Raw genomic sequence first — 144,179 nt, forward strand, 5'->3', positions numbered from 1 at the left:
ATCATGCCCTTCAAACTTTCGACAGAGCTGAATTATTTGAAAACACTTCTATTCAGATGTCCCCTGCTTTATGGCACATTTTTCAAACTATGAAGCACTTCTTAGTATTGTTTTTCCCTTCCCATTTAAAATTAATATGTCTGTGATTCTCTATTAGTATGCATTACAAAATTCACGGTTCGGTTCGGTTCAATACTTTGGTATCACGGTTCGATATTTTTTCGATACAAAAAAATGTTCAGGCTTTTTTAATTTGTCATTTATTAAAATTATAAATATATATTTTAACTCAAACGTACAGTTTTTAAATTTAATGTTGCTGAAACAACAAGGGGATAAAAAAAATTAATCTGATTGAGAAAACACTCATCTTTGGAAAAGAGAGTTTATGACAGAAATGGCTCTTTCCAAAATAAAAGCTATACTATACGCTTCTTCTGGGCTATATTCTCTGCAGCATATTAAACATATCAGGTCCCCATGAGGAGAATCATGTGCTAACGGCTGTCTAAATGACTCGGGTAAAGTTTGTAGCATGCCTGCTTGTTGTTTTTGTCTGCTTCCACTTGTCTTTGCACTAGGATGATGTCGGCGTAAATGTGCAGTCATATTCATTTTGTTCCCACTAGTGCTGTCAGTGTTAATCTGAAATGACGTTAAAGCCACAACACGGCAAATCTCCGTTAACGAGCTACCGCGGATCGCCCCATGCGTGGGGCTGGATGGCCAACATGTTAACAAGCTAACTGCGCTAACTCAGTAGTTCCCACCCATGTAATTGAGCTTTGCGTGGCACATTCGACATACTGTTTTACTTTTGTCCATGACGCACTTACCTTCGGGGTCATACGTCACATGAAAACCAAAATAGTTCCAAATGCCAGATCTGAATGAGGGTGGGGGAGGTTCAATTTGCCATGTTGCAACGAGCTTAGCTTCTGTCTTGCTAGCTTGTGCTGCGCTCAGTGGATCTGCGCCGGACAGTGCAGCCTAGGCGGCAATGTCGAGCGCAGATCCACTGAGCTCTCAACACAGACAGCATCGTCAGAAGAAAAGTTGATAAAATAAATTAAAAATTTTGTATTGTTCGATACATATGCATACCGAACCAAAAGCACTGTATCGAACGGTTCAATATTAACACGAGTATTGTTGCACCCCTAGTATATGTATGTATATATATATATATATATATATATATATATATATATATATATATATATATTAGGGGTGCAACGATACACAAAATTCACGGTTCGGTTCGGTTCGATACTTTGGTGTCACGGTTCGATATTTTTTCGATACAAAAAAATGTTCATGCATTTTTAATTTGTCATTTATTAAAATTATAAATATATATTTTAACTCAAAAGTACAGTTTTTAAATTTAACCCTAACCCTTGTGCGTGTTTTTTATTTTGACAGCGAATGCGCACCTGCGGACCACTTATGTGCAGCCCTGGTTATTTAGCTCATCATATTGCAGCCACAGAAATTCTTTTGTCCATGAAACCATAAAGCTGCACTTTCTTTTTGCCTCATAGTCTGATTTGTCATAACTTCTCCGTTTTGTGGTAAGCTTTTCTTTGGCTGTCACTTCTTCACCCTGACCTGTCTTATTTGGCTCAGCAGAACTGAAATGCTTTTACACACGCACTCACATAAGCTCAGCGATTCTCTGCGCGATCAACCTCTCACATGTTTAAGCTGCGGGAGATTTCACTTGTCATGTTTGCATAGTAAGCTAACGATTAATAAGACGATGTCAGAGGAATTGGTGCACAAATTATCATCACTCACAGATCAGTGCTGTCGCTCTCTATACACAGTTCGCACGATTGCAAAGTGAAAGCAAAAAAACAAGCGCAAATTCAAACGCGACTTCAATATGTCACATATTGACAGTGGCTCACCGATGCCAATGACATAATTACCCAGCTACATTTCTGAAAGAATGCAAAAGCATTGACATATATTTTTCCTACAATAGCCCGACGGGCAGGGAAGAGATAGATTTTGGTAGCCCGACTGAAAAAATCGCTAGCTCCGGGACGTCGGGCTAGCGATATTGCAAGCCCTGTATCTGATTGAGGAATCACTCATCTTTGGAAAAGAGAGTTTATTACAGAGAAATGTCTCTTTCCAAAATAAAAGCTATACTATCCGCTTCTTCTGGGCTATATTCTCAGCAGCATAGGGAGAATCATGTGCTAACAGCTGTCTAAATGACTCGGCTAAAGTTAGTAGCATGCTTGCTTTTTTTTGTCTTCCACTTCCACTTCCACTTGTCTTTGCACTACGATGATGTCGGCGTAAATGTGCAGTCATATTCGTTGTGTTCCCACTAGTGCTTTCAGGTTAATCTTGTTGAAATGACCTTAACGCCACAACACGGCAAATCTCCGTTAACGAGCTACCGCCGATCACTCCGTGCATGGGGCTAGATGGCCAACACGTTAACGAGCTAACTGCGCTAACACACTAGTTCACACCAATGTAATTGAGCATTGCATGGCACATTCAACATACTGTTTTACTTTAGTCCATGACTCGCTTACCTTCAGGGTCATACGTCACATGAAAACCAAAATAATTCCAAACGCCAGATCTGAATGACGTTCAATTTGCCTGTTGCAAGGAGAGCTTAACTTCTGTCTCGCTAGCTTGCCCTGCGCTCTTCCTTCTGACTATGCTGTCTGTGTTGAGCGCTCAGTGGATCTGCGCTCGACAGTGCAGCCTAGGCGGAGTAGTCGAACACAGATTCACTGAGCGCTCAACACAGACAGCATCGTCAGAAGGAAAATTGATAAAATAAATTACAAATGTTGTATTGTTCGATACATATGCGTACCGAACCGAAAGCACTGTATCGAACGGTTCAATATCGATACGAATATCGTTGCACCCCTAATATATATATATATATATATATATATATATATATATATATATATATATATATATATATATATATATATATATAGCACTTCGATACACCAGAGAGATCGAAGGCAGGAGAATAAACCAGCTGTTCTCCACAGAACCAGCAAAGGTGTACTCTCAGTGGCAAGGGAACAATAATAATAAGAGAACAGCACCACCAAGGCTGGAGACGGAGCAATACTGGAAGAGCATATGGGAGAAGGACGCAACCCATAACGGCAATGCTCAGTGGCTAGTGGATCTGTTAGGGAGTTTTTATTGTTTTATTTGCTTATGCTTCAAAAGTTATGTTATACATATTTCACCAGACAGTTTTCTGTTGAAACAGGAAGCTGACCCTGTGACACTGACAAGAGACCAGCACAGAAATACATATCCGCAGAAGTTGACTTGCATTATATTATTCTTAGAAATTGACCTGCAACACACATACTCTGTGACACACACACACACACAGCTTGCATGCAGACAGACATCAGGACCTGCGTGACAGGAAATGTGATTATATTTGCATATTGACGATGTAACCTATAAAAATAAACGAATACTGCAGTTCGGTGTGATTTGCTCTGAGCTTTTCACCCGTGCAGCACGTTAACCTACACAAGTGTCTCATTGTTGTTTATTCACCTGACTGTTTGTTAACTGTAAATCTCTGACAGGATCTGAGGGCAGACCACAGCGACCTCCCTGAACAGGGTCCAGTAACCATCACAGTGGCAGATATCCAAGAAAGGGTCTCCAGTATGAAGAGTTGGACAGCACCAGGGCCCGACATGGTTCACGCCTACTGGCTAAAGAAGCTGACTGCACTCCACGAGCGTCTGGCAGCACAAATGAACCAGCTGCTAGTTAACGAGAGACACCCGGAATGGCTAACCGAAGGTCGGACGGTCCTGATCCCCAAGGACCCCAAGAAGGGACCGGTCCCCTCCAACTACCGACCAATAACCTGCCTCAGTACTACATGGAAGCTCCTGTCAGGCATCATATCGGCTAAGATGAACAGGCACATGGGTCAATACATGAGCGGGACACAGAAAGGAATTGGCAAGAATACCAGAGGCGCAAAACACCAGCTACTGGTAGACAGAACAGTCAGCCGAGACTGCAAGACCAGACTGACCAACCTGTGCACTGCCTGGATTGATTACAAGAAGGCCTATGACTCAATGCCCCACAGCTGGATACTGGAATGCCTAGAATTGTACAAGATCAATGGGACCCTAAGAGCCTTCATCAGGAACTCAATGGGGATGTGGCGCACAAATCTAGAGGCCAACTCCAAGCCCATAGCACAAGTCACCATCAAGTGCGGGATCTACCAAGGAGATGCTCTGTCCCCACTGCTGTTCTGCATAGGCCTGAACCCCCTCAGTGAGATCATTAACAAGACTGGCTACGGATACCGACTACAGAACGGAGCAGTTGTCAGCCACCTCCTGTACATGGATGACATCAAGCTGTATGCCAAGAATGAACGAGACATCGATTCACTGATCCACACTACCAGGCTATACAGCAATGACATTGGAATGTAGTTTGGACTGGAGAAGTGTAGTCGGATGGTAACAAAGAGAGGGAAGGTAGTCAGAACTGAGGGGATTGAACTACCAGAAGGCAACATTGCAGACATAGAGGACAGTTACAAGTACCTGGGGATCCCGCAGGCGAATGGGAACCATGAAGAGGCCGCTAGAAAAGCTGCAACCACCAAGTACCTGCAGAGGGTCAGGCAAGTCCTGAGGAGTCAGCTGAATGGTAAGAACAAGATCCGGGCCATCAACACGTACGCCCTGCCCGTGATCAGGTACCCTGCTGGGGTAATAGGCTGACCAAAGGAGGAGATAGAAGCCACTGACATAAAGACAAGAAAGCTCCTTACCATGCATGGAGGGTTTCACCCCAAGTCCAGCACCCTGAGGCTGTACGCTAAATGCAAGGAAGGGGGCCGGGGACTGGTGAGTGTCAGAACCACAGTCCAGGATGAGACAACGAACATCCAAGAATACATTGGGAAGATGGCCCCAACTGACAGAGTGCTCAGTGAATACCTCAGGCAGCAGAAACCCAAGAAAGAGGAGGGAGACGAGGAACCATCATGGAAGGACAGGCCCCTGCACGGTATGTACCACCGGCAGATAGAGGAGGTGGCTGATATCCAGAAATCCTACCAGTGGCTGGACAAAGCTGGACTGAAAGACAGCACAGAGGCACTAATCATGGCAGCACAAGAACAAGCTCTGAGTACAAGATCCATAGAGGCTGGGGTCTATCACACCAGGCAAGACACCAGGTGTAGGCTGTGTAAAGATGCCCCAGAGACAATCCAGCACATAACAGCAGGGTGCAAGATGCTAACAGGCAAGGCATACATGGAACGCCATAACCAAGTGGCCGGCATAGTGTACAGGAACATCTGTGCCGAGTATAACCTGGAAGTCCCGAGGTCAAAATGGGAGATGCCCCCAAGGGTGGTGGAGAATGACCGAGCTAAGATCCTGTGGGACTTCCAGATACAGACGGACAAAATGGTGGTGGCTAACCAACCGGACATAGTGGTGGTAGACAAACAGAAGAAGACGGCCATAGTGATCGATGTAGCGGTTCCAAATGACAGCAACATCAGGAAGAAGGAACACGAGAAGCTGGAGAAATACCAAGGGCTCAGAGAAGAGCTCGAGAGGATGTGGAGGGTGAAGGTAACAGTGGTCCCCGTGGTAATCGGAGCACTAGGTGCGGTGACTCCCAAGCTAGGCGAGTGGCTCCAGCAGATCCCGGGAACCCATTAACATACCTCTTATCATCAGCAAAACTTGACGCTACCGGTTACAGATGGCTTTCAGCTTTGTCCACTTTCACCTTCAAATTAATCTACAGAGCAGGAAAGCAGAACTCGGATGCTGATGGTTTGTCTCGCCGACCTCATGGTGAACTGTCTGATGATCCTCTGTCACAGAAAGAACGTGAGCGAATCTGGAGATTTGCATGGCAACATCTCAATGAACCAGATTATGTCTCTATTGACCAGCATACCATCAAAGCAGTTTGTGACCGTCATCTGATGTACAGTTCAAGCACGGATCCTGATCTTGCTCTGGTGTTATCCATGTCTGTCAATGTCGACAGTCTGCCTGACAGTTTCACGGACGACATCCAGTTCACCTCCATGGTACTCCCCCAAATCTCAACAGCTGACCTTGCAGCCAAACAACGCCTTGACCCTGTCATCCGGCATGTCATAGCTCAGGTTGAACGAGGCGAGTCACCACCGCCATTCCTGAGGGAAGAACTTCCCGATCTACCTCTATTACTGCGAGAAGTAAATAAACTGGAGCTCCATAACACCCTTCTCGTCAGGAAGAGACAAGTGGGAAGTGACTTCGCATACCAGCTAGTGCTACCTGAGGAATATCGGCCAGTTGTACTTAACCACCTACATGATCAAATGGGTCACATGGGAATCGACAGAACGCTGGACTTGGTCCGTTCCCGGTTTTATTGGCCTAAGATGACACGTGATGTGGTCAATAAAATAAGACAGTGCGAAAGATGCGTGAGACGCAAATCCCCATCTGAACGAGCCGCACCTCTGGTCAATATCAAAACCTCTCATCCCATGGAACTGGTGTGCATGGATTTTCTCTCTGTGGAACCAGATCGTGGAGTCAAAGACATACTTGTCATAACTGACCATTTCACAAAATATGCCATTGCTGTGCCAACACCAAACCAAAAAGCCAGGACTGTTGCCAAATGTTTATGGGACAACTTTCTTGTGCATTATGGTATCCCAGAACGTTTGCACAGTGACCAAGGCCCTGACTTTGAATCCAGAATCATCCGAGAGCTTTGTGAAATGGCTGGGATCCACAAAATAAGAACCACTCCATACCATCCAAGAGGCAATCCTGTTGAACGGTTTAACCGAACATTACTGGATATGCTAGGAACACTCACAGCTCAACAGAAATCCCATTGGAAAGATTTTGTAAAACCCCTGGTGCATGCATACAATTGCACAAGAAACGATGTTACAGGTTTTTCACCATATGAGCTTATGTTTGGCCGCCAACCTCGCTTACCGGTGGACTTGGCCTTTGGACTACCCCTTGCCAAAGAAGGATCAACATCCCACACACAATATGTGGACAAACTAAAGTCCCACCTAGAAGAAAGTTACAAGCTGGCCATCGAAAACTCAGAAAAGGTGATGAAACGTAACAAAAACAGATTTGATAAAAATGTCACTGCATCACAGCTGAATGTTGGAGACAGAATTCTTGTGAGGAACGTGCGGCTAAGAGGCAAACACAAGCTTGCAGATAAATGGGAGTCATCTGTGTACATTGTAGTGAAGAAAGCCGGCACTCTTCCTGTGTATACAGTTCGACCCGAAGGCCAAGACAAGCCCCTGAGAACTTTACATCGAGACCTCCTACTGCCCTGTGGGTATTTACCACCTGAAAAGGAAATGCTTACTAAGCAGAAGAGGAAAATGCCTGTCTTACCCGTGTCTCCTGTACGTGCTGATGATGCTGATAACAATGACGAAGAGGAACTAATCTCATACCTACCTGTTCCCTTCTCTGCTGAACCTGTCACCTTCACAACAACCATCGACTTACCCAATACTCCGCAACCTGTGCCACTTATCAACCAGCCCGATGTCCCTGTAGTATTGGCTACAGAGGAAGAGAATGCTATCCTCTCAGAGGAACCTGTACCTGCTGAAGAGGAACAAGTTATTGCTAGCGGAACCGTGGAAGCTGGCTTTGAGCCAGTTGATCTTGTCGAAACTTCTCACGATGAAGAAAGTCTGTCTTCTGATTCGGAAGGATCCAGAAGTAACTTGTCACAACACTCTCCTACTGAATCAGAGCCTCTCAGTCCTGAGGCAGAACCGCCCTTGAGGCATTCAACCCGCACCAGGAATCCTCCTGATCGGCTGCAATACATCAAGCCTGGTAAGCCTCTGTTAAAGAGCGTTCAGACCTTCCTGCATGGGTTAAGTTCTGTCTTCTCCTTCGCTCTTCAGGACGATGAAGAAGAGGAGACGATGCCTTCACACCTCAGCCCACCAGTCATTCGCTGTCAGCCTAGTCCATGTACGAGGACGTCCATGAGATTAGGGGGGGAGAGTGTAACCACGGTAACTTCTGACCCCACTTCCGCCAGTCCCTTTATTGTGGCGGGAATGAATCCTGGATAAGTTCCGGGTCAATCAGCTGCATGTCCCTGCTCCTCTGGCTGCTGTTGTCCCTGTGGTTGGCGTACTTGTCAGATATCGACAAATTTTGCACTACAGGCCAGTTGACAGCGTGCAATAACCCGGCCGATTCATTCATCTTTACACTACCTCACACTCGACTCAACGGTGAGTTGTTTGTTTTGTTTTGTCACAATTAATGTACATGCGGAGCCGCGATCGCACATCCTACAATGCCGGTAAGCTAATGCTAGGCTAGCGACAGTAAGTGCAATTACTAGTGTCATCTATTGAATATTGTTGTTTTTGTTTATTCCATTATGGCCGAATGTTGATTTAACGTATCTAGAGTTGAATGAGTGATTTGATTTTTGTAGTTTTGTCCGTTTTGGATGTTTTTTGTTACTTTTCTGATGAAATGCCGAAACGGCCTATGAGATTTTGCATTGAGTTAAATTCCATTTACATTATTGAATCTGTTGCGCAACACCTGTGATTAAATGAGTTTTGTAAATATATTTGATTAACTTTGGATAATATTTATTAGCTTTAACGCTGATATACTTTGATGGGACCCATGAGAATGTCTTTCTATAATAGTATTTAGAATGACATTCATTATAAGAGATGATGGTTTATTGATTGTTGTATGAAACGTGGCATTGATTACTTGACTTTGTTATTTATGGATTTATGTATTTATTTTGTCACAGCAGTAGAATGCTGTTTCATTTTCTTCTGTGAATGATAATTTCTGTTTTTTGACCTTGTTTAGGTCAGGTTTTTTTTGTTCTCCCGCAATCAGCCCTGATCAGCGCGAGATGGCGAGCCACCCGACCACCGCTACGTTGCGGTAGGAATTGTGAACCTATGGACTGAATCACAAATTGTTGACACATGACCTATCACAGGTCCATGGAACTAAACTAAATCACATACTGGACTACACCTCATCCCACCTCCTTTTGGAACCTACTAAGCTGTTTTGTATTGTCAACATTATTTTTGTTTGTGATATATATGCATATGTTTTATTTCTTTTGTACATCCGTCTATACACTTCTCATAACAAACATAATATATATATATATTTGAGCTCTACTTTTGTTTCCTGTGTTTTATTCACACCCTTAGGCTCCATAGTCGAATCTTATTCTGATAGCTCATTGTCTATGAGGCTGCAGTCAGGCGCCCTGGTCCTTTAACCGCGTTACAACAACATCAGAGATCTCTGTCCAGAAGAGCGCAGTCCTGGGAACAGCTAAGATACTGCGCAGGACCCTCAAGCTCCCAGGCCTCTGGTAGAGGACCCGAGCTTGAAGGATAAAAAACCGCCCGCAGGGGCGTGCTGGGTGTTTTTTTTTTATACACACACACATATATGAATAGATAGATATTTGACTGACGTCTTTATTGTCAACATCACTGTCCACATACCCTGTTTATATCTATGCTGTATTTTCAACAAAGTAGCACATTTTTCAAATGACTTTCAAAGGTCAAAAAATGTGTAAACCAACACGAGTCCAAATACGCCACCCTCACTTTCTGGCGTCTTCTTAACCACAAAATCAAAAATGGTGAACCCAGAACTGATTTTGCTTTTTGCAACCAATAAACATGGATGCTCTTCGTATTACATGTATCCATCTAAACATGCATGTTAAGCACAGATTCCATCACATGCAGCTTTATATTTTCATCTCTTATTCATGCATAATCTAAACTGGCATTTGCTTTAGCTGTTTACCCTTGCTTCCCACACACAGCAACATTCACACATAAGGCTTTCTCTCGCATATACCACGGGTGCATGCATGGCCAAATTTCAAATAAGATTACATATGTCACATCCACTGTGATTCTTCATGCTTAATGTACACGAACATTTGCCACCTTGTTGCCAGTGAATTTTACCCTATCTGGTTCATCCAAATAAGACATATTCATACATTCAGAAGCCTGTCCATCTTAATGTGCAGTAATATATGTTCAAAATTTCTTTGATATCCGCAATTATATAAAACCCTTTGTCATAATTTTTTTTGTTCGTTTTTTACCCTAAAACGAATTAATTCTTTATATAGCAATAGACATTCCTCGAGTCTAAAGCACTAACTGGGTTCACCAGATTTTCCAGCTTAATTTGTGCAAGCAGACATCAAAAATGTTGGGCAGATGGTGAAAGCATGATGAGTCATATGAATGCCAGACACATAAATAAAGCAAAATAGGCTTTAATGTAAATATAACAGATATGCTAAATTGTCAGCCAAAGACACAAAATACACATTATGACACTGTGGTGATTCAAACACCACAGTGTCATAATGCTGTGATATTTTATAAATGCTATTTATACTGTAGATAGTGGTGAAATAAGTTTCCAAAATGCTTATCAATGGTTATTCAGCTTCAGTTAAAAACATCTTAAAACATTCAGATTTTTCCCAATACAATAATTTTTCAAGCACAATAAACTGAATGAATACTTGTACTCACCAGTCAAAAAATAATGACTGCAAAAATTTAGTAATGAAGGTGCAGAAGAGTTAAAAGAGAGCAAGATTACAACACACCATGTAATTTTCTACTTAGGTTAATTGTGAGACAATTATAGGCTAAAGCTGGACAGTATTTCTCAAGAAGGCTAATGCAATAATCACCCAAAATGTCTACTTTGTATATTACACTGTATTACAATAACAATCTTGTTCTTTATATGGACAAGATTACAACTGACTTTAGTACATTTTGTGAGTACACAGGAACCCTACTGAACTGAACATTTCAGTTCAGTAGGGTTCCTGTCTGATTTTCTATTCCTTTTCACAAACTCTCTCGCTCTATTTATCCTTTGTCTGCCTCCTTCCTCTACTCCTAGCTGTCTCCAGCATTATGCTAACACATTTAAAGGCAGGCTCCTGCTGTGCAGAGTAATCCTTCAGTGAAGCTACACTCCCTTAATGTGTTGAGGCTTAGATTACTCCCAAACCAATATATCTCTGGGATGACATCAGACACAAGCATTAAACCAGGGTCACACTCAAGCTGTATACAGTGGGGCAAAAAAGTATTTAGTCAGCCACCGATTGTGCAAGTTCCCCCACTTAAAATGATGACAGAGGTCAGTAATTTGCACCAGAGGTACACTTCAACTGTGAGAGACAGAATGTGAAAAAAAAATCCATGAATTCACATGGTAGGATTTGTAAAGAATTTATTCGTAAATTAGGGTGGAAAATAAGTATTTGGTCACCTCAAACAAGGAAGATCTCTGGCTCTCACAGACCTGTAACGTCTTCTGTAAGAAGCTTTTCTGTCCCCCACTCGTTACCTGTATGAATGGCACCTGTGTGAACTCATCATCTGTATAAAAGACACCTGTCCACAGCCTCAAACAGTCAGACTCCAAACTCCGCCATGGCCAAGACCAAAGAGCTTTCGAAGGACACCAGGAAAAGTATTGTAGACCTGCACCAGACTGGGAAGAGTGAATCTACAATAGGCAAGCAGCTTGGTGTGAAAAAATCAACTGTGGGAGCAATCATCAGAAAATGGAAGACATACAAGACCACTGATAATCTCCCTCGATCTGGGGCTCCACGCAAGATTTCATCCCGTGGGGTCAAAATGATCATGAGAACGGTGAGCAAAGATCCCAGAACCACACGGGGGGACCTGGTGAATGACCTGCAGAGAGCTGGGACCAAAGTAACAAAGGTCAAAGTCAAAGTCAAAGTCAGCTTTATTGTCAATTCTGCCACATGTACAGGACATACAGAGAATAGAAACTACGTTACTCTCAATCCCTAGATAAAATAGCAAATGAACTTTTAAATATAAGAGTGATTAAAAATGCAAGTAAAATAATTAAAAAGTAAAATTTAAATAAATAAATACAATACAACTTTTACATATAACAAGAAAGCTATACAATATACAATATAATGAGTAAATGACATTGAGTGCAAACCATCAGTAACACACTACAACGGCAGGGAATCAAATCCCGCAGTGCCAGACGTGTTCCGCTGCTGAAGCCAGTGCATGTCCAGGCCCGTCTGAAGTTTGCCAGAGAGCACATGGATGATACAGCAGAGGATTGGGAGAATGTCATGTGGTCAGATGAAACCAAAGTAGAACTTTTTGGTATAAACTCAACTCGTCGTGTTTGGAGGAAGAAGAATACTGAGTTGCATCCCAAGAACACCATACCTACTGTGAAGCATGGGGGTGGAAACATCATGCTATGGGGCTGTTTTTCTGCCAAGGGGACAGGACGACTGATCCGTGTTAAGGACAGAATGAATGGGGCCATGTATCGTGAGATTCTGAGCCAAAACCTCCTTCCATCAGTGAGAACTTTGAAGATGAAACGAGGCTGGGTCTTCCAACATGACAATGATCCAAAACACACCGCCCGGGCAACAAAGGAGTGGCTCCGTAAGAAGCATTTGAAAGTCCTGGAGTGGCCTAGCCAGTCTCCAGACCTCAACCCCATAGAAAATCTGTGGCGGGAGTTGAAAGTCCATGTTGCTCGGCGACAGCCCCAAAACATCACTGCTCTCGAGAAGATCTGCATGGAGGAATGGGCCAAAATACCGGCTACTGTGTGCGCAAACCTGGTAAAGACCTATAGTAAACGTTTGACCTCTGTTATTGCCAACAAAGGTTATGTTACAAAGTATTGAGTTGTATTTTTGTTATTGACCAAATACTTATTTTCCACCCTGATTTACGAATAAATTCCTTACAAATCCTACCATGTGGATTCATGGATTTTTTTTTCACATTCTGTCTCTCACAGTTGAAGTGTACCTCTGGTGCAAATTACTGACCTCTGTCATCATTTTAGGTGGGGGAACTTGCACAATCGGTGGCTGACTAAATACTTTTTTGCCCCACTGTACATGTATACAGCTTGAGAGTGCTCACACTGCACACACCTGTGCACATGTATTCCCAGTTCTTTGATAGCACTGATTTCACTTAATGGTACACATATTTCCTTGAGATTTTAGGATCAAACTAAAACAAATATTTGACATTCAGTGGTTTATGAAGTTTTATACTCTAAGAAAAAACTCTAAATCAGAATGAACGGTCATATAGAGAAACACAGCATTTTCCATACTCATCAAGTTATTGATATGCATGTGGTCATCCATTAACTTATGGAGATATCCTTTGTCTTAAAGCCAACCGAGTAAAAGCAAAGTTCTACTAGCGATACCTTAAGTACAGTAAGGATTATTCTAACAAATATGAGCTGTCAAAACATCATGTGGATTTGTTCCTTGCAGTTGTGCCCCATTTTTTCTTTGTTTGTGTGTGTTTGAATCTTTGTCATTGTTTTTACTATATCATAGAATTGTGTAAAAATTAATCAAAATGAAAACTGAAGCATCAAAATGCATGAAAAAACAAACTCTGTCAAAACATTTGGCCACAATTCTTCATAAACTGACTTTATACTCACTATAGGGTGACTGTGACTCCAGTAGCAGAGTGGGCTTTCTCCTAGTTGGAAACGCAGTGGATTGAACTCTGACAAACCCAGTCTATGTTCCTACATATCAGGCAAGTTCTACCTAGTTTATCCATGTGTTCGGATAGGTTAGAAAGTGCTTAAGCACTGTATTAATGTGTGATTGAAACTTGTACAACACATAGTGAGTGAGAAAGGTGACTGAGGAAGAAATGCTCAACGAATCATCCCCCACCAGCCTACACCTATCGCAGCATAACTAAGGGAAGATTCAGGGTCACCTGATCCAGCCCTAACTATATGCTTTAGCAAAAAAAAGTAGAGATAGTGTCTGTTTCCCGAATTCAAACTGGAAGCTGGTTCCACAGAAGAGGGGCTTGAAAACTGAAGGCTCTGCCTCCCATTCTACTTTTAAATACTGTAGGAACAACAAGTAGGCCTGCAGTCTGAGAGCGAAGCAAATTTAGGATAAATATGCTCCCTCTTTCTAGTCCCTGTCAGTACTCTTGGTGCTGCATTTTGGATTAACTGAAGGTTTTTCAGGGAGTTTTTAGGACATCCTGATAATAACAAATTACAGTATTCCAGCCTAGAAGTAATAAATGCATGAACTAGTTTTCTAGTACCATTCCATTTAACATTTACTCACTAATGCACGAAACACATGACTGGAAACATTCAAATCTATTATTTTTAACGGATACGGGACTTAACTTTAGTAATAACTTAGCCTTTACTGAAAGTTAAAGCATGTTTTTCAGTGAGAATTCATAGGCTTGGGGGTAAGAGCCACAGAGAGAGAGGTTAACACATTGTTGGTTTTGGTCTTTTTTTTAAAGGAGAGCTGTCTCATTTCCAAAGACACTTGGTCAGGACCTATTACCGTCACATTATAACACACCAGGTAACCCTTTAGCATAATTTTTTAACATGCAGGGTAGCTTGCCAGACTTCACTAGGAGTCCCTCGGTTGCTTAAAAAGGCACCGTAGGTCCCTAGCCAAATGTTTTCTGCTGGCCCTGTCACTGACACAAAACTTGCCTGTGTGTAAAAAAAAAGGAAAAGAGAAAAAAGAAAATCACCATTTGCTGTTTTATGGACTCAGATGCAAACCCAGAGACAGATGATACGTTTAGAATATTTATTACAAACAACCAGAGGTATATATAATGAGGTAGGATATTGTAGCAATATCCAATAAACTTGCCAAGGAATGTGAATGGGAGCGTAGGTAGGTAAGTGTTTTCAGAAATCAGTCTCTCGCCTTACAGGCGTAGCTCTCTTAAGGTCTTGCCAGAGAAATTGAATTGGGTTGCGGTCTGGACCTGGGTCATTGCAACAACTTCTTTTCTTTATCAGCCATCATGTTCTTTATCAGCCATTGTGTTATAGATCTTTTGGTGTGCTTAGTATCAAAAAAATTACTGTTCCATGAGCCAATTTCAGTCAGCTTTTAGCTGTTGGACTCTTAATTCTTGTGGAAGCAGTAAGGGTGTTCTTAAAGGTGCAGAGTCCATTTAAAACTGTCTTTTTGACATGATTGCCAGAATCATAACAAAATGAAGCTGCATGGTGCAGATTATTCGAATCCATGTTTTATTGCATAAATCTTACTGAAGAGCAATTGAAACTAAGAGATGATCAGACCAAGCAAATGTGTGTAACAAGTAAGTAGAACAGTCCTCTGTTTGACAAGTACTTCTTTATGATGTCTAAACTAAGGGATGCATGTCTTTTGTGTATAAGCAGGCATGATGATCTCTTTTCCTGATGGTTTTTTTTTCCCACCCAAGATAATCATCCCCTTAATACCAAAGGAAAGCTGATTCCAAACAAGCTGTAAATGAAGAGAATTGCAAAGAGGTTTTCCATCAGTCCTCATTTATTCAACAAATGTGATATATTTCTCTGCCTTGAGGGTGATTGTGTAAGAAAGACTCCTGTGATTGTAAACATGTTTTGTCCTTCTTCCGAACCCTTTCCACAGGCTGGGTGGAATCATTACATCGTTTTAAGTAAGGAAGGAAATAATTCATAGACTACTAGTTACCCAATAGTTTCTAAAGTTTCTGCTTTCCATAGGATTAGATCCTCACCAAGAAAACGTGTTGTTCTCTTATAGTTTCCATATATTTTATGCTTTCTCAGAATTTTGTATCTTTGAGGGCCTTGTGAACTCTGATTTTCAGTTTTTTTGTTGGCATATGTGAGAACAAACATATGTGCACGCTGCTCTTTTTGTTCATGATGTGTGCCTCCTGTTAAAGCTCAGTGTGCAGTTTTGAATCAAAGCTGAGCAGGTGTCACTCTGGCTACAGACAGATGGGAAACCTCATGCTGAAACCAGAATCCTATCTATTCATCTTTTTCTCTGATCTCTCTCTGTTTGCCTGTTTCTTTATTTTTATCTTTGTCTCCATACAGGCTGATTATTCTGCCTGGCTGTAAGACTTGGTGGTTCTCCCACTTGGTGCTGGCTCTGATGTGCTATTGTATCACTTCCTGTTCCTGTTCTGTCTGTTGTAACAAAGAGTCGTGTTCTGCTAGCTGATCTCTCTAGCTTGATAACTTGCAGTCTCTTACATAGCAATCAATTTTATATTATAAACTATGCATGCCTTATCAAAGCACTGATTCTGTTTAATCACTTGCAAATTGTAGGTATAGCTTTCATTCATCAAACTTTTCAGGTCTGCTAGCTTGATTTAAGTTCTATCTAAACCAAGCCTATTCAAATGGCGGGCCGCGGGCCAAATGCGGCCCAGAAGCAACCTGCGAGTGGCCCTGCCTGTGGTCCTGGCAGAAACACAGAAAAACGCAAAAAATGAATTCATTAATTAATTTAAAAAAAATTTAAAATTCCTACAGCATAGTGTAGACTGTGAATGCAACACTCCTAGTAGCCTAGCAATATTTAACCCACAATGCACCGTGATGTAAACATATTAAACAATCATCGTAATATATGATGCGACAACAGCATGTCTTTCTCACTCCAAAAGCGCAAAATTGACAATGAAAACTGTCGGTTTAACCCTGCCTGGACTGACAAATACTTATTCATTTTACCGAGTTTAATAATCTTACAACCGGAGTTGTACTACCATGGTGAGGGTCCTGTACAGCCCAAGAGAGAGCTGCAGCATCTTCCCTTCGTGTTTGCTTCTTGGCGAAGAAGAAAAGGCCTTTCACAGATTCTGAAACAATGAAATACTGCATGCTGGCCGTGGTGGATGCAGTGAAAAGTGAGTGTGACATCTGCTATTAAAAACGTACCCCTGTAGGACAGTTCAAATATTTGTAGAATTGAAGTTCTGGCGTCAGACGAGTTTGAAATGCTGTTAGATGACCTGAAGAAAACTGATGTAATGTCTATAGCAGGAGATCACAGACAGAACTGATAATGCACAGTTATGCGTATATGTCCATTTTTTGGATGGGAAATTGCTCGGTTTACTACCGTTAGAGGGACACACAGCTGGCGAAATGATGTTTGAGAAGATTTAAGCTCTTTTTGAGGAAAATGGTCTGGATATGAAGCGTGTCTGTATACTTGTGAACGATGGGGCTCCATCCATGGCAGGAAAAGTGAGTGGTCAGCGAAATATTTATTTTAATTTGAAAGGGAATTATCAAAATGTTTTTTGTTATTATTATTATTATTATTATTATTATTATTTCAAATGTGCAAAAAATAGTTTAGTTATAGCTCCCTTTTTTTTTAAATGGACCTTTTGGTGTGCATTTGTGAGAGGTCACCAGATTTACAGGGGAATAGGAATAAAAAAAATACTTGTTTTTCAGTACAGTTGTGTGGGTTTGAAATTGATCATGATCAGAATCAGAATCAGAATCAGAATCAGAATACTTTATTGATCCCTGGGGGAAATTATTTTTTGTTACAGTGCTCCATTTTAAACCAACATTAAGACAAGACAGACAATACGCTAACTAAGAATAGTACAATATATACATATATATACATACATACATACATAAGTCACTTATAAATAAATATTTGGAAAAGAAACATGTGTAGTTGTAGCAGCAAACAGTGTGTTAAGTGGATGCGTTGTACAGGGAGATGGCCACAGGCAGGAATGATTTCCTGTGTCGTTCAGTGGTGCTTTTCGGTAATCTCAGTCTCTCACTGAACGAGCTCCTGTGACTGACCAACATGTCATGGAGTGGGTGGGAGGTGTTATCCAACATTGTCTTTATCTTGGACAGCATCCGCCTCTCCGACACCACCTTGAGGGAGTCCAGCTCCATCCCCACAACATTGCTGGCCTTACGGATCAGTTTATTAAGTCTGTTGGCATCTGCGACCCTCAGCCTGCTCCCCCAGCATGCAACAGCATAGAGGATCGCACTGGCCACCACAGACTCATAGAAAATCCTCAGCATTTTCTGGCAGATGTTGAAGGACCTCAGTCGCCTCAAAAAATAGAGACGACTCTGGCCCTTCCTGTAAAGTGCTGTGGTGTTTTTAGCCCAGTCCAGTTTATTGTCAATGTGTACTCCAAGGTATTTATAGTCCTCCACAATGTCAACACTGACCCCCTGGATTGAAACAGGGGTCAAGTGTTTCCTGGTCTTCCTGAAGTCCACGATCAGTTCCTTGGTCTTTGCCACGTTGAGCTGCAGATGATTCTGCTCACACCACGTGACAAAGGAGTCGACCACAGCCCGGTACTCTGTCTCATCATCCCTGCTGATGCATCCAACCACCGCAGAGTCATCAGAAAACTTCTGAAGATGGCAGGTCTCTGTGCAGTGGCTGAAGTCTGTGGTGTAGAGGGTGAAGAGGAAGGGGGAGAGGACAGTCCCCTGTGGTGCCCCTGTGTTGCTAATCACCTTGTCAGACACACACTGTGGGAGACGTACATATTGTGGTCTTCCTGTCAGGTAATCAACAATCCAGGACACCAGAGAAGCATCCACCTGCATCGCTGCTAACTTATCACCCAGGAGGGTCGGCCTGATGGTGTTGAAAGCACTGGAAAAGTCAAAAAACATGACCCTCACAGTGCTCGCCGGCTGGTCCAGATGGGTGTAGACACGATTGAGCAGGTAGATGATGGCGTCCTCTGTTCCGAGACGAGGCTGATAAGCGAACTGAAGGGGATCCAGATGTGGTCTTACTATGGGTCGCAGCTGGTCCAGGATGAGCCTTTCCAGGGTCTTCATGATGTGGGAGGTCAGTGCCACGGGCCTGTAATCCTGGGGGCCACTGGGACGAGGCGTCTTTGGTACAGGGACGAGGCATGATGTCTTCCACATCACCGGGACCCTCTGCAGACTCAGACTCAGCATAAACAGTTTATGAAAGACTCCACACAGCTGGGGGGCACAGGCCTTGAGGACAAGGGGACTCACTCCGTCTGGTCCAGCAGACTTGCCTGAGTGAAGTCTCCTCATTTGCATCTCAACCTGGTATTGAGTGAAGGTGATGGGTGGGGGAGGGGTGTCAGGAATCTCACAGGAGGCAACATGTGAAGAGAGAGGCTGGCACAGTGGTGTGGCTCTGGATTCCAGGCTGACTGCAGGTGAGGTTGTGGGGGTGGGAGCAGACACTGTGGTGTCGAATCTATTGAAAAACAGATTCAACTCGTCGGCTCTATTCTCACCTCCCTCAGCTCCCCTGCTGTTGGTTGGCCTGAATCCAGTGATGGTCTTCATGCCCCTCCACACCTCTCTCATGCTGTTCTGCTGGAGTTTCCACTCCAGCTTCCTCCTGTAATTGTCCTTAGCCTCTCTGATCTTGTCCTTTAGTAACACCTGGACCTTCCTCACCTCCTCTTTGTTGCCCCCTCTGAAAGCCCTCTTCTTGTTGTTGAGGAGGGCTTTGATGTCCTTAGTCACCCACAGCTTGTTATTTGGGTAACAATGAACAGTCTGAGCTGGAACAATGGAGTCGGTGCAGAAAGTTATGTAGTCTGTGATACACTCAGTAAGCCCATTGATGTCCTCGGCGTGAGGCTCACAGAGTGTTTCCCAGTCGGTCACCTCGAAACAGCCCTGTAGTTCCGCTATTGCCTCCTCTGACCACCTCCTAACAGTCCTGGTGGTCACAGGTTCCCTCCTCACAATTGGCACATAGCGGGGGGTGAGGTGAATCAGGTTATGATCTGACCTACCAAGTGGGGGGAGGGAGGAGGAGCTGTATGCATCCTTGACGTTAGCATACAGTAAGTCTAAAGTTTTCTCTCCCCTGGTGGGACAGTCCACATATTGTTTGAATGTTGGTAGTGTATTGTCCAGTGATACATGGTTGAAGTCACCCGAGATCACAATAAAGGCACTCGGGTGCTGAGTCTGTAGCCGAGCTATGGCAGAGTGGATAGTGTCACATGCAGCTGTGGGGTTAGCAGAGGGGGGAACATAAACAGCCACCAAGATGACGTGAGAGAATTCCCTGGGTAAATAATACGGCCTGAGTCCAACAGCACACAGTTCAGTGTCCGGGCAACAAATCCTTTCTTTGATTGTTATGTTGGCAGGGTTACACCACCGGTTGTTAACTAAAACAGCAAGCCCACCTCCTTTACGCTTACCGCTAGCGATGCTGTCCCTGTCCGCCCGAACAGTGTGGAAGCCTTCCACGGAAGCATTCTCATCGGGAATGACCTGGTGCAGCCATGATTCGGTGAAACACATCAGGCTACACTCTCGGTATTCCCTCTGACTCCGTACCAGTGCTGAGAGCTCGTCGATTTTACTTGCCAACGATCGCACATTTCCCATCACGATAGACGGCAGACACGGTTTAAACCTCCTCCTCGCTTCGAGCCTCCGCTGTCTCACCGTCACCTTTTTTCTTCTCTTCTGTCCTTGACCTCTGCATCCCCGATGTGTTTTCCTCCAAATTTCAGCTGGTACTTCTGCGGGCACTTCTGCGGGCCTGGCCAGCGAGCCGGCCGGCATCAGGGCGATCAGCTGATCTCTGGAGTAAACAGTCCGTGCGTGTAGGAGATGTGCCGCGGTCCCGTTCCATGATAAAAGTAACAGTTCCACGGCCACCAGAAGAACAAAAACTCTCTCAATCCACATGATTGAGTAAGAGATAGAAAACGGAGGAAAATACAAGTCAGAAAAAAAAAGAATACGTAAGAAAAAAGAGCTAAACTAAGAGAAAAGCAGGAGCGACTGTAACAGGCTGCACGCTGGTTGGCGCATGCGCACAGTGGTGTGATCTGCTGCTTACTGGCTTCAAAAAAAATATCTGGCCCAGATAAATTCCTCGGTTTGAAAATCTGGCCCAACTAACTTCGTAGTTGAATAGGCATGATCTAAACTATTAAAACATAGACATAGCTCGTGGGTCTCAAAACTCAGCAAAAATCCCCAAGCAGCCTGGAAGCCAAGCTAGCTGGGTGACTGTGGGGATAATAATCCAAAGCAGCCCTCAACACACCACCAACCCATTCATGTTTCTAATCAATCCTCAAAACTTGGCCGAGACAGGGGAAAAGAGAAAAAAAACCCAAAACGGTTAAGGCACCCTCAACCTTGTCTTGACATATGGCATAGAAACTGAACATTTACCAATATTTCCTGAAAATTCTCTTTAGCTTGACCATTTTAGCATAATGGTCTACACAGCACTAGGGAAAAGTTCTTACTGTAGATATCTATCTGAAAGTGCTAAATTAAATTTAGGGACGTGATTGATTCATTCCATTGTTTTCTTCAATGCCATGTGCCAACACTGCAGACCAGCTATCTAAATTAAAGCAATAAAGAGAGGTTTGACTCTGGTATAATTCAGGCAATATGCTTTAGATCAGTGTCCATGTGCACTGAGATGTGCTTTTCAATCTGATTTACAGATTTTTGGCTAAATCTGAGCAGAGAGTACAGCCCTGTACACTTCAAAATTCATCCCACTGCTTCTATCAGCAAACACATCATCAGTAAACACCAATGATACCAGTACATGCCAATGTCATAAAATATACTCCATCAAAAATAATTTCCCCCAGGGATCAATAAAGTATTCTGATTCTGATTCTGATTCTGATTCTGATCATGCCTCAGATCATGTGGTATGAAAATGAAAAGAAGAGCTCATGTTCCTGTCATTCTCCAGTGTTTATTTTCCCATCCTTCTAGAGCAAGTTTTATCTGTCCAAAGAGTGTTTTTTTCCTTCTTTTTTCTGGATCTGTGCAGGGCCTTTTATGTACCAGACTGCTCCTGTTTGGTTTTTCAGCTTAATAATGGCCTCGTTCACTTGCATCGACATCTCTTTGAACCTCATGTTGAGAGATTTAGTGAATAGCTACTAAATGTAAGTTCAACTTTTGGAAACGACTTTCGCATTGTAACTCATGCAGTATATGTTTTCTTTCTCTCACTTCCCTTCTCTCTCTGGAAATCAGCCCCTAGTCTCTTATTCTCCATATCTCACTCATGTTTTGTATGTTTTTCTCCGTTTGTATTTTCTCTTTCTCTTGATATGTCTTGTTCTCTCTGTCTGTCTCTCTTTCTGTCTCTAAGCAGTGTCTTTCTTCTTTCCCTGATGAGGCCATCCCCTCAATGGTGATGAGACAGGCAGAGGGTGATTAAAGTGGTATCTCATCTGGTAGGAAAACTGACCTCAATCAGAACTATTCTACCAAGAGGACACCCCCCCTCTCTGTTTCCTACCATCTATCCCTTCTACTCTGTATTTCCATGACTATCATCCACCATCCTTTATTCTTCCTGACCTGATCCCTCACCATGCCAGTGCTCTCCATCGCTCATCATCCCTCTCTTGTGTTCTACTCTCCTTTTTCATCTTCCCCTATCCACTTTTAGTGATCACTCTCAATTTGTCATCATCCGCTGTATTGTTCTGTGATGGTAATCTCTTTTTCTCAGGAACTCTCAAGTTTGCTGTCATCAGTTGTATGCAAAAAGCATCACATTTACAAAAAAAGTATGCTTTTTAAGAAATGGAAATGCTCTGGATTTCTTGAAATTTGAAAGAATCAGATGCTTTGAAATGCAAACACACACACACACACACACACAAAGATGAGCGTAATCCCAGTATGTCCTTTCTAAATGTCAATCAGGCAATGCATGTTGTCATGGCAACATTTACTCGTAAACTATCTAAAAAAAACACATCCCTGTTTTTAGCTTTGCAATTACTACCATGCATGACTGCCATCTTTTGCTATATTCATCTTCTTGTGCTGAGAATGTAACATGTCTCTCCCACAAACATTCATTAATTGAGCCAACACAAGTGTGTGAAGTATGCAGGTAACTCACGTATGTGTCCTTAAGCTGGTGATTGCAATCCACAATGAAGCTAGAGTTAGATTCTTCAGTCCTTGCGTCTCTATGGCAGCGCCCAGAATAAACTGAATAAGCTTAGAGGAGACTTCACTGCCTTGACAGTGTATATTTTGAACATGGATTATTTATTCATTCATTGGTCGTCTTTTGTGGTGTCCTTATTTTATTAGCCGATGGCTACGTAAGCGCTGCTAAATAGATAAATAGAATGATACCCATGTGTTGAGGGCAATTGAGGTTTTTTTTTCTTTTGTTTCTTTGAATACCCTACCATGTGATCTTAACTTGCACTTTGAGTTTGTTGGTGATCATGCAAGTTGGATAATTTGCAGGCTTTTGTGCACACTTTACTGCACTGAATTACTTGGCCACCAGAGGCATTTGACTAGCTCTGTTGAACCGGAAGTGATGCAATCACGAGGATATTTAAATCCTTTTCTGCATGGATGGTTTGGCTAGTTCAAAAATGGTTCCCCCTCTGTGTTTGCCTTGTTTTGATTTGATTTGTAAGGGATGTTTATATGAGTGTGTAAGTGTGTGGGTGTGCGGTTGTGCCATTTGATGTGATTTATAAATTTGCATGCATGTGGCCATCCTTTGGTGCTTAATCCACTATCTGCAGAAATAAATATTTTTTTTCTTCTCAGTGCTCTATCCAGTAAAAGAGAGAAATATTTTTGTTCCAGTTTGCACTGACTCATAATTAACCTTCTAGTTTCTCTCAGCTTAACACAGTGAACTCTTGTGTCCACCTTAGGTTTAAAGTGATCTTTGTGCACCACTGATCAGTAGGTTCTTTCTAAGCAAACAGACACACAAGGAGAGTAAAAAAAAAAAACCATTGTCTAGAAATTATTCAATATTTCCCAACATGTTTTTATAGCAATGGTGTGGCACAGTACTATATAATGCACATATTTTATTCAACATAATATTAATACTTAGTTTCATGCCTAATTAAATTCCACAATTAAAGAAAAGTGTCCTTTGTCTTTTGGTAGTGGAATGGGCTTTTTCTCTTGAATGAGACATGTTAAGAATAATGACAATAGTGATCAAGATGATGATGGTAATGGTGCAATTATGATTGCCATGATACCTGAAGGGGAAGCGAACAAGTGTCGACAGATGTGCTTTAATGACATTTATTATTTATATTAAACAAAATGGCTGTCTAGTGCTCTCCACAGTTTGTATCCTTCATCTTTAAATGTCCCTTTTGAAGGAAAAGGTCCCTTCAGTCATGTTTTTAAATTAATCCTCGTTTTTATGTTGGAAAAAACAAACAATGTTATGGATCAAATTTTTATCTTTACTGATTAAAGTTAGTCACACATATGTTTAAATCAACATAATTTTTCCTCGTGTACAATGTACAATATTCAGCTACAGAATTAATATTATTTTGAGATGCTGGCTGATGCTATAGTGTTTCCTCCATGTTTACTGAAATGATAGGCATGTCATTAGTTGCTAAATTCTATGGCTAAGAATGTAAAAAATCTAAGACAGAATCTAAGAAAGGCTTAAAGTCATAAGGATTCATTGTCTGGAATTCTATGGCTATCCATGTCGGAGATGGTTTCACAATAAATACAAAGTTTGACATGCTGATTCAACAGAGGAAAAACATGTCAGAAGAGCATTATGGATACCATGAATGTCACAACCAATTCAACAGTTGTAGCTTTGTAGCAGATTTTTCAGTCTGCAGCACAGTGCGACTGACAGGCCATGTTGTTCGTAGGTCTAAAACGAAACAATTTACATTCCAGTACAAAAGAAACGCTAACGCCTCTGAATTACATTTTCTACCAGGTTTTTCAGCAAATATAAACAGGTTTCCACATTCGGTCTTGTTTTTTTGTCTGTCTTCAACATAATCTCTTTCAGTGCCATAAAATGGGACAGCTCATTTTTGCCCTGACAAGCCAATCAGAATCAGTGAATGGAATCAAATCAGTTCTAGCAAGAAAACAAACATGTTTACTTTGTGTCTGCACAACATCATAGGAAGCATTAGCTATATTTAATACGCAGCTCTTCTGCTTGTTTCGTATTTGGTTGCACTTGGTTTATACAGACAATCGTGTTAGAAGTGCTAGAACAACTTGCTAGCAGGCTGTCCATGTGAAATATCAATATTCTCAATGTGACTTGTACCTACATTCAAATGATCAGCGAAGTGGAAAAAGTGGGAAAAAAGTGATGCAGGTTCTTCATTCAGTTTTAAAACTGCCAGCTTAAAAGTTTTTATCACAGACAAAAATGGCATTTTAGCCAGATATTTCTCAATAATAGATTATTAGAAGAACATGCATAGAAATCAAGCTATGTTACACTAACAAATACCATAAATTACTTAATTTTTTCATTATGTTTATTAGTTTTTAATGTTTTCACAACCCCCTGCATCCCAACCTTAAAACCCACCTCCCCATTCCCTTTCAGTTTTTGTTATCCAGAGTTGCTTTTTTGATTTTCCCCCTCTTATTTATTTATTTATTTACAACAGAAGGTTTTGTGAAAGCGTTTTCTTGTGTGTTTCAGACAGGGTCAGGAACCATTCATGCGTCTATAAAAGTTGCACTGTTAGCTCTCACTGGGCAGATGACTTCCCTAAATGAGCAACAGATCAGCAAATGTGAGGGGTGAAACTACTCATGTCAAACAGGTGACATTTTTATGTGTTTGTGTGTAAGTGAGAGTGCTTGTGTGTGTCAAATGGTGAGCCTGGCTGTAAGGACCTGGTTCAGCAGGGTTCTGCTTCATTGTCTCTAAACTATTTGTCTTCATCAGATGAAAATATGACAGAAAAAACCGTGTGGGAGAAAAAAAAAGAAAGAAAGAAAGAAAGAAAGGGAGACGAGGTCAAGTCTATATTCTATATTTGCATTTTAAGGCCTGTGTATATGATTGTGGGGGGAAGGCGTTGCGAATCCATGAGAGATGAACTATTTCTAATTTTAAAATGATGCATATTTTCAAGATTCAGCTTGTCCTGAAAAATTAGCATATGAATTTATTGTGACAGGTGACATTTTACGCACCTTGCTGTTTTTCTGATGTGACTGTCACAGAAATGTGCTCATGGATTTGACTTTCATTATTACTGGTTTTGTAACACCTCACAGGTGATTTTGCCGAGCTCTTAATAGTTCAAATATGGCATATGCATAAAGATATGAAATATATAATTCACACCATTTGCTAACATGTTAATAGCACATGTGTACGCACCCACGCGCCTGTCACATTTGACAGACTTTGATTTTGCCACAGTGTTTTCTCTCTGTCTTTTATGTTGTTTCATTTCCCCACCCCCATCACCCATCTGTGCCTCTGTTGTATCTGTCATTCACCCCGGGAACAAAGACACATTACTGTTACTGCAACTTACTTGAAGGCATGCTTTCTGCTAAGATGGCTTCTCTTTTAGAAAGTCAGAGAAAAAGACAACTATCCATAAGAAGCGTTGGACCTCATTAATTTAGAAAAATCATGCGAAAATCATGTTTTGACAATCTGGAACTAGAACTGAATTATTTGAACACTGATGGAGAATGCTATTTATGTTTTTTTTGTTAAAAATATCCTAAATATATATTATGTATATATTTTTTGTATACATTTTAAAGATTAATTTTTATTGCAGTGCGTTTTAATTATTTTATTTATTTGTATGTAGATTTTTTTTAAATTTCTAAATCCTTAAATTTAAATCCTCGTGGTTCATTAAATACTATAAGCTCTAGTTTTTTGTTTACCTAATATCTGCTTGACATTTAGCCCTCTGTACCCTATACACCAGGGGTCTCCAACTCCAGGCCTCGAGGGCTGGTGTCCTGCAGGTTTTAGATCTTGCCCTGGGTCACAAAAGATTAGTTCATTACCAGGCCTCTGCAGAACTTCAAGACATGCTGAGGAGGTAATTTAGCCCTTTGAATCAGCTGTGTTGGATCAAGAACACATCTAAAAACTGCAGGACACGGGCCCTTGAGGCCTGGAGTTGGAGAGCCCTGCTATACACCCATAGACAGCCAGCAAGTTTCTTTTACTGTTTGTGTATAAAATAAGAAAACACTTTTTACACACCATATTTATATAGAAATAACTCAGGGATTTAAAAAAAAAAACAACAACAACAAAAATCCCAGATATGTGTCAAATAAATATTTAGTGTTTTTATCTGAGTCACTTCCAACTTTTCATCTGTAGTAAGTGTAGCTTGTCAGTCCACTGTTTACCTCAGCTCTCAAAATGGTGGGTGTCTGAAGTATTCGTTGTCTATTTACTCCAGAGGAAGATGTAGAAATTTGTGAAAGGGCTCCAATACGGGTCGATAAGTCAGTGAAGCTCACTTATGACTGATGGCAGTGATATTCAGGTGAGTTGTCAAAGATATCCTGAAGTTTTCTGTTGGCAGTGTAAGCACCGCTGTTTTGGCAGTGTTACCTAAACTTTCTCTGAAGGGCATCTAATATTGTCAGACTTACTGACTTGAGTCTGAATGTGAATGTAATCCAACTATTTATCACAGGCAAACTATAATTTTTAGGACCCTTAAGCCTAATCTTGGCTGGCAGTTACCTTGATAACTAACTGCTCTTATAGCAGGCTCGTGGTTAGCTGTATCGACTATCTCCAACAATGAGGAATAAATGAACATGATTATGCACATTTTCTTATGTTACAGCTCTCTTTCAATAGCTTTTTTTAAAGATAAATTTAGGTATTTTGAATTTATATCAGATTTCCCCCTTTTTTTTCAAATTTCAGGAATCTGGAACATTCTAATAGGATTTTATTGGAGTATATTGTATCTTGCATAAATACAGCACTAAGCACTGAGATTTAAAGAGCACAGAACAGAGGCTGATTGGCAGACAGAAGATGGGTAAAAATGATTGGGCCAGAGGGATGATGATATATTTGAGAACAGGAAACCTGCCGTGTTTATCTAGTGGGTCAGGCCCAGAGAGAGACGTTCAAGCCTAAGGAACACTTCTTTAAAGTACTGAGTAGACCTGTATTTGACATGGGTTGACTACGGGGATTATATTAAAACAAAAGAAAAGCGAGAGCAGTGATTTTTTCTGAGCATTAGAAATTTTAACATTGAGCAAAAAACCCCAAATCTTTCTAACCTACACTGATTCGACAAGCCTCTGTGTGGTACAGAGCAGAAAACTTTGGTGGCCAACTAATTGCAAACCAGTCACCCTTCCAAAACATGTAGTTTGGGCTACATCCATGTGGAACTGGAGTGAGGTTAATTGATTCACAGAAGACAGGCAAGAGATTTGACCAGAATGATGAGAACAAAATTGAGCTGGAAATTACAGGAAAGCAGAAATGATGAAAAGAAAAATCTGAGCCAATGCTGTTGTCAATTTTTACAAATGTTTGACAGAAAGAAAGCATTTAAGTCTCATTCACAACAAATTCAAAACATGGTAGTGTCAGGGGTAATTCATTATTAACTTTCTTTCTTTGACAAAATGAGAGAGAAAATATATATGTGTAAAAAAAGGAACCAGTAACCACCAGGAATGTGAAGAATACAAAACTTCGAATTCATTCACAGTCTACAGTCTTTATCTCTTTCTTACACCAGTAATGACTTCAGTATGAATCCAGGAAGAATGCCTCTTCAGATCATCAGCTCAATTAGTCCCAGAGGCACTGAAGGTAAGGATGTTTTCACAGTCAAAGTGTAAAAATTCTCTTTTCAAAACAATAGCTAACCTGAACACAGGGCTTAGAATGATTCATCACAGTTCTAAACTTTTTGGACATGAGCGCATAAACACAACGTTCTACAGCAACCCCCAAACACATTGCTTCCCGTGGAGTGGCGATTAGAGTGGAAATCAATTTGAGGTGCCCATGGCTAAATTGACATCATTAGGTTTACTGCAGGCTGAATAATGGATGGCTGTATCATTATATGGGAAAATAATGGGATGAGACAAAGCACAGGTAGACAGCTTGCTGCAGGTGAGAGCTATAAATAGATGCTGGCACACCCACACAAACACCCATACATGCACAAGTCTGCGCATATCTACTGTGAAAAATACAAGTGGCAAAAGCACAGCACTAAATGACAATAACACAAGCGCAAAGTACAAACTGGAGTTAATGAAACTTAATTTACTATTACTAAATTCTTAGTACCTACAAAACCTCAATGCCACCTGAGCTACAGCCACCCCAACTGGAGAAGAAGACCAAACACAGTTTTTAGTTCACTGATTTATTCATATCTTATTTGCAGGAACGACATGCATATGATGCACAGAGTTCATTGCAGTTGGATCCTAACATTACCTTATTCTCATTTTCTTAAAAGTAATCAGCATGTATACATGATTGCAAGAAAAAATATTCCTACCATAGACATGATTGGCAGTCATTATTTTGTCTACGGTATCACACATTTTGGGATATTGAATGACAATAAAGTTCTGAAGTTATTTAGAGTAAATCAAACATTTGTTTTAAAGGCACAGTCTAACGGTAAAAAGGAAAACATTATTCGGTTTTATAGGTTGATGGGAGGCACTGAGGTTTCACATTTCATGTTCAAAAACAAAATGTATTCTTCACATCTTTGTTTAAATTAATGAACCCTTATTTTAAGATATCTTTTTTTTTTTTTTTACAAGTGAACACAAATACTGCACTCAAGCCTTGGTCTTCCATGTTAACTGAAAAGGCTGTTGCACATTCACATTCAGATCAGTAATATCTATGGTCAGCTCCTGTAAAAGCAAGAGGAAACATCAGTTTTACTTCTTCATTGGTGGCTCACGTTTACTATTTTTTAAATAAACATCATCCAGGACTTAAGAGTTGAATGTACAGCACTTGCCTTCTGTTCTGTTCTATAAATTGGATCTGATCTAAAGGCTAATAATTCAGTTTTTCTAATATATACACAGTACATCTTTCCAGTAAAGTTAAACAAGCTGACGCTGAGACGTGTTTTGTGCATGACAGTAAGAGCAGGCCTATACGTCTTCAGGATGAAACATCTCGTCCTGTGCCAGACAGAAATAGCTCTCCCACCTCACTGTATTTAACTGACACAGCACCAGCTGCTTACTATTTCTTTCAAGTTGTTACCCCATCAGACAATACTTAAGAAGATAAATGGATTGTCTCATGCTGAAAAACTACTTATTACCATGCACATACTGTGTCATCCTTATTCCGTTTCTCTTGTTCCTCACTGCCCTTTTTCTCCCCCACCCCCACACATCCTTCATTCTTCACGTTTATCTCTTTCACCTCTATTTTTTCCCTCCATCTAGTTACAGTGATGCATTCTCCCTCTCTCCACCAGTACTGCCTGTCCTTCCCTTCTTTCTACAGATGAACCATCTTTCTGTCTTTTCAGTATTCGTAACCCATCCTTGCATCCCCAACACACACAAACACTGAGTCCTCTGTCATTCTGACTTTCTTCATCTGCAATTCTTGCCCTCTCGTCTGGCTTCTCCCTGTCCATCTTCTCAAGAACAGTATAAATGTACAGCTTTTTCATCTACCATTATTTATGGAGCTGCTATCATTTTCATGCTTCTGATAAGTGCACTGAGTACAGTACACAACCTTGACAGGAATATTTTATCATAAGCCAAATGAGGAGAGGGAATACATGCTATCCTCTTGGACTGTTAATTCCTTTTTTTCATTTCCCACCTCAAACCAATGTAGCACTGCAAAACAGCTTTAGATCTTTACACATGACCCAAACTCTTCTTTCTTATTTACAATTTGGGTATTTGGATTCTGAGAATTTTATTGCTATTATTTATACTTTTATTTTGAGTATCTTAAGGCTTTAGAAAATCTGTGTTTCATGTCATGTTTTGGTACACACCCTCCTTCTGCGGCTGAACTTTATTGACCATGAACCTCTGGCTTGCCTACAGAGCACCAACGCTCATTTTTGAACATCACAACATTCATTTCAACATTTAATTTATGTTAGGAGCTTTTGTGGTGATAGACCATTTCCTATATGCAGTTTAGGTTTTATACGGTCATCTGTAGTTTAATGAATAATACTTGATTAATTTTATTTTAATGTGGATATACACAATATTTAGACATTGGCATTAACCATAATTGAATTAAGTGTTCCAGAAATGTACTGACCTGTGATTCAAGGTTGTGCTGTGGGGTTAGTGGCTGAGGGCCTTCATTTAAAGTTATGGTAACCTCTGTGATCTCAGTTCCCACGCCCCAAATCCTCACCACACCCAGCTTCAAATAATCTACAGCATCCAGGCCAGATGTTCCCACATCATTGGTCAAAGTGTTCTAAAATTGAAAGTGATGAAGACAAAGAGGAGGCGTTAAGGGGAATCATATATATGTATATGTACAAAACACAATGTCATTTTGTTGTGTTATGGGAATATATGTATTGTTATAGGAATTGCACGACAGGACAGATAACAACAATCATGAACTTCATATTCACTTTGCTGGAAAAATGTTTAAGCTGAGTCATGAAATTTACCCAGTCATGCATTATTGTTTATTTTTTGGTTCATCTTTTCAGTGAGTGAGATTTACTATTTGAATCTCTTCCTTATATAGTTCTATTTTTAGTCCTATAGTTTTATATCCAACAGGTAATGTTGTTTACTCTGATTCCTTTTAGCTGTACTGAGGTCCAACACTCATACAGAGCTAAGAGAACACACATATACGAATACACACACATACGCACCTACATTCAGATAGACATCCAAAGTGGCATACGATCTGCTAATCTGCCAGGCTGCTTCTGCTCAACTTATCCTCATCTTCTCACATCTGCCTGTTCGCACATACATACATCCCCACAGTCACTTACATACGCATGCGTGCACACACAAAATACGTGCACACACACACACACACACACACACACACACACACACACACATACTTCCTCTCTCTCCCTCTTTGGCTGTCAGGCAGTGCCTGTTTTATCGCTGTGTGAAATTGCTTTGAATTGAGCCTGATTGTAGGCAGAGGACAGCCACAGATGTTTGGCCACGGTAGCTTTAAGTGTATGTTGTAGGGTTTTGCATATATGTGTGTGTTTGGGTTTAGATGTGTGTATTAATGTGTGCCTTTGGGTCTTTGCCTGGCAAAGAGGCAAATGTGGCTGGGTTATTCCCACTGGTCCTAGCTATTCGGGAGTTTTTAACATGTCCGACCTGAACTACTATCAAGTTGTTACCAAACAAACTTTGCCATAACACATAGGCCACCTTTCTTTCTTTTTTTCAACGAACTTAAATACCTTTTGCAGAAGGATATGATCCTTACATAGTAGCAATATTTTAAAATTTACCCCAAAAGACACCAATGAGGCAACTCTGTTGCTGGTGCCAAATTTGAATTCAATTTTGTAAAACTTCATTAGAATCACAAGTGAATCCTTTACTATCTTGTTCCTTATAGATAACACATCCTTTAGGGTTATGTTTTGATTTAAGAATGTCTTCATGTCAGTGGACAAAACTCGTTCATCCACTTCACTCAATAAGCTTGATAGTTGTTTATGCATGGTGGCATGGTGTTGCCAGGGTTGGCACTGTTGTCTCAGACCAAAATTCAAGGAATAAGTCCTTACACGCTCTTCCTGCACCTGCATGACTTTACTCTGTTATCCTTCATGATCCTGGTTGATCCTGGACTTTAGGTAGACAAAGTATTTAAAGTGTATAAACTAAAGGACTGTATGTGACCTTTCTGGAGTATTGCATGTTCCTTTCTGATTTCCCCAAACCAGCAAGAGGAAATCAAACAGAAAGCATATAGCTGTTCATGTTCATCAGCATATAGACTTTAAAACAGAAAGTCTCAAGAAACATGAGAGCTAATAGAGAGTCAGAAAACCTGTTTAAAATGCACTTCAAAACTGGATTGAGTGGTGAGTCACAAGGTTTGCATTTCAACATAATTCTGATTTGTGAGCCTGGAGACAATGTACTTACTGGTTAGAGGTTTTATACAAGGTAGATAATAGGTTTGTCATAATACCTTTGGGAACTATTTGTCTGATTATTTGGGATTTTTTTTGTTTGTTTCTGTTAGTTAGTTAGTTTCTTTCCACATAAATCCCTAAAAAATGTTTTGTTCTACATTAGAGGTTGCCTTAAAAAGGCAGGATTATTAAATCATTTGTAATGCCAGAAACACACCGAAATCTGCATTAACATATCCACTCAACTTCAGGCTCTTCTGTCTAAGCATGTTAATTTTAGGCCACAGAATTCTGATTAGGGTTCATGCACAACAAAAGCTTTGCACCTGATCAAAATTATGTTGACCACAGTCACACACACCACCACAGCCTTTTTAAATGCTAAGGTATCAGCTGATCTGCTTGTCTTGCTGCATTAATAGTAATAATGATGATAATCGGGGGGGGGGGGGGGGGGGGGGGGGGGAGTATGGCTTGTATTTGGCCATTGAACTCACCGACGTCACTGAAAATGTGACATGAAGATATTTTTTGTTCTCCACTGTGTCTGAGGAGAGAAACAGGAGTGAATTACATTCAGAGCAGAGGCATGGAGGGTATGCAAAGGAGTATGTGACTATGCAATGAGCGACGCAGCGACAAATAAGGGATGCATAAAAATTTGTGTTGATCAAGGTTTAAGTTCATATTAATATTACCTAAAGAGCAAGTAAATAATCACCTTAGAAAACCCAATTAAGTAAAATAAACAGTTGGCTATGCCACTTAAATATACATAGGTGGTATTAATGCTTGAAAGTAAAACCAGTTGAATGCACGAGAGAACACCAGTGAATGACAGAGTAGCACAATGAGTGCTGCAGCTGGACCGACCTGACAGACAGCGGAGAGAATAGCAAAACCTCTGAGCTAAAACTTAAAAATGCGGAAGCCGAAACAAGCAGAAAAGTAGATAGTACAGGTAAGAAAGCGATACGCTGAGAGGCAAAGCAAGCAAGCAAGACATAGGAAGGCTACATGGCAGACAGACAGGGAGACGCAGAAGAGAGAAGCAAGGGACCAGATAAAAGAGGAGTGATGGAGAGCATATCTCTAGGCTGTGACACAGGGAATTACTGTAATGGTTTCTGTCACTCCCCTTCTATGCATTCCTCACTTGCTTACTATCTGCCTTTCTCTCCTTTGTCCCAACACAAACAGACCGTCCACAGACGAGTGCATCTTCTCACAGAAGCACTTCTGAGACTGATTCTGTTCGTGTATGTGTAAATATGCATGTCTGAGAATAAGCGAGGAAGTAGAGATAGACGTGTTGTAGCTCACTGTGTCTTTCTGATAAAATCCATACTGAATTTCATATTCAGTGAAAGTAGCAGAATTACTTTCACTGAATAACTAACTGCGCAGGAGCTTAACACACACTGGGATGAAAAGCCATTAGTGGATTCTGATTTTCTAATTTTCCAAAATGTTCTGTATCTTTCATTAATCAGTGCACATCTTGTAATTTAAACAGCAAGCCTGTTATTCTTATCATACAACGTCAACAAGCTTGATCTCTTTTGTTTGCACACCAACTTGGCAGCTTTCGTCCACTTAAAAGCATCAAGTTCTGGCCATTGATCAACTTCTGTCTTTTGTGGTAATGATATCAGTTTTTGAAATAGGTGATTTAAACCCATAAATAAAAAAAAAACAGAAAATGTAAATTTCAAGATAAGAATGAAAAAAGGATTTTCCTGTTTGAAAACGTATCTGGTTACAGGGTTGTAAGTAAGATTAGAAACTGTGATACAAATACCTAAAATGTTCTACTGCTCTTCCTGTACCATGATATTCATGTGAATGTCATGGTCTGGAGTCAGGTTTTGTTTATTCTATGTTCTGGGATTTTGTGGGCTTTTTTGTGGTTTAGTCGTTTGTATTTCGTGTTCCTTAGTTATTCTTTAGCACCTCTGTGATTTTTAGTCTCTGTGCCTGCCTTGTGTTCCTGGTGTTGTGTTTTGTGTCCTGGTTCAATGTTCATGTCATTTCCTGTTTTATTTTGACAGTCCCATGTCCTATGTCAGTGTATCTACCTTTGCACCCTGTTGTCTCCTTATGTCTTATTAGTCCTAGCTGTATTTCCCTCCTGTTTCTCATCCCTGCATTAGTCCCTTGTATATTTAAGCCCTGTGTTTTCCTTTGTCGTATCATACCCCCTCATGTGTTGTAAGTCTCCCTGTGTTTCTGGTTTTGGTTTTTCCGTGCTTCTAGTGTCCCAGAATTTTGTTCATAGTTTTATGTTCTAGATTTTTAATTTGTTTTCTGTAAGTTATACTAAATAAAGTTTAGCAGCTTTATTTGCTAGAAAAAGCTGCTAATAAAGTTTCTTTTTTCGTGCACGAGTTTCTGCATTTGGGTCCACTTCAGGCCTGGCACAGCCTCACTAGACAGTGAAACTATTAATGCCTAGAAAAAAACTGTCTGGTGATTGCATTTCTTATGCTAACTCTTATTTATGGCTATTATTAATGGCCACTCCACAAAAAACAAAAGGAAACAAGAGAGAGAAAAAAAATGTAGTTCTAGTCAGAATCAGAAACTTTATTGTCATTGTCATGAGAACAACGAAATTAGTGAGTCATTTTACTATTCAGGAATAATGACTCCATGAACACATACAGTATTTGCTGTTTTGGTGGCTGTACGTGTTCAAAAGTAACCTTTTGCTTACCTATTCCTTCACCATCGTCCCAGAAGAATGATCCCTTGGCAGTTCCAGCATCACTCAGGGCAACGATCAGTCCTAAAGGATTCTTCCGACTAAAACAAAAGGGGCAGAAAGGGTTGTAATAGATTTGTTGTAATAGAGGACAATGTCTATTTATACCTGCTGCTGAGAACAAATATATTCCTGCTGAGGGGATCCATCTGACCTCTTTCCTGCTGGAACAGTCATCGCCCTCTGACTGTCTCTCTCTCTCTCTTTCATTCTCATTCAAACACACAAGTGATATGTGCTCCGTTCTGCATTTCTGCACAGGCACTAAGCCCCACATACACACACGCGCGCGTGCACACACAAGTCATACAACACACAGGATGCTGACCTGTAGCTGCAAATTCTCAAGATGTATCAGTCATAATGTATGCTCACTTACCTGTAATATGTAGTGTTCTCTGGTTTCTGCCAGGGTAAGATATATCCTCCTCTGACGTGAAGGTTAATATGATTCAAGGGTGTTGGCATGTCAACCATTGTGCTATGCACTCCAACAGCTTTGGCCTGATGAAAGAAATAATTACATACTATTAAAGTACTAGAAATACTACAGGTTATTATCTTTGATTAATTTAATTCAACAGGTCCTTTGCATCGGTAGGGTAGAGACTAAAAGCACAGACTAGCATATGTGGAAATGTGTTAGTATGTGTGCATAGTGACAAGGGGTTGTAATGCTGTTTAACAGATGGGACTCCCTTAGCCCCACAGAGTAGGTTTTTGTTATTAAGGTGCTCTCTGTAGTGGCTAAGCTCTAGCTCCGTGATGGTGTTGTCATACTGTATTTACTGTCAGGTGAATGTTTGTTGTAGTTTTTATTTTAGCCTGTTAAAATTGTTAAGTCAGTAAAACAGAGGCACCTTTTAGTTCTCAGCATTCTGCAAGAACTTTGACACTAAATACTTTACTGTTGTTACGAACAAGTACTTACAGTGTGAAAGTCATACCAGCGGTCTTTAGGAATATATCCTCTTACAGTTGTGACTCCCTGTCAAAAAAATCAGTTACAGAAAATCAGAGCCAACCTTAAAGCTATAAAAAAAATAAAAACAATACAAAACGTGTGCACATGTTGCACCATACTGGGTCCAGTGCAGGGCTGATGAGCAGGGCAGGTCCCCACAGGAACTGTCTGTAGATTTCCCATGTAGTTTTATCATCCACAAACCTACAACATACAACCACAGAGGCCATTAAACATGACTGAAAGAAATGTTACCACTGCTCTCTTATGCATCCTCAACCCAGATGACTATTCAAGTACTCATTCAGAATTCAACGGTTTGCAGATGCAAGCCAATTAACCCTGCAGACTCACCGTGCCAGCTCCTTAAATACCATCTGTGACTTTATAAGAGTCTCTTAAAATGAATAAATATGTCTTCTTCTTCAAACAATTTCACACATTCACATTTGGGAGCTACCAAGTGCAGCCACAGTCATCTATGCTTGGCCTCTACACTACACAGTCACATTGCCTTGTGCAGAGGGTTTTTTAAAGGCAGCTGTTGTGGCAAGGAATACAACTCTAATTTTCTTACCAGTTCAAGTTATTTTCAAGAGCCCATTTCTCAAAGCAACCTTACCTCACTACAAAATTCATGGACACTCAGTTAAAGTCAGTTTTATCTCCCATTTAACTTAGCATTTGTAGCCAATTGTGAAAGCCTTCTTTTAGAAACATGATATAACTTGTGTTATCAGTCATTAAAAGATACTGGGGTTGAAAACATGTTGTACACTAAAGAGAAAGTTTCCTTTTTTTAAATTCAGAAACTTCTTCATGTTACGTTGCACACTGCTCTCTAATGAGAAGCAGTGTAGTATAAAATCAGGTCATCTTGCCAGTGATCAGGATGAAAGATCCATGCTGGTAATAGCTCAATTATTTGATAAAGTGACTAAATGTAATGCTAAATCGCCCCAAAAATTATCATCAAAGATAAGAGCCTTGTGTTTTGTCGGTTTACACTTACTCGTGTAAAAGTGGTCTGATCACTGTGCTTCCTTTCGTATGCGCCTCAAACATCAGAGTGTATAGATAGGGCAGGAGGGTGTAACGGATGTTCAGAACATCCCGGGTTGCAGTGGCGAATGCCGCATCCCAAGAAACAGGATCTTGCCTCTAAAAGAAAAACAAACAAACCATTAAACATGATATTAACAAAATTTGTATTTTTTTTTAAAAACTGTTGGACAGTGGTAACTAAATACAGAACCTAACAGCACATGAATGAATACACCAATCACCATTTACCAAATTTTCAAGGGATTTTTTTCCCTTTTTTAATAAACTTTTAGGATCAAGTTGGATCTGATCTGATTTTTTTTTTCATTTTCTTAAATGTAACTGTCTGTGTCTATGTTTGTCTACGGCAAACAGACAAATATATTGTTTTTGCGCTTAGCAAGTCGATATGCGTCGCCTTTTGAAAGAAATTAAAAACACAAATGCAGTGTTGAATTAGCCTATTGATCTAGTACAGCAATGAGTTGTTAACCACTGGCAAACATTGACAAAGAGACACAGCACCCCATCAATCACTGGCTACAGTGTTTCACAGTTGTGTGAATTTTTGCTGTCTGGATTATCTAGAAGCTTATATGGCTGTGTGTCTGGGTCGTGCACTGGAAGACTCAAAAAGATAAAGAAACTTAGTTTGGTTGGTGATTCTTATGCTGTTTTCCTACTCTCTGTTACAGTGTGCTGTGTATGTATGTGTATACATTATATTACTCTAAGTACTTTAGAAGCTTATCAGCATGTGTTAATCTGTCTAAACATCATCACAATATATTCAGGTTAACAGTTACCAAATAGCAGTCCTAGATATTCAAACCCTAGTTTGGGTTTAAATACCTGGGACTCTCCACCTTTTGGTTGTAGAACTGGAGAAGGCTCTAGGATGCAAGGTGAAACAATTTCAAAAACATGGTTCAGTCATCTTTTTCTAAAGCTCTTACACTTGTACCTAAAGCCACCCAAACTCTCTGATAATGAATTTATGGGATGCCAATATTGAAACACAATTCGTAAAAAAAAAAAAAAAAAAGGCCAAACAATTTTAAACAAAAGCACATAAGAATTACAATAACCAACATAAAATATCCCCAAACTTGTTTCATACAATCTAAAACACCACACATATATTGCATGGCCTGACAGTTATACCACTTTCTGCAAAACCTTCAAGGTAGAATTTTCATTCATAGAAAGCGAGAGATGGGATTGATGGAGATGTGCAAGAAAAGTGGGGTCCATATGCTATGAATTCATATAATTTATAGTGGCAAAATGCAAAAGGAAAAAGGCAAGACATTCGCTCCTTCAAAGAAAATAAAGATGCCATCTGTTTGGCTGCATTACCCATTCTTATATCCTCCTCAGTATATGGTCATTCATTTCATTTTATCTGTCTCGAATCTACCCCCTCACCTTATCTAATAAACATCTGAGTTTCTGTTTTGCATAGCTCATATCAGAAAAAGAAAATATATTTAGATGAAGAGTAATATGTCCCTTTGGGTGAATAACAATATACATGACTCCAATATAACTGCCCTGCTGAAGCAAGGCTTGGTCGAGAAGGTCTCTTGTTTAATTAATTTTGTTCTGATATCACTGTGGACACGGCAGTATATTGCTAGTGCGGTGAAAATTATCTAGAGGTCAACACTGAAAGTTGTCTGAGGGCAAAGAGACACTAGGCGTGACGGAGCTCTGGGAATGACTCTGCAAAAACTCTCCTCTCTCTTTCCGTCTCCCCTGTTTCTGACCTTGGATACCCTCCAGTCTGGTTTGTGCTGTTACATACTTCGTTGTCAAATGGCTTGTTAAGCAGACTAGATGTTGCAGTCACTAACTGCCTGATGATTGCATAGCTTTTATCTGGCTGTGCTAGATAAAAGCCACATTTTACTCTCATCCAATACATTCCTTTTCAGATTTGTGCTTCAAAAGTGGTAAATAGTTTCTTTTCTTTTTTTTTATCTTTTCCCACCTCTCACATCATTATTACTAGCCTGTGTCAAGGCCATTTAACTTACTCAGTTGTCATCTTGTGTACATCGCCACTGATTTATCCGTAGTTTGTCTTGCTTTCTCTCAAAGCATATGACTTCCTCAGCTCTTCCTTCTCTTTTTTTTTGCATGTCAGTATTTTCCCTGACAGGTCTTCTGTTTTTTTGTGTGTTTTTTTTCTCCAGGTTGCTATAAATACACAGTGTGCATGCTCATCAGTTCTCTCCTAATACCTCTGACTTTTTCTCTCTCTGACTTCACAGCTTCCTCTGAAATTGTCATTTTGAGCTACCCTCTCCTGCCGTGTGAGTACTTTTTTTCTGCCAGTTTTACCCATGTTTAAACATCCATTTGCAACCCATTATTAAACGATTGGTATCATGGCGTGCATGTGTGTGTGGAGGTTAGGTGGTGTGCAGTGGTGCCCAGATCACCTTGAGAATTCAATTATATCCCCACTCCATGTTGTTAAAAAGCACAGGCACTGACCCACACACACAAACACACGCCCACATATACATACACAACTGTGTCCTGTCTAGTATTGCAGACTGTAGAGCAGAGAAATTTCGCCTGGTGGGATCGATCTCCGGACGGGCGTTATTGGATTTCTCAGATGTGTTCCAACGCTTTTAAAGGTCAGCGCTTGAATGAATGCCACCAACACAACACCGCCGAACAGGTCTATCCTTCTGTGTGTTTGTGTGGGTGTGCACGTATGTCAAACAGAGATTAAGAAAGAGATGGCAAAGGAAATAGGAAGTAACTTAGTTTGCACAAAAGCTGGTATGTGTTCGTAATATATCAGTAGAATTTGACCCCATATTTTCAGAACACAAACACATGCTGGCTATAGGAGAATTCAGATGTAGTGAGCACCTTGATTTGTGTCATTTAAGGCCAGAAGAAGCAGCTCATATACCCTTCATCCAACATTCGGAGCTGAATGTTGTGAAGTTTAATCTTAGGCAAATGCAAGTTACAAGATTTCATGAATATAAAAACATGACTACTTTTGGATATACAATGTCATAGTTTTCGTGGAATTGCTGATATTTTTTCCCCCAGATGATTGATATTTAATTTTTACAAATGCAATTTAAAAGTTGAACAAAAATGTATTAATGTATATTTAAATCATTACAACAACATTATATTTTACATATACACTGCACTGGTGACATTTAATCTTGTTTTTGCTCTTATATACTCATGTAAGTAGCCGATGCTGTATCTTCTGAAGTGTGTTTAAGGACATTTTATGTGCTTTTATTCAGTGGTTTAAAAAAAATTGTTCCTGGACTCCTGGGCATAACTTCACTTTACGAAACGAAAAGTATGATTAAAAAAAAAAAACAAAGACCGTGAGGAAGAAAGTACGGAAGAGGATTAGGGCGCCTTCCAAAAAAAAAAACAGTGGGTACGTCTTTCTTTTTCTTCTTTTCCAGAATTCTGAGAAAAAAAGTCCAAATTCAGAGATTAAAGTCAGAATTCTGACTTTTTTCCTCAGAATTCTGGAAAAGAAGGAAAAAAAACATACACACTTTTTTTTCTGTGACCCTAATCCTCTTCCGTAAGAAAGACACCAAGTCCATATATAAACATTTTTTATATATTCTCTTGAGTCTACAAAAGTTTATTTTTAATTCACTCACCGGGTTACCCTTGCCATTGTGGTTGCGTGAGTATGGATAGAAGGCACCCAGCTGTGACCAACGAAGACACATCTCATATTCAGCTGGATTAAAGAACCCGCATATGTCTGCCCCGGTCTGAAAGAGACAAAGAGTCTGAGTTTATCAATGTGTGTGTGAGGAGATGGAGATAGACAGAAAGAAGAAACATGTGTATCAAAGAGCAGGTGTATCTACAAAGAACTTCTGATCTACAGGAACTGGGGTCATGGTATTTTAGTTTATTTATTTTGCAATCATCGTGTTTCTGAGATGTCTTTCCATCGTATAACCTTGCAGCTGGGCTGGACACATGCAAATGAGTCTTCAATTAAGAATCAATAAGGTGTCAGTTTATAACTATTATTGGACGGACAGAAGGGAGAAAAGACAGAAAGACAATATGCGAGGGGAGAGGAGGCGCAAAGAGAAAAAAGCAAACAAGTAAAGACAGAGAGAGCCAGGACAAGAATATAAAATGTACGATTCATTCAGGACTGCTAATTTAATAACATGTCCTGACGGAGTAATACATGGGAATTTTAGTGAGGTGGGGCTTCTAGTCGCATGCTTCGCGTTGTATTTCACAATGTCCTCTGATCAAATGGGTCAAGCAAACAAAATAACATAATTCAAGCTACTGTAATCTATTTAGCGAGGGCAAGATCGCTCAATAAGATTACATCTTGTCAAAAGCCGGACAGATGATGATACTTACGTAAGAGATGCCAAACAGACTGAACTCCATCATACCTGTAGAAGAAAGGAATATGGAAAGTTGTGGATTTGTATTTTTTCTTTTGTTTTGGGTTTTTTGTCACTTTTTTCTCTAAGTAAAAAAGACCCAAATAATTATTGTTGAATACCATTAATTATGAATAACAAGTTTTATCTTAAAGAAAACAATTATATCTGTATGTACCTATAATGGATTTGTAAAGCTGATCCCAACCAGAATTGTTGTCTCCAAGCCAATGTCCAACCCATTTTCCACTAGAGGGGTAGGTGGACCTGGTGACCACTATGCCTCTTTTACCTGTCACATCCAGAAGGGCACTGTGGAAAGAAGAAGGACACAGAAATTTGGAAATAAATGGATATGGAAATAAACAACCCAATATCACAAAACGTGTCATAGAAACACCAATTCTGCATGTCGATTTCACACTTTGTCTCTGCAGAAGCTGCATTACCAGCAGGGGGTGATAATATATTTAAAGACAAAAAGTCGCTCGTGAACCAAACACATAGAAAGTATATTCCGGGGTTCTTAATCGCTGGAAATGATTAAGCTGGGTGACTAATATGTATTTACATGTAAATTAGTAGTGTGTTTTTAAATACTTTTCTAGCTTTAAGATATCAGTGTTTTACCTTCCATGTCTGGGTTTCTGATTTAGATTCATCATCAACATCAGCATTTCTTTGGGATGATTTACATTTCTCGGGTGAAATGGCCTGGATGTTGTGATTATTATGTCATAAAACTTGAGCAGCTCTCATATTTGTTGAGTTACATGGATAGCTTATGCTTTCATGTTAAAATAAAATGAAAAGAACTGTGTTTTTGTAGGCAAAAAATGCACTTGTTATATATAAAACAATACCGTATAGCAGCTTCTGAAGCTGGCAGGAAAGAAAACAGCAATACACAAAAGCACATATATAAAATACACATAAAACCACACACACAAACAGGCACATACGGCACACATACAAATGCATATATACTTACTCATAGGTAGGCTTGGAGTGGGACCAGCCGTAGAGGCTATGGACATCATAGTGTCTGACTCTTCTTCCATCACTGAGTATCTGTTCACTGTTCATACACAGAGTCTTATGGTTTAAACCAAGATGTTTTGACTCCAAGGCTGCAAAATGCACACACACACACACACACACACACACACACACACACACACACACACACACACACACACACACACACACACACACACACACACACGCACACACACACACACACACACACACACAGCTTATGTTGATATTGTTAAATAACCTAATTATTTCTCATGGTAAACGAATACTGTAGTCTGTCTTACGTGGCATATATGGCGGATTTTCCAGAACTGGATCACCAAGACACTTTCCTCCAACTGTGCCATGGACAAAACTTGCAGGCTCATTCATGTCCTTCAAAAAAACATAAAGTATAGATGATGGAACTGAAAAGAAAATCAGGTAGAATCAGTGGTAAACAGAAACAAGGTGCCTTTATTGGATTTTCTATTTCAGGACACTCACGATCCAAATACCATCAAACTTCATGGTATTCTCATAGAAATCTTTAATTTCTGTGTGCCACCAATCTGCCGTTTGGTTCCGGAAAAAGTCTGGAAATGCGGTGTATGACCTATAGAGCTGGAGATTAGAAGAAAATGAAATTATGAAAACTGAAAGAGCCCAGTAATGATTAATGTCTCTCTCTCTGTCTCTCTACACATACACACAAATATATACACACACATATATATGGAATACAGAAAATATTGTACCTCTACTTGAGTATCCCAGTCCAGACTTTCATCTACAGTGACATTGGGATAATCAGGCCACACCTGTAACAGTTATAATATAAATATAATAAAAATAATGATAGCACAAATGATTGCTACACAACATGCACAATCTCTCTTTTTCAACACAGCAAATCCTGAAGTATATATTGTTTAACTTTTTGTGAACATTCATTCCTTCTTACCTTCCCCCACACAATGCCATCACTGATGGTTTGGGGCCATTTGATGAAAACATCTGCTGCTATCCCTCTCTCAAAAGCTGGATAGGGCTGGGTCTCATTACCTGAGATGGCGGGATCCTGGAATTGGAAATGCACAAGTGTTGTGTATTCAGTACATGAGAGAATGCAGGTTTTCAGTAAGATGTATCCTTTATAAAAATGGAAATTACACTACATTTGACATTAGAGTCAATCAATTTTATTTTATTATATTTACATCTGCCTTGTGTTTGCTAATGATTAAGCTTTACTTCAATGTAAAGATCTCAATATCTTATTACCAGAATGAAGATGAACCTCATGCCCTCGTCTCTCATGCTATCAACCAGGGCAGGCAGTCCTTGAAAGTCTTTGTCCAGGACAAAGTTAAGCTGACGCTCCATGTAGTCAATGTCTGCATACTGCACATCCTGCAAAAGATGCCAATTGAAGCTTAAAAGAAAATTTAAACTAACATTTTGTTGCATGTTCATTTTTGTGTACAGAGTTAGTAGATACAATTACGTTTAAATTAAAGCTGTTTTTAAAAACACATTTCTTACTAAACCTCTAAACAGCTAAAACACTTTGGATACAAATGATAATAATAATTAAGATAAGATAAGATAATCCCTCGGGTGGGTTCCTCTGGGAAATTCGGTCTCCAAAAGCACAGCACCGACAGAAGTTACAGAGTTACAGAATATTATATATATATATATATATATATATATATATATATATATATATATATATATATATACACACACACACACACACACACACACACACACACACACACACACAAATGCAGAGACATATATAAATAAAATAAAATATACGAAGGGGATAAATAGAATAAAAAATAGGAATAAAAATTAAAATACAAATGGATTGCACATTTCAAGTATAATTAATTAATAAATAATGATAATAACAACTGATAACTTTTCATACACAGGTGTCATATGCTGGGCTGTAGCGGATAAATATGTCAAATCGGCTGCTCTATTCTTATAATGCATGCTACACATGGGATGTAGGAGACGTGAGAGTTTTATTTGTTTCTGGGTCTCATTTCTTCCAATGAAAATAACACTTGATCTGCTTTGGTTGCCTAAAATGTCTGTGGAAGATTAAAGCTGGCTCGTGTATAAAGCTAGCTGATGTGTAGCATTTTTAAGTATCTGAATTTTCTGCAATCCTTCATTCCACCTAATGATGCAGGAATCTTTTTGGTTGGTGTCAGCTTCTTGCAGGTTAGGGCTTTGTGAAAGCATATTCTGGGGATCACTTGATTATTGATGGAAAGTCTTGTGTTCTGTTCTGCATAATGAAGAGGATTCGGTTCTGGCCTGTTTCCTCATAGGACATCTTTGGCCAAAATGTTACCCTAATATGCACTTCAGTTTTCACTGTGAGGAAATGTGTAGTACAAACTGGAAATGTCTAGAGGCTGTGAAACATACAATTGATTGAATTTCAAATAAAATTATAGGTCACATTTGATTAGGTTAAACTGGATGTACCCAGTGTAATCCACAAAGTCCACGTCTCCATTTTTCTTCTCCCGAAAACCCAATTTCATGTAATTCAGTTACAGGCCACATACAATCATTATACTGCAAAAACATAGATACTGTGTTGGGTTTAGTTCTGTCTGTTCCACTGAGTGTATGGCTCTGCACTATACAACCTACAATGGATAAGCTTTCAGGTTGCATTTGTCCAGATGAAGCCAATGAAATAATTCCTTGTGCAGTTGCACTGACTGAATGAAATCAGACAAAAGCAGACAAATATACTGCTATGTAATTGAGCCACATGTTTTATAGAGAGTATAAGCATTGTGTCCTGCAGACACAGTTCCTTAAGTTGTTTCACTTGCTCAGAAGGAGGTGTTTGGTTGGCAGGTGAATTTTTTAATTTATCAGAGAAAGAAGTTAAGAAACGTACAATTATTGTTCACCAATCTAAATAAATAAATATGGGATTGTCTTAGATTTCAAAATATAATGTCAAATATTGTCAGAACATAATAGTTTGACTGTAGAGAAAGGGGCAAAGCACTCTTTGAAGAAACAGGATCACTTGGATCCAAAGCATTAGGCAGGTTTGTTCTATAAGAAACAAAAAAAAGCATCTTCACCACAGATAAAGGATTTGCTAGATAAAGAAGGCAGAACTTCAATCAGCAGCGCTACTGTCAAACGAACGCGGTCTAGTAATGGTCTCAGAGGATAAGTAGCAATCTCCAACCATTTCTCAAGAGAGAAAAAAGGTCAAACACTCAAGATGGACTAAATCATACTGAAGTTGCACTGTGTAATTGGAAAGAAGTTATATTTACCAATAAATCCAAATTACAGAACCACATCAGTGTATGTAAGGGGACCAAAATGAGGTAAAATGATACTATGGTGTAGCAAACCCACAGTGCTACCAGTATTCAAGTGATGTAGGTATTTTGCCTACTGTTTAGGACATCTGGAACAGATCAGTTTTTTAAATAGCTTTCTTAATTTATTCTCCTTCTTCTGCTTTTTTATTATTATTTTGTATGTGTTTTTTGGTGTATAATAAGATTATTTTCATAATTTATTTCCTGAGGAAAATTCTACGTGTCAACCTATCTTGGTTCCTTTGGAAGGATCTTACAAACATACTTTTTCTGTTTCTCACATGTTATGTTAAATAAATAAAAAAAAGTGTTTAATATAAACAAATATAAAACTATACATGTGCGAACTTTCTTTGAATGATATTTTCTGAACTGCATTTAGTTTGCTGGTTTGGTGCTGTTCTTATGGTGATTTCAGACATCTCGAAAAAAAAAAATCTTTCACCAGGAACTTACATAGGGGATACCAGCTGTCTTCATTTCTGTGTATAGCGTTTCTATTTCCTTGTCATTCGCGTAACCATAGCGACAGAGCTGGAACCCAAGGGACCAATAGGCAGGTAGAACAGGTCGTCCAATCAACTGTTCAGAAGAAAGCAAACAAGGAAACCAAAACAGTTAAGCACAGGCAAAAGTTGTTTTGCAGGAAAACGGGACAGTGTCCATAAAGTGTTTGTTTGACTATTTGTGTCTGTGTGTGTGTATCACTGTGTGTGTGTGTGCATATGTGTGTTTAGATTGGCTAAATGAGAGAGCGCAATGAAGCGAAGAAGTCACAGCTGCTGCAGTCCATCAACAGCGGCCCAGGGCCAGACACAAAACACACAGGCGCACACAGGCACAAACAAACCACAAGTCCAAGAAGACTTACTTGAGTGTACTCCTGCACCACCATCTCAGGCGTCGGACCCATGAACACGTAGAAATCCAGGATGCCTCCCAGAGTTCGGTAGGTTAAAGCTGGACTAGGCAGTAAAGTCACATCTGCAAACAAAGCATAAAAGAGATTTTTGTTACTTAAAAATTTATATGTTACTTAGAAATTTACATGAAGCCTAGGTGTGTGTGTGTATGTGTGTGTGTGTTTCCACTATATATTTTAGTGTTTAAAGCATGCATTCAAGAAAGGAGGGAGAAGATGCAAAAGTAACAAACGAAACATTTTATTTCATTTTGGTACAGTGTGTACTAGCATAAATAGCAGTGTACAGTAATGCCGACAAAAACTTTTAGTGAAGACATTTAGACTACAATATTCAGTCTAATAATCCAATAGGTTACAAGCACGATGTCTCAGAAGGCATAACTATCCTCATGAGAAATGTGAGGACAGTTTGTGTGATGCATGTCCATTTGTGTTTCATGGGATGAATACAATATACAGAGGCAGCGATGCGCTTACTACATTATGCAAATATCAAAGCAATTGTTCTCAAACCTTATAAGATGCAATTCATCATTAATTATTAAATGCTTACTTGCATACATAATTGAGCATGACTGTGTGTACATGTGAAAGTGAATGGATGCACTTAAATCTGTGTATACGCATGACCTGGCAATAGTGTTCATGCGCAAGTTCCGTGGGACTCTGTGTGTGTGTGTGCTTCTCTCACCCATAGCATTGCTGTTTAGCAGCAGCACACCGTGAGCATCAGCTGTATTCTCAAGACCCATATAGAAGGGATGGACTCCATAGCAATTCATCTTGTACTGTAGGAGAGAGACAAAAAAAAGTAAGTATCAAGTTCACAGTGTGAAATGGGTGAATGCTGGTTAAGGAATTTCCCTGTGTGGTTTGTGCTAATGCTGAGTTCTGCACAGCTTTGTTTTTTTTAGCACATTTCTTTTCACCTGACAGTACATTTCTAATTTTATTTATGGATATGACAGCAACCCAGCTATAATGGGCTTGCTCCCAGCACTCTCTGTATTCTGAAGTTTTCCCCAGAGTGAGTAAGAGAAACATATTCCTACAGCTATCTTCTATGTAAATTAACGTGCACATAATAAAAGTTTTAAATATAAAGTTTGAATGCTAAGTAAAGGAGCCAGTTAATTATGAGAAGACTGTAGCTTGTTTGCTACCATACTATTCAATGCCAAGTTAGTGTTCCTTTAGTAAAAATCCAAGAGGTTCTCTTGTCTTCAGTGCTTAGATTAGAATAGAACTAGTCAGACATGGCAAAGACAGACAGAAAGGTGGTGGGGGACAGGGAATCTGCCACTTTCAGATGTCACTATCCTGAGACTCATGGGCACGTTACACTCTATCAGCCTCTTGCACTTCTGGTACATAAGAAGTTGTTGAATTGTAATACAGTGTCGCTGAGGACCTGCTCTGCCTTTGTGTCACTTGTGTTTAGATGTGTGCCTCTTCTTGATAAGTGTGAGTGTGTCCTTATGGCCCTGGTACATAGTGTGATGGCTGTGGCTTAAGAGGGAGAAAGGTCATTAGATAATTCACTAACAACAGAGTTGAAGCCTTGTGGTCTCTCTCGACTACTCTGTCATAACAAATGTGCAGACACGGATTTTCATTCTGGAAACATTTACATGGACTCTAATAGTTCAACCATGGACACTCTTCAAAATAAAGCAAAATTTGGGTTAACCAGTTTTTCAGGTGCCTTACAAAACCTTTCCTTCAAATACTCTGGATTTCTACATGCTTAATGACTGAAGATGCCTTCTCCACAGTATATTTTAGCTCTGATATACCAAGGATTCAGCTATTATTTTTTAAGTGTTTCATTATCCATCTTTAAATTATTTGGCCTCCTCCCCAACTTAAATTTTCTTCCTCTCCAAGAAGTCCCATAACAGTTATCTGAACCCTGTGGTGTAATCTTAAAAGCTCAGCAATTACCCTTGATAATGGTTGTTTGTTTTAAAATGCACCTTAAAACACACATGCATCAACACTACAATGAGCGGGTGGAGGGAGGTTTGGAGTCTTCTCTCACCCCCATTCTCTGCGACCTGCTGGAGCAGGGGGGCTAGGAGGAGGAGTTGGCCGTCCGACTGCAGTCTGGAGTGTGGAGCCTTCCTGCTTCTGCGGAGTCGGGGCGGTCTGCCTCCCCCCACCGCAGGGAAAAGGGAAACACCACCTGGGTCTGGGTGCAGTTCCCCCCTCCAGGGGCGGGGGCACCTAGACCCGGTTTGTAGAGTACGCTTGGGGAGTGTGATCGTGTGTACAACGTCTCTTTATGTCTGTCTCCACGTTGGTTGAGTGTGGAGTAAGTGCATATGAGAGCATGAGGGTGGGAATGGATGTTTGTATCTGTGTGTGCCTGTATGTCTGTGTCTATATGTCAGGTTGGGTGTCAGGCGCCACCTCTCTGGGGACATCTCAGGCCCTCCAAGGTTTGGAGGCCTATCTCCCCCCACCACCACTTCCCCTGCCAGTGGCGGACCCCCTCAGACATCGGTGCGTTGGTGGTTCTTTGTGTCCGGGGATGGGCGTCCAGGTACACACCGGCTCACTCCTTGGCGGCCGCTTATCGGGGCCTGGAGCCTGGGGCTCGCTCGGGCCACTTCGGAGGTGGGGTGCCCCCGGCCTCTCGGCCTGGGGCTCGGTCACTCAGGCGCAGCTGGCTGCCGGCGGAGCTCACGGGCGCGTCACTGCAACTCCCCCTGGCTTCTGCTCCGCGGCTGCTGAGTGAGCCCTCATCTGGGACTCTCCTCAGCTCTTTCCGGGACAGTGGCGCAGCTGCCCCTCTGTTGGTCTTCCTTGGTCTCTTGTGTTCTGGGGGCCTCTGGATGTCTGGAGTTTTGATCTCCTCCATACCTGCTTCATGCCCTGGAGGACGGGGCTGTGGCCCCCCCACACCCTCTAGCAGATTATTACATGAAGGAACCTTTTAAAAAACAAAAAACAAGCGCGTCCATGCTCACAGGTGTACACACGGGTGATCACACCCACAAACTACACCCTTTTTGGCTCCTACCTCAAAGCACACTGTGTTCTGTTGATCTTATGTGCTGCACAATAATGTTTAATATTTAGTATTTACTGTCATATTCCCATATATCATTGTGATGTTGTTTATTCTATTACTCTTGTTCTCTTCTGCTTGCTTTCTTTTTTCTTTCTCAGCAGGTGATCCAGGTGATTGATATATGCATTTTTTTTTCTCTGCCCGTTCTGTTGGTTTTTGTCTTTTGCCCTTCTCCCCCGTCCCTCTTCTCAGCTGTTTCTCTTTCCCTCTTTCTTTCTCCCCTTCTTTCCCCCAGTCAAGTCTGTCCCGTATTCAGTAAGTGAAACTAAAATAAACAATAAAAGGTGAATCAAATGGACCATTACGGCAAGGCTGGGATGGTCAGTTTGGTAAAGTAAATCCGTTGGGCATCTTTCTTTGCCTTTAGACAACAATTCTGATGGCAAAAGAGCCAAACGGGACAGGCCAAAAAGAAAAAAAAAAAAAAAAATTTACCCTTGATAATGGTGATGTGAACTATATCCTAACTGACCTTGAAATTGTGATGACAAACCTGATGACAAATGGTCATGTCAATAGAAACACAAATATCATTAATAAGAAAAAGAGAGAACTTTACATAGTCTAGAAAGTGGTTTACTCTTCACAATTTCTACAAGTCATATAACCCCCTAGGACCTGGCGTCCACATATGTGGACATCACATTTTGGGTTATTTAGACCAAAATACTCAATTTTGCTCTACAAGGGCCTGATATCCACTTACGAGGACATTATACTGCTACTGTTCTATCAAAATTTTGAACGAATATCCTCATATGTGGCTCTTATTTTTTTAAAAACAAAAATAAGGTAAAAAAAAATCTGGTAATTCTTTGTTTTTACATTCATCGCTCCCCAATGTGCCCAAATATCAAAGAGAAATTAAAAATGCATGCCGTGGAAGATTTGGGGTCTTAGGAGGTTAAAGAGACTCACTGCATAACTTTTACATATGTCATAGCAAGCATAAAAATGGTTTCAATGAAACAATGAAACAAACATTACGTGTTTATGGTATACTTACACCAGGAGGCTGGTCCTTGGAGAACATACCCCAGGTATGATAGTTTAGATCGTGCTTAAAAGTTTTATGCTCTGTTTCCCCAAAACCATAAACGTAATGAGATGGCAGTCTAGTTGTCACTTGGATGAACATGTCTGAGAAGGTAAAACCTGGCACAGATGAATCCCAACTAGGAGAAAAGATAGGGAATTAAACCAATGAGAGACGAGAGAAAGAAAAGAGAAGGCGTGTGGTGGTTGAGGTAAGGAGTAGTCAAAGGTAGTAATTCACATTATGTTTAAATAAATAGGCATAAAGACCCATGGGCAACTGCAGGCACCCCTTCAACATAAATTTTAATTAGTAAAATTTCAGCTGACGGTTCCAAAAAAAAACATTGGAGGTTTAACTACAAAATAATGTCACCCTTGCTTTGAAATATTCTTTGAATAGACTCCAAACCTGTGCTGCTTCATGTGACATCATCATGAATGCTGAACAAGCGGAAACAACTTCAGGCACTGATGGACTGAGAAACTTTCCTGAGCATATCTCATGTGACTGCGTAACTGCACCAGAGGGTTTGACTCAGCATTGTTACTTTAATCTTTTAGGATAAAAGAGTTTCTAGTTGAAATAGTTGAAATGGAAATTTTAACCTATTTTTGACTTTATTACTTGGTGGGACAATTTAGTATTATTTAAGAAAAACGGAGAATATCGATCTATCTATCTATGCTTTATCTATTTATGCTTTATTTAACAAATAAATACAAGTGTTGAAAACCCATTTTAACACATGAAAAAAAAATTCCATTAAAGAAAAGCTTCAACATACCTAAAACTTTTGGATACTCACATTATAGTCCCGGTGCTATTCCTAATAATCTGGATGCCGAATGGGTACTTGACAATAGCGACCCTGTAAAGCCTATTGCTCTCTTCAGTCTCAGGAGTTGTAGGAACCGACAACTCCACTGGTACCTCATAGCGATCATCATTTGGGTCATAGATCTGCATGTGGAGGAATTGTTATTGCATCAATTTATGCACATCAATCATGAATCAATTATTGCCCCACTACGTGAACAAAACAAAAAAATAGGCACACACCTTGAATTGCAGCATGTCACTGCTGTGATATTTAATGTCAACACGGAGTGTGTCAATATCACGGGACTGTGGACGGCCACTGCTCCTGTACTTTGTGTTCCGAATGATATCAATTGTCATCCCCTCATTACTTTCCCTTAATGATGTGACATTGTAACCATAGTTTTCTGGATAGATGCAATTTGGGGCACCTTCAATGGCAATTGGCTATGTAGGGAAAAAAGAAAACATAACGGAGCACTATGAAATAAAGTTTCAAGACTGACACCATCAAATCACCAAAAGGCTCTGTTTAAGTGTCAATTGTTAGGAAGGCAACAAATCAAATGTTCAAACTGAGATATTGTCATTGCATTTCTAATATGTGCTAACTTTGAATTTGATGCCAGCAACAGGTTTCAAAGAAGCTGGGTAAGTGTAAGTGTTTGGGCATTGATGATGCTCATTTACTGCAGTTTTGAAAGCAAAATGTTTATCCAAATATGCTTCATTTGGATTTCTGCTGGTCTGCATAGTAGTATTTGCCATATAATGAAAGCATTTGCACTTTTCATCATTTACCTTTAACACAGAATTCCAACTATTTGATAGAAAAATTAAATGATATGTGTATGTTAGCCTACGACATGAGAAATTCAGTAGGCTACTTACATCCCAGATACAGCCTCTGGCCTCACACTTAGCCTGATCTGCATTGTCCTCTGGATGACAGTTAATACGTAGTACTTTCCACTCTACCACATACGTCTCCCCCAAGATCAAGTCAAGGTTCTGCAGGGTCAGCACCTGTGGATTGGATAAATTTTAAGGAAGGAAAGTGTTTGTGCAGGGATTACAGAAGCCATTGAGAACAAAGCCCAGATCTGCCTGGCGATGTGACTGTGTCATCTTTATGACACATCGGGATGTGGACAGCATCACCGCTGCTAGCATTGCTAAGGTTAGCCAAAGTGTCCACACTTTTTTTTTTCTATTTTTTGTCTATTATGTCTATTTTTTTCTCTTCTTTACATCACTAACAAGTTAGTCACCAAGAACATCCCTAACATACAGTAAGAATGAATTGTTTAAAAATCAAATAAAGTAATCAAATAAAACACATTTTAGCTTCCAGGCTGACTTGTTTAATATTGATTTATATTTTAGTGTGTATGAAACTAATGATCTTTAGCAGCTGTGAGCTATGTTCATTGGTCAGACTAGGCAAAAGGAGACTGATGAACATGACAAACCAGAATTTAGGTTTAACAGCACAGATGCCTTTAACACGCAGAAAATTATTACAACTCAGTGTCTTGTGATAAATGTAAGGTTGTGCCCGTGACCAAGGAGACCTCAAGGATTTACACAAACACTGCCACAGCTACATATACTTGATAGTTGTTACGGCCCTAGCAGGGCCTCCTCCTGAAGGTGCCTGTGTGGGCGTGTCCCACTACCTCCTACCTGAGATGCCACCTTTCCCTCCTGTACAGCTGACTCCCATCAGCAATTAAAGGTATTTAAGCCTAGAGCAGGGTGAGCTCTGGGCCAGAGTGCTATTTTGTGTGGGTACAGCTAGTGAGCTGAGTGTTTCTGCGGTAGTTTCCAGCTAGTGAGCTGTGTAGTGTGTTGTCCAGCTAGTGAGCTGTGTAGTGTGTTGTCCAGCTAGTGAGCTGTGTAGTGTGTTGTCCAGCTAGTGAGCTGTGTAGTGTGGTTTCCAGCTAGTGAGCTGCGCTTTCCTTTTGACTTTTTGCTTTATTTGACCAACGCCTGAGTTTTGTTTGTGTTTTGTTGGTGTTTTATGGTGATAACGGCTTGTCCGTCTCTTTTAGTTGAATAACTTCAATAAAACTGTTTTATTTAACTGTTTTGCCTCCCTGACTCCTTTTTCTGACCCGGTCACTTTTGTTGCTTCCCCCTTAACGCCTAGACCCCCCCCCCCAGGGGAACGTAACATAGTGTATGTACATGCAGTTACTTTTACACACACACACACACACACACACACACACACACACACACACACACACACAACAAATCTAAAAAGTACTGCTTAAAGCGTCTCTCGACACTTTACAGACTCTTGCCTTTTTGCTCCTAATCCTGGGCACTTATTGTAGAATCATTGCTCTTAGTTGTTCATTTTCACTCTTTTTTTCTCTTTCTCGTAATGACATGCCCCCACACACTCTCACAGATGTTTTTTTTTTTTTATGATTTTCACCCAATGTAAATTGTTAACATTTGTTACACTTAGAGGCTAACCTTGAAGTGAACAATAATGGTTTCATTCCTGGTCAAACTGAAACAAATGACAGAAGTGTGGCTGCTGTAGAAGTCATCCATTCTGCATCAGTCATGCAATACTAGAGTCTGTGCTTTCTTCTTCTTATTATTATATTAATTCATTGATTGATAATATTGATATTGATTGTTTCCATTAACTACTCACTAAATATATCTGTCATATATGTTGCTTGTTTGTCGATATTAGATTAGAGATTTTCTTTTTATTATTCCTATATTTGATTTTTTTACTCAAAAAATGGTTTCTGCTGCTGCAGATCACCTATAGTCTGACAAAATCTACATTCACGTGTGTTATAAATAAAGACTGTGTGACAAACACAAACAAGAAAAAAAACAATAAAGGTTGCTTCTTTTTTTGCATAATTATGTCTAGAAACATGCTTGTATTTACCTTCTTGGCTCCATCGTAGTCTATATTGTTGTTATCTAATATTGTAGTAGTGTTTGTAGCATCAACATCAGTCACAGAGACGGATGCGGGGACAGTAGGTACCCCAAGGATAATAATGTTGTCAAACTTAAGGTTGTTTGGGTCATTGTAACCATTGTTGGTCACCTGCATCGTCAGTGTTCCCTACAAGACAGCAGACTATGATTATGACACAGTCACATAATTTGACCTTCTAAAAATGATCCCAGATTTGCAAATTGAAAACACACACTAAATTTAGTGCCATGCACCCCAGAGTAATGTAATGTAACGTAATGTATACATTAAACATCCAATTTAGTCCTCAGTGCAGTTTAAAGCATAAAAAACGTTTGATCCAGCAATACTTTAGCATCCCAACATTGGTCAACCATGAGTGGTAAAGTGGAATGAAAAAGTCAAAATTCTTGGGTGGTTTTGAACTTTAGACTTAAGCTCAGATTGAAAGAAATATTTTGGCTCAATTTGAAAGAAAGGATGTATGAACTTGTGTGGGAAAGTTACCTGGGTAACAGTGAACTTGTAGTGGATGTAGTTGCTATTCTTAACTGTGTCTGTAAAGAGAAGCACACACAGAGCTTTATCTTTGTCACAGCACTTGAACACAAATGATGCATAGTTACACAGCAAAGTGTAACAGCTTCAGCTTGTTGATACGTATGAGCTAACTGAAAGTGATTGGCTAATATCCTTTTTTTGTACTCAAAAAGATAAGAACTTTCATTTGATGAAAAAAAAACGTATCCAGAATCCAGTCAGTGGTAATAGCAATACACAACATACTAGCAAACAGACAAAAAAAAAGAAAAAAAGAAAAAAGGAGACAATACCTCGGGAATCACCGTCATCCCAAAATAGCTCTCCAGCTGCGCTGTCATGGTCATCAAGAGCAATGATCAAACCCATGGGATTACGCCGACTAGTTAAATATACATAAACACACATAAAATTACAAATAGCGTTCACATGAATAAAACAAATGCACCAAATGTAAGAATACAACGTTTGCCATTATGTACATGTTTGTGATAATCTCTGTGTGTGTGTGTGTGTGTGTGTGTGTGTACCTGTATGTTGTGGTGACATTAGGCTTCTGTGTTGGGAGGATTGCTCCACCCCTGATGTGTAATCCAAGCTTCTCTGCTGGTAGGTACATTTCAACATGCCTTTTGCGGTCTCCCACTTGTTCCATCTGATCAGAAGGATAGCAGAATAAAATATTAATTTAACTGAATTCCCTCTTGTGGGCAAAAGAATCTATGCGATGCAGACTGTTTTTCCTTTTTACTGAAAAAATATAATTATTTTTATACCATACATATGTAGGGTATGTAATTTTAATCACTTTTTACTTCATCGTATTTAATCAGAGTTCACCGATCTTTTAAATCAGTTAGTCATCATCAGTAATTGTTAATCAAACTCTAGTCTCATACTATAAGCAGAGCGTGGGGGGGGGGGGGGGGGGTATTCACAAATGAGTATGTAAACACATGCAACAATTATGAGGTGACCACCCTGTAATTTATAAAAGACAACTGATTTGGAAACAAACTAACACTGGGCCTTTTGTGAGGGTGTTCTCCTGTCTCACCCTTGACAACGGGCCTTATGAAATCTGGATGTTAAACTGGCTTTCAAAATATTATAATGATAAACTTCACATTTCTCTCTGTCTCTCTCTTTTTAAACGTGTCCCTCCATTCATCTCTGGTCCAGTTAGAGCTCAGCTGTTTGATCCCCTGAGGACTAAATCCTCAGAGCAGCCTAAAACTATTTAACAACAAAAATCTCTTCCTTTTCTCCTTTTTACTTCCTTCCTTCACCGTGTCCTGTTTTTTCTCTTGTGATGCTCTAATTCTTTTTTTTTTATCCTGTTTCCTCCATTCCCACTGAGCTCTATGTGAGGGTGTGTCCGGGTGTGCATGTGTCAGTTTCTGTGTGTGCGTGTGTGTCATTTTATGCAGTACAATATGGGCGTGTGTGTGGGCTAGAGTTAGTGGAGCATCTATAAGCAATTTCAGATCTTATCTCCCCCTCACTGTCTGCCTTAAGGAGGTCTTCTCTAGCCCTCTCTTCTCTTTCTCCTCTTAGTCTTGCAATCTTCCTCTTTTCTGCATACTGTAATTTTCATTTCTGTTGCCTCTTTCTCATCCTCTCTATTGTTTATGCTTTCCTCTATCTCTGTGTAATTGCGCTAGCCATCCTTTCCCCTTTCTTTTCATTCAACTCCCATCCCATCTGTTTTGTTCTCATCCGAGTGCTTCTCCAGTATTTCTTTGCTCTGTAACTTGTTTTTCATGGTCATTTTCACTACATCATTGCTCCCCCACCCTTCTATCCTCCTACCCAGATAATCACAGGGGACCAACCAGGACAAGGGGCCGGCAGTAAGACAGCCAATCTAATCGTTCATCTGATCAGTGGGCGCTTTACATCGCCACTGTGACGGCTAAATAAGGTCCCAAAGGAACTTAACACCTCTTTTATCTCTCTGTCAGGGAGATAGTCTCTCTCTTTTCTTCCTTGTCCCCTCTCTCACTCTTTGTCCTCATTCCTACTCTGTCTTATCACTTTAGTCTCTCAGTCTCAAACAACAACTTGAGGCATCAACTTTCATGTGACAGGTTGTGCTTTACATGTTTTTGTGACAAATATAACATGATAGTGATAAGCGCCCCCCCCCAAATCTATCTGATTTATTTTGATTACAAGGCTTATTATGTTAATTCAGCTCAATGAGATTTTTAAGGAAGCTGTTTTTGATTGAGAGTGTATTATATTGAAGATATTCTATTATTTTGCTTCCCTAAATGGGATTTAAAAACTGCCTATACTGTGATGTCTGAAGTTAAAACCCAGCTTTCCTGCATTGTGGGTTATACACAGTTTTATGACCATCAAACCATAAAAAGAGTGCAATTTATGAATTTGCACTTAACTTGGACAACCTCCAGTAAGCCTCTGGTAGTTACCTTTGCTATTAAGTAAAGTGAACATTTCAGCAAGAATTTAAAGAATTGTGGTTTCTACAAGTGTGTAAATTAATGTATACAACTCCATTAAAGGCAGTAGTTGTGCTACTTTACAAATACAGTTACAGACCCATACATCTAACAGATAGTTGTGCTACTTTAGAGGAAACATTTCCAATGAGGAAAAAATATCCTTACCGTCTCGTAGTCGTACCACCGAGCATCAGGTAGATATGCCGACACCTTATCCACACCCTACAAAAAACACAAGAACACAATACTTGCATGACTATCTATTTGCATCTCCAGAGAAAGTGCCTCGAATAAAGTGAGGATAAAGTGAGGATAGCCCTTTCTGCTATATATAACTGCAACTTAATTGTAAAAATGAAGATAAAATGTCCCCATCAAGTAAACATGTTCTTAAATTGCCTATCATCCAATACAAAGTTTCCACACAGGCCTTGTGACATTTCAGTCTACAATACTATGATGTAAGAGACGATGGGAAAGACGGCATCAAGCAACAACTGATAGGTGACAGCCTTTGATGGCTTAAGGTGGTGGACAGACGGGGGCAATCAATAGACGAGCACCAAGCCTTTGATAGCATTGTCACTTCCCTGTTCTTTGTGACAGTGCAGAACAGAGGGAGAGAGAGAGAGACATTCACAGGGGGCACAGCTAAAGAAAGCGCAAACTACAGGTCCTTCTCAAAAAAATTCTATATTGTGAAATACAGTGTGACAACTGCACAGGCCAAGGCCTGTCACAGGCACTGATGGCAAAAGCATCTCCCTTCCAATTACTCTCTCACCTCCTCTCTCTCTCTCTCTGTCTCTCTCACGCTGTCCTTTTTGTGGACTGTTAAGGTCTGTCATTAGGAACATGAAATAGGGGATTCAGGAGGACAAGAAGAATAGTGGCGAGGCATATTTAAACAATGACAAATAACACCAAATTATTAAATTTGAGAAGTAAAAGAAAAAAACAGGACATAGTAAAAGAAGAAAGACTAAAATATGATCAAATATATAAAAATAATGGCCTGCTAACCAAATTAAATGACTTAACACCCCCTTAAGGGCCACAGATTCACACTTTGACGTAAATCACCAGCCACAACTGCTGCACAGCCTGTAGGATGACAGCCTGGGGAAATGGATGCTCCCCCTATACCTCGTTTTCTGGTGTCGGATTTGCTCGCGGCTCCTATCACTCACACCACTGACTAACGGGAAGGGACTGCAGGACTTAGCATGGTTGCTAACTGCGTTTGATAGGGAAACAGCACGAAGCCTGTATCCTTATTTGGAGCACTGAATCTCAGTTAGCTATAAGGTAAGATTTGATCAGGTGAGCCAAAGATTCATGCTGGCAGAATGATCAGATGGCAGCTGAATTAAATGAGAGCAGCAGAGAGAGAGAGAGAGAAAGAGAGGGAGAGTATGAGACACAGAGTGAAAGAGAAGTGGGATGAAATGAAATGGGATCACAAGGGTGAGTAGACAGCAGCTGATTAAGAGAATGCAGATGAGACGAGGGAGCCAACGTTTGATGAAAGGATGAGCTGAAAAGAAAAAGGGAGAAACGGGCATGAGAGTAGAAGTATGGATGAAGACCAGAGGGGATGACAGAGATAGAGTGCAGGAGATCTCTTCAGTTTATCACAGAGATCAAGGTTAAAGCATTGATTGATCTGCATGATGGAGAAAGCATCATTAGAGAAATGGATAGGCAAGTAGACAAAGTAATAAATAAAGAACAGATAGAGTATAGTAGAGAATAGTTAAAAAGGTGAGTGTAGAATATCAAGGGTTGTTAAAGATCATCCTTTGACCCTTGATGATATCTCTTTATATTGCCCTTCAGAGCATGACACAGCCGTCACATATAGTGAGCATACTCTTGCCACCCGAATCCTTTTGAAATTGCATACAAGAGGACAAAAACACTTCGACGACACTGCAATATAACCCTTCTTAAGCTGATTAATCACATGAAAACAATTTTCATGGTAAAAGAAAATTTACTGTTTTTGTCTAAACAGACAGAAACAGGGGCATCCATTAAGGCGCCGGGCTCTGTACCTGAACATTATTTGGCATTGTTTTCCAAAATGGTGAAACGAAAATTTAGACCCTTTTGTAAAAGTCATAACCTTACATAAATGATAGTACAAAAGTTTTAATGTCCATGTATGCATAAATAACTATGCAGACTGGTCAGGATCATACACTATATTGCCAAATGTTTTCACTTACACATCCAAATGACTGAATTCAGGTGCTCCAATCCCCTCCATGGCCACAAGTGGCCACCTATGCATGCTGACTAACTCTACAAATATTTGTGAAAGGATGGGTTGCTCTAAGAAGCTCAGTAAATTCCAGCGTACTGTGAAAGGATGCCACCTGTACAGCAAGTCCTGTAGTGAAATTTCACTCACTATAAAATATTACACAGTCAACTGTTAATGGATTTAAAACAAAGTGGAACCAAATGGGAACTACAGCAATTCAACCATGAAGCGGTAGGCCATGTAGAATCACAGATGCTGAGGTGCACAGTGTGCAGAGGTCACCAACTTTCTGTAGAGTAAATCGCTACCGACCTCCAGACTTCATGTGGCCTTCAGATTATCTAAAGCAGCGGTCCCCAACTCCCGGGCCTCGGACCGGTACCGGTCCGTGAGTCATTTGGTACCGGGCCGCGAGAGTTGAGGCTCAGGTGTGAAATGTATGGTTTTCAGGGTGTTTATCGGTTTTCAGCATTATTTTGTTATCGTTTTTATCTTTAACTCGGTCTTCATGGGTCTTTTCACATGTGTTATGAATAAATCTTTTTTTCGTTACCGGTACTGGTTTTATTTTGTTGTATTTTTCCGCAACGCCTTAAAGGCCGGTCTGTGAAAATATTGTCGGGCATAAACCGGTCCGTGGCGCAAAAAAGGTTGGGGACCGCTGATCTAAAGAACAGTGGAATGGATTTCCATGGCTGAGCAGCTACAGCCAAGCCTTATATCACCAAGCGCCATGCAACATATCAGATGCTGTGGTGTAAAGCATGCTGCCACTGGACTAGGGCGCATTGAGAAGTGTTCTTTGGAGTAACGAGTCACACTTCTGAGTATGGATTTGGTGGTTGTCAGAGACCAATACTTGTCTAACTGCATTGTGCCAACATGATTGCTCACCATTGCACAAAGCAAGGTCCATAAAGACATAGATGAGCAGGTTTGGTGTTGAAGATCTTGACTGGTCTCCACAGAGTCCTGACCTCAACCTAATAGAACACCTTTGGGATGAATTAGAGCACAGACTGTGAACCAGGCCTCCAACATCAGTGTCTGACCTCCCAAATGCTCTCCTGGAATAATGGTAAGCTCTCAAACCTTGTGGAAAGCCCCCCCCAGAAGAGTTGAAGCTGTTATAACTGCAAAGGGTGGGCCGACATCATATTAAACCCTATGGATTAAGATGCGACATCACTCAAATACATATACATATGAAGCCAGATAAGCAAATACGTTTGGGTATAGAGCAGTGGCCCCCAACCCCCGGGCCTCAGACCGGTGCCGGTCCGTGAGTCGTTTGGTACCGGGCTCACAGTTGAGGCTCAGGTGTGAAATGTATAGTTTTCAGGGTTTTTATCGGTTTTCAGCGTTATTTTGTTGCCGTTTTTATTGTTTACTCGGTTTTCCTGGGTCTTTTCACGCATGTTATGAATAAATTTTCTTTTTTTCGGTACCGGTAATAGTTTTTTTTTTGTATTAATCCACGACACCTTAAAGGCTGGTCCATGAAAATATTGTCGGGCATAAACCGGTCCGTGGCGCAAAAAAGGTTGGGGACCGCTGGTATAGCATGTACGCTTAAACGCATGACCTCTATAGGTCAGGCTCTGGAAGATGACCCTATTTACCCAAAGTAACCCTGCAGTTCTTCCCAATGCCACCTACAGACAAAGACAACATTGTAAAGCAAATGTTTAATCCAACTCCTGAATAACTTTACCTACTGTAAATTTATTCAAGGGCATGTCTTCACCATCACAAGGAAGGTCATATTTTCCCCTCCTTGGAGGACTTCTAAACATTTCTCTCTGTTCAATTATCAGGGCACTTTGATGGAAAGCACATTGCTTTTAAAGAGAAGGGAAATGAGCAGTGAGTCATAATTGATGCCCCAACACACCCACTGATAATGGATGTCTTTTTATCCTATCCTGTTTCCAACTGCACAACAGCAGTTGAATTGTGTCTCTGGCTGTGAAGGCATCCCAAATAGGTGCATTTGTCTTGGTTCACAAAAATAACATCCAGCACAGTTGCCTCATGCTTCTTCCTTTCCTTTCCCTATACTCTGTAAGACGTAAACTCTAAAGCATCACAAAGCCCCCCCCTCCCCCCACGCACACACAGTTCTTGTATTAGAAACTTTTTTCACAATTACACTGATTGAAGTTACTTCATCCTCAGCCCGACAATGAATCCAATTCGCTTTCCACTATTCTGTAATTCACGAGAGGCCGCACTAAATTGCTTATTATTCAGGCCACTTTGACATGACCGCAATCACTGCATATGCACACATACATATGTGCCTACAGGCACACACATTTACATATGCAGGCAGCTGCACACATGCACACACACACACACACGCACACACCAAAACCCAAGCGCACAGACACACACACACACACACACTGAAACAAACACAAGAGTACACACTCTATCTACACTTCTAATCTGCTCGTAATGAGGTCAGTGCTCTCATTAGAGCTCAGAGAAAAGAGGGAGGGTATGGAAGAGAGAAGAAAGAAGGATGAGAGTAGGGGAGGGCAACAAAGAAAATCCCATGTCATGTTTTCCCAGTGGAGGTCACGCTGTGTGCGTGTGTGTGACTGTGTGAGTGAGTAGCTGTTCAGCTGCAAGACATGTTTCTCCATTTTCTATGTACATTTCTTTAAGTAATGTGTATGATGTCATTTTGACCAAAGTATCTTCATATGTATATGTATTCTGTTTCTGATATGTCTCTCTCTCTGTGTTTTAACTTACTGGATCCAATACAGGTGTGATGAGCAGGTATTTTCCCCAGAGGAACTGGCGATCTACTGTCCAGGTTGCGCTGTCAGAATAGAACCTTGGGCAAGGAAGAATATATATTAAATTAGGCATCTTTGTCATTATGCTGTGTCCAGCCAAAATGTAATTAAACTACAGACCGTACATTTTATTTTCCAGTTTATGGTTTAGAAAAGCTTTAGGATGTCTATGCTTTGTTACAATTCTAAACTTTATCTTAACATTAAATTAATGTTCACCCTTTGATTTTTCCAATTTATTAGTTCATGTCTTACTAGATCACATTTTCCATGTTTTACCCTGGTTGGCTCATTTAAGCTGTGTGGCTACTAATCTCCAATCCGTTTCTTTCTTTCGTAGAGTCATGCATATACTTTACAACTTGTCACTTGGATGCCATTATGTTTTGTTAATGCCCTTGGTGTCTTTTTGAATGGTGAAAGGGATGAACAGTTGTACTGCAACACGGTCCTTGTGCTTCTCGCTATCTGTTTATCATGTGGTTTGCTAGTTGTCTGATTGCCAAAACATTTAATTTTTCTTGTGCTTTTTAAAAATAAAACCACTCAAACAGGAGTGTATTCACTCGATTTGGAATTGCTGTCTTGCCAAGGTCTTAGTTTCTGTTGGCATGTTGTCCTTTCATTCATTGCCAGTGACATCACTTTTTAGTTTATAGGCCAGGGTTGCCAGGTTTCAGCTACTAGCTTTCAGGCACTTGGAACAGAGCTTTTCACTATGTAAAATTGCTCATTTTCTTTCTTTAGGAAAAAAAGGAAATCAAGGAATTTTTGTTTTTGCCTGCCTTGACAGTTGTTTATACTGTCTATTTCCGTCTTGGTGGGAGTATTTGTGGACAGAGTTATGGTATAGTAGCATCAGGTTGTTTGGATAACCAGGGAGTTATCCAAACAACATGATGCTAGTCTTCTCTTTGCTCCTAGATACACCTTCAGAGGTACTGTGACATCACCTATGACCTTGCAGATGATAATGTCACACTCTTCTGTGGCATCAGAATGATGGTAGTGACCAAGACAAATGCCCTATTATTGAATAAATTACTTTGCTTGTATGCAACTAGCACAGTGCCCACTGTCACAGGAATCACAAGGACATCAACAAATATGGATGTCACCATCGTTGGAGGTTGATTTATCAACTATGTTGTGTGATCTGGTCATTAGGAGGTCACAGCAGTGTAATATCATCTGTGATCTGTCAGATGATGCCAAAGTGACCTAGCTGAGATGAAAAGACATCCACTCCTCAGAACGCCCCGGTTTAGTACTGCACTTACTGAAGTCTCCAGCAATACACAGTATGAAGTATATGAGAAATACTTTTGGAAGATTTAAGGTTTTGGTGGTTAGGAATAGGTATTTGTGAGTTATGTCCACAGGTGAATCGAAGCAACTGCAGTTTATTTGTGTCGCTGTTTGAATTGGTAGCATAATGACTTAACTCAATAGTAGATGGGACTTACTCATGCAGAACAGGACGTACAACAGTCTCTCCTGCAGTGTGGGCTTTGTAGAATAGCGTGTAGAGGTAAGGCAGAAGTGTATAACGTATGTTCAGGTAATGTTTGGAACTCCGGACCAGTGCTGAGTCAGCACCATATACAGCTGGATCCTGAGGCTGGAGACAGAAAGATGGAGTAAGGGAATGGTGTTAATGAACAAGAAATAATAGAGAAAATAAAACACATATTTGTCCATTAGTTACTGAAAAACAATGGGAACGAGGGAATATGTTTGAGCAAGAGAAGGAAAGAAAATCGCTGAAATTAAAGGAAGTGAGTGACGATAAAGCAGTAAAGAGGAGGGATGAGAAAGTGGAAAATTACCATGAGCAAATACACATTAACCTTAATCATAATGAATAACCACAAAATTACCTTTACATTGGAGCAATCTAAAAGTACAGTTTATAAAGACAAAGAGCAAAAGAAAAAAATAAATGAAAAAGTGAGAGAAAGAAACAGAGGTATGATGTTAATTTGATGACAGTGGTAAGTGTGGTAAGTGTGAGGGTGATTAGCTGCTTACAGGCCGTGGTCCTCTCATCTGGCTAATCATTTATGCCTCCAGCAACTCTGACAGTCTGATGAAAACTCATTTGTGTCTGTGTGTGTGTTTGGACTATCTGTATGGGATGTGATGAGCGCCATGATTAGGGCAAAGCAAAGGTCACACTTTAGCTGTCTTGTTTAGTGGAAATTGTACATCAGATTCATCATCATCGTGTCCCTGTCTTCAAGCAAGTACTATCACCAACCCCCACCCCAAACGGAAAATGTTGTGGGAGCATCAGTTTTCATGCGATTCAATAGTGTAGAATGATTTTTCGCATAAGCCATTTGTGTTCATCTGTATAAATAGCTCAGTGGCAATATAAGCACTCTTCTAGGCTCAGCAGGCGCCTTCCCTGTGTTTCTCAGTGACATTAAGCCACTGATCTGACCTGTGACATTTAACGTTTTAGCCTGCTTGTTAAATATAAACATAATTTTTACTCTGTTAATATTACCACCTGTTGAAAATCATTGTCACTGAAAATGAATACTGACTCTCTTCTTGAAGAGCGATTGTCCAGTCAGAAAGTTAAGAAAGGCAGTCAGTGCAATACTGCAGCTGATGTGGAGAATCCACCATATTGCAATAACTTTATGTATATTAATATCAATTCCTTTAAATTTCATTGCACCATTGAGATTGTGAGTAATATTTTATTTCAGACTCAAATGTTGTGTTTTTCAGCAGCTTGCATCCTCAGTGTTAAACACAGATTCAGCTGTACTTGCACCAGTGAGGTGATAATCTCCACGGCTACAAAAAGTTTTTAACTGCTCGGATTTCATAGCACCTATACAATGTTATAGAATAATGTGTATACCCTGCAGTACTTTGCACCAAACAGCAAAGTTGTAATATATAGATTGACAATCTAATATAATAAATCTGGGAGTACCTTGTACCCCTCAGCGTTGTGGTTCCGACTGAAGGGGTAGAAAGCCCCGACCTGCATCCAGCGACGACACAACTCCTCAGTGGAGTCATCAAAGAAACCGCAGATGTCAGCTCCAATCTGAAAAACATTTACAATGACATTTAGCCAAAACCTACAGGTTCAATTCTAACAACATCCTAATATTGTTATATCGGAAAAATCAAACTGGAATAACATTTAACTAACTCTGAGAAAACTTGAACTTGAAAACAAAAGATCTCTAGATTACTAATGTTTCATTATGGCCTGGTTAAAAAATGGTCCAACTGTAAGGTTAACAAATCTCTTGTAGCACCAGTGTGATAACTGCCTTTATATTTATCTTCTAAAATGCCTCTCTTCATGCTGGCTCCATTTAGTGAGGATTTACTGGCAAACAGTAGATGTGGGTTGTAATCTTTATTTACATTAATTGCTTTCATGGAGTCCAAGAAAGAGACTTCAGTCAAAGGCCAGTCTGCAGAGACTGTTTGCTTTCTATTGTTTACTACCGGCCACATTTTACAACAGCCTCAATGGGAGGGAATCGATCCAAATCCTATTTCTCCTGCTTTCTTTCCGTCTTTCTCTCTGTGTTCGTGTGAGCGTGTGTCTACTGAGGAACCCAAAATCTGCTTGACACAGTCCCAGCAGGAGAAGTTGGCATGTATATATGACTACCTGCTGTGCACAGCTGGAGGAGTGTGCATGTGTGTGTTTGCATGTGCACTGGACTCCCTGTCGTTTTCTTACTGCTGTTTGAAATCTGGAAACTAGCGATACACACAAGCAAGTACAAGGTCCATTCGGTTACTGACTAGGAGTGTGTTTTCTGAACGTGGTGTTGTTCCAGGAAAGAAAACTGCTGTTGGTGCAGACATTTTAATGGATCTTATTCAAGACACACTTCTTCTTGTCTGCTGTTTGAAATTATGACGGAGCATACATCCCAATGACAACTAAATCTTCTTTAAAAAAAGCAAAAGAGAGAACCATCCAAGTGCCAGAAACACACGCTAACAAACAGATTAAGTTCTATGCCTGGTTCTGGAGCTTTCTGTAGAGTACAAATGATATATATATATATATATATATATATATATATGTGTGTGTGTATATATATATATATATATATATATATATAGATATAGATATAGATATATATGTTTTCATTCTTCAATGCTTTGCTGAAGTGAAAATAAAAACTTGAATGGTCATATTTATTTGTCTTATCAAATGATTTTAGCTATTTTGAAAATTATATGACCATTACATGACCTTCTCTGAATGTTTGCTACTCACATAGGGTATTCCAAAGAGGCCAAACTCTAGCATGCCAGGGATAGCCCATTTTATGTCATTCCAGTTGGCACCATTGTCCCCCAGCCAGTGACCTGAATATTTTCCCACACCTGGAAAGGAGGAGCGGGTCAGCAACAGGGTACGGTTTGCTCCAAAAACACGCTGCAGAGCTCTGTGGAAGAGAATTCAACAAGAAGACAAGCAGATGATACAGGGTCATTAAGATAAAAGGACAATGGGACAAAAAAGAGAGCCAGAGAGAGCACAAGGGAGAAACAGATATCGCATGCATATGCACAAACACAAATGATCAGAGAGAAAGATAGATAACGCAAGGAAGCGTAGCCAGAATTGATTTACCACTACACATTAATATTTTATTCAAACAAAATCGAAGCATTATCAATCTCCACGACAATATAAAGCCCTGATGATGTTTACAAAATGTGTCTCCTGCCAGTAATACATTTTAATTAGTAGACTAAGAAAGAAGAAAAGAAATGAGTAGGAAAGCTGACAAAAGAATGATGAGCTAGCTTTAATACCAAAACAGTGCGTCAGCAAGCTCACTTCAGGGAGCTTGTATTTCATGGTCTTGAGTGGGCTGTGTCTGTGTATGTGTGTGTTACCATATATAGGCAGATTGTTTCTTTCGAGTGTAAATGTGGTTACGAGGGTAGTGATGTAACTTCGGAGAATTGACATGAGCAGAGTTTAAACATTAAATAAAAGTTATAAAACATTTGCCACACTGAGGAAAATGCAAGGCTGTGAAATGGTTTTATGAGATTTTTTTGTTAATGATTTTTATTGGCATTCAAGTTAGCTCTTAAAGCTTATGCACTGATGAGTCAGGATACACTAGCAGAAGAATATTACAGTTTTATATTACTTTATATTACTGGCTGCATTGTTAGGAAAATTTGACATCTAGGTTTCTGATACAGATCAGCAGCAACAGTTTTCTTCACCATTATTCTGGATCCACAGTGCTGTCTTAGGTCTACAAATTGTATTAAACCAACCTGTCAAACTGTAACTTTGAATCATGTCTCTTGTAGGGATGGGTATCGTTTAGGTTTTATCCGATACCGGTACCAAACCGGTACTTTTGAAACGGTGCCGGTGCTTAAACTGTGCTTGAACCGGTGATTAAAGAATGAAGAACACAAACTTTGTCTAAAAACCTCTCATGTTCAGCTGTTTTTTTGTAAAAAGATAACAATGTTAGCCTTTTCTGCAGCTATAGGGGATTTATGTTATCACTCTTGGCTGGAAAAAGTGCTTAATCAATAGGGGGGGGAGACACCAACTTTGTCCAAAAACCTCTCATGTTTAACTGTTTCCCACTTTTTCTTTGGTCATTTTAGCCTTTTTGGCCAGGGTGAAGGGAGCATCTGCCATCAAACAAGAAGACAGCCGCATGTAACTACGATGGTGTTTGCTAGTTCACCTTACCTGCATTAATGTAATAACATGGTTAGCCTACTCAACGTGAATTACACACGAACAACATTAAGCTAGTGACCCAGAGAAGAACGGCTGCTGCTGCCATCATCATCCGTCATCATTTCTGCTACACTGGCAGGGCTAGGAGCCAGGACTCTCCTCTTCGGGTTTTTGGGGGATGTTGCTTACTCCGGGACCGATAACAGGCACCACACCAGCAGTAGATGTGCTCGATGTGAGGTCTCGCAGCAAGCTATCAAATACGGTGCAGTTCTCGGCTTTTAAAAAGTTCATCTTAAAGCACTTGTTGCAGGCTGCTGAGTTTGCATCTTTTGCTGTGAAGTACAGCCAGATTTTCGACCTCTTCGCCTTGGGCATTTTTAATCTGTAGCTCTGCTCTAAAAGAACGTACGTACTTGGGCCCGCCTACTACGCTTGCAAAGGTAAAATGATTGGCTGGAATCCAAAGTGTATGACATCTCAGGAAAGTAAGCACCGAAATGTGCGCTGCTTTTCGGTCTGGTTACTACCGTTTATGTCAGAACCGGTACCCATCCCTAGTCTCTTGGTTCTTTAAATGCTGGCTGGCTAGGGAACTTTATTTTATTTTCCCCAGTGTTTTTCTGTCTGCTGAGTATGTTGTCTCTAAGAAGAACTCCCACTGCATTGCGTTGGACTGCAGGTAGTGATGGTAGGCCTTGTTATGCTCTCTGGAGGATCAGCAATGGGCTCAGAGGCCACTGTAATAAGAAATTGCAGTAGGCCAAAAAATGGCTCATACACATCTATGCCAAATTCAGCAAGGTTGCTGAGAACAAGGACTACTGTAGTTCAAGACAATGGAATTGGAGCCCTTCAACAGCATTCAGATAAGGAAATAAGATGCTAACTGGTTAGCAAGTATAAAACATTAATAATAATAAACCTGAGTATGGTGAAGCACTTTTTTATCCCTCCTCAACAGATTGCTGGTACCGACAATATATTTAATACTCCTTTCTAAGTTTGTGCACATAATGGGTCACTAAACTGTTTCAGCGCCAGACTCCAATGAGAAATTCATTCAAACACACTGGAAGCTAGACTCATTAAAACAAGTTTTCGGATTTAACACATTGAAGTCAAGTCAACTGCTCTGGACTTTAGCACAATGGGTCAGTAACATCTGATTCTACAACTATTCATTTAGAAAATTATGTAAATGGTAATGGTAAATGGCCTGCATTTGTATAGCGCTTTTCTAGTCCTTAAGGACCCCAAAGCGCTTTACACTACATTCAGTCATTCACCCATTCACACACACATTCACACACTGGCGATAGCAAGCTACATTGTAGCCACAGCTGCCCTGGGGCGCACTGACAGAGGCGAGGCTGCCACCGGGCCCTCTGACCACCACCAGTATGTATATTACATTGTGTATTTTGAGTTTCCCAGAGTCTCAATATACTGAATGGGTGGCAGAAAGTTGGCCTTCGTAGCACAACCTGAACTCTTCCTGTCATTGATTATTGATGTACTCACTTTTCACTAGCCAGCACCATAGAGTACCCGTACAGACTGTGGACATCATAATGGTTTCCCCAAGACTGCTTGGCATCCATACACAGAGTCTTACTGTACATCAAGTTGTCGAGAATGTCTGAGGGAGAGAAAAGATAAAGGAGTGAAGAGCTGGAACAAGGGGTGAGGAGGCATGAAGAGAATACGAAAAAACAGTGATGGTGTTGCGATGAAGTAAAAGGACAGAAAGAATGAGATAGACATTGATGTATACTCCTATAGGATGTCAGAGCAATGAGGAAATGACAGAAAAGAGAGCAATGCAGGAAGATGACTAAGGAGGAGGGCAATAACAAGGATGGCATCAGGGGAGCGTGCCTTTTCCAGTTATGATCATCCTATCTGGGACACAGTCAGAATAAAAGACATGGCAGAAGAGTCATTTTCAAAATTCTTCTTAAGGGATCTACGATTCTAGATGAGTTTTCTAGAAAACCATCTAGGATACACTGTGCATGTACGATGACAATAAAGGGCTTTTCTATTATTATGTGTGCTAGTGTAGCTAATTTATCAAGTTGTGTACAATATTTGGGCGATGACCTGCATTTCTATGGTATCCTTTGTTTCTTTGTATTAAATGCATACCAGTATGACTAGTTTTCACAGAAAAGGCAGAAAATGGGGAAAAAATGAAAATCATTAAAACTTGCATCTTTTACTGACAGGTGCCCATTTTGAATTAGGTAGCCACAAAATAAATAAATAATTAACTTAATTAATAATAATACTAATATTTAATAGATTACTAATTAAAAATTATTATAATTAATTATAACTGCAGAGTTTATAGGGAGTGCAGAATTATTAGACAAATGAGTATTTTGTCCACATCATCCTCTTCATGCATGTTGTCTTACTCCAAGCTGTATAGGCTCGAAAGCCTACTACCAATTAAGCATATTAGGTGATGTGCATCTCTGTAATGAGAAGGGGTGTGGTCTAATGACATCAACACCCTATATCAGGTGTGCATAATTATTAGGCAACGTCCTTTCCTTTGGCAAAATGGGTCAAAAGAAGAACTTGACAGGCTCAGAAAAGTCAAAAATAGTGAGATATCTTGCAGAGGGATGCAGCAGTCTCAAAATTGCAAAGCTTCTGAAGCGTGATCATCGAACAATCAAGCGTTTCATTCAAAATAGTCAACAGGGTCGCAAGAAGCGTGTGGAAAAACCAAGGTGCAAAATAACTGCCCATGAACTGAGAAAAGTCAAGCGTGCAGCTGCCAAGATGCCACTTGCCACCAGTTTGGCCATATTTCAGAGCTGCAACATCACTGGAGTGCCCAAAAGCACAAGGTGTGCAATACTCAGAGACATGGCCAAGGTAAGAAAGGCTGAAAGACGACCACCACTGAACAAGACACACAAGCTGAAACGTCAAGACTGGGCCAAGAAATATCTCAAGACTGGTTTTTCTAAGGTTTTATGGACTGATGAAATGAGAGTGAGTCTTGATGGGCCAGATGGATGGGCCCGTTGCTGGATTGGTAAAGGGCAGAGAGCTCCAGTCCGACTCAGACGCCAGCAAGGTGGAGGTGGAGTACTGGTTTGGGCTGGTATCATCAAAGATGAGCTTGTGGGGCCTTTTCGGGTTGAGGATGGAGTCAAGCTCAACTCCCAGTCCTACTGCCAGTTTCTGGAAGACACCTTCTTCAAGCAGTGGTACAGGAAGAAGTCTGCATCCTTCAAGAAAAACCTGATTTTCATGCAGGACAATGCTCCATCACACGCGTCCAAGTACTCCACAGCGTGGCTGGCAAGAAAGGGTATAAAAGAAGAAAAACTAATGACATGGCCTCCTTGTTCACCTGATCTGAACCCCATTGAGAACCTGTGGTCCATCATCAAATGTGAGATTTACAAGGAGGGAAAACAGTACACCTCTCTGAACAGTGTGTGGGAGGCTGTGGTTGCTGCTGCACGCAATGTTGATGGTGAACAGATCAAAACACTGACAGAATCCATGGATGGCAGGCTTTTGAGTGTCCTTGCAAAGAAAGGTGGCTATATTGGTCGCTGATTTGTTTTTGTTTTGTTTTTGAATGTCAGAAATGTATATTTGTGAATGTGGAGATGTTATATTGGTTTCACTGGTAAAAATAAATAATTGAAATGGGTATATATTTGTTTTTTGTTAAGTTGCCTAATAATTATGCACAGTAATAGTCACCTGCACACACAGATATCCCCCTAAAATGGCTAAAACTAAAAACAAACTAAAAACTACTTCCAAAAACATTCAGCTTTGATATTAATGAGTTTTTTGGGTTCATTGAGAACATGGTTGTTGTTCAATAATAAAATTATTCCTCAAAAATACAACTTGCCTAATAATTCTGCACTCCCTGTAGTTGCCATAGTAAATCATTTTCTACTCTTTATTGAAATATAATTTCTATAGTTCAGGGCCTCTTCTTTGGTATTTTAGTAGCATAATATTCAGTTTGCATTTTAAATGACTGCCCAGCTTTTTCTGGATTTCTTTTTTTCTTTTTTTTCTTCTAAAAGCCACAATTTACAGCTATAAGAACAGCCATGTACGTCAAATGATTAGCATGATCATGGCTCAGAAGATAAAAAACAACATCTCTTACTTGGAATGAATGGAGGGTAGTTGAGGTTGTTTGAAGCACAGCCCTTTGCTGATCCTTGCTTGAAATTAGAGACCTCATTCATGTCCTGCAAGGACATACAGTAGATTTCAGTGAGAGGACTCTTGTTTAAAGACGGTTATGAAGTAAATTTTTTTCCATGTTTGTTAAGTTAACACAATTCTTATTATTAATGCTCTTTCTTGGCCCTTGGCCATTTTGACAATTTTCGGTCAGGCCACAACTATTCATACCTCCGTTTTCTGTATTCAAAACTGACTTACAATCCACAGTGCATCATGTTTGACCTCCCTGTAGAATCGCTCATACTCATCCACCCACCAATCTATGCAGGCTTGGCTGGTGTAATCTGGAAATACAGCCTCTCCTGGCCACACCTTTGAGGGAGAGAATGTGAGAAAAAAAACCTTGACTAGTCTACATTAGTTATCATCACTCACAGTTTACAATTCTGGTTCTGTGTAGGTGTAAGTACAAATTTTTTTATTTATGTGCTCATTTTTTATGCACTTAACATATATGGATGTGAAACATGTCTGAAACAAAGCAGCAATTTAGTCTGCAAAATAATCTATATCAACATAACACAACATCACCAATCAACATAACAGGGCACGATCAGTCAAAATTATGAGCTCTGCAGGAAAAATATAAATGTTCCTATGTAGATGTTGCAGGACCAGTTTAGGGAAGTGGCAATGACAGAAAATAGAGGACAGATGAAATACAGGAGAAGAGGGATTGATGAGAGAGAGATGGCTAAGGAGAAAAGGGATAAAGAGACAAATGAGTTGAGGAAGAGTAGAAAGGAGAGGAGAAATCGATAATGCAATAGAAATCTCCAGACGTGACTGTGTGTTAGAAGTCATCCTTAATGACATGTATTGAGAAAAATGATTAATCCACTGAGAAAGACAGAGTTTTTGTGCGTTTGTGTGTGTATGTTTGTGTGTGTGTATGTGGCTGTATTTCTGTATGTGAACACTCTTGAAGAGCACACTAGATATTAAATCTCAAGGTTGCTCCACTCTAGCTATCTTTTACCTTTACTTCCATGGGCAATAACTTTACAACCTAGTTTTCAGCAAAGACATGAATCATACTTATGTACGCTCATGTGCTTGCAGACACGCACACAGACCCCCCCTTCCCACACACACACACACACACACACACACACACACACACACACACACACACACACACAAACACAAAGATTTATAGGCAGATGTTTTTGGCAGATGGTCAGAAATCCAAGGTCAAAGCTCATTGATAGTCCCTTGCAGATGCTTTCCCTTGCATCTTTTTTTGAGCCCTTCCTTCCTTCAAGGCCAGATTTTGTCATCTCCAGCTGCGTAGTAATTCTGACAACAGGATATGGAATGTGCTGTCATTTGTAGCTGCATATCTCACTGTTTCTTTTACTGTTTTTATGGTCTTTTGTCTGCCAGTCTGTCTCTCGAAGTTGTTATCCACCTGTCTCTCTTCTCTTCTACCGGTATCAGTCCCTCTGCCTACCTTCTTTCCAAAGTCTCTTTCTACCTCGCATATCGTCTACCCCCTCCTTTTTTGTCTGTATCTGATAACCTATCTATTTTGTCTCTTCTGTCTCTTTGCTTCTTGTGCATGTCTCTGTCACCATGCCACAGTAAGACAGCCAGTCTGTTTCCCTTTACATTTTCATCTAATCCATTATTTGTGTTTCTCTGACTGTCTGCACATACCCCTTTCTCTGTGCATGTTTCTGTCAACAGTTAAACCTTCCTTTAAATCCACATAGGTTTCTTTTAGCTCTCCCCACTGCCCTTTATTTTAACTCTCATCTAGCTTTACTTTTGTGGTATGAACACAAATGTCCACCTGTTTGAATGAGGTCCTGCTATGATTTTACTCAGGCACTCCAACATGGGTGCCAGGAAAAGCTTTTATCTACATATTTCTCAGCAATTATTATCTATTTTAAAAGCAGAATATATACCAGGTCTGTTTCAGTGCCTACCTGATTACAGAGGCAGCAACAGCAGAGGTTGTTGGCAGAGACACTTGAATGTTCACAATGAGAATACATAGAACTGCATATGTAAATAAACTGCACACAAGTATGGCCACACTTGTGTGCAGAAACAAACCACAAATTACAAAAAAGTTTTTTTTAACCCACACAGCTGGATGCATATAAATGAACGCGGGGACTATGGGTCTTTTCTTTCTACCTTTCTCTGTATTTCTCGCCATTACACATTCACACACAGGCCTACACACACACACACACGCACAGACCCATGGCTAATGTGTGATGTGGTGATGCAGAACTTTTTAAGATTAAGCACTAATGCAGAATCAATGCATATGTTTGACCTGTTATAAACAGGATGGAAAAACTATTAACAGTGGGGCAGGGTCTCGCTGTGTGCATAATCAAAAGCAACACTAAAGAAAGTATTGAGCAAGACATTTTACTCTGCACTTCCACTCTCTTTTTTAAAAAATGTTCTCAACGGGGAAAAAGATCTCTCAATGAATATATTTATGTTCTATGATTGTTCTATGGAAAATTATTTTCCATGAGAACAAACCTGTGACCTTGCATCAAATATCAGCTGATTGTGTCAGTAATATAAGCAGTCCTGTAAAGAGCTATGTGTGCTATTATTGCTTCAATAGAAATTAAGAGGATAAGTAGCAGGAAGGAGCTACTAGTCAACAGAGCTACAAACTGTAGATGAAGTAAAGATATTTGTACTGCTTACATTTTCAAAAAAGATTCATTACCTCTAGGGGGGGTATCGATTATTTTGCATCATTGCGTGCCTTTCAGGAATTAAACCAGACTGAATCTATATAGTGGGAACCATACCACACACAACCCTACTGGTATATCTACTGATGCTTATATTTAGTTTTTCACATGGCTGCATAAAGTCCTTTATTTTTTACAACTGTTTTAAATTGTTCATAAAAGTTTATATAGTAAAATAAAAGTTTATATAGTTATAGTTCACATAGTTTTGTTAATTTTATTATTAGTTAACCCTTTATGAGTCCCCCAAGGTTAAATAAATAACAGACCATGATGAGTCATTTGGATGCCAGTCAAACTGTTTGACTGTCTGATTTGATCAAAATCTGTTATGCTTTTTTATGTTTTGGGTTAAGCAGCTAAAAGGTTTGAAAGGCTTTATCTTAAAAAGCCAAATTTGATAACTGAAAGAATATGCTAATATATAACCTCTAATTTCATAAGCCTTAAAAGTAGCGGACTCTAAACTGTTTGAAAATAGTTCCCATTCATTCCTGTGTTTAAGTTTGATTGAAAGCACAGCTGAAGTTTCAAAGTTAATTAAGTAATTTTCTTTTTAAGTGAGTTTCCTCTTGTTTGTTGTGTGCATGTAATTATTTAAATTAGGTTTGTGCACAAATGTGGCTCACCTCTCCTATTAGAGGAGTCACTCCATCTGATTCAGTGACCCAAGCATTTTTCGCAGTTCCACGGTCATAGGACTCATACAGAGCATCCCCAACCCTCTTACTGGTGGCTATTGCTGGATCCTGTCATAATAATATAAGTTGAAAACAAATCAGTAAATACATAAAAATTACACAGCACCATTGGCATGAGTTTCAATTGTTATTTGTTGTATCTGATGTTACAAAGATGTTACTGTGTACTGTATTATTGTATCATCACACATTATATACAGAACTCATATCACAAAATTGCTTGTAATACAAGAATAAGTTCATGTAGTAATATTTGTTAACATGTCCATTACACAAATTATTTTGTGAACAGCAAAGTATTTCTTACCAGGATAAGGATATATTTCTGCCCCTTCTCATGGAGGAATTCAGCAAACTGTGGAAGTTCTGCAAACTTCACCTTGTCATAGGTGAAATCCTTTTTATCCTCCATGTAGTCTATGTCAGTATATTGAATGTCCTGCATAGGGTAAAGAAAAATGCTGCATTGGTATGTGATGTGCATGCATTTTTTTACTTCAGAAATTATATAGGCTAGCATAGCCAAAATCTTTGTCTTTCAAAAAAAGCTCTAAATCTAATAGCATATGAAGTTAATTTACCAAGTTTTATATATGCATTGACCCTTGTGAGTTAATTTCAAATGAGTTTTAGAAATGGGCATTAGATATTCAAAGCTTCTTTTGAAATACAAAACTTTTGGCATGGCTTCTATTTATTAAAATTAAATTTGCATCTTGGATTGCAGTGTAATAGATTCCAAATGTCTCATAATGCCTCCTAAATGTACCCACTCGTGTTTTTTTTTCTTTTTGTGCTTAATTTTGGCACATCTGCTAAAAAGAATCATCATTTTCAGCATTACTTAAATGTGTCTTTCACACTGTATATTTTCATCTTAACATAGCTAGCAAAAGAAATATTGAACATTTGCATAGCGTCTTACTAACAGAAAGACCTCTGATGGACTTTTGGAGACCTAATGTGAGTGCAAACAACTTTGGTAATGTGCTGCTAAACCTTGGGAGGACAATAGCAATGTTAACACAGTCTTCCTTTTTTGCCAGGGTGTGACTTTATGCTTGCTCTCTGTCTGTTGCCTGCCAAAATCTACTTCATATCGATGGAGCAGATGGTTTGGAAGGCTCTGCCAGATCCTTCCTCTAATGGTAATCAGCTCCAGACATATTAGGGAGAATGTGATAATACCCTCTGTGGTCTATCTAATGGTTATCAAACATGTCCCTGAGTACAGCCGGAGAGAAAGCAGCTGCATCCTAATGTCTTTGGATATGAAAAAAGAGATTGGAGATTATAAGAGTGAAATATTGAGATGGGTTGGAAATTTGTTTGCATTTGAGCGTTAGATAAAACAGAGTTCAAATGACATCCTCGACTGTTGCCATCACTGCTGAGTTGTGATAGAGTTAAAATGTTTTATTGGGACACATAAAGAACATGGATAGGAGTCTACCTTAGTAATTAAAGACAAAAATGTACAGCATTGCAAAAGACTCGGTATCGAAAAGACTCTTAGCAGTTACCTCTCATGGCTCGACAAAGATAAGCAGTAGGGCTCATTCCAAAGAAAATGCCAACTAGAATTGATATTTACCAAATGTCTCAGAAAGGAATAGGCACTGGAGTAGTTTTAGCATTCAGTTCAGCGTGAATGAGATAATGAAAGGAAGTCGATTGATTGATCTTTGATCACCACTAACATTCAGTGACGTATGAAAAATAGTGATCCCAGGATTGAACCTATATAGCCCAGCAGACTCGCCATTATTTGACAGAAAGCTGGATTACCCTGTGTAAGTTAAAGGCCATCCCTATCATTGTGTCTGTCTGTCGAATTCCTGTTTCCACCTTCGTATCACGTCTCCACAGATAGTGTAGTGGTTAAGGCTCTTGCCTCCGGAACCACACAGTGGTGCATGAGTGCTTCAAATTTAACAAGGGGTGCACAAGGTGAAGTATTGATTCCCCACATTCCCCGACCTCTGAAAGCTTTACAATTGTGGTAGTAGTCAAAGGATTCCCTCTCTATAAAAACCATGCATTGCCACTACATTTCACACACTCGAGTTTTAAAATGCATGTTTTCTAAGGAAGAAACAAAGAACTAGGAAGAAGTAAAAGGCTAGGTGATGTCAGTGACACCAAGTCACATGTTTTCCATTTCCAGAATGTTCATCATGGCCACATGGTCAGTAACAGTGGTATGTAAATGGAACCTACATTTATTACATACAATGCATGATATTGTGATATAATGGAGGTAAAATATGTAAGCAAAGTTGTTCAACATGTTATCAAAATATCATAAGGACAAAATCACAGATGTTTAAGGGGGCGGCAGTAGCTCTGACAGCAATTTTAGATAGTCTGAAGAAAATGTTTTTCTAAAATATGCATGTTATGAAAGACAAATAAGGAATAAAAACCAAGCAGACAGAATCTTACATATGGAAGATCCACAGCACGGTTCCTCTCCACTGTTTCCTTGACTATACTGAGGTTGCCATAGTTCCACCGAGAAAGCTGGAATCCCAGTGACCAGTAGGCAGGAATGACAGGCTTGCCAATGAGCTGAATAGCATGATTGGAAATACTTTTAATGTAATTACCACGTCAAGGCAACACAAAACCCACTTCACCCAACAGTATTAACCAGAAAACCTGCCAGACATATTTCTGAATTTAGAAAATCACCTCGAGGAATTCATGCACCACTTGTTCTGGTGTGTCACCAAAGAAAATGTAGAAGTCAAGCACCCCTCCAATTGTCCTGTAGGTCACAGCTGGGGCGGGCTGCAGTGTCACATCTGGTGAAAACACAGAGACAAAACGTATAAGTATCAGTATTATGTTTAAAAATAAATTACAACCCCAAATTGATTGTAAACCATTGTGTACCACCGGTCCTCTGTTTTGATAAACCAACTTTCTTGTTGTTTTAATTCTTCAGAGAATTATTACTTTAGACCTAAACACAATTGTATAAGGAGGACGTATCCGTCAATTTCTATGGAAATCAATATATTAAAAAAACTTACATGAAGCAACTGTAAGCATAAGCGACAGAAACATGTCAGTGGGAATCACTAATGCTTTCAGTCATCTCCTTCTCAGAATAAAGCAGTCATGAAATATTCTCTTTGATTTGTCAGCACAATTCTTTGATTGATGCAACAGTAGCTCCTTTTTTGGCAGTATGTATGAGAGTGCTTGTGCACATACATTCTGTAGTTTTTAAACACAGTGCTGCTCAAATGTTTTTTTATGCGTACGTGTGCATTTGTTTGCGTGCTCGAACCCATGTGTATTTGCTTTTATCCAAGTACCAACAAGTGTTCTTGCATTTGTGTTAGCGTAACTTTACCCATAGCATTGCTGTTCAGGAGAAACACCCCAAATGACTTCCCACTATTATCTTCCAGACAGAGGAAAAAGGGATAGTGTCCATAGAGGTTATGTGTTCCCTGTAGAGAAGAAAGGAGGAGACAAATGAATATAGGGCATTGGTGCCTTGTTAGACCACCATGTGGGAGACTTACTGAAACTGAGGGGGTGCCTACACGGCATAATCAGCTTACAAGGCATTCAATTATAAGCCTTTTGCGAAGGCAAATGCACATGTAAGACACACATGTAAACATGCCACACACGCACAACTAAGCAGGCCTGATTTGAGCAGGCCTTATTTTAAGCACATATGTCTCTTTGTGTTTGTGTGTGTGTGTGTGCTGTGTTTACCCCATTAGGAAAAGCATCTCTTGTGAAAATTGGCCAGGTTCTCCAGTTTGTGTCATGCCGATATTGCCTATGGACATGCTCCCCCAGGCCATAAATATTATGGGATGGGAGCTTAGCAGACAGCTGTATGTACTGGTCTTCAAACACAATTGGAGCCATTCTAGTGTCAAACCTGAATGTCAAACCAGAAAAAAAGTAAAGTTAAGTAGGAAGTGAAGAGACACACTGATGCACTGGGATGTGGAATAAGGGAGAGCAGATAAGAGTGAATTTGTGTGAGACACAAAAATAAAGAAAATGAGCATGAGATGGAGCAAGAAGAGAGTGGGAATGAGACAGAGACTGTTACGTCCCCACATGAAAGCTAGACGAAGAGGGAGGGGGACAGTAACAGTTGGATCCGGGTTGAAATGAAAAGGATGCCAGGCAGAGGTGTTTAACACAAAATAAATCTTTATTATAATTAATTAACCCAATAATCATATAAGCAGTAACAACAGAAAGAGACAGCAACGCTGCTTTAATGACAAATCTGACAGGCCAACCCAAAGAGATGGCGACCGCTTCAACTAAGAAAACAACTATAAGGCTTCAATAGAATAAGACAGCAACGCTGCTATTAGGAATAACCAGGCAGGCCAAGAAATGGAGGCTGCCGTCATTTAAGCAAAACCACTGCCCAGTTGCACGCACGCACGCACGCACGCACGCACGCACGCAGCAGGCCTTTTCCACACCTAGACCTTACATTCACACTATACAAAACACAGAGCAAACCCATCACTATGCGCTGCGCGAGAGTGCATCAGCCACCAGATTCTCAGTCCTTTTCTTGTGTTGGATAACCAGATCATAATCCTGCACCAGCAATGCCCAGCGCATTAGTTGCTGGTTGTGGTTGTACATACGTTGGAGGAATGTAAGGGGATTGTGATCTGTATACAACGTAACTGGAAAGGAGCTAGAGCCCACATACACAGTGAAGTGCTGCAAGGCCATCAGCAGCGCTAGAGCTTCTTTTTCTATGGTGGAATTGTTTAGCTGATGACGCTTGAACTTTGTAGAATAGCAGCAGACTGGGTGACACACACCCTCTGTGTCGTCCTGTAACAGTACCACACCAGCTCCGGTGGCACTGGCGTCAACTTCCAGTTTGAAAGGCTGAGAGAAGTTGGGGGCTGCCAGAACCGGGGCGCTGCAAAGGAGAGATTTTGCAGACTCAAATGCATGCTGGCATTCCCCTGACCACTCAAAAGCGATTTTGGGGCTACATAGCTTTGTCAAAGGGGCCACAACTACCGCAAAGTTCTTACAAAAACAGCGATAGTATCCACTCATGCCCAGGAACCGCTTTAGCTCCCGCCTAGTGGCTGGGGCTGGGTAGCTGAGGACAGCCTCGACTTTTGCCTCTACCGGGTGAACCTGCCCGAAACCCAGCGACAGGTATTACAATACCTTGTAACATCTGCCTTCATTGCTGGCCAGAAGAAGTGCTGCAGAATACGGTCATACGTTTTAGTTACCCCCAAATGTCCTGACCATGAATGATCATGGGCTAATTGTAGCACATGCTGACGCAAACTAGACGGGACCACTATCTGTTGGACTACACTCAAGTCCTCCCCTGGCTTTGAGGTCCACCTGTTAACAGGAGAAGCGATTTTAAACAGCCCCATCCCTTTTGGCTTACGTGGTGTTGAGGCTGGCTGTCTGTAGGCCTCGCAGTCCTCTATTAAATGGCCAGATTTAAAACAGTAAAAACATTTCCGGTCTTACCTGGGACGAGGCACAGGTACCTCTCCCCTTGTGTCTTGCTCACCACTAGCACCGCTAGCCTTCGCTAGGGTGCCGCGTCGCTCATGCTTAACTCGTCAGCCAGTGTCGCGGCCCTGCTGCAACGTGGAGACCTTCTGTTCGTTCAGATGTACTGCCATCCGCTCGGACATGCAGTTTTTAAATTCCTCAATGAGAATTAACTCCCATACCGAAACTAGGTCTGCAGCTTTACAGGCCATACACCATCGGTCAAAGAGGACACTCTTTTCCCTCGCAAAATCCAGGAAGGATTGACCCTGCACCTTTTTCAACCCCCGAAATCGCTGCCTATAAGCCTCGGGGACTAGTTCGTAGGCTAACAGGATAGTACTTTTCAGTTTGTCGTAATCCAAACTGCACTCAGCGGACAACGAGGAACAAACTTCCTGTGCGTTGCCCACCAGCTTGCACTGCAGCAGGATGGCCCACGCATCCCGCGGCCAACGCAAGGCTGTCACTATCCGTTCAAATGATTCAAAGTAAACCTCCACCTCAGTGTCACGAAACACAGGGACCAGATGACTATTACTGCCTACATCAAACTGTACCTCTGTCTGTGACAGCAAGGCCGCCACAGGAGGGGAGGAGGCCTGCTGGAGTTCCAGCTGTCGCAGCTTGACCTTAGTCTCCGCCTCCAACTCCACCTTCTTCAGCTCAACCTCCCTAGCGCTACCCAGCTCCGCCTCCAAACGCCTAAGCTCTAACTCCTTTTTCAGCTGGAACTCACGCTCCTCCTTTCCCAGTTGGAGATGAGCCAGACGGACTCTGAGCCTAGCATCCTGCTTAGAACCCTCCGATGACTGGGTGGAGAGCGGATCAAAATGGGGCAGTGTCATTGGCCCACAGGTGTAGACACTGGAGGTTCTACGACCTGGCCTGGAACATGAGGCGCTGTAGGTACTAAGTCCAACCAGACTGGGTGTGCTCGGGGGTTCTTGCATTACAACCACCCCCTTCTCCAACAGCCCAGACACCAGAGCGGCCTTCAGCTCCGCTTTGCGTAGACCAGTGGAGACACTGATCCCGTAATATGTTGCCACCTCATGCATATCCCTCTTCCTACAAACATCCAGCAGGGCAAGCGACGGCTTTGCCATAAATCCAGCAATATCAAAAGTGGCCATGAAACTCATAACGGCCCGCAAAACACAAGCTAACCACTCAAGGGCCACACAACACCTTCACTACACAACCAAATACAGGCGAAATAAAATGTGTTGTATCAAGACAACCATTAACTAAAATTCTACCAACCCTCTCCCAAGTCCTGCCTACTCAGAGTCTAGCCTCACCTAGCTTCTGGAGCTTCTGGAGCAGAGACATTTTGACAAATTGAGTTGCAGGAAAAAAAAAACAGCGAGTAGACAGGCCATCCCATCAAGCTGTAATAAGCCCTCTGGGTAACATTTCTGTAGTCTTCAAAACAAGACATACACTGGTTACTGAAATACCAAGCCTGCTGAACTTTCAAACAGCTGTCAGATATTACAAGTAAAGGTTTTAAATGCTGTAAATATATGATATTATTTTCATTTAACATCTTAACCCTAATTCTGTTCAAAAAGATCATTTCCACATGACAGGTACACAGGCTTAATAGAATTATGAGCAACATTGTCCATTTATCTATATAGTAAATAAATAACAGATGTCAGTGGAATTTAATGCCATAATAAATACCTGGGGTAACCTCCTGCAATTTTTATGATTTAAAAGTAAATATGTAAATATTGTTATCACTGTATTTTATGGACTTTTTACAGTTCATGGCCTGCTTATTCTCATATTCTTATCAAACTATAATTACATTATAACAATTTAGATCTTGGTAAACATTCCATGTGCTTAAAAATCCCACAATGGTTGTCTCTGTAGCTATGCTTCACCCACAGTGCCAAAAAGGATCAGTTTGGTTGCTAAATCACAAATAATCTTCATCTGCTTATCTTAAAATTTATCTTGAAAATAATTTTAAAGGCCTGTGACTAAAAGTTGTGTGCAGTGTTGAGAAAGATAAATGCAACTTTTAAAAGCAGGTCAAACCAACAGCTTTCATTTTATGTAACTGTGACTTTAACTTTGTCTTTCATTATTTGTTTTTTGTAAGTAAAGAGTGTTGAAGAAAATAATTAACTGACTCTTTTTTTTCTTATAGAAACATAACTCAACAATGAAAGAAAGCCAATAAAAGACAAAACACTAAAAGCAAAGGATTAGATAAAATGACTGTTGTACATGTTTTGTCATTTTGAAATGTGTTGGCATGTCTGAGCAATATGAATTCTCTATTGGCAGTGTAACTTTTGTTTCACCACTTTCTGCCAAGAGCAAAGATCAACTACAGGAGTGTAAACTATCGTTATCAGTATTTTAGAGCACAGAGATTATTCTAAGTATTGAACATTTGCAATCAACCAAAGAAATCCCCGTACACTGTAGAGAGTTTGAATCAGAAAAATGGACATCCTATTTTTTTCATGAAATAATTGTGGACCTCTGTCTACAAGCTATTTTTTATACCAATGGAATTTATTAAAAATAAATATATTTTCCTACATTGAATGAAATGATAAAAACCTCCTTTTAACCTTTACCCACCAATGATAATAATAATTATTATTACAAAGGGCGCATTGACTGGCGCCTGGTTGTAAATTTCATTATCGTTACATCCAGGAAGACTGATAAGCCGCAGTGATACCTATATCGATGACATCCACACAATTTGCACCCCTACTATAAATTAAACATTTTCAAAGGTTGCTTTGGCTTTCACTTTTCCTGTAAATAAATCCACATTTACCTAGTAGGGAAATTTGTCATGCACCATAAAAGCCAATAATGATGTACAAAACACCATTAGCACTAATGTATGCAATTGTTGTTTTGCTCTATTTATCTGTGTTTGTGTGTTCTGTGGAGGAGTTTGTCACTGCAATGTCACACAGGGCCAACAAAGCATGCACTGAATCAACACGAAAATAATGACTTATTGTTTGAGAAACTGTCTTGTAACATGGAATGGTGTCACCTGCCAGTTTTGCATGACAGCGAGTTGGTGTGCTGCTGAGACCACCTTTGTGGCTTCCTTACACATCTGCTTCAAGTGATGCACATAACCTGTGGTTCCGAATTTCCAGTGTCAAATGTTTAAGGGGACAGTTCTGATAAGTAATACTTGTAATTCTAAATAAATATTTAATAAGTCAATTTATCTTATATTAAAATTTCAGTACCATGGCATCTTAGCATTATTATGGAAAATCTCCTCCACACTACGCAATCCTCTGCTGCTATACATGCTTTAACTCAGAAATGCCCTCATCCCTCTTTACTAGCGCAACCATAGTATATAAAAAAAAATGTATAAAGTACATAAGAAATTATAATAACAATTACCTTCATGTGAATCGTGTTTTTTTTAATGAATACACACAGTTTGAATAGTCTGATATCTTTTGTATATCCAATCTGAAACAGCAAATATACATGGTATATACACACAATGAGCACTTACACAACGTTTTGGTTCTCCTCTCTGCGTACAGTAAGGCCAAAGGGTTTCTGTGTGATCTGCAGTGTGTTGTTGATGGGACTGGATGGTGTAGGGTTGAGGCTAAGGATGTGCTCATGGGGGACTTCAAACCTCTTATTGTTGGGATCATAAATCTGAGGGAAAGGAAACAGTCATTTTAGGCAGTTAGACAGAACTCTCGCTGTCTCAGTAATACTCAGTTGTGTATATTTCTATTCTTCATTCTCAACAGCTTTTATGGTAAATGGTAAATGGCCTGTATTTGTATAGCGCTGTACTTAGTCCCTAAGGACCCCAAAGCGCTTTACACTACATTCAGTCATTCACCCATTCACACACACATTCACACACTGGTCATGGCAAGCTACACAGCAAATTCAAAAGTGTTAAATTTTTTGGTGTTAATAGTCTCCTTGCAAAAGTAGAGTTAATTTTACTCTAAGTAGAGTCACATTCTTTTAATGTAACTCTGAGGTGTAAAATGATAGTAGTTAAAATCGAGTGTTAAAAATGAGTGTTTCTCTGTCAAATCTGGAGGTGTTAAAATGGAAACATTAACTCTTGACCTCTTAACTCTGAACTCCTAGAGGGGCTATGACACCAACAGAGTAAATTCACAGACTCCGCCCCCAGCACGACTCCAATCGAAGCTGAAGTGAAGCCGTTTTAGAACATTTTGCTCTACATATTTGAGTTGTTTGCCATGCTTGGTAAGTCATTTTTTCAAAGATTGTTTCAATTATTATTAGCATTTACTTCTGTGGCTCTTTGGAGTTGAGACAAAGCTGTGTGAAAGGCATTAGCCATGTTGCTCGCTGATAGCATAATATTCTGTTTTAGCTAGCTGAAAGGTATTGTTTGCGGGCAAATACCACAGCCTTGAAAAAAAGCTTGCATGTGAATTTTCAGTCAAACTTTTGGTCAAATACACCTAAAACAATGTCTAGAATGTGAAATGTTGGTATAATGGTGCTACTTGAAGCCTGAAAACGATCGCCCATAAAAAAAAAAAACGAGCAAACAGCAGTAGCAGGCGTCCTGACTGGATTCTAAGTTAGCATAGATCCCTCCAGAGTTTTGTGCACACGGTTTAGGTAAAAATGAAAAAGGTTGAGGTTTTACATTTAGTTCAGTATTACCTGTTGCCTGTGTCCTTGTCTTTTGGGAAAATACTTTACACAAGTAATGGCTCAAAGAGGATTCCTTTTTTTTTTTACTGTGCTGCAATTGTTTACTGGATTATTTGTGCCATTAATTAGTGTCAACTAATTTTTATTCAATCTCCACACAGGATATGCTTGTGAAGATGGAATATGGGGGAGAGCAGAAGTGCGTTGAAGTTCCACAAAGTGATGAATGAAGGACATGCATATTGTATTGAAGAAATAAGTGTTGAGAATGCTGTTATTTGCATTTACCATGTCAGACCTTTTGATAAACAAAATTCTAATGAAAGTGAGAACATGTATACTGTTAGATCTTTCAGAAAATGTTTTGAAATTGTGGTGCACAGTTCAGAATAAATGTTTTTCAAAAACCATTGCATCTTTTTAGTAAATGTTTATTTCCAAAAGAAATTTCTAGAAGTTCAGAACAGTAAAATTCCCGCTTTTTAGAATGAATTAGAAGATAACTCTTACGTAGTTAAACTAAAATACTCTTTGAGAGTTAATATATAAACTCTTAACACCAAGTGTTAAATTATCAACTCCAGACAGATTTGGTGTTTAACACTAAATCAGAGTTAACGTACCAACTCTCCAAAAAGAGTTAAATTAACACTCTCTGGTGTGGACCCATATAGACACTTTAATAGTGTTGAAATCAAATCCGACAGTGTTAATTTGGACATGCTGGATTTGCTGTGTACATTGTAGCCACGGCTGCCCTGGGGCGCACTGACAGAGGCGAGGCTGCCGGACACTGGCGCCACCGGGCCCTCTGACCACCACCAGTAGGCAACGGGTGAAGTGTCTTGCCCAAGGACACAACGACCGAGACTGTCCAAGCCGGGGCTCGAAACGGCAACCTTCCGATTACAAGATGAACTGCCAACTCTTGAGCCACGATCTTTTATATTAAAGATACTTTGATTAAACTGCTTCTGAAATGAATAGTGTATCTCATAATTTATTACTTTGCTGTAAAATCTGGCCCTGCAAACATGCATACAAGAATATAAACCCAGAATGGTGTCAATGTTCACCTTAAATCTGAGTCGATTCTTTGTCTGCATTTCTGCGTCAATTGCCAGTTCCTTTATGTGTTGACCAAATAGAGGTGGAGATTCCATTCTTGTCAGTTTTGCCTTTATAGCTGCAAAAATAAACAGATGACAGTAAGATGGCAAGAAGTTTAATATATCATCCACATAATACAATATATTTACATAATGTAGAAATCAGTTACATAAGAAACATAAGTTTAAAAAATGAAAACAAAACAACAATTCAGTTTTGTTATATTTTATTATAAAGAGAAACTGTGTGAGCAAACATTCGTCAGGGTCAGTCGTTCAATTCAGGTGTAGCACCACATTAAAATCTTCAGGTGAACTTAGACTGGACTTTATTTAAACAATATGTATTGCCAACTTCTTTTACCTCCATGATAAAAGGTTACAGAGTACTTAGTTGGCTCTGTTGTACTAATTTGCATAGTATCCTTAAGCAATACCTTTGCCAAATGGTATTACATTTTAAATTAGATATGGATAAAAAAAAGGAATGCTTTCATTTTTATGTGTTGGTTCAATTCCCAACACATACAAATCTCAGGCTGGGCTTATATATATATATTCATGACTGTTTTTGAATATTCTACTGAGTCCAAGCACATACAGACTTCTTTCTATTTATGTGCATATTTTTATCAGTTAGTGAGCACATGACTCTGAATTAAAGAATACAGAGGGGGTTTAAGGTTTTACCATAAGAATTTGGTGTCTCCTGTGATTCCACAGTATATCCATAGTTGGTTGGGAAGAAACACCAGGGAACATTACTCTCATCCCGTGGACTCCAACAACAGCCACGTTCCTGACATATCTCCTGTTAAGAGTATTGTTGCCAATATAATTATTTGTAGTGTCATTACTGTTACTATTAGAAGTGATTTTTGTCACAATAGCAAATGCTTAAATTGTGTAAATAATATTTATTTATTTAATTATTCATAAATTAATAAATAAACAAAATCCCCATACATACACTTTACACTTTGGGAAATTAGTTTACCTGTGATGCTCCAGAATCAGGGAAGCAATCTACTCTCTCACCCAGAGGCATGCTGGGACATGTTGGCACAAATGTATCTGTAATTTCTGAGAAAAGAACAATACAACTAAGTCACAATTATAAAGGGTAAACCTTGTAATTTTACAAACTGACATTAGTGTGCAGATTATTCTCTGGTTTAGAAATGATAATCATGTGAGCAAAAGAAAAGTAAAGGAGGAAGTGATTTTATGTTGCTTAAAACTTAGATGTGTATTTCTCTGTGGTCCACCTACCTTCTTTCACACCAGATTGTCCCGTGGCAAAAAGAACTATGAATGCGATTGATATAACACTCATAATCGTAAACATCACCATTAACATCACCTCCAACTTAGAGAAGCGTTTTTTCGCCATCTAACAGAGAAAAAATGCACAAGAACAAAATATTCATACGTACACAGTGATTACAAAGGCCAGCATCATTAACACTCGTTAATGATAGCAAGTTTACTACAGGCAAGGTCTCAGAGGTACAAAAACCTTTAGCTGCGTAATGATGCCCATTGGCAGGAGGCACACTCACAGACGTGCAAAAAAATAAAAATAAATAAAAACATATTTAACACACACATACATTTTCCTTCCATTAACCTTGATTTTTTGGCAACAAGTCTTACAAAGGTGGGATAGGTATTAAATTCAGTAAAATAAAACTATAAACGAGAAGGAGAGTGGAGTGAGACTGAAAAAGAATCTGGAAAGGAAAGCTGTCCAACAGGCTTAGCCTACTCTTTGCAAAGGCACCCAACATACAGCTCAAGCAATTAGGCTTCACTCCAGTATAGTCTACTCTTGTAGACAAAAACAAGGTGAATATCTGGATATGTGTGTGTGTGTGTGTGTGTGTGTGTGTGTGTGTGTGTGTGTGTGTGTGTGTGTGTGTGTGTCTATGTGTCTGTTTGGGTGTGTGAGAAGCTTATAGCTATCCTGTTTAATGTGCTGTGAAGAGCAGGTGAGGGCGTAGAGAGAGACAGAGTGCCAAATGTCTGCATGCCACTGTGTGTTAGCAATCAGCTGCACATTATAGAGAAACACTGAAAAGCACCTGCAAACATGCAATGTAAGGCACAGAGAAAAAAATACACAAACATAGTGTATGTTTAAAGTACAAATTCTTTAGGCTCTCTACTCCTCCTTTTGGCTTCCACTGAATACATAAAAGTAGGTTTCACTAAATCTTCCAACACACAGAAATCCTGAAACTAACACTGTTTTACAGCTGCACTTTTGAGGTTCCCTGAGTACAGCAAGTTTAAAATATTATATTTAAATAGAACTTTTATTAAACTCAATGACAGACCAGGAGGCAGTTAGCTACCTGTAATTAAGTTTAAGACTAGCATAAAAATTGCATATGTGATGTGCATCGTAACAACAACAACAAAAAAAAGAAAAGAAAATCAGCATCAAAGAACCCTCATAAGATATCTGTTCAATGGAACCGCAATATAGTTTACACTATGCTTTTATGCCACTGGCAAAGAGCTTCATATAACCAACATAATCATTAATGCAGTCTTTCTTTGTCCACATTAATGTGAGTATAATTATATAATTTAAGCGCCTACAATCTACAAAATGTTAAAAAATGAAGAAAATTCCCACTGAACATCAGCTTCTTGTAGGTATGTAGTCATAACAAGAAAGATCTTTGAATGTAAAATTGTCTTTTCTGTTTATATATCATTATTCAGCAAAATCATAATTCGTGCAGTACAATCAAAAGACTGTAATATACACTGTAAGGTATTGTTATTAGTTTTTGACTGAAACTGCCTGCCTCTGTAATCTTACCTTGGCTCTCTTTGGAGATTGGAGCAAAGTGTGCCCCGTTCAAGAGAGATAACAGCTTTTCAATCCACAGGATGTGGAAGTGTTGCACATGGACAAGGAGGCTCAGCCCCCTTTACTGTTCCATGAACGGTTGTGTGTGTGCAGGGCTGTGTCTCCACTGTTTGAGAGAAGAAGTGAAACCCAAAATCCCCTCATCTGGGTGTTAAAATCATTCATTTACCACAGTCACGGAGTCTGTATGGGTGTGTCTGCATGTTTATGCTTGTATGGTTATAGTTTAACTAAAGATTACTGTGCATTTTCAATGGTTTACGTAAGATGTGACTTAGAGAGAGCAATCTTTACACCGTTGTTGCTGTAGCACTTCAACGCAGTAGTCAACACATGTACAGATTCAAATTCACTCAGTTGGTAGTAGAAAACTGAATTTTTATACCAGGAAGAAGAAACTTTTTAGGAACTTTTAGAACATAGAATATTATGTAAAAAAATTTAATTTATTGGGAAATAATTGTTTGTGTAAATGTGAGGACATTACTCTCAGGTTATATCAGTTTAGCAAATAAAGGGTCAACAAATCCAATAATTCAATTTGGAGAACCCCCCACAGCTGGCTGCAAGTGGATATTTACATTCGAGGATGAGAATTTCTGAATTATGTCAACATACTACAGAGCTCTACTTGAAATAAGAGAGCTACATGTTGCCAGCATTGCTCATTTTTATCTTGCCATTATAAAAGCACTTCCTAAGTATTATCCTAAGGAGTTGTATGATGCACTCCTTGTTGATGAGTTTCATGATTTTCCTTGTTAAGATGCAGTCCCGTTTTTGACAGGGGGCTTCCTTTCCACATAATTTCATGACTATGAAGTTTCCCTGGTCTCGTATTCATGAGACCAAGAAAAGTTATTCCATGATCAAGTGCTGCTTGATTTAGCTCATCCCAAACGTGACATCCAAGACATAATCTATGCCATTTCATGTTATACTTTAGTAGTAAATTTATTCTATACCATTGCAAAGCAGAATAGTGAGGAAGAACATGAGGTATTTATCACGTAGTGGCACAGTAGTCTTCCAACATAGAGCTCGATGGTAATAAACAATGCAATGAGCCATTCTGTGTGTAATCATTCAAGCAGGAGAGGCTTCTATCCCTGTCGCCATAATTTAACTGTCCAGCAAATACATAAGAGCATATTTAGCTTGCATGTAGTACATGCTGGGGGATGAAAGTGTTCAAGTTCTTCTGTTGATCATTATGCTCCCTCTTGGTCTTTCTCTCCTTACAAATCCAATTCCACTCTGTCACTGCCAATATCTGATGCTCTCCCTCAAGAATGCACTGCCAGCCAATTTCAATAGAACAAACTGAAATTGGCAATTCACTCCCCTGTATCGATCCAGTCACTTTAAAACTAGGCACTCAACATTGAGAGCTGCCAACCAACCAAGTTATATATGGGGTTCATGTATACCTGTGTTTCTTTTTGTTTGCTTGTGGGTCTAGAAAGGAAACCTGTACAGCATATCTGACGACCAAGACCTTGTGTGCGTGTGTAGATATGAACGTGTGTGCTTGTACATTTTGCTGTTGATATTTTGCAGCCAACCTGTTTTCTCAGGACACAATAAAACACTCAAGGTCTCAATATTATAAACACAGTAATACGGTTTCAGATACGGCATCAGTTCTCTGATAATGTTTCTATAATAAGGTATTCTCACCAACAATAAATTCCAGTTAAAATTAATTGACCGAAATAATATACCACTCAGACTAATATGTTTTCTCTGTTTAATGTGTGCTGTTATAGTCTTCATTTGATTTGATTTTGCTGTTCTAATACAATGACTCAACTCATCCCCAGGAGCATAATGATCAACAGAAGAACTGGAACACTTTCATATACCAGAAACTGTCTGTTACATATATTGCATGACACCATATGGACTGTTGCTGAAATGTAAAAACTCCTGTAACTGGTGTGTTACATCTTTTTTTTTAATTTACTTTTTCATGAGGATAAAGTTTTGTATTTTTTCATGTGCACAATGTGCCATTTCTTATCTAACTTATTTATACATTTTTATTTCAGTATTCCTTTGATGTTTTCTTCTGTATTGTACTTGCTAACCATGGCTGTGTTCACATGCTGCTGTGTTATGCAGTGAAACAACGGCAGTACTGACAATATAAAAAGTACAAAGCAGACGAGGAGCTGTATGGAGTTTTCATGCACTGATCGCACAAGTTCATCAAGCAAGATCTTTAATCACTCATCTGCCTGTTTTCCGGGCTGTTTGGCTGCTAGCAAGTGAGTTCTCATCAGTTCAATTTTGTACTCTTAACAGGTACTCCCAACAGATTTAGGATTCATTTTTAAATTCTTGTATTTACTTTCTTATACACCAAGAAAGCTGTTTTTGTTAGTTGTTCCTTGTACTAAAGACTAAGAGGGACAGAACCTCTGTCGGTCTGTGGCACCAAAGCTGTGGAACAGTTTACCACTACAACTACATTTAACTGACTCTGTGGACTCTGTGGCATAGTTTTATTTTTTTTTAAACCACCTCTTTATTTTATTGTGTATTATTGTGTATTTTTATTAGTTATCATGGCACCACATTTGGAGGTAACTTTACTTAATTACCTATTAGTGTATTCTTTACATTGCTTACTCCTTACAACACTGACAAACTCAATGATGATGTCATTGCTCTAGTCCAGGGGTAGGCAACCTTTCTGATGATGAGTGCCATCTAAAATTTCATCAGAAGTCAATGTGCCATATGATTGCATTAGCAATAAATTTAATAACGCTCTATATTAACAGTTACACACTATATAGAACAACTTTATCGAATTATATTTGTTCGCAGATGTTGGCAGCTATCAGCGAATAGTTTTCAGCTATTTTGAAACAAAAAAAGAAATTTTTTTTATTCATAACAAGAACTCCATAACAGCAAATAAACTGTACAACAGAAAATCCAAATGCTATTTATTGTCTCCTCACAGCAATGATAAGAAAAATAAACTGGGCCAATATGGCATGTTTGTTAATACAGAGATACACGTTAATGTGATCTCTGGTCTCCCACTCAGAGACACAGGTCTCCGAGTGTCCAGCATTCAGACGGCTACCTGAGGACACTCTTTGTGTGAGAGAAAATCTGCTCACACAGATATGTAGAGCCAACTGTCAATAAGGTCTCTGCAATGTTCTGAAAGCAGTTAAACTTGTCAGGTAGTGATGTCCAGCAGGTGAAAATGCAAGCTCCATGAACACGCACAGCTGTGGATTCCAGCTGCGTTCATAGTTCTGCAAACTTTGACCCCCACAGAGTCGAGCTTTTCAGTTCAATCAGCTGCATTTCGATGTCATCTGTGTCCAGCCAGTTAATGCAAGACAAATCCAGCTGCTCATTAAAGCTTTCTGGTTTGATCAGAAAAGAATACATTGGTCCATACACCTGAAAGTGTCATGGTCCTGGGTCGTGTGACCCAGTGTGTTATGCTTAACCTATTTTGATGTTTATTGTTTGCTTAGGTTCTTTAAGGTAGTCCAGTCCTTTTTGTAATTATATTACCCTTGCATTACGTCTCCCTTGCCCTTCGTGTGTTTATGTCTGTGTGTCTTGTACTGTCAAGTTCATGCTGTCAGTATTGTCACCTCCCCCTGTACTACGTCTCCCCGGTTCATGTCTCATGTTTCCTGTTTTACTTTGAAGGTCTGCATTCACTGTCAGTGTATTCAGCTCACTCCTCCTGTCCTGTTGTTAAGTTCATGTGTGTCAGCTGCGTTCCCATGTGTGGCCACTTCCCCTGATCATCCCTCATGTGTATTTAGTCTCTGTGTTTCTTACAGTCTGTGTCACGTCGTCTGTGTTCCCACCCTCCGTGTTTCCATGCCTGGTCTGGTGTCTTCCAAGCCATAGCCTCACCATAGTTTGTTCCCAGTTTAGGTTTTTGTTTAGCCACGCCATCCCTGCTGTATTTGCACACCTTGTTTTCAGCTATATTAAAGGCTCGCCTTCTGTTAAAGCTCACTCCCGTCTGTTCACTTGTGTACGCACCTGGGTCCATTACACGCATTCTCCACTCAGTCCGTCACAGCGGACCGTGACAGAAAGTCCCGAAGACGCATAGTGAATTCTGTCTCGAGTCTATGGATGTATCCGTGTATTTCCGCGGTGCTGATGCTGCGCTGAGCGGAGAGCTCCTGAAGCATTTGAAGAGTTGGAATGTGGAAATTTCAACATCGCTTGAAAAAACTGCCAGCTAGCAACATCCCTCTCAGTGATTTTTAGCCAATTACAAGTTGAACCGTCATTAAGAAGCGGCACAACTAATGTGTCTATGCGAGCTAATTTGCGATGTGCACCGCTGGCCCGGCCATTTATTTTTTAATGCACCTCCTTAGATTAATTCACTGCGTGTCGTGCCCAGAGCTGGACTGGGACAAAAAATCGACCCGGGCATTTTGACTAGGGACCGGCCCACCAGGTATTATAGGAAAAGCCATAAAGCCTTTGAATGAAAACAAATGCTGTTGTGACAGTGATGTACAGTCTTGTTGGTATATGCATGATTTCTATACATTTTACATCAGATAAAAACTTTGGTTATAAGCTTCAGATAATTATTTATTAAAAGCTAGACATTTTAAATGAGAACAAGAAAGAAAGGTATTTCTTTGTGCCCCCCTTTCCCTGTTAATGCCCTACCTGGCCCCCTGGCAAAACTTTGCTAGACCCGCCCCTTCACAGTTACCAGCTTTCAGCTACTTCGAAAATAGGGGTGGGTTTTGATAATCGATTTATCGATTAAAATCGATTCTGGCTTGGATAACATGATATCGATTCATTAAAATCCTGACTCGATTTTTTTTAATATTAATTTATTTTGCCGGAAACGCCAGAATCTCAGGTTAAACCTTAGAAAATTTCAAGAACCACCAAACAGCTAAAACGGTAAATGAGAGCAGATACACAGATTCTGCACAAAGATGTAAACACAAAGCTCAGACCCACCGACGGATCAGAATCAGTTAGATGTCGCCTTTCTCACCCGACGGCACGGACACGGTCGGGGCTGAAAGCCGACAGCCCACTGATTCCGATGTTTCACCGGTCTGCGCTTTGTGTTTACGCCCTTTTTGCGCTGATTCTAAAGCTGTTAGTTTTATCTCTCTCCAAACATTATTGACCGAACCAGCAGCAAAAGAAGATCCAAACTACGCTTCACAAAAACATCGTCACGAATTCCCTCTTACTTTGCTGTTTTGCTTCCACCACACTTCATGCACAGCTCTCTCTCTCTCTCTCGCATTCTCTGTGTACTTCAAGAACAGTTTCTCGTCTAAAAATCTGTTTTCTGCATTATTCGCTTGCTTGTTACACACAAGTCTACCGTTGTTTACAGCGCTGTCGGCCGCTGTTTTTTCAAACAGCTAATTAAGCTTAAACGTGCTGCTGTTGTTTAGCATTTCCTCTTTCTGGCGCAAAATGGGCGATAAACAAACAAGAGAGAAAAGCCGATCAGCTGATCATTGATCAGTTTTATGATCTCCTCTAGCAACAGGAGAGGGAGGGGGAGAGAATGAGAGAAGAAGAGACAGCTGTGCAGCTTAAGATGCACAATATCTCCAGCTTTGTGTCTTTTTCCATTCTAGCTGAAGTAAGGGATAAACTGCTTTCCTTTTCAGCTCAAAACAAAACACATATTTTCTCTGAATACGGGACCATTCCATTTTTTAAGGGGCGGTTGGCAACTCTACTAACTAAGCTTATGAATAAAATAAAGTTCACTATCAGTAACATCACAGCACCCACCCAGCTGTATAGAAACTCTGTCATGCTAGCTAGTAAGCAGGACAAGTTATTGTAACTGATTGTAAAAAGTCAGCACAACAAAAATAAACTCCACCTAAACTTGGTTTATATCTGACCCAGATAGACTGCAGGTCATAACTTCTTACCTGAAGTTCAGTTCACCTGACACTCGGACTGACAGCTGCCTCGGGTCTCTGCCTCCTGCCTCCTCTTTCCCTCATCCACCTGCTGGCCTCTGTGGAAGCTCCGCCATAGTCACCACCAAACAACAGAGTTATTTTTACACATCTGCCAGCATCTGGCCAATCCACCACCTTTCATTGTTTATACCGTTACTAAATTTAAAATAAATAAATAAAAATCTTCGGCCCATAAAAACGAAAAATCACCATCGGCCCAGATAGCCAGTCCAGCTAATGTTGTGCCAGTTAACCCTTCGTGTGCCAGCTGTGGTACACGTGCCCAGGTTTGCCGACCCCTGTTCTAGTCTAATCTTTTTCTTACCTCCTGAGCCAATCAGCCTTCATTCTGCGTAGTTTAAATCTCAGTGCCCTTCTGTAATTCTTCCTTTCAGGCAGCCTGCTAGTGACTTTATAAAGTTGCCTGCCTCCCCTGCATCTCTGCCTGATCCCAGTCACTCAGAGCTCCATTCTAGCTTCCATCTTCATATTCACCACCACCAACATCTAGATTCCTGGGAGTCATGTCCTAATTCTTATCAAATTCGGATTTCTTTCTGCCAAATAGCTTAACTGAATTCTGTATCTCTGCTTCTACCAAATGAGCTCTCTCCAAATATTGTCATGTAGTATGTGCACATGGGTTGAATGTTGTTAAGTTTTGTTGTGAGAGTGGATGTGGTTGTTGATTCTTCTTAGCAGGGTTCCATTTGTCAAAATCCTTCTGTGGAGTTTCTTAGATTGAGAGATTTTCTAAACAGTCATGAATTTTCTCAGTCTTCATAGCCAGTTGCATTTTGTATATGCTATTACAACATACTCTTACACGCATATGTACAATTGGCAAAATACCTTGTTGTAGTGTTGGGTATTATTAATACCAGGTGGTAAAAATAATATTCCACTGAGTGCAGAGTGGCCTTTGTGAACACCTTTTTATGATCCTGCTACTTACCATCATTATGCTTACTATAATATAACCATTGTTTTAATGTTTTCAACAAGTACCTTTATACATTCACACTCAACGTAACTCCTGTGACACAGAAGCTCTTAAGGACTCCACAGTTTACCACTTTGCTTACTTTAATGTGGGTCTGCCTCCCTAACAAGTACCTACATTCAGTTGGTAGCTTAAAGGTGCGATATAATCACAGTCCATGCAAACATGGTACTGAGCACTCAGACAGTAGCACCAATAATTAACCTGTTGTCCTAGATTTTTGCATTTAAAATGAAAGTCTTAGTGATACCTAAGTCAGGTGGAAGATAGTGTTGGTAAAACCCAACAGAAACCTTTCAAAGTACCATTTTTACTTTTTTGTAATAAAATATTATTATAGTGCATTATTATTCTGCTTAGCACTACATTTGATATTTGGCATGCACACTGCAGCAGACAGGCATCAAGCCACCAACCTTTCAGATTATTAGATGACCTGTGCTACCTCCTGAGTCACACTCACTCCAGTAGTTATGTTATCCCTACTGTCATTTAAGAAAAAAAGTGTCAATAGCAGGCAGATAAAAGTTTACCAACACAGCTAATTATATGTATTGGACTCATAATGTTGTTGGTGCCACAGTTTCTCTGTCTTTTTCCATTGTTGAGTAATCCCACTGTTGCATAACTAGAATGTCTCCAAGGTGCTGAAGTCAACTATGGCACAAAGCAATAATGTAATTTTCCAATACAACTCAGCTTGTTTGTTAAATAGTGGCAACAGTCTTATAGATCCCATGTGCTGCTGAGTTACAACAGGCTAATTAAATAGAAAAAATTATGAATCCTGGTCAAAATAGCTAAACTTTTCTAATAAACAATAAACGCAATTGACTGTGATAATCTGTGCCGTGTTTCCCAAAACATCTACCTTACCCACACTATGTTGTGTTCCTTTGCCAAAGGGATAACGCATTTGTTTTTAGTGATCGAAAAGAAATCTTTATATTGTTTTGTTTTGTTTGTCTCACTGAAATCAGGCCCACTAAATTGTGGCATGACAAAGAACTGCCCATGTTGATATAGTTATTCAACCTCCTGGGAGACAAAGTCATCAAGCAATTAGACTGTGGTGTTGTGGTTGTTCTCACTGTGTGATTGTCGGCGTGCATATGTCTGTAGCTGTTATTCCACAAATGGCCGCACAAGCCGTAATATGCAGGTGGCCTATCTAAGTGCTCCCATTATGCCGTTTTCCCCCATAAGCATGGCACAGATGTTACACCCCTGTGGGGGAACAAACAGCAAAGTAAATGAGGAGAACAACCCATATGTGTGACTTTAACTATATATGAGTGTGTGCACACGCACATGCACACACACACAAGCCAAGCTTCTGCTGCATCATATCTTAGGCTAATATGTGCCATTTCTCTAAAACAGAAGGGGTGTTTTGTCCACGTGTAGACACCCGTGCTTATAAAACAAGAGTATGACAGCAGCTGTCAGTGTGCAGCGTGACAGTTATTTTAACTGCTGCATAATGATTAACCGCTATCTTGGTGTGGATGTTTGTGTGACTGATGGTTGGATGGAAAGATCACCAGATGCTGGTATCGAGTATGAAAATGGTCAAAGTGTGAATATCCTTCCTCTCCCTGTAAGTCTTATACAGTCCTATAAAACCTGCTAGTGACTTTATAAAGTTGAGGAGACCTGAGGTTCAGTGGAATATAAGGATATTATACAGAAACTAGAAAAGTTGAAAAATACAGAAAAAGTTTGTGTTCTCTGCTGAGATTTATTTACTGCTGATACACTGCTCTTCTGTGGAGTATCAGCAGAGTTTCATTATTTCATATCTGTTTTCTTCAGGAGAGGAGGAAAGTGTTGTGTATATTTATGGCTCCTATGTATGTGCATATAAAATACTCTTTAGGGCTTAGACTGCTCTGTCAGTTTCCCCAGTTTAGTTGTCAGATACCAGAAGATAGTATAATCATTATACTAACCTAAATTGAGCATGCATACTTAGCATACTTAATCTCACATCAAAATTCTTCATCTATGAGGTTTTCAATAATATCTAAAGAGCGCTATTTTGGAACCCAAAATTAAATAACGCTAAATTTAAATAAAGCTTGTTTTATGCATCATGAAATCAGTTAATCAGTGTGAGTTAATATTTGGTGTAATCAAAACTTAAACATCTGAAATGAGTGTAATACGAAGAATGCACATTGCCTATAGTGGTTGTTACAAAAGACCACCATTCACTTGAGATACCTTTACTGGAATAACATACATGACTCCCTGTAAAAATCATTCATCTGGAGGTGTGGCTGTGCTGTTGATCCTGTCCTTCAACTCGCCTGTAAAAAGATGAAAGCATATCTTCATTGGTGATAGAGAATGATGGTTATAACCATTAACTGCAACTGTAAGGCTGGTATTGTATTCACTCTATGACTGAAATCTGTCATTCTGCCAAAATGCAGGTCTTAAAGACATCTAATGTAGGGAGAAGTACTTTTGAAATCCTTTATGGATGATTTTGCTAATGTGGTAGACAAGCAAAGATTAGCAAAACTTTACATGTGTGTAGTTGGAATGCAAATGAAAGAGTTTGAAAGTAGGTTTGGACAAACACATATTTGATTAAACTGAAGAAAGGGAATTTTACATATACAGTAAATTGCTTTTATCTAATATATTTATATGTTAAAACTAATTATGCTTTCTTGCATACAGTTTTCTTCAGAAGATGTAATACGGCACGTAATAATACATGTAATACTATATTTGTGTGTGATCTTGCCAAGTACAGAGAGACTTGTAGAACAGTTACTTTTGGCAGCTTCAGCCTTATAAAACACCCACAGCTTCACTCACTCATCTTCTCTGCCTGCGAAACAAACTCAAAGAAGAGATCAAAGGAAATCTAAACATCAAGAAACTAGCTGACATGTTGCTGAGACAAGGTGTTTCTGGTTCTGTATGTGCTTTAGTCGGGGTCCGACTAAAATAAATTTATTCTCCTCAGATAATATTTTTCCAAAGATTCTTTCTTTTGTTTTCAATAGTTCTCATCATGCTGATTGATGTCCAAAGGGGTCTCCTTTCCCATAAGTTTGATTCTAATTCCTACCGCGGTGATGTTAAATTGGGGTGAAACGTCATCATAACAGCTTTGACTGACAGCTGCAGTCACGGAGAAACTTGCGTATCTCTGTTCGGGAATAGCAGATAGAACGTAGGCTCTGAGAGGAGGGCCAGCATTTACTCTACGAAAACACGACCGAGTGTTTTAACCTGACAGCCTGAGGTGTTCTTCAGTAAACTGGACTACCCGACAGAAGGACCCGAGGCCCCGCTGCACTTTTTCGGTAAGTTAAACGTGTTTGTAAGCTAATCTGTAACTACCGTCCTTAGCTAGGTCCTGAGACCTAGCTAGCTAAAATGAGCACTCGGCTGTGGTGGTTCGTTTAGCTAACCCGTGCAGGTGAATGAATTTACCCTGACTAAAGAAATCAAGAGAAACGCTCCGGGCTACTCAGTCACTAATTACTGTTACTGTACTTTTATTACAAGTATTATACTGTAAAAGCAACAGGCTGCACCCTGCTTCAGTTCCTGTGCAGAGCTGAATATTAAAGATGTGCAAAAAACGGCATGTTTTCAGTCTCTTGCCACATCTGTAAAGACAGTAACATTTTTTTAAAAGCTTGTACTTCAGTAACTCATTAATCAGGAACTATGGATTAAAGTACTGTAGTGTACTGTAATACTGAAAAAATGTAAAAGAACTTCAGATCCTGAGTGTGTGAGGACAGAAGAATCAGCTTTATTTCAACTTTGAGGGATAAAATTTATATTTAAGTTTGATGGTTCTGTTCTCTTTGTGATTACAAGGGCTGCCCTCAGATTCAGACCTCAGCACCACCCAATGACAGCAGACAGATCATCCAACATGTTCACATGTTAACTGCAAAATGAACTGATGAAAACAGTACAAAGGTTAAAGTACCACATGTGCTGTAGTGAAAGCTGCAGCTGTTTTATTGATAAAGTTAAGGACAAAAAAATAAAAGGATTAATCATCCATGTAACTGTGTCACTAGCATTAACAGGACCTCAGTTTGGTGTTTCACAGAGCTGCTAATCTCAGACCTGCAAAGCTTCTGTTTTAAACACTTGATGTACTCAGCTGCATGAAGAGCACGTTTGAGTTTCTCTGACACAATTAAATAAAACCTGATGAAGGTCAAAGGTCGTCACTTGTATGTTGAACTACAAACTTGTCATCTGGAATTCTTTCACAGTTTTTTGCAGATGGTGTGTTATTTACCATAAAGTGATTCAGAGTTATTCATACCAGAGTAACCAGAGAGAATAATATATTTTTAAATATATAACTTTCTACAGGACTGAATATAATATCTTTATGTAAAAGACTGGAGCCTCTGGGGAGTATCCGAGTATTTATAATATTACACAAACCAAAGGTCTCCATCACAGTGTTCATGAAATGCTGGGTTCATCCATCTCCTGGGGCGGGCCTACAGAGGAGTGCTGAAGATTTCCCTGTGAGGGAGCTGCTGGTAAAGCTCATGAGTCCTGCTTAATCAGTGTGATGAGCTTCAGTGGTCCTGGTGTTTCTTAAATGATGCCTCTTACAGTGGGTCAACAGAACTTATGGCACAGGACAGCTGTGATGAAAGAAAGGGAAGAAGTTTCTCCAAACCTCTGGACCTAGAAACCCAGCTTGGTCCTGATGGTCTCCCTCACTAGTTTCGCCCCAGAGTGAATGTAGCTGTTGATATAATATGGATTCTATTATTAAATGAAAAAAAAACCAAATTAGACTACACTACTGAAACGTTCTGCTGATGTTTTTACCAGGCTGTAGAGGGCTCTGAAGATTTAAACAGTTTTAGATCCATTACACTCACAGTCTTATGTTAAAATCTCAAAGGACAGCATTATATTTTTGATATTAACAGTAACTCTGGGCATCTGTGGAGTGTGCAGCTGATCTCATCGCTGTCTAAAAATGGATAAAAAAAACATAAGGAGTGCTGAATCATTCAATAACACAGACTATTAGAGTAACAGGTGTGTAGCATCGCTAACTAGCTAGCAACAAGCCTCCAACACAATGCGTATGCTAGTGGCTAATCTAGCAAACAAATTAACAACAGAATGATTTTAGATGTTTCAGAACTATAAGACGATAAGCTGTGTGTCTTTTTTTAAAAACAGTGACATGGTTGTATTTACCTTAATTAAACGAGTCGTCAGTCGCGGTAAACCAGCAAAAAACTCGAGCCGGGCTACGTAACAAGTGTAGTGGGGCGTGTTTGCGGTCACGTCCAGCGGGTGTGTGAGCGGGAGCGTTACACAGTCGCTCCACCTCAAGTCACTACTGCACAGACTCTGGCTCCAAATTTGCAAGATGGCAGCCTCCACAAGCGGGATATGTTGGCTTCATTTTTGCACAATGGGAGGAGGCGGTGTTGCGTCGTCCATCTTTTATACAGTCATTGAGGTCACCACAGTGCATCATCTGCTTCCACTGTGTTCTATCCACAGCATCCACTTCTGTCACACCAACTCTTTTCATGTCCTCCTTCACTACATTCATGAATTTTCTCTGTGGGTTTCTTCTTTTCCATCTTCAACATGTTTTCTCCAATATGTCCACTATGCTTCTACTCATTCTAATCCTGTCCCTCTTGGTCACTCCATACAAAAATCTTCAAATCTGCCACCTGCAGCTTCACCTTCTGTCTTTGTGTCATTGCCACAGTCTCCAAACCCCCACCTTCTTGCAAACCTTCCATTTAAACCTCGCTTCTATTCTTCTGTCATAAATCACCTGTGACACTCGTCTCCACCTGCTCCACTTTGACCTAAACTCTCTTCTTCACTTCTCTTGTGCACCTTTGCTTTGGATGGTTTACCCCAGCTAACTTCACTATCTCTATTGTCTATCTCTGTTGTTACCAAATGACATGTTGGTTAAATGTCAGTTTTTAAAAAAGCACACACTTTTTCCTCCATGACATTCCAATCATTTCTTTTTTCCAATCAAATTAGGATATTCATTTAAACCTTAATTATCTTTTGCTCTCTCAGTCTTTTTCTCTCGTCAGGCTGGCTGTTGGGCCGTATGTGCAGCAACAACGATGTCCTCGTTGCTATGGAAACGTGAGAGGGTGAACTTTTGTCAGATGCCAAGAGCTTGCTCCAACAGAAAGTGTTGGTTGTGTGTGCATGTGTCTGTGTGTCTTAATGTACGTGCACACTTGCACATGGTGTCACCATGAGTATGTGTGAAAGAAAACAGTGTGCTTATCTTTGAAGAAGACTGCAAATCCCCCTTCGGTCTGTCACTCTCACTCCTCCAGCAGCGTGACTCTCTTTCTTTCTCAGCCACACTTTCCGTAGCTTCGATTATCTTTCATTCAGATACACCCTTGCCACATGCTTTCACCCTCCCTGAAGTTGACATAAAGAGACTTTACGTTCTCATCACCTCTTCTGCTCTCAACTCCTCTCCTGCCGGTGTCTTCCTGTTTCCTTCCATGAAAGTAAAACAAGAAAACTTGCTGTGTGCTTTCCTGTATTTCTGTAACTACACTCCCGCCTTGCATTGTTCCATGATATGCAGATTCTCTCAAAGTACAGACTGCATTGATCTTTTCTGTCCTCCCTCTCATTCACCCCATGTCTCCCTCTATCCATTATCCTCCCTTCATTCAACTCTATCCCCCTCCTTCTTTTCTAATGACCTCTTTGCTGATTCAGAGACAATGAAGAGTTATGGCATATCTATATAGCTGTAATGATAATTAGCTGAAAAAAACTATTAGACTACTGAAAGATAAACAGCATAAGTACAGCACAGCAGCTGGTGACAAAAAATGTTCCTCTCAAAGTGTCTCGTCATGCAGCTTCTGCAGCATTTTGAGAAAGATTCAGGGGTGAGATCTGTGATTCAGAAGTGTGTGTGCGTGTGTGTGTGTGTGTGTCCTAAATTAGGTGAATGACTTGTTGTTGCTGTGTGGATCTGCCTGCCAACACAAAGGCCCTCTCTTCGACTTCAGTTAATCAGTATGCAGCTCCTCTCCACATCACTGTCCTTGTGTTGTAAAAACATACACACACACACTCTGACACACACATAGATGCAAATAAACGCACACTTCATTGGAATTTTGTTCCTGACTTCACCATTGTCCTTGTGGTATAAATATCACATATACAACAAAGAACACAGAAGCTGAACTGAGTCCAAAGTCCTGAATGCCCGTGTGTATATATGTGGATGTTTTCACATTCGCACAAACTTACTCCAGCTCCTCTCTCACACACACATGCATCCATACCAAAGATATCCTTGTGAGAAACCATGATATTCAAGAACGCACACACACACACAAACACACACCCACACACACACATGCAAACACACACACACACACTGGGGTGATAAATAAAGCAGTGCGAGCTCAGCAGCAGCCCTTTGCCATGTCAGGCTTTACTGATGTGTCGACCAATCCAGGGGAGTGATTCAATCAGGTCTGCAAAGCAACAGCCTAAACTCAGATCTACAATGTGAACACACAGGAAAACACACAAACACAGACATCAACACAAACACAGACACAAAGTTATGAGAAAGTACATTTTTTTCCATCTTTTTCTCAAAATTAGTTTTCTGTTTCTCTTGTTGTTACTATTTTTTAAAAAAGAATCTTGTTCAAATGACTGAACTATTTCTTTTCACTTTTGGCTACACTTTTAAAAGCTAGTTATTGTGACAACACATGAATAGATGACATGTAACTCTTTCACAATGACATTAAAAAAAACAGTGAAGTAAAGCTAATTAAGCAGGGTTAGCACAGAATATAAATAGGAGAGGACAATAGTGGTAAAGGTAAAGATTACAAAACACCCTTCTCAATTTTAAATGTCTTTTGAGAACTCAATCATAAATTTAGCTCTCTCAAGTGTGTGCTGTCAGACAAATGAGTGAAACTCATCCTACACTGTGATAGTCACCTTTAAGATCCCACATACATTTTTAAGCGAAATCTGGGCAAACAAAACAAAACAAAAAAACAGCAAACAGCTTCACCTGCTTACCTATAGATAGTCGCATTTCATGAGTGTTTCACATGTATTTTGAACAACCAAAACAGGAACAAGATGCTGAGGATGTCAAAGTATAAACCCATGAACACAACATTCTCAGGAATGTAAAACAATACGCTCTGACTCTAATGTCATGTGTGTGTGTGTGTGTGTGTGTGTGTGTGTGTGTGTGTGTTTCTGTCTTAACGTGGAAGATACAAGTGCAATACATTTGCAAGTCATTCTCAGTCCTTTATATCCTACTGAGACCCACTGAGGCCCACTGAGGCATAATAGTTCCCTCTGACATACATAGATAACCAACAGCTCCTGGCCACAATCTCGGTGTCAGTCCACTTCAAGCTCTTAAAGACCCTGGATCTGTGTACTCATGCATACTTGAGCATTCATTCACCCATTTAAGAGTTCAAAATGCAGAAAATAAAGATGGTATATCCATGTCCTCTTGTTTCTCTCTAAACTCAACAATTGAACAATATGTGATCAGTCTGGGTGTTGTGTTACAACACAGACAGAGTCATGATAGTAAAGTAAAGGTAAGAGCTTGTATAAGACATTAAGGGAAGTATATGACATTAAAGCGCTGTTTTATCTCTTAGACACAAAGCACAGTTTAGGTATCCATGACTGTAATCAATAGTTTTCTGCTCTGAGTTTTGGCTCACCATAGATAAGCGTAACATAAAAGCACTATCAACAGCTCTCTGCCATTTCATGTAAACGTGTGCTCTGCTGAGACTACTACACTTCCATCTCATGCATTAAATTATATGTGTCAAAGGGTTAATTGTGCAAGGCAGGGTGCTCTTGGATTAAATTAAAGGTGAAAAGCATTTCTTTAAGGAAAAGCGCTATAATGTGATTAGTGTAATCACATTTAAATTAAGCTAGATAGATATCGCCTGGCTGGCACTTCATATTGCAAATGGGTGGTATATAATACAACGATAATACAATGGCTTGAAGCTATACGCATTTTAGGAGAAAATAGGATTAATACAGATAAGCCACAACATTAAAACCAGCTGCCAGGACACGGCTGAACCACTGGATCTCAGAAACAGGACCTATGTGGGGGTGTTCTGCAGTATCAGGATTGCATGGGCTTTTTGTTTACGGCCAAAGATCCTGCCACTGGCTTGTGTTTGGTTTGCAACAGTGTCGTGGTGGGTGGGCCACTACGACCGTCACAATTGAAAATTCCCCAACACAACATTGGATTTGTAAAGTGATGATCAGCACTGTTTTCTTAATCATAATGCTGCCATTGTTGTGAGTAATTATTTTTGTTCTGTTCAGTGAGTAAATATATTAGAAGTTATGTTTCCCACAGGTTAGCAGCAGTCATCTCACCTATAAAACAATAATCTGATACAGAAAGACAAAGAAGGGTGGGGCAGAAGCTTGTTGGGGTCAAAGTATTAGCATCTGATAGAAGTGACATAAAGTATGAGGCCCTCAAAGGGAGATGAAAAGAAAAAGAAAAACAGGTGAAGGGGAGAAAGAGGGCGGCCACCTCACCACCTTTTTCTTTCTGTCTTTTAGAAGCACACACATACACAAATGCACACCATGTCTTTCCTTCTCTCTGTCTCTTACATCAACCTGCCTGTCAACCCTACCGACCCAAACGATCCATCAAATGCTGCTTCTGCTGCTCCAAGAGATGGAGGGAAGGATAAGGATGTGAGAGAGGACGAAGAGACTCTGGTCAGAAAGAGGGAGTCCACTTTCAAAGCTACTTCTGAGATACAAGAAGACAATGGACTGGCTGACCAAAAGAAGGGGCCTGAGGCCACTGAGGAACTGACAAATGTTTATATGTCCATCCCTGTTTTTCATTATTTTTGGTATAACCGCACCTCCTGTTCCCCTTTGCCTAACTACTAATTTGCCTCCATTTCTTTTCACTTTCAGAAAACTGATGCAAGCAAAAATGCTAAATGCTCCAATTAAATGAAGCAGCAATCTTTCTCTGCAAATCCCAAGTGATGTCTCTCTCGCTCTCTCTCGTTTTGTTTTTTTCAAAACAAAATAATTTGGTGTAATGACCAGTGAAAATTGTGATAAATTACCCTAGCTTTTGCCTTCCGTGCAAGTTCAGATTGCATTGATAAAATATACAGCCTTACATTTTACAGTTCAACCTCTTCATTTACATGTCCATCTGCTCAACTCTTCTCTTCGCCGTTCACTCATTCTTGAAGCCAAGAAGCTCCAAAAATTACTCAGAGTAGTTAAGCATGCATATACATTGGACACTGGGAAATACTGTATACTCTTTACAGTACCCCCCTCCCCATCTCCCCTTTCATCCTTTAGTATGGTGTCGATAATTTCACTTGTCTGCAGTGTCTACATTGTTTATCTCCCTTCTTCTCTTCTCTCCTCCTTCCATCTCATCACTCTTTCCTCTTTTCCCCTGGTTTCTTATCACACCCTGCCCTCTCATCTCCAGGCAGGAAAGGAGAGGGAAAACAGACCAGGGTGGAAGAAGAGATAGTGGGAAGAAGAGTGACAGCAGCTTACAGGGAATTGGATGGGGGCTTTTTTCCTGTGTATGTGTGTTTTTTTTTATCTGACTATCCAACTGTCTCTTTCTCTCACACACACACACACACACACACACACACACACACACACACACACACACACACACACACACACACACACACACACACGTAATCCAAGGGTCTTTTCTGTCGAGTTCTGTATGTCTAAGGGTCCTCGGCTTCTCTAACACACACACACACACACAGACATGCGCACACACAATGGATACCTTGAATGCGCACCTGCCTATATACAACTGTTCACATAAAACCTGCAGGGAAACACAGGAATGTACACTGACAAAAAATATCTGTAAAAACGCACGCTCTACATTTGTAAGCAAAGGAACATGCAGCCCATGCAGGCATTTGCACCCCTCCCACTCCATCCCATGCAAGCATACTGCCTTTGTCCTACCTGTTACTGTGAATCAGCATTCTGCCTGAATTATAGGGCTGCATTATGGATTCTCTCCACAACCCACACAATCTCTAGACATTGCTCAAAGAAACACACACACACACACACACACACACACACACACACACACACACACACACACACACACACACACACACACACACACACACACCAGCAACACACAGCAGCAGCAGAAACCTCACCAAGAGTCATCTGTGATGCCTTTAAATGAAAAAAAAAATCGCTTACCTTCAAGTTCACCCTGTTGGTGTGACTCTATTTACACCACCACAGAAATAATACAATCACTTAACAGTGACCATACGAAACACAAGCTCTCCTGAGTTCACACTTGTAGGCTTCTCCATAAATTCCAAAGATGATATTGCGGGGGGTGGGGAGGGGGTACACTACTCTTATAACCTATTGAAGTGTATCGAAGTGTGTTTGTGAGGGTGCGCTGATCCTCTCAAACCGCCAGGCCTTAATTAAGCTAACTCCTCCATTGTTCAGATGACACTAACAACACAAGCAATCCCTGCACATTAGGCAAAACTCTCCACAAACCCCTCTCTCTCTCTCTGCTGTAGTAGTTTTTACAGAGCACTTTAACAAGCATAACAGCTCCACATCATTACACACACTCACACACACATAATATATGAGTATCATTATGCTCACTAACCAAGCAGAAATGTTTGACTAACATTAGATCAGTGGGGAACACACCAGTTTTCTTCACTGGTAAGTCAAATGAACCCCCCACCCTGACAAGCCCACCCTATCAACACATACACACACCCACATTAATAAATAAAATAAAAATATCTGCAGCTCTACCGGGGCTCTAAAACACAACCTGTAACACAGTAACTTAACTACCATTAGGCTTCTTAAGACATTACGACATTAGCAGTAGACGCAAATGAACAACGTGCTGTGCCTCATGGGGGAAACATAACAGATACCAGATATTCCAGTGAAAGATCAAAACACACATGTTATTTATTCCCTCTATGCCAGCCTGTTAGGCATACCTCTGCCCTTTCTGTCTTCTGCCATATGTCCTACATCACTCTTTTCCCCTTATTACTGCTCACTTGCCTCCTCCTCCACCACTTGCCCTCTCTCTGTACAATTGCCATAGCCTCAGACTAATGGAAGTAAGCAAGCCAATTGAACAGTCCAAGCCAACAACATACACACAAACACACACACACACACACACACACAAATAAGCTATAAATTCTATTCATATGTATAAAAGCAATATTCATGTAGAATAATTACATTTGAATGTATACATCAATTGACCTCGTAAATTCAGGTTTGCTCGACGGTAACCCTGGAAAAAACATAAATCATTTATATCACATGCAAATCTAATTTGCTTTACTCTGCAGTACATATTTAAAGCATTAGTGTGGGATGTTCCATCCATAGTCACACAACTTGAGCAGCCAGCAAGTGCACCATAATCTGTACTGTGGAAAAAGCAGATAGAGAAAGACCCGACCCTCTCCCTTCATCTCTACTTCCCCTCTTTTTTCTTCCATTTCTCGCTTCTTCTTCAGTCATCATCTCTGCTTCCCTCTAACTTCTTTTGCTCCTCATTCACAATTGCAATGTCACTCAAATAAGCACGGTATGCTGGCACAGAGGTCGGCATTGCACCATTCAAGGCTGGGTGTACTGGCAGAAATTAAACACATGCTTTGATGCTTTTATCTTTAAATCAGCAGCTACATTTCGCTTTCACTAAATCTCTGAATGCCAAACATCTCTAAATCTGCATCAGCAATCAACCCCCTGAAGGCAGCTTTTACATTATGCACTTAAACAACCAGGCACATCAGCTAAACAAGCAACCAGCGGGTGACCTTGGCCAACTAAACTATTCATGATCTGAGTGGAGCAGCTGAATGTCAAACCACTACACAGAAGCACAAGAGAAACTAGTCTCCCTTATATTGAACTTAATTTCTCTCTAAAAAAAGTATAAATAGTCGATGAAAGAATTCCATTTAAACTTCCAATAACATCATGGAATCATATGTACCTTTTTTTTGTTGTCTGCAACATCAAGAAACACAGCAGCCCAGCAGAGAGTCATGTATTTGATGTCCAAAATAAACTACTCAGGTAGCAGGCTCTCATTTCAAGCATTGTTGCCTATTTTGTTGGGTCACTTGTAAACCCCTAAAATGCAATGCACCTGGCTAGCACTGTATAGACAGAAACACTCAGTAATCTAGCCTCATCCCTGGAGATTACTAGAAAACGTATTTCCACCATGTCAGACAAAGAAAAGCAACTCTACAACTGAACTCATTTTATATTGGTCAAATATTGCCCATCCAAGACATACAGACAACCATCAAGGTCGGTAGGTAAACCGTTTGCTGTTTGTGTAGATATGTACTAAATAACACATACATGGATGGGTAGCTGTACCAGGGGGCAGAAGGGTAGAATATTAGATGGAAAAACAAACAGGTTGAAAGTGAGGCAGAGGAAAATGAAAACCATGTGAAATCAGGACTCATGGGAGGAAACAGATGAGTGACTTTGTGCAAATGTCATCTCATTAGAAGGAGGAGGGAAAGAGGGAGCAGAATAACGAGAAGGCAACTGCAGCAGTCCATAGTAAATTTACTCCACGCTAAAGCACAAAGTAGGCCCCACACTGCGGAACAGAGAGAGAGAGATGGACTGTTCAGAACACCAGCCAGGGACACCATGCTCCATATTTTATTTTATGAAATTATGCCTCTTGTCCTCCCCTCCTCTTTTCTGAAAAAAAAAAAGAGACAACGACACAGATTTGTTAATCTTTCTTACATACAATAGCTAAAACTGTGGCACACTGCTGAGCAGCACAAATGACTGCAACTTTTCCCAAACTTGCAGTATTTTCAGAAAGGAGAGTGGGCCATGGTCTCAGGGGACCTGAAATTCACTAGCAAACAATACGAATGCAGAGCTTTAGAGCAAAGGCAGCAGCAGAACTTGCAGAGGGTTGAGATTCACCTTCTCTCCCTCACTCTCACTGTACAATTTTCTGCACCCCTTTCTTCTCTCTTTCTCCCCCACCTCTCACTTTCTCTCCAACATACTGGGTCAGCTGAGCTCCTGCACTGCAGCATAGATGAGTGATGTGTTAAAGGGTTTTTCATGATCTCAGTAGTAAGCAAACTATAGCTTTTTTTTTTTTTTTTGGGGGGGGGCTTTTCATTATGCTTTTAAATTCTCTTTTTATGAAAAAGGACAATCTTAAACCTTATATTAATTATATTAATGCTTATATTAATTTGCAGAGGCACTGAAAATCATCACAAAGTTGTTGTGATGAAATGTTTCTATGCAGATGAAAATGTAGTCTTCTAGGACAATAATGTCCACATCCACAAGGCACAAGAGGTCATCAGTGAGTATGAAAATGATATGCTACTTGCTTTGCAATCACCAGAGCTCCACCCATTTGAACGCTTATGGGAGATTTTGGGCTCATATATTAGAGAACATGCTTCGTTACAGACATCAAAACTCTAAATGAGGGCATAAATATTTAAAGGTTCTATTCCTACACAGAACAGATTTATTTTAAATCACTTAAGCTCATCACTATTGAATGAAATGTGCTTATATCATGTAAAAGAAAAGTCTTTCTGTTCACAGATGCTAGTGCTATGGCCAAACCTACAGCAGATTTAAATTTAGCACTTTCATGACACCACAAAGACAACCAGAAGTTAGTTGAGTCATCAGCATTATCACAGAAAACTTAGATAAGCTCTGAGAAACAAAATAAATATAGAAAGGCTAGAGAGAGCGTTACCCAAGTCTCCCACCACACACCAACACACACATGCATAAAAAGTAGAACGTGCCTTTGTATACAGCACCTGCAATAGACTGCAACTTCAGCACCATGGTCAGAGACAGATTGGCTTTTTCAGCAAACTGGAGATAATTCTCTGTTTCCCAAATGGAGAAAGCATATCACGCATTACACACACACACACACACACACACACACACACACACACACACACACACACACACAAATGCAAAATATACATGGTCACAACCCTTGCTTCCTAACACGCTGTCTCTGTACTTTATACTCTTTCATTTCAGGCTCTTCAAGGCTGACTGTGTGTCTTTCTATCTATCTTCCATCATCCTATCATTATGTCCTCTGCCTTCTCCTCTGGCAAACTATACCACCTATAACACCATACCTAACACCATTTGAGATCAAATAAAAGTCTGCATGTCACAGTCACTTTTGGGTTACTGATTCCATACAACATAAAGATTTTCCACTTACATTTACATCAAATGCTTGGAATAAACTCAGTAGTTTGGAGAGCCCACAAAAGCTTATCTAATAAACTTGTGGTATAGCTTAAATGAGTTCATATGAAACAGCACGGCCATGGTCAAGGATTAAATCAGTCAATTAAAATAGAATTATCTGTTATTTGTGTTCGTTTGCTTGCATTTGCCTATATTATATTATACTTCATACATTTTTGTGATAACTGCATGATGAAAAAAGGCAGTCAGTCTAAAATTACCAGTAAACTACCAATCAGTTTTCATCAATAGCCTGATAAAATTAAGGTGGAAACAAACAAAAGCTCTTGCAATATCAGCACAGATCTTCTCCTTCAATATGATTTCGAATTTGTTTAAATAATTAGATGGAAGTCTTCAGAATTTTCAGTGATCCCAATACCCAATGGAGCCAAAGCCCAGAATCACAATGAAGCATTTAGGCAGGCAGTAAAACATAAGTAGAGAAAAGAATCCATAAAACAGAGATACGGTAACACAGTGAAAGCAAAGAACAAACCAAAACAGCACCAAAAAACCCCACATTAGCCTTGCTGGTGTAGAAACCTTGAGAGAAGGAATAGGTTAACTCAAATGCCAATTTCAACATCAATAGGTAAAAGCAATTTTCCACATGGAAAAGAAACATGCATCAATCCTGTTCTCCTATTGGTCGCCTTTATCTAGCATTCCACTAAAGTATGAAATCACTTGGAGATATTAGCGCAGGATAACAAGAGGATTTATTGGGATAAAACCACTCAGCATGAGATAATGGGACAAAGCCCAGCACTCATTTGTGAAATACTATGGTGGGTGGGTTAGGATAAAAGGTAGCCAAGATACTGGGGTAAAGCAAAATTATTAGTGATCCCATTTTTTTTATGAATCATTAAAAAAGAAATGATGGTGTGACTTGCGAGTCGACAATGTAATGCATTATATTTTTAATCAAATTGAGTGCACACTAAAAATGCTGATCATATATTTTGACCTTAGGGTCAGTCAGATAAAGGAAGCTTTTATGTGTGTTGCTATAAATATATATATATATATATATATATATATATATATATATATATACGTGTGTGTGTGTGTGTGTGTGTGTGTGTGTGTGTGTGTAGTTGCATTTGTGCATAAATGTATCTGCATATGTGTGTAAGTGATACAATTTAAAGCAAGAGCAAATTTCATCAGGGAGGAGTGAAAAGCTTTCTGAAGCAGAAAACAAAGACCCTTGACTTCGGCAACCATGCGTCTACAGGCTTTATGTGAGTGTGGCTTCTACACATTTGAGCAATAATTATTTGAAAATAAACAATGAATACAACACAATGTAAAATGTTACATACTATGCGAGTTTATAGACCAGATCACTGATATTGGAGATGACTGTTTGACTAGCTAAGGGCATTCTTATTTAACAGGAAAATATCAGGTGTGCTACTTTTCTTTCACTTAATGTAGGCTGACACATATGAACCAACTCTCACCATTCCTACAAAACCCAGTACATATCATCCCCATTTTCAAAACAATGTAAACACGGCTTCCTTCCATAGATGATCACAAATGTATCAAAAACACAGAACTTCTTCTTTTAATAATTAGAATTTCACAAGATCCTATGACAGCATCTGTTCTATAGCATCTTCACCCAAATGTAGCAGGTTCAACCATATATTTCTTAATTTTTCTTTTTTGTCTGCCATGGGCCCAGAAATGAATGAGGCTTAAACATGGACATTTGAATTATTACAAAACATTAAATTAATCAAACGTTGAGTCCTGTGGAGCAGAATAATGGAGGTTAATTTACCTTAAACCATTTATTAGTTGTCAACAACAAATAAATATATATGTATATGTGCATGTGCATGTGCACACACACGCACATGTTTGTGGAGCAAAAGGGCAACAAATGTGAAAAAAATTAAGCGGTTATGAAACTGAAGTTAATCAAATTTATGTCACTGCATTTTATTCACATTTCTTTGTTTTATATATATATATATATATATATATATATATATATACTTTAAAAATAATTCATATGACCATTCATCTGAATATGAGATTGTATGACCTTTTAGGATGAACAATTTGTGCATCACCTCATAACTGCATCAAATCTAATAAATGCCCAACTGAATCTGAACACCTTTTTATCGCCCTCCAGTGGAGCGAATCCACACTGCTACTGTGGAGGGAGTCACAGAAATTAGATGTGCAAATTCAAAGAGCATCTTCCAATCACGTTTTCATTCACCCTCTCAATTACTCTTTATTAGCCTACATCAGCAATACCCGTTTAGATAATGACAATCGCAGCATGCCTCACTGATTTGGTATCAACTGCTATATCCACTTCAAACCCCGCAGCATTCACGTGACGTGTTGTGGCATTGCACTTGATTTTTGCTCCAGGTATTATCCAACTGAGACCAGCAATGTAGAGGTGAAAAAAACGGTACACTAAGACATTCAGCAGGTAAAGACCATAGGGAATACTATGAATAGACATAAAAAATTTTAGGAAAAATAAATAAATCTGGTTATCTTACCAACACTTAACTTAAAACGTATATAAATTTAGTACTAATCTGAAAAATATCACTAAGCTGAACTTAGTTTAAATGTTTTTTCCCGCTACATTCTTGTCTAGCACACTGTTATTCTGACTCTAGCAGCATTTTCTCATGATGGCTGACCAGAGCTTCATCATGCCTTTTTGTAACAGGACACCCAATATAGTCCCTGTCAGTAGTGCTCCACACACACGTCCCTGCCCAATTCAGCCTTTCATCATTTGATTGAAGAGTTTGTTTTTATTAAGAAGGCTATACCAGACGCATAATCACTATACACTGATTTAACATTACCTTTACAATTAAATTCTTCACTGAAATTACAGAATAAATATATGCACATTTTTCTTCAAATCTTTGTGAGAGAGAAAACATTAAAAGTGCCTCCTACAAAGCCGTTAGTGGGTGGCGATGGGGAATCCAGAAGTAATGGAGGGGTGGGGTGGGGGGTTGGGGAGAAGGGGGAGAAGGGTTGGGTCTTAACAAAGTGTGTGGAAATATCCAGAAAACCTTCGGCATTGTCTTATAGTAATATTCACAAATGTTTTTGCCATCCGTGCGTCGGCGCATCCTTTTTACGAGAAGCACCCTGATATAGACAGAAGTCCTCATTAATAGTAATAACCATATTAATAAGATATAAAAATTAAATAGAACACTGAACTGTAAATGCGTTGCAGTATCTCTGTTCATAATGTCATTGGATAGTTCTGAGAAAATCCTCTCACTTCCTGCACCGAAGCAAGTGCATGCAGCAAACTGCAGTTCATTTTAATATATATATGTATATATATTCTTTTTTTCTCTCTTTTGATCATTTCCTACAAACTTAATGTGCACGGCCTCCGGGTGTTTGTACATCCTAGTCAGGGGAAAAAGAGAGAAAGAAAAACCCCAAAATCAGGGAGACGTCCAGCTCCCGTGCGTCTTCAGTGAATCTGGTACAGCATCGTGTAATTCCATAAAAATGGATTTTAGTGACAGATGTAGGATGGTTTGTATGTTTTATTCCCCAGTGCCCCTCTTGTTTCTCTTTTCCTCTCTCGTGGACTTATTGAGATATTTATATATTATAAAAATAACGGCTGTTGACATTGCTGGCTACTCTGAAAAAAAGGCACTTAATTGAATTATCTGAGAATGGCCTCTCCTCCAAAGTGATTTGGGGGGGAAACATTGTGACTGTAATATAATATTTTATTTTATATCATGCTGCATTTTCAAGTTGGTTTTTTTATGCTTGTTTTGTTTCATTTTTTTAACATGGATTTTGGGTGAGTTTGTTTTGAGGGTGGCAAAGTGAATAAGTTGACGTTGTGTCTTTTTTTTTTTGTCCATGGGCTAGAGATGTTAAAACCGATAAGACTTTTCCAAGACTTCGAGGTAATCCGGCTTGGTTTGAAGTTTGGCCCTCAACTCAAGGTAATCACTTTGGGACGGGTCGGGGTAGCAACCTTTTCCCGCTGTGAAAAGCAACGTCTCCTTTAGCCGTGCATCCTGCTGCAAATCAGGGTACTGCATGCCTGGTGGGTGTGCATGCGCCACATGCATGTCCTTTAATTTGGGTACTGTCCCATACAAACAGTCTACAAAACCAACAGTAGGTGTGGGCCTCTGACTGTCAATCACTGTTGGGCAGAGCCCTCCATTCTCATGAAATCCTGCCATGTCAGCCGTGGTGTGGTTGGCTGTAACAATGGTGTTGAGCTGAGAGTTGGAGACAGCCAGGGTCCACTCTCTCTCTTTCTCTAATAAGGTTCTGTAGTTACTGTTGCTACTGCTCCCATTGTCTTTCTTCTCAGAAAACTGTGCTCTCTCCTCCTCTGCTATCTCCCCTTCTCTAGGTTTATAAATGGGGTTGTTACACATCTGAGTCACAGGATGAGGGATGTAATCATAGACGTGGCCATGAGCATGTGTGTGACTAGCATGGGTGTGTGTGTGCATACTCTGCGTAGGTTTCTCTGGTGTGCCAGTGTTCCCGGAACTGCTTTGCCTTGGTGGGTCCTCAAAAATTCTGCATTGCATTTGGATCCCTGTCAGATCTACCTCAGAACGTTTCCGGAAGGGCAACTTTTTCCGGCGACGAAGAACAAAAGCAAAAAGCCCAGCGGCCACAAACACAGCAGATATGAAGAGGATTAATAGGCTAAGGATGAGGACAGACAGTGGGACAGCACCTCTCCCACCTGCCACCCCCATGTCAGAGCTCCCTGTGGTGAAGTCATTCCCACCAGGCAGAGCTGGGGATGGGCCTGAAGAATATTTAAGCTCGGGACAGATGACTTCAACCTCAAGTGAACGCAGATCCTTCCCAAAAGCAAACTCTGGTGTCTTACAGATGACATCTCCAACTACAATAACAGAGGAGAGCTTTTCCAACCACTGTTTGAGGGGAATGATATCACAGGAGCAGTCCCAGGGGTTCTGATGGAGATCAATCTGGACAATCGAGGTCAGATGCTCCAGTACACCATGCACGGGCAAGGAAAGGAAGTAATTGTTGCGGAGGTTGAGACGTGCAAGGTTGGTTCCAGCAAAGGCATCAGTGGGGAGGGAACGCAACAAGTTGTCATTGAGAAAAACCAGCTGGAGATTTGGCATCAGGGAAAAGGAATGAGGCTGTATTTCACGAATGACATTATACTCAAAGTAAAGATAACTCAACATATGAAGCCCCCGAAACATCCCAGGGGTGAGTCTCTCAATGTCATTCCCATTCAAATATAAACTTTTCAAGTTCGGTAGGTTGATAAAGGCGCCTTCCTGGACATAAGATATCCGATTGTTACCTAAATGCAGTAAATCCAAACTTGAGAAGTTCCAGAAATCAGAACGATAGATCTTCTGTATTAGGTTTCCACTGAGATACAATTTCTTGGCATTGAGGGGCCGTGGAAGAAGCTCTGAGATGTTATGAAAGCTTTTCTCTTTACAGTTTACCGTTAGCCCCAGGTCATTGATATGAAGATTGCAAATACATCCAGCAGGGCAAATTATTGGAATAGGGGGCCTTGTTTGATAACCTGCAATTGGGGGCTGGTTGATGCCTGGGTAGATGCTACGAGGAGTTGGGGGGTTCTTTGTGGGTCGAGGTCGTTTGGTGGGTTTTACAACTCTTTCCTTGTATTCCACAGAAGAGGCTGTGTTGTGAAAGGAGGAGAGCATTGAGGAAGGTTTAGTAGGCCATGTGTTCTCATTGTTGAATGGAATCCTGGGAATTCCCAGCTTGGCCTCTATCTCTGCATCCGAGAGCAAAGGACAGAGCTCACTGCGTTTGATTTCCCTTAAGTCTTTCCCATGTAAGTGGAAAGGATATTCACATGTGATTTCACCCACTAAAGCTGTGTAGGGAATTCTCTCCAGCCATGTTTTTAACTGGACAATTTCACAGACACAGTTCCAGGGGTTCTCCTCTAGCTGGATTTCCATTAAGCTCCTCCCAATATACTCCAGTGTGCCCTTGTATGGCAATGTCTTTAGTCTGTTTCCTCTCAAGTCCAGATGTGTGAGTGACACAGACCTAAAAAGATAATTTGGGAGCACAGGAATCAGATTGTCATTTAATATAAGTACTCTCAATTTGTGAAGGTGTCTGAATGCACCACTTTCAATCCTTTTGATAACATTGTAATCTGCCTGGAGATACTCTAAACTATCCAAGCCCAGGAAAGTGTCATTCCGGAAAACTTCTAGTTTGTTTTCATGCAGGAACAGCCGTTTGAGTATTCCTAAGCCATTGAACGCTCCGGCGTGAATATCTTGCAAGGCGTTGTTGCCCAGATTAATGGATATGGCATTGTTAAGGTGGAGGAAGCTGTTAAAGTAAAGCTTCCTCATGGAGTTTCTCTGCAGGTTGAGCTTGAAGGGCCGGCTCCATATCTGGGAGATCTGGCTGATATTTGTAAATCCTTTATTGTCACAGTGGACGTGGAAGATGCCCTCTTTGACCTCACAGTAGCAGGGCTCGAAGCAGGGCTCGTCGATCTCCTCCGAGTCCTCCAGTAGTGGGATCGGCGTGGTCCATCCTAAGGCTATGGTGCTCAGCAAGGTAACCCACAGCATCCTTGCTGACACCAAAGGGATGAAGTCTTGGCTCCAGGGACAGAGCCACTTCACAACACTGCAACAGAAAACAGAGAAGGAGCGGAGGAAGGGCGGGGGTGGGGGAGGGAAGCGGGTGTCGTAATTACACATACAGGTACACGCATGCCCTCAACCAAGAAATGTTTGTGTCAAAAAAGACAGGCAGATGGGATAGAGAGAAGAGAGGAGAGAAGAGGAGGTCACATTAGTTTCAGTAGAATGCAAGGCAAATCTTGAAAATAATACCAATGAATTAGAAAATCATGGAACCCTACTTTCAATTTTGCAATATTGAAGAGTATTTAAAAAATATGTGTGAGGCATCTTTGTAGGGCTAATATGCTGCACAAACAAATCTCTACATTAAGACAGTTAACTTTACCAAATAGGATGGAAAAAGTCATTTGTTATGGAGCAAATATGCTGGTAAGCACGCAGAAAATCACCTGAGATATTTTTATCACATTGAATAAAGAAGGTAACCACAGCAGGGTGAGGTTAGTGGTGAGTATAAGTTGCCCCTTCGCAGTATTTATTGCATAACAGGGACATCAATCCCTCTTTCAATAAACTAGAGTCCAGAAAAGCTTGGTGGAAATGGGAGCAGGTGCTTTGAAGGTCTAACGCTGGATGAAGACGGGATAAGGTGCCCGCTTGGTATCCACAGTGGGGCTAAATACGGATTATTGTGACGCTTTCTTATTTTTTTTCTCCTTAAAATTAAATATCAGCACAATTAAATATCACTATTATGACTCAAGCAAATGTGACAGAAGAAATATATACGCCTGAAAAATACGTAAACAACGCCACTACAGCTTCACTGTCAAATGTAAAAACGTCAGTAACGTGTTGAAATAGGTAAAATAGTTTCGTTAATCCGATCTGCAGAAAACGAGAAATTACAGCCCTTTGCCTGGGGTTAATTCCCTGTATAACTGAAACATTAGTGTCTATTCCAGCGTAGTTAAACCTGTATTTTTTTTCCTAAAATGCCCTCAATTGAACTTTTTTTTCAGCTACTGAAAACATTTGAAGACTGGATGTGAATCGGAAAAAGTAAAGCGAAATAACGCAGTGGCCGAATCTGCTGCTCCGAGAAGCTAAGATGTAAGGCGGTATCTTCGTGGATCCAACCGTCATATGATTAATAAGATCATATATATATATATATATATATATATATATATATATATATATATATATATATATATATATATATATATATATATTGTAAAATGTCCAGTTGCAAAACAAAAAAAATGTTTTGTTATATAAAAATAATAGAGCCAGTCATCTAAAAGGAATAATAAAAAAAAACTTATCAAAGATTCTTCCAAATCTTTACGGTAATAGGGATAAAGTATCTCCATCCTTCTCCCTTCGAACACACACACACACACACACACACACACACACACACACACACACACAGAGAACGTCTTGTCTTAATGCTGTGACTTTTCATACATGCACGCACAGCGCTCTCCGTTCAAACGAAGGCATTAAAAAATCCAGGGAGATGCCCTACGACTGTCTGTGGGAGTGAAGACGCTGTCCGTGGTGCTGAAATCAAAAGCCCAGCGACAAGGGTAAAAAAACGAAAGAAAAAAAAGACGGAAAACATGTTTTGTAATCCCCAAAAATGATGTGACGGAAAAAAGTAGGGAAAAAATCCTTCATGCAATTCCCTCGTTGAAAAAATCACTGTTTTCATTCCCAACTCTGTGCATAATCCTCCACGATTTATCGTTTCAACTTCCGTAGTGGGGATCAAAAAAGCGCCGATGCGATGCCAAAAAGGTAGTAATAAAATTTAAAGAAAATTTTAAAAAATATATATGTATATACTAAACGCCGTTTTATATTCCCTTGGGGTGTATCAGATCGTTTAACATACGTACTTAGTTTAGTAGGATTCCAACTTCACATATCCTCCTGCAGTGTGTCCTGTTGTTGCCCGGTGCGTCCCGCTTAGCGTCCGATGTCCGGCTGTGAGGACGAGAAAGAGAAATGGGGGGGGGGGGGGGGGGGGGGGGTGTGTGTGTGTGACCGAGGCGTAAGAAAGGAACAGGAGGAAACACAGAGAGAGAGAGAGGAGGGCATTGAGGATGGAAAGAGGAAGAGATGCGCATGTAAATGAGCCGGGGATGAGTTAAAAGTACTGCTTATCTTGCGTGGTAATTCCAGTACAACCTGGAAAAAGATTAAACTTGAATTTAAATCATACTAAGTTATGGTGAAATTATTATACTGCACAACTTACAGTCCAAAAAAAATAGAGAATATGCCCTCTTCGCGCGCGCGCGCACACATACGAAACCGTTGCTGTCAAGACAGAGCAGAGAGCAGAGCGCTTATTGAAATACATGCCAAGCATAATGCAGTAGGCTTTCGTCGTGACATTGGCAGGAAATTTCCGAATAAAGAACGAACGGCCACTGATCAGTTAACTAGATGCCGGTGATCCGTTATCCTCGATATATGAAGAACGCTTGTTGTCCCATTTTGAAGTCTGTGGCTATGCAGACACCGATAAGCACGGCAACACACACACACACACATTCATGCACACATCTGCGTAAGGCTCCCCATATGATGCACATGCACATGGAAACAGCCTATAACCACTCACCAATTGCAAAGCATCGGGGAAAGACCACTAGTTTGAATCTTGTTAGATCTCCTTCTCCCCTCCTCTCCTTTTCCCTCTCTCTCTATCTCTCGCCCTCTCTTCTTCTTCTTCTTCTTCTTCTTCTTCTTCTCTCTCGATCTCTCAGTGGCTGAGGCAAAAGAGAGAAGAAATGAAGACGTGATAGGAATGCGATCTCTGCCACTCTCACTCTCCGGTTACTCTGACTCTCTTCCCTTCTTTCTCCTCTACATTTTTTCCCTCTCAAAGCAGTTTGCTTAAAATGCAAGTCCTCGGCTTGTGTCCGTCCACTTCCCCTTCCACCACTTTACCCCCTCCCTCCTTCTCCACAGCCGCCCCCCGGGTGCGCGCTCAACAACGGTATAGCTGGGTGCAAGTATTTTCCTCTCGGTTTCAGGACCGCGTTTCTTTCCGGCTCAGCAGTAGAAGGAATCTGTGGATCATATCGACTGTGGCTGGGTCAGCTGCTATCTTTTTTTCTTTCCCTTTCTTTTTTTCCTCGGGTATGTTTCCCTGTCGTGCGTCAGAGGAATGAGGGACAGAGCTGGGGAGGTGGATGGGGTGAGGGGGTGAGAGACGCAGAAAGAGAGAGAGCGATCTGGCGGCGAGAGAAAGAGGAGGAGGGGAGGAAAGCGAGTGATGGGGACGGCTGCTCTATGGTTCTGGATGCTGCCGAGAGGAGAAGAGGAAGGGAAGAGAGAGTGGGGAGCGCTCGGGCTTTCGCGGCGGGGACGCGCGTCACGGATAAATAGATAAATAAATGAGTGAGAGTCTGGGAGCGAGAGCCGTGCGGGCTGGGTGAAACTACGAAACCTGTGGATGACAGTCAGGACTCTCCCTCTCTCTCTCCTTATGAGGCTTATCTAATTATAATCACAATGATACTCAGTTCTTTCGCTGAGCATATTTATTCGGCGTTAGTTGCGAGAGCAAATTGTGGAGTTAGCAGCCCCTCACCCTGCCAATACCTCCTCTCACTGCTGTGGAAACGCAGAGGGTGGCCACGACTATCTACAGAAGGCGGGGGAGAGAGACAGAGAAGCACAGAAAGCTTCATTTTTCTCATCCACTTGCGTGCCTTCCCCCGCCTCGCCTCCAGCGGGCAACACAAGCCCGTGTTGTGAGCGGCAAACCAAGCCACAGCTCACGAAGACGACTGGGATGCACTTGCAAAGTTCTTGTATCTCTGCAAGGAGGAGGATGATTGCTGCGGACTGCTGAATTATCGTTACAGTAGCTATGGTTGCAGCACAAGGCAAAAAAAAAAAAGTTTACGCAATGAAACGTCACTAAAATCAGCGACGATATCGGGTTGCTGGAATCCTTCTCTCATAACACGACTGCTGATTATATTTATGATACATTAAAGTCACTTTAGAGAAAGGATACTTCAAATGTGCGCAGGTATTTTAAAGGCTGTAGCAAGTCTTATTAAAATTATTCAGTACCTCTCCGAGTAAAGCAGGATAAGTTAGCTAAAATTGATAATCATTAAGTCTATTTGTGTAGGCGCAACTGTATTTTTTGTTTTTATTTTTTTAGTCATTTTTGAAAGTGTCCTGTCATGGTATTAGACAAGCAAACCTCCCCATTTGACAATCCTGTAGAGATTTACCACGCATGTCATGGTGGATTACTCCAGGCTAAACTGAGCTCTGGGGACATTCATGCTTTCTGCACATATGCAATGTTAATAAATAGTGATGTTCATAGCAAAAAATGTTGAATCTTGGAGTACAGAGAACCTTCCTATTCATATTGTAAATGTGTTTCCCAATTTCTGCACAGTTCAGTGCCTGTCTCACGCCATGTCATATTAAAATAACTGACACCAACACACAGTGGTGTCAACAAAGAAAAAAACATCTATCAAGAGTTACTTCTGGAGTTACAGACGTGTTAGTGGGACATGATGGAAATGTTTTGCCTGATGTGTTTTCCCTTGGTTTTCCAGACCAGTCACCATTCTATAACGATAAATAAAATACACACAAGCCTTAGGCAGTGCACACCCATAGACAGACACATATTGGACACACAAAAATAGATAGGAGAATAGAAAAAAGTGAGAGCATCTGGTGGACTGTAAAACTGCCATTCTTCTTCATGAGTAGCCATCATTCACCCTTTCAGACTGTCAGCTACTGTCAAAAAGACTGACATAAGGCCACTACAAACCCTTCATTCATCTCACTGGACATGGATGGCCAGAGTTTTTCACAGTACAGCTGCACTAACATACACTTTGGAGATCAGTGCTAATGAGACTACTAGTTAGAGCTTCCACTTTGAATGTTACAGCAAAACATTGATATGCTTGGGTTTGACAAGTATCATGTCACAGGAAGGGCAAAGAAGGACAGTAAATAATAAAAATGTAATCTGTATAACACAAAGACATGAGGTCACGATGTCAAGGCTAAGATGAAAAAAATGCTCAACAGGTTTAATGTGAGCACTGGAAGTAAACAAGTTCATAAAGCTGTTTTGGGGAATGAGGTAACAGGCAGATAAGTCCATATATTTATCTCCACTATAATCTCTCAAAGTCTCCAAAGACTGGAAGCATCCATCCATTCATCCATCCATCCTCTTCCGCTTATCCTTGTCAGGGTTGTGTGTGTTTGTTTGTTTGTTGGGGGGATAACACTGTTAGTACAACATCTGGCATCAACTGAGGGATTTCTTCAGCCTCAAGTAGCAGACAGGAAACGAACAGTTGTGCGCAGGTGAGAAAATTGATGACAACTCCAGTTGTACAGATCAGGAGGGCAGGTGCTCCTGGAGGAAACTCGCCCCTGAAACAGACACACATGCGTACACATATACTGAGAAAGGAGGGAGACAGATAGAGAGAAAGAACAGGGAAGAGAAACAACTAGAAAACAGAAAGTTGGCACAGGAAGACCAGGGGACCATGACATACGTTTATGGATGTTGAAGCAAAAGTATTGTAGTGCTAAATCATAACTATCAGTTAAGATATGAAAACAAGATTTAAATTTACCAGAAAAAATGCTTTGGTTGAGGTTTTTGTTTCTTTACCTGGTGTACTGCTATTAAATCTATTTGGTGTATTATAACTCCATTTATTAAAAAAAATATTTTCTCTCAGTTAGAAAGGTATGGTAGGTCTGTTAATGTTTATAAAGGTCAGTGGGTGAGTGCACTGTCAAGCAATGTCATCACTCTAGGGACGCTGATCGAGAAAGCAAAAATATGAGTATGAATTCGGGTAACATATTAAGGTTATCACTGAATAATAAACTGACCTCACCGACAACATCAATCATCAGAGACAATAAAGAGTATTGTAGTAAACTGCTGCCAATGAATAGACAAAAGGATGCACCCACAACAGCAAAGGGGTGTCTTTATTTCATAAATGCTTAATAATACATGACAGCAATAATAATATGTCAAGTATTTTTTCAGTGCTTTAGCAACTTATAACCAAACATTCCTATCAAAGGGTTGATTAGCAGGACTGCTTAAATAACATGTAAATATGCAAAATATCCATGAAATTAAGATAATGGTTGGGCATTTAAACTGACAGTTTTAAAAGCTAATGGGTTATTGCATTGTTAAAAAAAGAAAAGTTTTAAAAAAAGTTTTGTGTCCATCAAAAACTTTCCTTCTTTTTCAGCCTTCACCTTTTGAAACTTTCCATTACCGTTTCTCTGCTTGTCATCAGGGGTTTCAGTGACATACCTCATGTCCTTTGTGAACCACAAGGGATGGTGGAAGGCACAGTCAAATAATTCCCTATCTATCTGTCTGTCTATCTATCTAGCTGTCTCTCCTCATGCCAGTCTCCCTGACTGCTTGGGAGTCAGTGTGTCCAATGTGTCACTGGTCTGCCTTTCTCACTGTCCACATACACCACAACTTGGCAGCCTGCCAACCAGACCACCCGCCTGCCAGTCTTTCTACCTGATAGCCTGCTTATTTGGCCAACCTGCTGCATTCTTTCATGTCCGTCTGTCTCCGTGCCACTATACCCATTTGCCTATGAGCCTGTCAGTGTTACTACATGACTGACAGATTTCCTTTAGGCACCTACAAGTTCTATCTTGTCTTATATTTATACTTACTAACAAGGACAGATTGACAAAAGAAGATGTGGGTAAAAAATGGAGAGGAAAAAAAACCCATCTGAGATTTATGTGCCACACGATAGCATGATTTAGTTTGATATTTTGTATCATACAATACAAACATACAATGTATTTCTTTATTATTATCATCACCTATAAGAAAATCTAAAATCAGTATGCACAATATTCATTACCATGGAAGTCTGTATATTTTTCTTTTGTTTTCTGTTTGAGTCTGATGTTGGCTGGGAAAAACAGCTTACTTTACACAGAAGTGTTTGTCATTAAGAATATGTCCTATGTTCAAAATATTCTTAGTGACAAACGTTGTTAAACTATTGTGTTCTCTAATGGTAGGTTTTTATTATTAAATAATAAAAAAGACCTACACTCTTTGTAAGTTTCACACACTGGGGTGGCTGTAGCTCAGGTGGCAGAGCAGGTCAGCCACTAAACATCGGTGGTTCGATCCCAGGCTGCATCCTTGGGCAAGATACTAACCCCTTGTTTGCCTACTGGTGCCTACTGTGTCTGGCAGCCTCGCCTCTGTCAGTGCGCCCCAGGGCAGCTGTGGCTACAATGTAGCTTGCTATCGCCAGTGTGTGAATGGGAGAATGACTGAATGTAGTGTAAAGTGCTTTGGGGTCCTATGGACTAGAAAAGCGCTATACAAATGCTGTCCATTTACCATCTAGCTTTGTGTAGTACATCTATGTACTCTCCGCTGTACTAGAGACACAAAATAGCTGTTGTTCTATATTTTATATCTTTTCACGTGCTCAGTACTTGCAGAAGTACTGCATGCTTTGCACTGAATTTTTTTTATGAAAAGAACAGACATTGTTTAAAGTCCACATGCATGTTATTAATACTTGGAAAGAAAGCTATGTATATATATTGTATAGTACATAGCATTTTAATTTATTCATAGTATAGTATTCACTTCATAGCATTCAATCCCATTGGTGGATAATATTCACAATGCTCTGTATTTTGTTGAATCATCCTGGTTTTCCTGGCATCCCTGCACCAATGGCTCTGGCTGGTAAACTGGGGTTCAAGTCCCCCTTTTTAAGAATGCAATCCAGAAGGGGTGCCTCAACTGAATCACACTCTTCAACTTCCACGGGAAAGTCTAGGGTGGGGCACAAAAGAGGAAAGTTCACATGTTAATCAGAAAGAACAATGCTGCTTTCTGGCTGGTTGTGAACCCCTGGACAATCTGTTTAGACCTCAAGGATACTTGAGGTGATATTTTCCCAGCAAGTCTAAATGTATTTTGTGGACTTGGAGAGCGCATTTCACTGACTCCCTCAGAGTATCCTGTGGGGGGTGCTCCAGGAGTGCAGTGTATTGCACCCATTGTCAATGGCCATTGTGGGATACAGATTATGTTATTGACCTAGAGGAGCTTTTGGCAGGGGAGAGAGGTCTTTGCATCTCTCATTAGTCTGGTGACTCCTGCAAATGGATGGACGGACGGATGGATGGATGGAAAATTAATACTTTATGCAGTGGCTCACAGATCCATTGAACATAATAAGAGGTCTTGATTGCCTACAGTAAGAGGCTAAAGATATAAGGAGTCTGAAAAAAGGAGTCCACAGCAACATTCTCTTTCAAAGTCTTGTAGTTCAATGCCTGGGCTTGTTTGAAATTTGAGTGCGAGAATGGGTGAGGGTGAGAATGTACCCTGACCTAGGTTTTAAGAAACAGTGGCTGGGGAGATCTTTGACTTTAAAAACAACAAAGAAAAAATCCTTTGAAAAGATCCATTAATGTTTATATTGAATTTGAAATATTCAGAACCACAGAACATTGTTTCTTTTTTCAATATTCTTTGGCAGTCCACATAAAATTCTTCGTGGAAATCAAGCTAAACTCCATGTAGATCTTTTTATATCAGGTATTATAAGTTTCTGTTGTAAAGTGGACTCTCACAGGATTAGACACTGCAAATATACAGGGCCAGAGAAGAAGTTAAATGTCACATTGGGGTTTGCTTCAATGAATTCTTTCTAAGTTTATGAACTCTCTCCCTCTCTCTTTGTGTGCTTGTGTGTGCTGGCCACTGAGCAGCACTTTAATGTGGTCACATCTGAGTGATTGGCCCAACAGTGCGGATGAAGTTCAGGACAAAAGAGCATCCAAATATAAAACAGATGTCGACATTTTGTTCTCTCACACACAATCTGAGTGAAACAGAGCAAGTGTAGGTGTCATTGTCTGGCGAGAACATTACAGCTTTGTAACATCTTTATAGCGCTCTTACTGTAAAACGTAGTACGAATATTGTCACTGTTACTGAAACGTCTGACAGCATTACAGGAAACCAGTAGCCTGCCTGTGGTAATTCAAAGTTTATTGTAAAGTGCTTACATAATTAGATAATGAATAATGATTTAACTGGACACTGTTTTGTCTGCCCTTGTCACTACATTTCGTTAGTCTATGCTTCTGCTTCTTCCACGTTCCTAGATATAGAAAACCACACATACAGTATTCTACACTACAGAGTGTACATGTAACATTTTCAACTTATAAAGTGGCTGAAAACAGAGGCAAGCTGGCAGGCTGTTAATGGAGAAGGTACTTAACTGTATCACTGAAAACAATCAATCATGCCACATAGTTGTCAAATAATTCCAATAGGCTAACAAAAACCTAACAGAACCAGAACTAACCAAAGGCAGATTGCCAGCAGGGGAAAATGTATGAATGCCAGAATAAAGAGACAATGACCTGAGAAAGATTGATGCCTGAATCCCACCAGGGGTGTTTACGTCAATTTCTGTCTTAAATGTGGCTGTCAGCACGGTTAGTGCTCATTCAAGCCAGTGCTTGTGATTCCACAGAAGAAACCCTCTGCTCTGTGTCTCTAAAATACACGTCAAGCGAATGCATTATCATCCCAGGGCATGATACAATATTTTTTTCTTTTTTGTGAGATGTCACTTGTGTGTCCTTGTTACACTCAAGATGTTTGCTGGATTCAGTGGTTTGACTTGCTGGCCAAAGCAACACTGGTGGTGCCATTTACTTACGAGTCTGCAAAGTCTTAAAAAAAAGGTGGGTAGGGATTGGTGGCATAAATGACATGTTTGCCAGGAGATTAAGTTTCATGAGTAAACTGAAAAGGTACTTTGGCAAAATGGTATTAAGAGAAATCCAAGAAATAAAAAGAGACTGGCCATATCTTTTGACAGAAGCAACTGGACAGACCAGATGAAGAGAGCACAGAACATGTGGGTAGTTTCACAATAAAATAACAAACACTCCAATTTTAAAAGTCTCTACCTCTGTCTTAAGAGTAAAAAAAAAAAGAAAGAAAAAGCTGATCTTTAAAATATAACAGAAAGAAGATATCAAAGCCCTGTTTACTGAAGACTGTGTCCTCACTTCATGTCATGTCATGTCATGTCAGAAGCCACAAATCAACACAGAGATCACGATGGTGCATAAAAGGCAGGCTTATGTAAATTCGATTTCCATTTCACAACCAGGGGTGGTGTGTGTCACCCTGATGCTCAGTTCCTCTACCAGAGGCATGGGAGTTGGAGGCTTCCGTGCATCTTCTCATGCTCCTTGTTTTGGATGTTACTGTCAGCTGAGATTGTCAAAGCTGTCACAACAGCCCTCTTCTGCTCCTTGTCAACCACTATTGTGTCTGGTTTGGTAGTCAACAGCTGCTTGTCATACTAGCTTCACATTAGCTTCAGTCAGTCTTAACTCCTAGTTCTCAAGTCCTTGAGACCAAGTCTTTCTTCCAAGCACTTTGCTCTGCAATGTGAGGCTTTTCTATTGTGTGCTTTTCTCTTGTTCTGTATATATTCCTATTGATTGTATATATTTCTCCCGTTTGTTATTTATTTCTGCCATCTTACAATTTATATTTTATTCCTGCACAGTTGCCGTGGAGGTTTGACACCCCTACTTTAGCTTTTAGCAGTGGCTCATGGTGAAAATAGCCCTTCATTTTACCTGAATCACCGAATCTTTCCCTTCCTAATTATATCCCTCCATCTATTGTTCACTTCTTCACAGCTGGTGCTAGCAGCAGGAGCCTCTTGTGACTGTGAGTCATGGTACTACTACTTATGGTGCAGCAGCTCCAACATCTAACATGTTGATTAATTTGGCACATTTTGCTGCATTTATTTTTACTTTCTTTGTATTGTCTTCTCTCAGCTGTTCAGCTCCACCTTCTCACCACTTCTTCCACACTAAACTTTTTTTCTACAAGCTCCATGAGAGAACAGCAAAAATAGGGAAGGTACCGGTTGAATTAAGAGATGTGATTGGCCAATCCAGTGTCAGTAACGAAAGTAAATGAATCCGCTGACATTAATGCTTGTACAGCAGGTGAGGATTGGCCCTTTGGGCTGGTCCATACGCCCAAAGGTGGGTTGGCCCACCAGCAAAATGCCCAGTATGCCAGATTACATGTCTAATCCAGCCCTGGTATAATATCTTGTCAGGCCAACCTGTCTTCTGTCTAAAGTATTGTCTGAAATTAAGCTTATATAATCCACATTATCAGTATTGTCTTTGTGCACACTGTAATTTTCTACTTTTGAATTTTTATCTGTCCATTGTACCATTAGATTAAAAAAAAAAAACCTGGTGGTCATTTAATGATGTTGGGAATTCCCAAAAAGTTGTCTCTTTACATCTAGACGCAATGTTTTCAGTGGGAGAAACGTTATGGAGTGGGGGATATTTCCTTGGTTTGTTTTGGGCACTTTAGGTCTGCCTGAGCTTTGTACAAATGCTACATCAGTGCCATGAAGATCTAAGGCAGTTCTGGAGGTACAAGGAGATTCAACCTTTTACAAGTCAGATAGACATATTTCACATTAACGTCAGTTCCATTACCGTCGGTTGATGAAGAATCCTTGACACACATATACTTTAGAAATTATGAGCTTCATCATTATAAGAACACATATGTTCAAACCATTACAAAAAAGCAAAACCGTTAATGTAAAAAAAGATTGTATATTCAATCATTTAAATGCTAAATACTTAAAAAAAACTTTGATGAAAAGAATATAATAGAGTAAAATAGAATTCCTTTGTCATTGTTCAGGCAGAAACAGGCAGGATACTTATGGTGTGGGTTTTTTTTTTTTTTTGGTTTTTTTTTATTCTCCCTGCAGTGTGTTCACATATGAACTTGCAGTGCAACCCCAAAGATCCACAATCTGTCAAAAGAGTCAAGTACCCACCACCATTCAGTCACAATGGTGTTGCATGCAAGGGGCCATGAGAAACCTTATAAACAGTTCATCTGCATAATGACTGAAACTAGGACCACTGAATGAACAGTGGACCGTGAGATCAGTTTCTTGATCATTAATATGCAAATTGTCATGACCACTGACCAACAACCACTGATCAAAGACTCTCACTTCCATTGATCTATGGTCATGGGTAGCATTCACAGAGAGCTCAGGAATTATTGCAGTCACAGCATTGAAAGATGGTGAAAGATGTACCCTTAGGCCCCTCCTTGATTCAGAGATGGTCTTTCCCTTTTCACGTAAATAGTCTCCTTAACTTCCCACTAAATCCAGCATTCCTCCCTGTCCAGGATGTATACATCCTCATCATTGAAAGAGTGTCCACTGGCCTGTAGGTGTAAATAGACTGCGGAGTCCTGGCCTGACGAGTTAGCTCTTCTATGTTGCCCATCCACTTAGCCAGGAGTTGTTTGGTTTCCCTGACGTATAACTCAAGACAATCCTACTGGCACTTAGCAGCATACACTATATTACTCTGTGCCAGGGGACCTGATCCTTGGGGTGGACCAAATTTTGGGAGAACATATTTTGGGGTTTGAAAGCAACAGAGATGTTGTGTTTAAAGGAAGTGCATCTCAGCTGTTACCGTACTCTTGACATATAAGCAATCACTAAGAGTTTTCACTTAGGCAGCATTTGTCCTTCTTCTCTCCTGGAGCTTTCTTTAGGTGCCTTCCCAGCTTTGACAAATGGGATAATCACATTTACTCATAGCCTTCTTGATGTGATGTTCTTCTGCTTCCCTCGATGCTCTGTCTGTGGGGCTGTTGTTCGCTCTGTGTTGTAGCATCCTGATGACACACCGTTTGTGCTCTAGTGGATGATAAAGTCAAACCTTAAATAACGATCCAAATGTGTTGTTTTAAAGTTGTTGTGGAAGTTTTCCATTAAATAAAGCCTGCAGACAAGCGGTGAGCGGTAGCTAACAGTCTTTAATCAAAACACAAAGAACAGAAAAACCCAGCTTGGTGGAGAGCCTGCATGATTGCGGGGCAGACAGTCAGCAAAGTCTCCCTGAGCCTAGCATGACTCTCAGTTAAATACCTTCTTCAGGAACAAAAGGCAGTACACAGCTGTTTCGCACCTTAAGGTTCACACTCCCTTGCTTCCTACCAGAGTCCTCAAAGAGACAAAAGATTCTTCCTGTGGAGTTGTCTGCTTCCCCCAACTTCCTTACCAGACCCCCACCATCTGTTTAACTGTATGAGTGTGAGACATGTTAAAATCCAGTGGCACCAAGGCATTATACAATAAAATAATGTGATTAATACATAAATAAAAGAAATTCCTATACACAGTACACATCACTTTTTAAATGCCCCCCATTACTGATGGAAAATTCCCAGTCCAAGAAGGCTAAACTGTCAATTTTCATATTCTCTCTGGTGAACTTGATGTGTTGGTTCACCACGCTGACGTGATCAGTGAATTTTGGTACGTCCTGAGATTGGATTTTCATCCCTGAACCAATCACTTGATGATGTTCCTGGGTAGGATAACACAGCCCTCTTTTTCACTTCTTCCATGTACGAGTTGGCCACAATGAGTGAAAATGGGGAACCCATAACACTGTTAGGGTACCTGGGTCGTTCACTCAGTGTTGTTGTGTTTATGGTTTTTTAGTCTTTTTTTCTTTATTCATGATGTTTTTTTCTGTGTGACTTGTTCCTAGTTTAGTCCCTCTGTTCAGCATTGTGTTCTCCCTCATTTCCCGCTGTGTGTGTTCTGCCTGCCTGCCTGTTTAGTTCACATATTTTCCAGTTTGTTTTGTTATCCTGGATTCCAGCAATAAAGCTGAGGTTTGAGTTTAGTTCTGCCTTTGAGTCTGCATTTTGGGTCCTCCATTTCTGCCTGCCGCACACAGCTTATGACAGGCACACCCATGTTTCTGCCTGTAGGTCTGACCCTTGTATGTGAAATAGGTGGAAGGAAGACACAGTTCCAAGAGCAAACACACTTGGTCAGTGAAGAGAAATGTAACATCATACAAGACCATTGTTTCATCTGTCTCAATAATGCCATCTCTCAGCTTCTCAACAAAATCCAGTGGTGTTCTGGATATGGTGTTTAGAGCTGCCTACCATCTTTGAGATGTTATAGGTGACCAAGTTGATCATTCAGACAAATGATCTTAAAGGTAAACCAAGTTTATGTATCTTTGGTAAACGATACAGACTTGGTGTAGCTTCCACTGGGTATAGCCTGTCTTATGAGGTCCAGTCAATACCATTGTCTTGTTGTAACTGCTTAAGACAATCTATCACCCTCTTCCTGTAACCACTTCCTGGGTCTTATTTCAAGTATTTTTGTCACTGAGCAGTGACAAAATATTCTCATGACAGTCTTTCTGTCTTTGTCATGGTCCTGGGTCGTGCGACCCGGTGTTTTGTGTTTAGTCTATTTTGATGTTTATTGATTGTTTAGGTTCATTAAGGTAGTCCAGCCATTTGTATATATCACCCTTGCATTACGTCTCCCTTGCCCTTCGTGTGTTTATGTCTGTGCGTCTTGTACTGTCAAGTTCATGCTGTCAGTATTGTCACCTCCCCCTGTACGTCTCCCCGGTTCATGTCTCATGTTTCCTGTTTTACTTTGAAGGCCTGCATTCACTGTCAGTGTATTCAGTTTCACTCCTCCTGTCCTGTCGTTAAGTTCATGTGTGTCAGCTGCGTTCCCATGTGTGGCCACTTCCCCTGATCATCCCTCATGTGTATTTAGTCTCTGTGTTTCTTACAGTCTGTGTCGTGTCGTACTGTCACGGTCCGCTGTGACGGACCGAGTGGAGAATGCGTGTAATGGACCCAGGTGCGTACACAAGTGAGCAGACGGGAGTGAGCTTTAACAGAAGGCGAGCCTTTTATTGTGGCTGGTAAGAGAAACAAACAAGAATAAGGGCAGCACAACAGCAATAACTAAACAGAAACCTAAACTTAGAATACAACAGACCGGGCATGGAAACAAGGAGGGTGGGAACACAGACGACGCGACACAGACTGTAAGAAACAGAGACTAAATACACATGAGGGATGATCAGGGGAAGTGGCCACACATGGGAACGCAGCTGACACACATGAACTTAACGACAGGACAGGAGGAGTGAAACTGAATACACTGACAGTGAATGCAGGCCTTCAAAGTAAAACAGGAAACATGAGACATGAACCGGGGAGACATAGTACAGGGGGAGGTGACAATACTGACAGCATGAACTTGACAGTACAAGACGCACAGACATAAACACACGAAGGGCAAGGGAGATGTAATGCAAGGGTGATATATACAAATGGCTGGACTACCTTAATGAACCTAAACAATCAATAAACATCAAAATAGACTAAACACAAAACACCGGGTCGCACGACCCAGGACCATGACAGTTTTTGCAAAACCGTGCACCTACCCTTGTCTGCCTCTGACCTCACAGCCTATTTTTTCGTAAATGGTGGTAGTTTCAGACAATATGTATATGTACTGTTTATAAGGTTGGGGAAACCTGCAGTCAGCTGAGACTGAAGAAGTCACTTGGATGAGTAACAAAACATTTCTCCCACTCAAAATGCAACATCCAGATTAACTTATTCAACTTAATCAACTTTTTGGGATATCAGAGAAAACAAAGAACAAATAATAAATTAAGAATCCCACAGTATAAGACCAATGAAGACCAGTTAAAATGGTTTAATCCATGCAGCATGTGTGAAGTAGCCTGGCCTAAGCACATCAGCAGAGCAGCATAAGTCACCACAGCTTGAACGAGGCCACATAGGCTAAGTAGCCTAGACAAAACCACACAGGCAAAAGAGCAGTCTGGCCTGGAAATCTAAAAAGTCCAATATGGCAGGCATTCTGGAGCAAGTATGTTCTGCAATTTAATGCCCAGGTTCCTTTATGCAGTGTTGTTTATATTGCATTATCTTGTAAAGCTAACTTAACGCATCACTGTGTGGAAAGAAGGCATGAGCAGTTTTCTGATTCAGCTAACAAAAGTTGGTCAGGTTGCTTAACAATAAGCAAATAAACAGAATTTCAAGAACAAATTTTATTTATAAGAACATGTACCACAACCACTATTTTCCATTTCCTAGCATTTGTGCTAGATGACTTTTTGAGCGCATGGCCAGATGGTGCCCTCTCCAAAAGCGTGTGTTGTGGCACACATTGTTGCTCTACCTCTGCCTCTTTCTCTCTCTCTGTGTGTGTGTGTGTCTGTCTTAGAAACACACAGCCACAAACACACAAACAGAGTCCAGGAGGCTACCATACCATCCACTATCCCATCTCATTCTACTGGCTATAGCCTAAAACTGTCGAAGCAAAAATACCCACATGTCTGCTGAGAGACCTAATTCTCGCACGCTGCTCTCCCAGGGGAACCACAGAGAGAGAGAGAGAGAGAGAGAGAGAGAGAGAGAGAGAGAGAGAGAGAGAACGAGGGAAAAGACCAATGGTTTTACTTTAGCCTGGTAAGCATAAATCATAGCACAACCATCTCATTGATGGAAAATCCAAACTAAACTTTAGTTTATGAAAAGGAAAACAGTAAATCAAAAACCTTTTGCAGCCTTTTGATAATTGGCATTGGAATTCATTAGAGCTCATTTTTGACTGAATCTTGGCTTTCATTTTCCATTAGGTTTTCATTAGTCTTGAATGCTATTCCCCAGATTTATGCATCTTTGATAGAAGTCAAGGCACAACAAAGAGCAAAACACAGTCAAATATTCAAAATTATATGTATGTAAGCTATTACCATTGAGTAACTGACCTTGGGTGCTCCAGACAGCTTTAGAAATTCTCCCTAACCAAAGATTTACAGATTTCACATTCCCACATTGTGTCATTAATGGCACTGAAAAAAATACTGAGTTAGGTGTCCCATATGGAAAAGAAATAGAAAAAACTTATAAAAGACTTGCATAAGATGTGGCCTACTTCATACAGTGAATCATATAAGGCTTATATGATTTACTCATGAAAGTGGCCACTTTCTCATTACTTTCATATATTGTTTTAGTAAGTATCCAAAACATACAAGTTATTTTCAAGCTTTACTCTTCCCTCCATAACTGATGTATCTAATCTTATTAAAAAATCTAAGTCATCCACCTGTCAACTTGACCCTCTCCCCACTGTGTTAGTTAAAGCCTGTCTTCCCTCGTTAGCACCTCTCATAACCAATATTATTCATTCCTCCCTTAACACTGGAATCGTCCCTTCATCTCTGAAAAATACTTCTGTTATTCCAATTCTCAAAAAGCCTGGTGCAAACCCCAAAAACTTTGATAATCTTCGCCCTATATAAAATCTCCCCTTTATTTCAAAAATTCTTGAAAAAGTTGTTGCCTCCCCGCTTCATTTACGTCTCAATGACCATAATCTCTATGAACAATTTCAATCTGGTTTCCACCCCAATCATAGCACAGAAACTGCTCTGTTAAGGATTACCAATGACCTTCTGATGGCAGCTGATTCTGGTCTCCTATCAATCCTCATCCTTCTTGATCTTAGTGCGGCGTTTGATACCATTTCTCACAATATCCTCCTGAACCGGTTAGCATCCACTGGCATTAGTCATACCCCCCTTGCCTGGTTCACCTCCTATCTCTCAGACCGCACTCAGTTTATCCAATTTAAATCCCATTCTTCAAGTCTCTATCCCGTTTCTGCTGGTGTGCCCCAGGGTTCAGTATTAGGGCCTCTTTTATTTATTATTTATATGCTCCATCTTGGTCATATATACCGAAAATATAATATAAATTTTCACTGTTATGCCGATGACACCCAGCTCTACATTTCTTCTAAAACCAATTCATCCCTCCCACCTACATCCCTCTCAAACTGTCTTATTGAGATTAGATCCTGGTTCTCCTTCAATTTTCTCAAACTTAACAGTAATAAAACTGAAGTTTTACTTGTTGGTACACCATCTATCTTAACTAAATCCTACAGTTTTTCCATTAACATTGAAGATTCTCCTACCCTTCCCTCCCCTCAGGTTAAGAGTTTGGGTGTCCTACTTGATAATACTCTTTCATTCCAGTCTCACATTAGTTACATAACCCAGTCTGCATACTTCCACTTACGTAATGTTAACCAACTCTGTCCCTTCCATACCCCCCATGCTGCTGCCATCCTTGTCCATAGTCTTATTACGTCGCGTATTGATTACTGCAATTCCCTCCTATTTCGTCTCCCTAAAAGGTCCCTTCATAAACTCCAACTTCTTCAAAATTCTGCAGCTCAGATCACAACCCGTACTCCGTTAAGAGCTCATATTAACCCAGTTCTTCAGCAGCTTCACTGGTTGCCCATAGAAGCCAAGATAAATTTTAAAATCTTACATCTTACATACAAGTGTATCCATAAATCTGCTCCTTCATATTTGTGTGACCTGCTCCATATCACCACTGTTTCCCGCCCTCTCAGATCATCATTAGTGATGTGTGATACCACTGATTTCCTTTCCTATCCAATACCAAGTAAAATTCAGAGTGGTATCGACGATACTGATCTGATACCGATACTCTGTACAAAAACTTAATGTTTCATTGTATTTCATAATACAATATATAATTGTATTATGTAATCGTAATAATATAGCTTCATAATGATTACAGGACATCAGACTACTTGTTCATATTGCTTAATAATGTAGAATTATCATGTAGAAATAAAAAAACTGAAGTTTTGCGCTATTTGAGCATGTTGCCTGCCTGCAGCATTAAAGGACTCTGCGAGAGACGTCTGTCTCCCCTAGCAGCACCTGTCCCTCTCCTCCTCTTCAGTTTGCCTCAACATAAGCTCATCATATTCTATGATATGATTTGCTCTGAGGTGTTTGACTAGGTTAGTGGTGTTGCCACAATACCTCACTGTCTTGCCACATGTATCGCAAACCACGTCTTGGCCGTTTGTGGAGGTAAAATACATCCACACATGACTCCGTTCACGCTCAGCCATTGTTGTGAGTGTGCACGCCAGGGGCTGACACATTTATACAGCCGTATTTCATATATGACTGTGAAAGGCGTAAGAGGAACGATCCGAATGATATAGTTTCTTTCCACAGTGTTCCTGTTAATGAAAAACTACAAATTTACCCCAAAGTACTAAAATATCGATATTTTAATATGAGAATCGTTCTAGAACATAAATTACTGGTATCAGTTTTCAGTTTTGTCATATGCAAGTTAGCACAGGGTCAACATTGCAATGAAATGTGTTTGACGAGCAGCATGGTACAGTAGAATAAAGTAAAATAAAATAAAATAATAAAAAAATAAATAGAAAAATAGTAAAGAGCAAAATATTAGAGAGATGTGGTAAAAGAGAAAAGATGACTAAATATATATGTATCTATAAATATAAATATATGTACACTAGTGATTAAATAAGAAAATCTTGAAAAGAAATATGACAGGGGGGGGCAGATGGGATATTGCACAGAAATGAGCAGCAGAAAATTACAGTATTGCACTTTTTAAAGTATCGGAATAATCGATATTTCAATATCGATCCGCACACCACTAATCATCATCTGCTATATTCATCTTACTGTTCCGTACTCACGCCTTATTAATATGGGGAACAGAGCTTTCAGTCGCTCTGCTCACCGGCTCTGAAACTCTCTACCTCCAGCCATGAGAAATATTGACTCCCTTTCTGTATTTAAGACACAGCTCAAAACACATCTGTTTAAACTGGTTTATTCGCTTTAGTGCTGATTTCATCTGTTGTCAAGCTCTGTTTTGCAACTTTAACTTATTTTATGTATTTTATGAGTATTGTTCCTTTTATTAATTTTGTTCTTTGTAAGGTGACCTTGGGTTTCTGAAAGGCGACCTCAAAATAAAATGCATTATTATTATTAAGTTTCATTTATATAATTTTTCAAGCGATCTTACATCTGTTTTCACTCTTGTATGCTTTTCATACAAGTTTCACACAAGACAGATACAAACTTTATAAGATTTATATATATTTTTTCCATATGGGGTAGATTAACCTAAATGTGAAGGCAGGTGAGTTGTCAACATAGTCTACCAAAAAAAATTGGTATATTGAGTATCATCTGGTGCTCACAGGAAAAATGTCTACTTGTTATTAACTGCCAGTTAATAACAAATAGTTTTGGTAAACTATGAAGCTCCACCGCTTGATGGATTGTCGGAGCATTACGGCTACCGTAGTCAGGAGCCTCGCGGAGTAATCTGGGTCCAAACTCTGCTTCAGGTCCCAAAGTCAAACAAACACAGCGGCATCACTGAGAATTAAAAACTGTTTACATTCTTTCATCTTTAATAAAATGATCAGCGTTGCTGCTTTACTAGGTGTAACAATTAAGTTTAACATCCAGGCATAAACAGAATTTGTTAAATTAAACAGAGTTAGAAGTTAGGAGAATGCTAGTTTCCACTTAAACATGATATACCATGTTCTGACTGAGAGATTTCTGGAAAAAATGAAAACGTACAGCTCTGCTATCACTTCCAAAATAAATGAAGACAGAAAACTAAACAGCAGTGACTTTTGTAGGGTTACTGAAGTTTGGACTAGCTGGTATATAATGATGTGCTACGTGATCGCTAGTGACACAGCTATGTTAGCATAACATAAACACAGTGAATGATAATGTTTCTCCACTTGATAAAATTTAACGGGAGGGTTCTCGTTGGTTATTGACAAATGCAATCGCATGGCAGGATGCTGTAAACGGACCAAACTTCAGTCGGGAGAATGACTGAGATAATCCATCCACAATATGAGGTTAGTCATTAATATACTGCAACAACATGGGAATAGAGCAGCTGCGAGAGAATTCAACATTAATGAATCAATGGTACAGAAGTGGAGGAAGCAAGAAGTTGAGTAAAGTTTGACTCATCTGGCTATTTTGTTTCGCTTAATGCGCCATATAATCCGGTGCACCTTATGTATGAAAACAGACCCGTTCATCGACGGTGTGCTTTATAATCCAGCGCGCCTTATGGTCCGAAAAATACGGTAGTAATTAAACTGGGCTAAATCCGAGAAAATCAGGGCTGGAGCCAGCATTTTGTGTTGTCATGAAGTCAGAGATTGAGATTTTTTATTTTCTTCTCGACTAAATTTGACGCATTTAAACACAGGGACCATTTAAGAGGAAAGCACTGCCATTTCTCATTGTTTAGCCCCCTATAACTGTCTCTGTGACACATTTTGCCTTGCATCCCAGTTTTTGGCATAGGGAATGAACCCAGAACCAAGAAGAACTGGGTCATGACTCTGACATCTATGACAAGATTAGTTTCGGGTTTGGCCAGTTTTTGTTTGACTGAAATGGTGAGGCACCACTGACACAGATTAAAGGTGTGAAAGCTTTAAACAGTATTAACCAAATCAGTGTTTGGCATATCATTTAAAAATGACACTAGTTAAGCGTTGGAACTACTGAAGCCTATAACACGGGAATGTCTTTCAGAAAGAATAACACTTGATGATTATGTTCAGAGAGTGTGAAAATAAACATTTTTTTCTAGAAACCCACAGTTTCTATAACCCACAGTTTTCCACATTTTACTTCATGTTTAGCACGGTTAAAAAGCATAAACAACAGTTTTGTTTGAATCCGCTGCTTGGCCACTATGCTTTGGGCATAATTGCATTATTAGAGTTGCAAGGTGAATAGGTGAGTCACTTATGTTATATTTAGCCAAGTGATGCCTATGGCAACATTTAGTAAAACAATCTGACAATGAAGGAGCTTTTGATATTCCCTGTTTAATGCTGAACATAATCTTGGTTTTATTAAATAAAAAGATGTTATGAATGCAAATTAGTGATAACAACTCTACTTGAAGGCCACTGTCCATTGTCCTTGTGTTACTTCGTTCATGAGGAAAGAATGTTAGATACAAGGTATCAATTTATTGTATTTACTTAGCAACAATCTCTCTGTCCTGATTTCACATTTTTTAGTTATATAAAACAATGGTATGGTTTCCTTTTTCTCAGTTAGTCTCTGTCATGTTTTCCTCTTCATCACAGTTTTTGACATAGGGAATGGACCCAGATAAAGACAGAAATAGGTCAACTCTCTAGCCTCTATGTAGAAACAGTAGCTCTGGGCTTTAGCCAGTTTTTGAATGTTTGACTGAGCTAAAGAGGATATACTGAAAGAAGAAATTATAAATACTGGTGTACTGTCTATGAGCTGCATTAAAAGAAAAGCACAAGTACTGTGCAGCAGAAATCGCATTTCAGATTAATTAAGCAGTATCTTTTTTTACATTTTCATATTTTTCTATATTTAACTTATTTTCCCACTCTGTAAGATAATTTAGCTTCAAATTAAATGTCACACAAATACAAACGTGATTTTTTTTTTTTTTTATACATGAGAGATTAGGTGTGCAACTTTTTAAAAATCATTTAATTATTATTTTTATTTACTTTGTTTTACTTCTGAAACTTTAACCTATGCAAAAAAGTAGGCTGGATCTCTTAAGATCTCACTGTTGGGTTTGTAAGGCCATGTTACTCCTAAATTTCTATCTTGTTCTAAGAGAAGATATAAAACAAAGTTCTAAGCTAATCAAACTTAGTGTTCTCCTTTAAAAAAAAAAAAAAAGAATCGATAAGAGAATCGATAAAAAATCGAATCGTTAAACAGAATCGAAAATGGAATCGGAATCGTGAAAATCTTATCAATACCCATCCCTACTGACAGTTTGTGCTCCAAAGGCTGATAACAGTGAACCCTTAACCCTTAACCCTTTAAGACCTACCATAGAACCAAGTCCGCCGGAGCTTAAATTATATTTTTACATGTTGTAGTGCCATTTTTGGGAGCATTTCAAGTTGATATACATCAATACAACCATTATAGCCCAAATCTTAATAATATGTCTGCATTAAGTGCATAGTAATTACATACATTGCAAAAAAGTGCAATAAACCACAAAAAAATTGAAAATCATTTTTGTTTTTTTTAACATATATTTCTAGTTAGAGAAATTTAAGAGGCTTATCCCTCAAAACTGTAAATACAAAAAAGTTGCACAAAATAGTTTCCCACCACAGGAAATTTATTTTAAGTGTCTTCATATGTTTATTTTTGAAATACACCAATTTTTATATACTGCAGGAAAAACGAAAATAAATATTATGATGCAAATTTGCAAAAAAGCAGCATATGCATCAAAATAAACTATTTCCAGAAGTGCAATATGAGTCCTAAGCATCCCAGAAATGACATAGAAAGTCATAAAGTCAAACATAACTTTTAAAAACACCAGTATAGGCTCACAAGGCCCTAATGGTAAAAAACTACATTTTCGCACAATGACGTCACTTCCAGTTTCGGGCAGGACATGGAGGACATGCGATAGTTCACGCTGATGGACGTAGGAAGTGTTACAAACAGCTGATCGGATCGGCAAAGCGCGTTTCTGGAATATTAAGTTTTTGTTGCTGCAAGTGCTTTTTATGCACTTTTTGCAAAGCTATATGTGGAAGGAAACCGTGACTTAGGACAAGCTGATGGCATAAGATGTAAGTACATCTCCTCCGGTTTCATATGCAAAAAAAATTATTGCACTAGCTTATGTGGTTGCACTGCTACCGGGATTTTAAAAAAGTTATGCAAAACAGAGCGTGCCCGCTCCAACCGGCTTTAAAGGGTTAAATACTGATCAGTGTGCATTGGATTACATTGCACATTAACACATTGTTTGGTTGAGGACAGTGTGGAGAAGAGCCTGTCCCTTTCTCCATTTATTAAGGGCTTTACAAACCCGAACATTACAGCTAACAGCTGGATTTTCCCTTTTAAGTGCAGCTAGCTAAATAACGAGGGAACCACTTACTGCTTAAGAGATAGAGAGTGAAAGTGGACAGTATATCTTGTTTTTTTTAACGTAACAGCATTATTACAGCCAGGGGCAGCACAAACCTGCCCCCCTCTAACTGATTTTTAGTTTTAGTGTCTTTATTTTCCCCTGAGTTATTGGTTTTGCTACTATTT

At 40.0% G+C, this 144,179-nt stretch overlaps 2 protein-coding genes and 1 long non-coding RNA gene across 5 annotated transcripts; 1 reads left to right on the plus strand and 2 right to left on the minus strand.

Annotated features, from left to right (window-relative positions):
* Window positions 1-29,178: 29,178 nt before the first annotated feature.
* si (sucrase-isomaltase) lies at window positions 29,179-91,150 on the minus strand. The gene is made up of 47 exons (XM_026192202.2): window positions 89,445-91,150; window positions 89,170-89,255; window positions 88,863-88,983; window positions 88,140-88,249; window positions 85,916-86,067; window positions 80,584-80,755; window positions 80,210-80,309; window positions 79,540-79,652; window positions 79,291-79,416; window positions 77,153-77,284; window positions 76,774-76,893; window positions 73,608-73,721; window positions 73,327-73,411; window positions 70,689-70,806; window positions 67,716-67,887; window positions 66,396-66,512; window positions 64,909-65,063; window positions 63,396-63,480; window positions 58,529-58,585; window positions 56,423-56,547; window positions 56,186-56,274; window positions 55,860-55,909; window positions 55,317-55,499; window positions 53,285-53,419; window positions 52,634-52,840; window positions 52,380-52,534; window positions 51,542-51,710; window positions 48,151-48,247; window positions 47,406-47,518; window positions 46,991-47,116; window positions 44,436-44,564; window positions 44,116-44,232; window positions 43,910-43,972; window positions 43,659-43,775; window positions 43,457-43,547; window positions 43,126-43,264; window positions 42,313-42,446; window positions 42,109-42,143; window positions 41,373-41,489; window positions 37,673-37,821; window positions 36,780-36,864; window positions 36,628-36,684; window positions 36,076-36,200; window positions 35,649-35,737; window positions 33,430-33,479; window positions 31,105-31,269; window positions 29,179-29,702 (listed from the first exon to the last, which is right to left on the minus strand). The coding sequence occupies exons 1-47, from the start codon at window positions 89,563-89,565 to the stop codon at window positions 29,625-29,627; spliced, it is 5,445 nt and encodes a 1,814-aa protein (XP_026047987.2). The 5' UTR covers window positions 89,566-91,150; the 3' UTR covers window positions 29,179-29,624.
* LOC145419969 (uncharacterized) lies at window positions 86,305-87,473 on the plus strand. Its single transcript, XR_013901237.1, has 2 exons — window positions 86,305-86,643; window positions 87,225-87,473. It is a non-coding gene; the product is annotated as an uncharacterized LOC145419969 (long non-coding RNA).
* Window positions 91,151-114,687: 23,537 nt separating the features above from the next.
* slitrk3a (SLIT and NTRK-like family, member 3a) lies at window positions 114,688-124,321 on the minus strand. Of its 3 annotated transcripts, XM_026193451.2 has the most exons (4): window positions 122,755-124,320; window positions 122,386-122,447; window positions 122,024-122,111; window positions 114,688-120,156 (listed from the first exon to the last, which is right to left on the minus strand). In XM_026193451.2, exon 4 carries the CDS (start codon window positions 120,096-120,098, stop codon window positions 117,384-117,386), a length of 2,715 nt encoding a protein of 904 aa, XP_026049236.1. In that variant the 5' UTR covers window positions 120,099-120,156; window positions 122,024-122,111; window positions 122,386-122,447; window positions 122,755-124,320; the 3' UTR covers window positions 114,688-117,383. The 3 variants fall into 3 exon arrangements, with proteins under 3 accessions (XP_026049236.1, XP_026049235.1, XP_080144575.1); XM_026193450.2 differs by lacking the exon at window positions 122,386-122,447; XM_080288449.1 differs by lacking the exons at window positions 122,024-122,111; window positions 122,386-122,447 and having other exon boundaries at window positions 122,755-124,321.
* Between the last annotated feature and the right edge of the window lie 19,858 nt (window positions 124,322-144,179).

This window comes from Astatotilapia calliptera, chromosome 14 (assembly GCF_964374335.1).
Source record: "Astatotilapia calliptera chromosome 14, fAstCal68.1, whole genome shotgun sequence".
Lineage (NCBI taxonomy): Eukaryota > Metazoa > Chordata > Actinopteri > Cichliformes > Cichlidae > Astatotilapia > Astatotilapia calliptera.

Coding starts and splice junctions, on each gene's coding strand:
- si (XM_026192202.2), bottom strand. CDS start 89,565: ATGGCGAAAAAACGCTTCTCTAAGTTGGAGGTGATGTTAATGGTGATG. Junction 77,285..79,290: donor GTGCTGTGGATCTTCCATAT/GTAAGATTCTGT, acceptor TACCCTATGCAG/GACATTCAATATACTGACAT. Junction 36,201..36,627: donor GCTGGTATGACTTTCACACT/GTAAGTACTTGT, acceptor TTCTTTCATCAG/GCCAAAGCTGTTGGAGTGCA.